A 108,407-nucleotide genomic window follows, 5' to 3' on the forward strand; every position below is an offset into this window, starting at 1 on the left:
AAACAGTATAAAAGACAACTTACTCACTTTAAAACTGTCCACATTTAAAGGAACAGTCCTTTATAATAGGAACAGTTCACCGTTACCACTAGTAAACAAACTGAATTACAAACTCGGCTTGATGTAGTATATTCTAATTATGTGGAAGTGATATGACATATTCTAATCAAATAAATTTATTACTTCTTCAGTGAAAACACACATTCATAATGTGCACACTGCAATAACAATGTTAAATATTAATAATAACAACAAAAAGGAAACATTTATCAAGGCACATGTCTCATCTGGTCAGTCTAAATAAATGCTTGACTGCTGAAGAAATGGTTCACTGTTAAGGGAACAGTTCACTTCAGAAGAGCTAGTGAACTTCAGAAGAGCTAGTAAAAAAAGTCACTATGAAAGAAACAGTTCACTATTAAACACTTCAATGTTAGAAAACAGCTCTTGCGCATTTCTGTAAAAGAAATGTCTTACTATCAAAGAAACAATTCACTATTTTAATACATTCACTATAAAAGGAACAGTTCACCGTTAAATAAACAATCCACTAACAAAGGAACAGTTAGCTATTAAATGAACAGTTCACAATTTAAAAAGGTTCACTACAAAAGACAGTTTACAATAAAAGGAACTGTTCATAATTAAACTAGCAGTTCAGTATTAAAGAAACGGTTCACTTTTGAAGGAGCAGTTCACTATTAAACAGCTCAAAGTTAGAAATCAGTTCTTCTGTAAAAGAAATGTCTTACTATCAAAAAACAATTAACTTTTTAATATAGTCACTATAAAAGGAACAGTTCATCATTAAAAAAAACAGTCCACTAACAATGGAACAGTTCATTATTAAACGAACAGTTCACTATTAAAAAAAGTTTCACCACAAAAGACAGTTTACAATTAAAGAAACCATTCATAATTAAACTAGCAGTTCAGTATTAAAGAAACGGTTCACTTTTGAAGGAGCAGTTCACTATTTAAAAGAAAAGTTCACTATGTTCACTGTTAACAGAACAGTTCACTTCAGAAGAGCTAGTGAACAGTAAAAAAGTCACTATGAAAGAAACAGTTCACTATTAAACAGCTCAACGTTAGAAAACTATTTTAATACATTCACTATCAAAGGAACAGTTCATTATTAAACGAACAGTTCACCATTAAAAAAAGGTTCACTACAAAAGACAGTTTACAATTAAAGGAACCGTTCATAATTAAACTAGCAGTTCAGTATTAAAGAAACGGTTCACTTTTGAAGGAGCAGTTCACTATTTAAAGGAAAAGGTCACTATATTCACTGTTAATGGAACAGTTCACTTCAGAAGAGCTAGTGAACAGTAAAAAAAGTCACTATGAAAGAAACAGTTCACTATTAAACAGCTCAACGTTAGAAAACTATTTTAATACATTCACTATAAAAGGAACAGTTCATTATTAAACGAACAGTTCACCATTAAAAAAAGGTTCACTACAAAAGACAATTTACAATTAAAGGAACCGTTCATAATTAAACTTGCAGTTCAGTATTAAAGAAACGGTTCACTTTTGAAGGAGCAGTTCACTATTTAAAAAGTTAGCTGTTCATTATTAAACAGTTTACTATTAAAAAAACAGTTTATTATTAGGATAAAGAACAGTTCACTATTTGACAATTGCTATATAAGACAGGCTCACTTTTAAAGAAACAGTTCACTATTAACACAAGTTCATTCATTAATTACAGTTCCAATTAATAACATTCCCCATTAATAAAGGAAATAATTGCAGAATGGAACAGCTCAGTGACCCAGTCTGTGGAAACAACAACAAGACTGCATGACTGCCTGTGAGGCCAATTGGGAAAATGTGTGCTTCATAACTCGTGATTCATCTCTCTCTGCTCTTCTGAAAGTCAGCGCGCGCTGAGGGAGTTGCTTAGCTATCGGCGCAACACAGCTCTATCTCCGCGCGCTTCATCGCAGTAACTGGAATGTAGATCGGGGTTACCGCACGATGGGAAGAGCGCAAAGAGGAGTTCAGCACCGCGGACAGCGGCGCATTGACAGCGCCTTTGCTTTCAGCACCGCGGACAGCGGCGCATTGACAGCGCCTTTGCTTTCAGCACCGCGGACAGCACCACACCGACCAGGCGCGGACTGGAAGCAGCGCTTCTGCGTTCAGCACCTCGGACAGCGGCGCACTGACTAGCAGCGGATTGGAGGCTCTGTTGACGCTATGTCTGGACGCGGTGCCTCTGCATCCTCATCTCTGGATTGGTTGTCGTGCTATCCAGTAGGATGTCTCAGTCGAGGGGGGTGTGGGGGAGGGCTGCCGCTGTCACTCGTGTGAATGGACGCACCCCTTTGCTACTATAGCGGGAAACCAGAGGCTGCGAGCACAGTCTCGGAACTTCTCCTGAAGCATCCTGCGTCCCTCCCAGTGCCTTTACTTTTACCAACACCTGGGAATCAACAGACCAACGAACCTCAGACTCTGCAGCCCTACCACAGTTCTCCACCACGTCTGAAGTGAGGAACAGTGGAACAATGGATTGGATCCCACTGCTTTGGCTTTGCTGCGGCTCATCTGACTCGCTGTCTTACAGCTGATTGAAAATATGTCCTCACGTGCATGCACGGGCCATGTTTCGTGGACATTGGGAGTTAACCTCTAACACCTCGGCAGCTCTTCCTCCTCCTCCTGGTCTGAAACATGAGGAACACACCTCTGCTGAACTTTGCTAAAATCCTTCTACTCTGGGGGCTGGTTGACGCGCAGGTCAGTTTGCTTTACGTTGCACGTGCAGATATCTCGTTTACTAGTTGTAACAACCTAACTTGACTACAGTGGTTCTATAGTACTTAGTTGGTGATTCATAATGGTTACTTTAGAATTCATAGTGGTTAATCTATCATTTGTAAAATCTTAAGATTGATAATAGCCAGATAATAAGCCCAGATTTAGAGAGACTAACTACTTTGCATGTTATGACTTGCATGTTTGTATTACAGTAGACTCAAAATAATTCATAGTGGTTACCTTATAATTCATAGTGGTTAATGTATCATATTTTACTGTAAAAATTTATAAGACTAATACTCAGATAATACGCCCAGACTTTGAGATACTAACTACATGACTTATGTGTTAGTTTCACTGTAGACTCAAAATAATTCATAGTGGTTACCTTATAATTCATAGTGGTTAATGTATCATATTTACTAGTTACTGTAAAAATCCATAAGGCTAATCAGATAATACGCCCAGACTTTAAGACACTAACTACATGACTTACATGTTAGTTTCACAATAGACTCTAAATAATTCATAGTGGTTACCTTATAATTCATAGTGGTTAATAGTAATTAATAGTAGTTACTAAATAAATCATGATGACTACTTAATAATTCATAGCGGTCACCTACTAGTTGTAGAATACATCACTGTGATTACCTTTATCATTGGATAATTCATAGTTTACATTTACATTTACATTTATGGCATTTGGCAGACGCTCTTATCCAGAGCGACTTGCAAGGTTACTCATATTACAGAGGTGGTTCACTGTAGTGTTAGGAGTCTTGCCCAAGGACTCTTATTGGTGTAGCGCAGCACAGTCACCCAGACCGGGAATCAAACCCCAGTCTCCCACATGGTGTGGTAGCTCACTGGCAGGTAGTGGTGTTATCTGTTGCGCCACACCAACCACATAGTATCTCATAGTAGTAGTATAGTAGTAACTGGACAATTCATAGTGATTATAATTCATAATTCATAATGGTTAACTTGCTAGTTTAACTCATAGTAGTTACTGGACAATATGTAGTGGTTATTTTATAATCAATAGTAGTAACTGGCTTTTTTGTAATTCATAGTGGTTCCCTTATTATTATTCATGGTACTCACCGGATAATACATAGTGGTTACCTTATTAGTTATAGTAGTGAATGGATAATTCAGAGTAGCTATGGACTAATTTACAGTAATTACATTATAATTCATAGTGGTTAGTTTAATTCCTAACAGTTACTGATGAATTCATGGTGGTTACATTATTATTATTTATAACAGTTTGAGTATAATTCATAGTGGTTATGTTACATCTCATAGTAACCGATGTAGCATCTGTAGCAGGGTCTTTTTTACTGGGTATAATTAGCCTATGTTCCTGTTTATTGTCCTCTGCAGTCATTGGTGTTTGTTCTCTCAATAACCAATGACTCTAATGAAGCACAATGTCAGCACTGTAGTCCACATCAGATCAATGTGATCACACCTGCCAGTGCCAACTGCCATATCCTACGAGCCCACTGTGGAACAGTTTAGGCAGCATTTTCAGTGTTATTTTAGGTGTTAGTGATTGGGTGAGAGTGAACATACAGCAGTATACACAGCAGAGTGACACCCTTGAGATAACATTGTCCGACTGATGTTTACAAACAAGCCACATTTGTGTTTCCACTTGATGCAAAGTTGAATATTTTCCATCATTATGGTTTGCCTGCACTGTAAAAAGGACACTGTAAAGTGTAGCAGTTCGCTAATGAGTTGCTGTAGACTGTGCATACCTTTAATCACAGTACCTGTACAATGCTGTCATTTTAATTACAGTAATCATCACAGTACTGTAAATGCATTTTTTAAATCACATTTTTTTAATCATAGCAAGTATTTGATTAATTTAAGGGGTATTAATGTCTTTGTTTTAACACTGCAAATTAGAAACAGTAAAATATTGATATACAGTACAATGAAGACACCAAATGACAAACAAACAAATAGAAATTCATGCATAAATGTATTATTTTGGTAACACTTTGCACACTAGCGTACTGGCTAAGGAAAGTGCGTCCCTTTATCTTTTTCTTTTGGTCTTTTTCCCTGGACAGTAGCGACAGTTACTTCAACAGAAGCAGGATAAACTCCTTTTAATACCTTTGAAAGGAAACAGTGAATGAGCAGGTGTCCCTATACTTTTGGCCAATAGTGTACATGAGATGTGTGCAAGAGAAGAACATCTTTACAGCTTTAACAGTTTTTTAACTGCTTACAAACATAATTCTTGAAAAAAAAAACATCTACACACTTTAAAATATGCTCTGTAAGAGTTCTTTAGTAAACACACTGGCTAAGGGAGGTGCGTCCCTCTATAGCGGTACTCTCTCCCCCAGTGCAGGGTAGTGTAGCTAGCGTTAAGGAGCAATGCAGAGCCATAGAAAGGCAGCAGGGAGAGTCTAGTTTAAGGTTCCTTTGCTCTCTACACTCTCAAAAATGAAGATGCTACAAAAGGTTCTTTGAGCGATACCATAGAAGAACCATTGTTGTAATAGAGCTGTGAGGGGTCTTTTAAAGGTTCTCTATGACAAACATGGTACTCCATGGACCCAAAAGTGGTTCTTCCATGTCATCACTCAAGGAACCATTTTAGCAGCTTTATTTTTTAGAAAGGTGTACAGAGTATTTCCTCTGACGCTTGGTCTCAGTTCACTAAAGCTTCACAGACTGACCACCAGCTGAAAGATATGAGCTGAAAAAGAGCTCAGCTGGTAACGTTAGCAAGCTGAGGTAGCTAACAGACCACTACTGCAGTGTCTGTTTATCTAAAAGACTGGCTGCTTTTCTCTGTGTGCATTTCAGCTGCCAATCATCTAGCGCTAACTGACTGCAGCTTTCTGTGTTTAGAAACAGTTGTGGAGGATATATGGATGCCCTTCTGTCTGGATGCCTACAATAAACACTAGCACCTGAGTTGGGAATAATGGAGAATGTGCTGTTAACAAAAGTGTTTAGCAATTGTTCTGCTTTGCAGATCTACAGTAGCCTGCAGTCTTCCGGTTTTACAGCACAGCTTTGTTCAGTATACCGTAGTAATGCTGTGCAAACCACAGAACTTTGTTACACTGTGTGAGACCTGAAAGCTGGACCATGTTGCTTGTAGTTGTTTCGGTGACGCTCCAGCTCCACCACCCACCGGCTGCATGATGGCTCCTCACAGCGTGGGCTATTGCATCTCACTCCGTTCAGTCTCACTCTGTGTTCTCACATAATTACTGGTCATTCTGCTCCTACTTAAGCTATCATTAACTGGTCACTCTTAAAGAATAACAGTGCCAAAGAGAACTCTCTGAAGCTTGTTGGCTTTAAAATGAATGGTTTTGTAAAGAAACCTTTATATATATATATATATATATATATATATATATATATATATATATATATATATATATATATATATATATATATATATAAACCTATACTCTATATGTCCAAAAGTTTGTGAAAATAGGGGCTATAGGAGTGTAAACCCCCCAGCATTGAGCTGTGGAGCAGTGGACTGAACTGTGCTCTCTCGAATGATGGTGGTGCGCCAACCAATACATCTAGGATGAGTTAGGGAGCTGGGAATGAGATGGGGTGGGGTGGTGATCATCCATCATTGTGACTTCACTAACACTCTTGTTGCTAAAAGCAATCAAATCCTGACAGCAATCCTCCTCCAAAAGAAATAAAAGGTATTCTTCTCTGGACAGTCATGCGGTTACTTCAACAGAAGCAGGATGAACTCATTTTGATACCCTTGATTTTGAAAGGAAACAGTGAATGAGCAGGTGTCCCTATACTTTTGTCCAATAGTGTACATGAGATGTGCGAGAGAGAAGAACATCTTTACAGCTTTTACAGTTTTTTTTTAACTGAAAAACATCTATGCACTTTAAAATGTGATTGGTAAGGGTTCCTCAGTAAACAGTGGTTCAATCTAGAACTCAATGAATAATCCAAATGCTTACCTGGTTCTTTCCTTGGCCAAAAGGGTTCTGCATTGATGACATATCTTCTGTAGATGTTTTCTTATGACTAATAAATAATGTAGATATTCAAAGTGGTTCTATAGAGCACCTAAAAAGATCCTAGTATCATTCTAAGTTGAAAAATCCAGTAGAACCCTCTCTCATTGTATCCTTCTAAAGAACATTTTTACCTTTATATTGCACCAAAGAGGGGGGCCCTAATTGGAAGCAATGCCAGAGTTTCCTGTTCCTGGATCCTGTCAACTCCTTATAGTCCTGCTTTCTCATTATTGCTTCCACCTGTGTTTATTTTGTCAGTCCTTTTATCCCAGTTGTTTCTTTCACTGTTAAAAGATCCCTGAGGAACTTGTAGGGGTTCTTCAGTTTGACACTGTGCCCTCTTAAGGTGCTTTGAGGGGACCTCAAGGAACCTTTTTCTTCCAAAAATCTTTTTTTTGAAGCTTCCTCAAAGCACATCAAGTGGTCCCTCCACAGTTTTGAATTGAAGAACCTCCTAAAGTTCCTTAAGGATCTTCTACTTTTAACAGTGTAGAGTCTTGTCTGTGGTGTAAGTAGCTCTCATCTTTCTTGTATTTGTGTTTGTCAGTGACTCTCTTGGGGTCCCGAACTCTGCTCCCATAGAACAGAACCCTCCTCCTGCAGACCCTGGATCTTAACCTAATCCACCCCACCCCATCCAACTAATCACTGCCTTCAGATAGCCTTGATTGGCTGAATAGGGTGTGATAGATCTGGGGCGTCAAATTGCAGAAAGTAGCTCTCCTGGAAGTTATTTGGAGGCCGTAAGTGTTTTGCATTTTTATTGAGATTTAAAAAGCCTTATTTTGCTACCAGCTAAATTGAATCATTGAATAACATCTGAATTCATCCTGATTTATTCAACATGAATTCCTTATAAACCAAATAGTAAATGTGTATTTAAACAGATCTACACGACTTCTACATGAGCTAATTCTGGAAGCCCTGGTTAGCTCATGATAGATTAGTTATGAAGGAAAAGCTCATTACTTTTTTATGAGGCAGTGCTTAGGTGTCTCTTATAAAGTAATATTAAATATTACTATATTATCTAATGGTGAACATGAAGAAAATCAGAGCAATGGGGGAAAAAGAGCTATAAATGGTTCTTAAAACAAGCCAAAGAAGCACCACAGGTGATTCCATAAGGAAGCATGGCTGTAGTAGAGATGTGTGAGTGTGAAGAATTTTTTACAGGTCTAAAGAACCTTGATGTAGATGTAGGTCTTGAAGGTTTTTTTTTAATCAATTTAAAGGTTATTTCATCTCTATTACAACCATGCTTCTTTATGGAACCAACAGTGGTTCTTCTATGGCCTTGCTAAAAGAACCAAAGAGCTAAAGAACTTAATGTAGTGCTAAAACAGTCTTTCTTCAGAAGCCTGAAAAATCCATAGTCATAGAATCCATTTTGCTGACAGATTCCTCATAGAACCTTTGAACACCATAAAGCTCATATTGCTACTGATAAGCCAAAGAATCCTATTTTGCTTGGAAAGTGAATAAATATTGAGGTTTTGGAACATTATTTTGGGACTGGGACACAAGAACGGAAACATCAACACATCAGTTGGGCCTGGAGCTCCCCCGTTGGAGCTCTGTCTTTGAGCCGTGGTAGAATCCATAAATGGCTTGACTTTGAAGTCAGTTCTAGTTTGTTCGAATTTCCATGAGAGACTCATTTTTACTTAGTGTGACTGACATTTTCACCCAATTTTGTGGACTTTGTTTGATTTCCCAGGTCATACTTGAGATCATGAGACCCCTCTTGACGATGATAAAAGAGGAGTAGGAATGTTAAGTGGGTAGAAGCTGCCGTTACACTGTGTGACAGATGAAGGCCATCAGTACAGAACGAATGTAGTAACCAAGATGAATCGAAAGACGTGACATAAATGTGAAAAAAGAGAAAAGCAAGCACACCTGTTTAATATTTCAGTTTATGAAGGACATAAGAGAAGGAGTGCAGTGCAAGAGAGGAGGTCAAGGCAATGTACATGAGCAGTGTGGAAATTGCTCCAATAACACGACTGAATTGTCAGTGAGCTCTCTCGGGTCTCTTATGATTTTCATTCTTGTTAATTCTTGTTAATCTAAAGAAATACAAATTAGGGAATTAGTAAGGTCTTGTTCTTTATTTCATTAAGTCTGAATTAGCACAGAATTTAAGGATTACGTAAAAAAAACACTACTGCATTATTATACACATTGTTACCACCCTGTTATGCTAATTGTAAAGCATGTATTATCACTAACATGTACACATTGTTATGTTTGTGGTGTTTTGTAGCACTTTTGATTGATGTGGGTTCTATATAGTGGCAGGTTTATATGATAAACCTGGTCTCAAGAGGTATCTGTACATATGTGACTAAAAGAGCATTTCAGGATTTGTACAATGTGTACTAAATAAAGGTTAATCCTCATACATCTGCGTAAATAACTAATGCAACCCAGATACTAAATTAACACAACTATTAACATAATTCTAATCTTAACCTAAACCTGAACTTATCCTACTCAACCTAAGCTAAACACAACCTAAACCTAATTCTAACCTTAACCTAAGCCTGAACTTAACCTAATCCACCTAAACCTAAACTCAACCTACTGCACCTCAACATAATTCTAACATTAGCCTAAACCTGAACTTAACCCACTCAACCTAAACCTAATTCTAACCTTAACCTACACTTAATCTAACCTACTCAACCTAAACCTAATTCTAACCTTAATCTAAACCTGAACTTATCCTACTCAATCTAAGCTAAACACAACCTACTCAACCTAAACCTAATTCTAACCTTAACCTAAGCCTGAACTTAACCTAATCCACCTAAACTTAAACTTAATCTACTACACCTCAACCTAATTCTAACCATAACCTAAACCTGAACTTAACCTAAACCTAATTCTGACTGTGACCTAAACCTGAACTTAACCTACTCAACCTAAACCTAATTCTAATCTTAACCTAACCTAAACTTAATCTAATCTACACCTCAACCTAAATCTAAACTTAACCTTCTACACCTAAATCTACTTTGACACATACGCTTAGACTAATCTAATAATAAATTGTAAAATATGTATGAAATATTGTATAATAAAACATGCACGTTACTATTTTCTTGGCGTACACTTATAATCATATATGTACACATTTTATGCAACCTTGGTGCTTATTAAGATAATAAGCATTAAATAATCACTAATACAGTTATCACTAATACAAAAGTGCTCCATATTCTGAAGTTAAGTTTTACTCATCAATAATTAGAGACTGATCAGCACAAAATAATTTGCATAACAGGGTGGTGTCAAAGTGCTAATTTTGCATTATTATAGTGAATATTGTAGTTAGTAGTGGGTTTAACCAAACAGACCCCAATTATGTGCTAATAAAGGTTATAATGAATTAAAAGCACTATAAATACTAAAGAATGATAAGTGTAAACACTAATTAGTATTTAATCAGTCAATCTGCATCACAAATTCAGTCTGTATTCATGGTTCTTTGGATGCAAAAAACAGAATATCTATTACGTCAGTATCAGAGTTCAGTCCATAGAGAAGTTCCCCAGTTTTTTTTTTAATCAAGTTGATTAAAATGGTTAAACTAACACCTGTCCAGCTTGCATGTTGCAGACTGGACATTTCAGGCACTACACTTAGATACTACTAAATACAGAAGTCAGTATGGAGACCACAATACTCTACATACTCCACTCTCTCAGAAGAGGAGGGTCTTCAGTCTGGGTTTGAGGACAGCGAGTGTTGGATTCTGCTGTTCGGACACCCAGGGGAAGTTTGTTTCATCACTTCGGTGCAGGGCAGAAAAAAGTCTGGACGCTCATCTTCCGTGGATCTTAAAGGATGGTGGGTCGTGCCGAGCCGTACTTGAAGCTGGAAGGGCTCTTGGTGCGGATCAGCTTTTGACCATTGCCATCAAGTATGGAGGGGCTGGCTGGTCCAGTCTTGTCTTTGTAGGCCAGAGTCAGGGTTTTTCGAATACCTGATGTGGGCACCTGCTACAGGAAGACGACCTGTGCCACTGCGTTCTCAATTAATTGCAGGGGCCTGATGTGCAGCCAAGAGGGGAGTTGCAGTAGTCGAGCCCTGAACTGAGAGAACAAGCGCCTGGGTGGCCTCTCTAGAGAGGAAAGGTCAAATTCTCCAGATTTCCAGGAGAAATCTGCATGACCAGTTCATCCATGACTACACCAAGGCTTTGTGCTTCTGGAGTGCAGATGGAATAACCAGTGACTAACTACATCAGTAATTTGCGCTAATAAAGGTCACAATGATAGCTTAACCCCTTAAACAGCCTATGGGCATCTTCAACAAGGCCGGATGTGTTCTTACAAATTTCTATCACCAGAAATAAACCCCACCAGTTTGTACAAAAGTTTCTGTAGTTACTGAGTGATACACCTTAGTGTGTAACACGGGGGTAATGCATAGTGAATAAATATTTTAGACAGTCTAGTTGAGGTTCTACCGAGCAAAGAACAAGACCTTAATAAACCCCTAATTTGTTTTCCTTAGAAAATAAAAGGTTCCCCACTTTGTCTATGCATGTTAAACGCTGTGGACCGTTTCAGGAATCGAAAGTCAGTTTGTGTTTAAACAGAAATGAACCAGGGGCACCTACACAGTTTCTCATGAATATGAATCGCTTCCCCAAACAAACATCTCCGCACTGCCACCATGTCCCTTTTGCATACTGTTACATCAGCTCTGCTGAACAGAAAAGCAATTTGGATCCAGTTTCCCAGTGGAGCAGAGCTCTGACTGGTGTTAACCAGTCCTGCGCTCGCTAAGGTGCTAGAAAAGGTTCCTTGGAGCAATGCCGTAGAAGATGCCCCGAAGAACGTTTTAGGGAGGTTGCAAGATCCCTCTACATCACTCAAATGCACTGGGATTTTATGGCCCACTGACAGTTTGGGGCTTGAGAGTGCATTTCCGGGCTTGTGGTGAATCTCACACCTTTACCACTGGCTCCTGGCACCATCTTTTTGCATATTGGGTGTGTCCTCCCCACTCACTAATAGCCAGTATGTAGTCATTCCTCCCAGGCTACCTTCTCTTAGGTATGCAGTTATATTTTAAGCAACGCTTACAATGCTACCTAGCCTTGCCTCAGTGTTAAAGGCTGTAGGAGCAAGTCCTCTGATGGTGTTCTGTGGTATCGGGGTATGGGGCCTCCATGAACACCAGTGAGCCTCAGGTGTCCATGACTCTCTGGTCATTGGTTCACCGGTTGACCTTCCGTGGTAGGTACTGACCACTACATACTGGGGACACCCCACAAAACCTGTCTGATGTTCTGAAGATGTTCTGACCCAGTCGTCTAGAACATCACAGTTTATTGATGTCTTTCCCATAGATTTCAATACAGAGGTCACTTAAGTCACCTGTTCTGACTGAAACACTGGGCAGTTGAGTGGCCTATGCGACTGAAGCTCCTGCCAACAAGAAATGTGCCTACTTCTAAAGTTCTGTAGATATGTACCTCTTGTCATCTTGACACAAAATCAACAGCATTTTTGAGTGTCACACAGAATAAGAAAAAAATAGAATAGACTAATTAATCTTGATTGCCCACACTGGTTTCTCTCTCTATGACTACACCAAGGCTTCCTGTTTCTGGTGTTCAGATGCAGTGACCAGTGACTAATTGCATCACTAATTACAGACTAAACAGCACTTAATAATGTGCATAACAGGGTGGTAATGTGTTGTGCTTGTTGTGCATTATTACAAATAATAATGCAATTATTACCAATTTTCACCCAACATACCTGCAAATATGGGCTAATAAAGGTCATAATAATTAAAGCCTAACCCCTTAAACAGTCTATTGACCCAAAATCAGGATCAACAGGACAGCATTTTACACATGCCACACATAATGAGAGAAAAATGAATGATTCATTCATTTTAATTGTCCACGCTGGTTTCTCTCTGGTAGTTTAGCTTACATGTCTATGATATAAAGCTCAACAGTGTGTATTCACAGTGAAGGGAGTAAATTTAGATAAAGGATGTAAATTATCCCTGCGCTAAGGCATTGGTGACACTATACACCACCCTATATCTTAGGAGCTGCTTGATTAATCCATTTCCTGTTGCACCCAGATGAAGGCCTCGCCAAAACGTTCTAATATTAGGATTATAATGGAATTGTCTCTAGTGTCATTTCCTCAAGTATTGTAAAATGTTCCAGAGCCTATGGAATTGGATATGCATATGGAATTACAGTAAAAAAGAAACAGCCTATTTCAGCATTTCACAAATAGTTACTGTCTCAGGAGGTAACAGCACAGACTGGAATATAAACATGCTCGGTGTATACAAGACTTTATCAGAATGACAGAGGTGAGATGTTGACTTTTTGACTTCACTACATAAAACACCTCTGGGAAATATGAAGGGAGAGAATTTCAGGATTGACTGAAACATGTACACTGGAATTAACTGTCAAAGGAGCTGCAGTTTTGTCCGCAGGCGCACAAAGTAAAGACGCTGGGGTTGTAGTGATGATAAACTAATATAAGTATTAATATACAATAATACAATAATAATATGTAATAATATAATAATAATATGTAAAACAATATAATAAAATAATGTCATTATGTGTTAAATGAAGGTTACAGTTAAAACAGTTTATTTGAGCTTGAAATAATTTAAATACATTATGAATTAATTCGACAAAAATTTGAGAAAACAATCACTATGTAATAATTATAATAATTAAATGTAATAATAATTTACTAATGATATATTTTGCATTTGTAGTTATAATAAATTGATGTCATAATGATTCGGTAATGATGCAGATTGCAGTAATAATAGGTTCAATTGTAGTTCATTCAAGTTTGTATTATTGATAAACTGAATGTGTAATAATAATGTAACTTATCATCTTTATTATTGTTATTTAAATTTAAATTCCCAATATTGCAACTTCAATTTAGTTAAAACCAAATCAAATCTAAAATGTTAAATAACATTTATATTATAGATACATAAATATCTAATAATTATAGAAATTAAGTTTATAGTAATAAGAAATTGATGTCATAAGCAGATTGCAGTAACAGAATTTACATTTAAGTTATACATAATAATGATGATAATCACATTAGCAGTAATGGACAGCCGAGGCTGTATTAAAAAACAGTACGAATAATATTTATTTATTGTGTATAAGTGTAAATAAGACATACAATTGTATTATGCATTTGACCACATAACACCTCATCCTCCATTTCCCTAAACTCAATATTAATAACCAAAGCATAAACACAGACAGACTGATGTGTTCATTATGGGTTCTCACTTGCAGATAAATAGACATTGATGTTGATCCTGCGAGACCTTGGTAAAGAACTTATTTTGCATATGGAGCATTTATCATATTCATCATATCCATCATGACCATTATTTTTAGGCTAAGCTGTGATTATGCCTTTCACGTTATTGAATGTACTGAGGGAGGAAAACACAGCACATCTCCTCATACTCTCTTTAAAACTGACAGATCAAGTTGTTCCCTGCTCAGAAGGAAACCATCGTCGCCTCTCCTCTGGTAGCCACGGTAACACACCACTTTGAGTTTACAGTTCATGGTTGGACAGGCCAATTTAAACAGCCTGCATTTCAGGCAACTTTTTTAAACTCACAGTGATACGCCGAAGTTCTGAGGACAGCATCTCGTTGTTAGCTGAAATGTGTCACTCTTTGCAATATCTTCTCTCTGACTGACACAGAATAAGAACGCTAATCGCTAGCTTCGTGAGATGAGGGCTAACAACTGTGTTGTGTTCCCACAGGCAGGCTCAGATGGAGAGATTACTGCTGAAGAGCAGGTGCAGATGCTGCTGGATGCCAGACTGCAGTGTCTCCAGACAGTGTCTGGTCATGACCTTGCAGGTAAGAGAAATTACCACAACAATTTTCTCAGATAGCTTTTCTATTTGGCCCTCACTAACCTTTTCACCTAACCCACATCAGCTAGAATAGCCCTAAACATGATTTATTGATCTGATAAAAAGTTCAGTTGAGTTGTTTTCCACCACTGAATCTGAACATGAGGTCACACATTTCTCTCGGATTTGAATGATGTTGGTAGATCAGTCAGAAAAGCTTTCCAAAGACGTTTATGTAACTGGATTAAACTGGCTACACATATACTTGTAGAAAGAAGGGTGCCAACAGAACCTTTCAATAGATGATTCTTTAAAAGAGGGTTCTTCTGTGAACCAATAAAGGTTCTTCTATGTCTGATGGATCCCATCCGGGCAGTGTAGATAGAGGGGCTTGGACATCAGAATATATTTGAAATGCAGGACAAGGATTGGGTACAGAATAGATCTGGTATCCATGACCAGAATGGGGCACCAGGATTGAGTGTTGAAATACCTCTGGTATCCAGGACCAGGATTGGGCACCAAGATAGATTTGGTACCCAGGACCAGAAGTGTGCACCCTTATGCTATCAGTCCAAACAACCTATTTGCCACCCAAATAGGTTGTAGGGTAGGGTAGATCTGCCACCCAGCAGAGCTGAGCTCCAACGCTAATCTAACACACCACCCATCCAGGTAAAGGTCTTCAGAGCCATCTGGATATTAGAGATAGGTGAGTCAGATCTGAACTTTGTTGAACCAGGATTTGGCACCAGGACAGATTTGGTATCCAGGATCAGGATTGGGCACCAGGACAAATCACCAGGATTGGGCATCATGGTTGATCTGGTATCCAGAACCAGGATTGGGTGTCAGGACAGATCTGGTATTCAGATCCAGGATTGGGCACCAGGATAGATCTGGTTCTCCATGACCGAGATTGGGCACCAGGATAGATCTGGTTTCCATGACCGAGATTGGGCACCAGGATTGATCTGGTATCCATGATCGGGATTGGACACCAGGATAGATCTGGTATCCATGACCGGGATTGGGCACCAGGATAGATCTGGTCTCCATGACTGAGATTGGGCACCAGAATTGATCTGGTATCCATGATCGGGATTGGGCACCAGAATAGATCTGGTATCCATGATCGGGATTGGGCACCAGGATAGATCTGGTTCTCCATGACCGAGATTGGGCACCAGGATAGATCTGGTTTCCATGACCGAGATTGGGCACCAGGATTGATCTGGTATCCATGATCGGGATTGGACACCAGGATAGATCTGGTATCCATGACCGGGATTGGGCACCAGGATAGATCTGGTCTCCATGACCGAGATTGGGCACCAGGATAGATCTGGTTTCCATGACCGAGATTGGGCACCAGAATTGATCTGGTATCCATGATCGGGATTGGGCACCAGGATAGATCTGGTATCCATGACCGGGATTGGGCACCAGGATAGATCTGGTATCCATGACTGGGATTGGACACCAGGATTCATCTGGTATCCATGACTGGAATGGGACACTTGGATAGATCTAGTATCCAGGACCAGGATTGGGCACCAGGATAGATCTAGTTCCCAGGTCCAGAAATGGGCACCCTTGTTCTATGTTATCAGTCTAAAGAACCTATTTGCCACCTTTGTTTTCTAAAGGTGTAGTACTTTCCCAGTCTTTTGGGAACACTGCTTCCTTCCACCCCTCTTTGCCTTTGCCATTTTTGGTTCCTTCTACGTCACACTGATGAAACATGGGAAAAACACCCTTTGTTTTGGATGAGTCACTAGGAACTGAACTCAGTGTTTATACTCCAGTAATGGATTGACGTGGCAGGCCAAAAATCAGATTGCTTTACCTGTGCATGTCCAATTTCATCACTTCCATCGTTCAGCTTTTAGCTGATTATCTTGACTCAGTTGCCTTCATATGCCATGTTAAATTCACCACATCCTTATGATTCATTTCATGAACCTTAATAAGAGAACAAACCAGTAACAAAAACCCAGCAAGTCAGTAATTCGGGCTAATATGTTTTGTATTTCCATCTTTTCTGTGTCAACTGAAAGGCACAGGATAGGACCGTCGGGGTAACAAAGAGATCCGATTATTATTAGAAATATAAAGGTAATGGGTCAAGGACCTTTAATTATTTTTTTCTAACGGACCTTCTGGTGGATGTGCACAGAGGATAGTCAGTTATAAATGGTAAATGGAAAATGATATCTTTACAAAAAATATTAGAAAATATCATCTTTATCATCTCTGGGAGACCAACACTGTAAATCGCCTGGTAAAAATGTGTTAACTGTGTTAATTTATTTCAATAATTTGTTCGGTATATAGATGTGACAAACTGTGAACCTCCAACATTGTTGTTCCTTCTTCAAAAGAAAATCCAGCTGAACCAAAACAGAGCTGTAAAACTGTTACGTAACAGTCTTGACTGATATTATCCAAAACTCACATAAACTCCACCCACTAGAGAAAGCCTTCTGAGGCTAAAAGCTAATACTAGTTGACTAGAGAAGGGAGAAAGGCCAACCAGACCAAGCACCGTTGCCAGGAAAGTAGCTAAATGGATAAAAGCTAAAGCTAAACCAACCAGATAAGGTTGAAGGGCCTTCAGTGTCTTTAGCTGCACTGCACTGAGAGGACACTGAGAGGACAGCAATACTATCCGTGTAATGATTATTGGAAATCAATACCAAAAATAACAACTTGGTTGTCTCAAGTGGGCTCTCAGGATTCGGTCATTTGCCATCTATTCAACAGATGCATTTCAAATAAGTGCCATAATGAGTGGTTATGAAAGCTTACTGTGAGCCCTGCCTTATTGTTCATACCCAGTGATGAGAGTTGTAATCGAGGGAGTTTTAGAATGTAGAAAAAAGTATTATAGACCACATCTGAGACTACATACCAAGACCAGCTTGAAAATAATGATTATTTACGTCATCCAGAGGAAACAAGCTGATTACAATTCTGAGGGAGAATTGAAAGCCACCTTGGGAGGGTGAAGCAGATCTTAAAATTGCTAATGTGAACAGAAGTACTGTTAAGACTTCGAGTCTGATTAAGATGAGTTTACGGAGCTTTGTTTTGCTTTAAGACCTGTGTTTGGTTGCCAGTTGAAGTATTCAAGCACATGTAACCAATGATATCTTTCACAGCACATGCAATTTTTCGGGTGGTTAAACTCAGCGATTGATTTTTGCTCACTCTGGCAGATGATATGGACTCGATTAACCAATCACTGTTGTCTCTGCTGTTGTCATGGTGACAACCAAGCTGATGAAGGACATCTACAACCTAGAGCACCTTGATAAATGTCAAATGACCTTTATAGTGGAATTCTTCTATTAGAATTGGTTTAGCAATTCAAGAAAAAGGTCATTTGAATGAATGTCATCCTACCGTCATTCACTGCTATAGAACCTTGGTGTTGAATGGACGTAGTTTAGGCTTTGAAAAGAGTTTTGCAAACTCTTAAAGCACCACCACCACCCTTTTAGACATCTTTATTGTTAACTCTTTAAACCCTGTACGTTGCTCTACACTTCAGCCCACGTAACTGGGTTACTCTCAATTATCACAGTTTCATAGACCCTACAATAGAACCTTGAGGGACTCAATATATCTATACAATATTTGCCAAACTGTTAACACGTAACAGTTTGTGCATTAGGATTATTAACCTAATAATTAACATAATAATGAAATGGTCCACTGGACTATGGTCCTGCCACTATGACCCGAGGTTTGCTAGTTTAAATCCCAAGTCATTCTGCCTGCCATCAACAGCTGGAGCCTGAGAGTGCACAATTGGCCTTGTTCTCTCACACATCAGCATGATGCTGTCCAGCATGGACAGTTGGTGCATCTGAGCTGGACACATGGCGCTTTCCTCTGCCCAACATGGTTTCGGGTGTTTTCTTTGCACCAAACACCAAATTCCCCCTGATCCAGCTCTAGAAGTGCTAGCTGGTGGACTAGATCAGGGGTGTTGGGCAGACATTAGTCAAAGCCATACAAGGTGGTGGGCCTTAAAGCAGAGGTCTTCAGCCATGGCCCTGGAGGCCCAACTAATTACATTATTCATTTTTTAACCTATTAACCACCTTTATTATTAAACTTATAAGACTGACGTTGGCTTCCACCTTAAACAGTGCAGCAGTTTCATCCTAACTGTGGCACCATTTAAGGTGGAATGGAACATTTGAACAAGATGCAAAATTTCTTGCTTACTCAGTGTAGAACTTTTGGTTACTGGCCACAATTTCTACATGCAGTATCGTTATCTTTAGATAGGCAAGCTGTTGCCAGTAATTATATCTATCCAGCATAAACATCATGACTCAGGACCGCTGACAGCACATAAGAGACTGTACTTTGCTGTTTCCAACAATTTTCAGTGGGAGACATGCTTTGCTTGCTGTTTTTGCCGCTTTTAATGCAGCGTGCTGATCTGAGACAACTTCAGCTCAAGGCAGCCTTATGGCCTCTGTTCCCGGAGTAGCCCCTGAGTCTGGAGATAAGGTCCTAAGCAACCGTGTGTGAACACAGAGGACAGACTATGATCTAGCGGCTAAAAGCTCTTGATTCTGTGGATCGAGATGGCCATGACACATCCAACTCATAGCTAGATAGCAAGATAGCTATGACCGGCATAGCCAGCATTTTTAGCATGCTTTAGCATCCATACATGCACGCACAGTTGCATCTCTGTAACCCTAGCAACCTTCAGAGCACAGTGTAAATATCTCTGAATAGAGCTGTGTTCTTTTAAAGTGCTTCGGAAAATGATTGTATACTTTTATTAAACACTAGAATTCAAAGGACACAATGGCAATCTTTTTCATTTTCCTGTTATTTTCAACCCCCCTCCCCTGGCTTTAGTAGACTTCAGTCGAACTGCTTCAGCTGAACAAAAGGAGTATTTTTTCAGGCACATGCTATAGTATTATACACAGTAAGCCACTATTGAAACCTCTGTTGAAAGGTTCTTCGGGGAATCAACCATGGCAAGGGGGCTGCTGGTCTTGCTGGTCTTGCAGATCTCCTACCCTGCAGAGTTGAGCTCCAACTCTAATCTATCACATCCAATCGAGGTAATGAAGGCTTTTAAGGGCTCAAAAGCAACAAACAACAATTTCAACAAATTACACAAGTAACTGCTTAAATACAATTGCTCCATTGCTTACTCTACTTTTGGAGGTTCTTCAGTCCTTAAGGAACTTATTTCTACTGAAAACCTTTTCTTGAAGGTTCCTCTAGAGGTCTACCAGAAGGCTCTGGAGACATGGAGGCATTAATCGTACATTTATTATGTTATTATTGAGAATGGAACAATGTTAGCAGGTTAACACTGTTAAATGTTTGTAGCATTAGGCCCCCTAGGACTCTTGCACCTTTGGGACTCTCACAGATCCTGCCGAACTCAGAGGCAGGGGGCAGAGCCTACCCCCCGGCAGCCGTTGGGACCAAACTTGTGGCGGTGGGAAGAGAGGAAGGAGAGACGTGACATCACTTCTGAAAGCAGCAAAAAAAAAGGTGTAATTAGAGGTCTTTTAACACCTTCTTTTGAAAGCTGATGATTGGCTGAAGAACGATGAAGCTGTATTAGAGTCTCCTGGTAGAACTTTTGCTAGAGCTTCATTTTCAAATCGAAGAACCTCCAAAGGTTCCTCAACGGCCTTGTTCTTTAAACAAGCTGTAGAAGTAACAGACACTTTGTATCCATTTCAAGGACTTTCACTGAAATATGTTCTTGCTCCAGTGTAACCCAGCAGCTGATTGGGCGTTGACCACAGATGTTTACCTTAATACCTTAATATGACCGGTGCAGGAGGCGACTGTGGTCTGATGGTTAGCAAAGCAGGTTTGGGATTGAAAGGTTGCTGATGACCAGGGGATTCAACCAGTAACCTTCTGATCCAGGAAAGGTCCTCAAACTAAGAATTAGGGTGTTTTTTTCAGACCGAGGTCTGCAAGTTCGGTACATGTGCTCCAGAAATCAGTTGTCTGGGATTGGCTTCATCTGCTTGTGGGTCCTCCAGAAGACGTCCATGAAGGCGGTTAGAGCTTCGGGCTATGGGTTGTGGGTTCAATATCTGGGCTTGGCAAGCCGCCACTGTTGGGCCTTTAAGCAAGGCCCTTTACCCTCGCTTAAGTTGGCTGCCCACCAGGTCATTAGTGTGTATGTGTTCACTACCACAGATGGGTAAAATGCGGAGGACACATTTCCCTGCACATAGTACAGTGACAAATACATGCACCTTTACTTTTTTACCTTTACCTTTAAGCAAACTGCAGGTGCGGTCCAGGTGTTCCTGCACCGTGACATGCCATCACCGTTCTTCGCTGCTCAAGGAAACTCCAAGGAAAACTGATAAATGGATGAACCGAGGTCCTATCATTTGGTGTGTGTTTGGTGTGGTGGCAACATATAACACCACTACTGGCCAGTGAGCTACCCCACCATGTGGAAGATAGGGGTTCGATTCCTGATCTGGGTGACTATGCTGCGCTACACCAGTAAGAGTCCTTGGGGAAGAACCCTAACACTGCATTGGCCCACCTCTGTAATACGAGTAACCCTGTACTCGTCGCTCTGGTTAAGAGTGTCAGCTAAATGTAAATTTTGCACAAGTGATAATCAATTTGCGCAATTGATCCATGGTTGGGCCCAGAATCGGCCCTGGGTGCGGACAAGCTCCCTCAGACACCATTTCACCAACCTCATCCCTGTAAATACATGCCCAAAGGCAGAGCAGAGCAGTGTTGAGAAGTATGGGTCATGCTGATAGGCTGTTTTAGTGTTCTGCTTCAACTGTGGAGGGAGGAAGCAGGAGCACAAAACAGCCTCTTCCACCATTCAGTTTCTCCAGAACCAAAGCAATTGTCTTTGGCGTGTGCTGTAAACTTGTGGTCCAATCTGCAGGCTTGTGTATCTCGCTGCCAGTGGATGAAACATGTGACTCGTGCTTTGAGACCACCTGGGTGGCACCCCTAAGTTGCAGGAGATGAAACAGCTCCAGTTCAGGTAATGAAGTACAAAGAGACAGCATGCTGTGATCTGCAGAATCACTTGGACACCCCTGTTCCTGAGGGTCCCGAAAAAAAACAAGTTCCAGATTTGCTTGATTCCCCTCCCACTTCTCAGTTTGCTGGAGACTCATGTTTCTGAGGATCACTAGAGCTGTGCTGATTCTACTCAATAACTGACCAGCATGATTGACCACAAGCTTGGATGCAGCTGATCAGCCAAGACATGTTTGATATCTGATGTGTGCTAGGCTAACAATGCTAACAAACACTGAACATAGACTGTCACCATCTCCTGTTAGCCTAGCATCTCCTATTGTGAACTAAAGAGGCCCACATTAGATATCAAACGTGTCTGGACTGATTGGCTGCATCTGGGGTCAGTGATCAATCATGTGCATTTGATTTTTTTACCCAACTACTCCATTAAACCTGTCAATGCTGATGATTCAATGCCTGACTGAGGAGATCTGATAAGCCCATGTAGAAGAAGACCTCAAACCTTTTAAAAATGAAACACATCAGGTCCAGTTCAGGTTCCTTAAGGAACCTCAGTAGTATGATCTGGCCTATAGCCTAAGCAATAGGTGGAACAGGCAGTTGTCTGTAGGACCTCCTCATTGATAGGAGCCTCCACATCATTGTTCTCGAATAGATTCATCAATGGAATGGATCAGCCAAGACATAGTTTGGTATTTGATGTGTGCTTCTTTAGTTTAGAAGATGCTAGGCTAATATTGCTAACAAACAATGGACTTAGATTGTCACCAATCTTATCTCTGTACATATGCACCCCAAATCTTTATTTATTTGATTTAAAACTCCATCAAAAGCTATGTAAACAAGTCCAGATACTAAATGGGTCCAGCTTAAGTTCCCCAAGGAGTAATATGACCTGGTTCTCACTTAGTCTAAAGGCCTTTACACAACAGACACAATTTTAGATCAAATAAATTGTTTGAATTATTCACATATCAGAAATGGATTTAACCATTTAACACTCCAAGGCTTATCATACACTAATGTGTATTACTCTTTTATGTGTAATAACACTTTTGGCCTGCCGGGGTTAAAACTTGAATAATTATGAAGGCTATCACACCAAAAGTGATTTGCCAAAGGCCACAAAAATTAAAAAAATCTATTAATTGAGTGTAAAACATCAAACTTATGGATGCATAGAAACAACAAACAGTCAACTAAAGCATTTTCAGCCTAAAAAAACACCAAAAAGACAAAACAAACTATATTTCGAAACCTCGACTACATGAGAAGTTACCAGTTTTACTGGAGATGGCGATTTGCATAAATAGTGTATGATTTTAATGCTCTTAAAAAATGCAGCTTCAGCAATTCACCCATATTAGTAGCCATGCGACACTTTTGTACACTGACTGTACTTTGTCTGTTTTTATATATTTCTCTGTGTAGCCCACAGAGAAACGCTTGGGTCAGCATAGAAGTAGCTGTTTTCTCCAGTGTGCTCCTTGCCGCCGTTGTCCGATGTCTTTGTTCTCTGTGCAGAGGGAGCGCATTGTTCAAACACTTTCATCATATGCAAATAATACACCTAATAAATGACAAAGGCCATCTTTATTTAGTATTCTTTTAGTCTGAGTAGAGTCTGCTTTGTCTTCCGGACGTTCTAACGTTCTGTGTTAGTAAAAGCTTTGATAATTAGAGAGAAATATGTGCCAGACAATCATGTGCCAGTGCTAATCAACATATAATATACGACAGATGCTGAACTGGGCTGGGTTTCCCAAAAGCATCTTAGCACAAAAATGATTTTTTTTTTAAGTTTAAGCGAGCATCACACAGAACACACTCTCTGGCACTTAAGTGGATCTTGACAGTAAGATGCTTTTGGAGAAACTGGGCCAAGAACTTTTCTGATATAGTTTCTGGGACAGTGAAAAACAAACAAGTCCTTTAAATGTTCAATTAAAACCAAACCAAGTCCATTAAAACTGGTTCAAGTGTGACAGCCATGTCCACATAAATAAAAGATAAGAGTGGAATCCCTGGAACACCCTCTGTTCCTGATTAGCTTGATCCCCCCTGCTTCTCAGGGTCACTAGAACTGTACTGAAAAGTTTATAAGTCCAAACTTTTTGTCTAAAAGTCTAAAGAAATGTCTAAAGAAAAGAAAAATTGCCAGGGTCTGGTGGAACAGCAGTGCTGGCACCAGCAGTAGACAGAACAAGCAGTTGTCTAGGACCTCCTCATTGACAGAAGCCTTCACATTGCCACATCTGCTTCGACCAAATGAGTAAATGAATGTCCATTTACTAACTGATCAGATAAGACATGGTTTGGTATTATATGTGTGCTTCTTTAGTGTAGGAGATGCTAGGCTAATATCGCTAACAAACTATGGACTTAAACAAGTGTCTTTAAAAAATGACTTAAAATGATTTATGTGTCAATCGTTTCCACATCAATTAAACATGTCAGTGGAATGTGGGGCTCAATCAGTTTTAAGTTGAGCTTGTAGTTGGTCATCGTCTCGTTGGGAGTGACTCTGGTTTAAACAACATGGCGTCGATCCCTCCATCTGTCATGTCATGGTTGCCGGGGGTCTGGTTTTGGGCCAGACAGTCTGATTTTAAGCTCTGTTGTCTTGAGTCCAGCTGGAGTCTTCAGTTGAAACTCATTTAATTTCCTTTAAGAAGATAAGGTGCGGTTCTTGTCTGGGGTTTTTTTTATTGGGCCTGCTGTGTACTAAATCCCCCAGGTATCGGCCTGAACCAGACAGTTGAACTAACGAACATCATGCTAACAACTGCTCCTCAAAAGCATTGCAGATGGCCTGACCACAGTACCCCAAGAACCAGAATAGTGTAATAAGAAGGTTGAACTACACTCTAAAAAATAAAGGAGCTACAAAAGGTTCTTTGAGCGATGCCATAGAAGAACCACCATTCAATTTATGAAAAATCTTTACATCAAGAGAAAGTTCTTGGGGTCTTTTAATGGTTCTTCACACTCAGACATCTCTATGACAAACACGGTTCTGTATTTTTAAGAGTGAACAGTGGATTGACCTTTGGCTTTAATGACATTTGCTGCAAATAAACAACAGTGTCTCGCCCTAGGAATTAGTAAATTAGGAAAATAAGCTTCATGAAACCTGATATTGCCTGTTATTGTGCAGACTACATCCCCCCCACCCTCATGCCGCCAAAACAGCTCCGACCGATTGAGGCATGGTCTTCACAAGACCTCTGAAGTTGTCCTGTGGTCCCAAGGCTTATGAGTCCTCCATGAGCATCAATGAGCCTTGGGTGTCCATGAACCTCTCGCTCTCTGGTTTAGCAGCTGTCCTCCCTTGGAGCACTATTGGTAGATACTGACCACTGCCAACACCCCGTGAACACCCCACAAGACCTGCTTGATGTTTTGGAGATGTTCTGACCCAGTTTGGTTCTTGTCAAAGTGTCTCAGATTCTTCTGCTTGCCCTGACTGTCCACTTGCTGCATAATAGGTATATCCCACCCCTTGCCAGTTGCCACTGGAACCAAATAATCAATGTTATTCTCTTCACCTGTCAGCGCTTTTAATGTCTGTGACAAGTGGGCTTCTACTGACTGAATTTTATGCCCTGATTTATTTTCTGCATAATGGATAATTTTATGGATTTTATGGACTGGAGCCTTAAAACCTTGTAATCAATTGGGTACGACCTGTAGCCTTCATGCAAAATGTGACATCATCTCGTCTGGGAGAGAAAGAAGAGTGTGACATTATCCCTTTGCACTACATTTCAGCTAAATGGATTAAAAAGATCAAAAGATGAATACAAGGCTAAATAATGTTGCTGGGAAATTATGAGCAAATGATTTTTTATCCATCAATTTTTTTTGTCCATGAATTGAGCTTGCAGCCCACTGACATCATCGAGCATCTGCCTTTGGAGTCTCTCTGCGCATAAACAAAACATGACTTGCATGTGTATGCATAAACTAACATCAAGAGCAATCTGTGGAAGAACAGCAAGCAAGCTCTGTCAGGAGGCTGGAAGGAACGAATTCAGATCAGAGCCACGGCTTGAAATATTGGCTTTGGACACAGCCACCAAAGTCAACAATTTGGAACATCTTAAAAGAGAAAGAAGGGGGCAAAAAGCACCCCTCCTAATGAGTGCATTCAGCTCAGCGTGGCCATGCGTGGGCTACAAGTGTAGGAAGCCCCACGGCGTTGAGCTGTGAAGCACTGGAGCAGTGGAACTGCATTCTGTGGAGGACTTGAGCTCCAACCAGTACTTTCTGGATGTGCTGGAGTGGAGAGAGTTATGGAACTTATCACCCCACATCAGAAGCTGACCTCACTAATGGTCTTGTGTGGTTCAGGGCAATCAAACCCCCCTCACAGCAATGTTCTAACATCCTCCAACATGCTCCAAAACAAGCGTGCCTCACGTTACCTAGGAGACCCAGATTCGCATCGTCATTTGCGCTAGTGGTCTGGTCATGGTGGTTGACCAGCTTGGACTTGCTGGTAATGGCGGTCGACCAGCTTGGTCTTACTGGTGGTCTAGCTTGATCAGCTTGGTCTTGCTGGTCATGATGGTCGACCAGCTTGGACTTGCTGATAATGGCGGTCGACCAGCTTGGTCTTACTGGTGGTCTAGCTTGATCAGCTTGGTCTTGCTGGTCATGATGGTCGACCAGCTTGGTCTTGCTGGTCATGGAGGTCGACCAGCTTGGTCTTGCTGGTCATGGCGGTCGACCAGCTTTGTCTTGCTGGTCATGGTGAGTTGAGCCATGCTGTTTTGTTCAGCAGGGATGAGGTCATGGGTGGGAAGACAGAGTCAGCATGGGCTGTACAGGCTACCCTACGTACGAGGCAGATGCTGGCTTCTTATACGAATTTCCATTCCACCTTAAATGGTGCTGCAGTGTTGGATGTGAACTAGCGGCAGAATGTAGGTGCTGCCTCATTTAAGGTGGCTGACCAGTATACACTACAAGATTACACTCTCAGAGTCGGGTTAAAAAAATGATCAAACATGATTGATATGCTGCAACTTATCTGAAATGCGATCAGAAGGCCTCACACACTTCTCAAATTTTTCTGAACTGTCAACTCTGACTGACGAAAAATCTGCAGACTAGCGCCAACCATTACAGACTGGTGTAGTGTAACCCCAGCTTTAGACAGTGTAAAGCTTCAAGGTTTGTCTCTCACCAAGGATAGAATTCTCCGCTTGTACACTTTGGTTTGTTTTGAGAATGTACAGAACTCTCAAAACGGGACCCACATATAGATAGTTCCCATAAAAACCTGCCGAATGCAAAATTCAGCACCTGGAATCAACTCCAGACCTTAGATATTCTTAATTTGTCCTTAATCTGGCCTGATCAAACTGCTTATCAGTGAACTGTCCAATTACTTTTCAGCCTAGAAGTACCTAGAGTATTTGTAGAGTGTTTTGCAAAACTCTTTAAATCAAAACTGAAGGTCTATGCTTGAATCACTGCCCAAACTGACTGCCCAAATACTTATGGGCCTGTCTGTACATATACTTATGCACAGTACATTGTCTGTTACTGTAGGGCTCGTGGAGACTTCAAAAGAAGCAACACAAAAGAAATAAGCCATGCAGAAGGGTAAAAGAAAAAAGCCTGAGGCAAACAAAGGTACTTTCAAAGCAAGCAAAGTGACATATCAGCTTTAAGACAGAACAAAAGCATCGGGACTAAATGAAGCCCAAGACAGACAGACAGAGAGAGAAGAGGCGTATGTGTCCTATTTCTTTATCCATTACTTCTGTGTTGCTTCTCTGAAACGTAAAGCACAGATACTCAGAAGTCTCAGAAGATCTAGATCTTAGATCTTAGAGTCTAGACATGAGATCTACAGTACTGTACAGAGATTTTGGGCCCAAATCCCATCTTTTAAACCCTGCAGGTGAACATACAAGAGCTTCTCATTCTGAAGAAAGAAAGTAGTGAGATCTTGTCAGTGAGCTAGTCTGAAGAACAAAGCCCGGTTCCTCCAGGTTTCTCCTAGATGCCCCCCCCCCCCCCCCCAGTCCATCCTCCAGCGTGGAGGATGTGTTCAACTCCAGCAGCAGCAGCAGCAGCAGCAGCTCACCTGATTTACCATCATTAAGCCCTGATTTACAACCAGGTGTTGATCTGAGGAGAACTCTAAATAACACTAGACTCGATGAGAGAGGAGAACTTTGGAGATGTTCTAATGATGAACACAGGGATGAAGAACCTCCACCACTTTCTGTAGGAGTGTTATTATTAGTGTTTATTCTAATATCAGTGATTTACTGTGGAGATAAACACTGAGCGCCCAGATAAGAAGCTTAATCTGCTCATCGTTATCATTTAATCACAGTACAGTACTAATTTAGGGCTGAAGTTGTAAACAAAGTCACTCAGATGGGGGTTTGGTATGAAATTGTGAAAACGGTTAAATGTAGAGAAACTTACCAACTCTGAATTCTCCAAAACCAGGCGTCAGTCGCTATGCCTACAACACTAATGCAGCCAGACCATCCAAACCCACCACTGAACCTACACCTATCTCCTGAGTTTTACATGGAATATTGATGATGGTACAACTGTGGAACATCTGTGAAAAAAAAGACGTATTTTCTTTGGGGACAATTTTGCTGCACAACACCCTACATGTATCCCTCCACCAAATCTTCTCTTCGCCTTCTTCAGGCATCAGGTATCACATTAATAACCGTTTGGTGGACAAGCTTTCAGTGGGGGAGCTCTGAAGCTCTGAGGCTCAGGCAAATTGGATTGGTTTCTCAAATCAGATCTGGTCAGACTGTTATTGGCAAGTGATCAGATTGGATTTGTGTGTCCAGTCATCACAAACCTATCTGTATGGGTTGCTGTGGAAACTACGTAGGAGCTTTCACCAAAGTCCTTATAGGCAAGTCTGTTCACTCAGTGGCCATCTTTGCAATGCCGCCTAGCCGTATAAGACCATGCTTCTATTTCTATGAATGGGGGGAGACCAGACTAGTGGAAACTGAAGGTCAGATTATCATTTCTCATCATATTTGTAATCACTGATCAAATCTAACAAAACCTAAATGGACAGTTTGTAGCATTCGGCTCAATAATGCACTATAACCTGATTTTTCGGGTAGTTTTGGAATAGTCTGAACATCTGTTTATGGATAAAGTCCCGCCTTTCAACAAAAAAGAGCCAATCAGGTATCAGGGTAGCACAGTGAAGTGCTAGTGGGGTAAGCCTTTCTCAATCTGGAGATCCGCACAGTAGCCAGAACATGCCATCAAATCTGATTTATGACGCCTCGACATTCATGGACAGAAGCAGGAGAGATGGAGGTTACTCTGGATTAGATGTGGCCATTATTTGTCACGTAAAAGACCCCAGAAGATCCGATTTGAGCACCCAGAGCATCCAGAATGAGACGCATCTGAACAAATCCGATTGTAACCACATTCCAAACGACCTCCAAATGTGATTTCATGTGAATTTTGGCTGTTCAATCTCTAAAAATCACTTTGGATGCAATCTGAAATCAGATTTGGGCCGGCAGTCTGAACATAGCCTTAGAGAAAAATGAAACCTTTCAGACGCATGGTTTCATTATCCTCCACCAGTGATCAATTCTGACTGTCAGTTTCTCTAAAATTCGTCTGAAAGGTTTAATCATGCAGACATTTGGCAAAATCAGTGGAATTGCTCAGTGCAGTAGAATAGCGCATCAGAGCTAATTCAGTTATCAAATCTGAATGATCATTTAGATTCAGTGGGTAATCGTTCAGTTTGAGTGACTGATTCACTGATTCACTGATTCACTGTTCACCCTTTCTTTTTCCTTTGCAAAAGTGGACGCGTGCCCTCCAGAGTGGGACGGCCTGATCTGCTGGCCACAAGGGTACCCTGGAACTCTGGCCAAAGTGCCCTGCCCCAGATACATCTACGATTTCAACCATGCAGGTATGGAACTGTTTTACTCTACAGATTGGGAGTCTCTGGCGGACCCTCTTTGAGGGTGACGGTGAAACCGTGGACTGACCATTCCTCAGAAACCTCCAGATGGTTTTCACTTTTTATGAGCAAAACAGGGGTGTTTGAACTTTTGCACAGGAACTTGCACAAATCTATAGAAGCCAGGACTCACTGTGTGCTGTTTTTGCAGGCCATGCCTATCGGAGGTGTGATTCGAATAGTTCCTGGCTGCTGGGAGAGGGCTCAAATAAGACATGGGCAAATTACACAGAGTGCATAAAGTCCCCTGGACCGAACAGAGAGCGAGTACGTAAGCAGTACAGTACAGTACAGTACAGTCCATGTTGTGCTTGAGGGTCCTCGAGCCTCTGCATATGAACCCCCCCTTCCAGCTAAATTCCTGTTTCTATCTACAGCAAGTCTTCTTCGAGAGGCTTCATATCATGTACACTGTGGGCTACGCCGTGTCCTTCGGGTCTCTACTGGTGGCCATCCTCATCATTGGATATTTCAGGTGAGATCTAATTAATGTGTTGTTGTTAGGTGTGTGGGCAAAAGTATTGGGACACCTTCTGTGTGTGTGCATTTGCACATTTGTGTCAGCAATGGGAGCAACTGAAAGTAGCTGAATGCATGCAATGCACCTGCTCCTTCAACATTTCTTCTTAAATCAATGATATTAATAGCAAGTTGGTTTCCTTTTGTATGCATTCTCTTCTGAGCAGGTTTTACACTAGAAGATGGTACATTGCTGTGAGGATCAGATTGCAATCTACTGCTGAGAGCATCAATGAGGTCAGGTACTGATGTTGGATGATCAGTTCTGGCTGTCCAGTGAATCCCAAAGCTTTTTTTTTGGTAGAACTTCATCACTCCAGATGCTCCTGATGTGGGATTTTGCGGTGAGGGTGCAGAAAAGGCTTTCTTCTGTTGACTCTTCCTGGAAAGTCATATTTGTGCAGGTGTCGCTGCACAGTAGAACAGTGCACCACCCCTCCAGAGCCTGCTAAATCTCCATAGCCTGCTAAATTGTGTCAATTCAATTCAACTCGACCTCCACCTCCACCTGACAGAGCTTTGCCATCTTCTTGCAGTATTCAACTTTGCTCCATGGTCTTCTAAAAGCCCCAGTCCTATTTTACCCTCATCTATGACTACATCATCACCTTTTTGAAAAATCCCTTTCCACCAACAAGCGTTTCATCATATTTGAACTTTTTTTCCCTCCTCGTTATTAAAATTCCCCAAAATTAAAAACCCACATTATTATTATTGTGCTATCTGCTGCTATTTCCTAGGAGAACCAGCTCCCCTTTCTGAAGCTCCTTGGCATGCCGTTTCAGATGATTTGTATCAATGCCTTTTGTAAACTACACAATTTCAACTGAATTGCACAGCATCTGGCCAAACAGCTGCGGAAAAACAAAGAGCACAAACACCAACCAAGTACATCCAGGGATAGAACAGGGTGTTAATGGAAAGAGCTGATAGAGAACATTCAAGGCAAACAAAACAAAAAAGCTGACAACACACCAACACACACAAGAGATTTAAGTGCACACTACTCAATTCAACCTCAAGCCATCATTTTGCTTTTGAATGTTTCGAATATAATAATGTGAGGAGCGTGAGGCGGCGTAAGTGTTCAGAACAAAGAGAATGAACTCAACAAAGCATTAAAACAGAGAAGTCTGACATCTGCTATGGGCCCTGCCGTATGCCTTAATCAGCAGTGTTCCAGCTGACGCCTTGCTTTTATCATCAGGGTAAAACCCAGCAACGTGCTGTAACTCTATTAGTTATGCACGTGTTATCACATTACTGCTTATTGTACTCTTAAAAATAAAGGCACATTATATATGAATGGTTCTTTGAGCAATGCCATAGAAGAACATCTTTTGATCCCATTAAGAACCTTGTATGTGACAGAGATGTAAACGTGAGAGTGAAGAACCTTCAACCACTTAGACTCTTTATGAAAGCCCACACCGCTTCACATTCATACCTACATCACTGTCATAATTAACAGTAATCAATTTCGTAGGCCCTAAAATTGAACCCTGTGGGATGCCACGAGATATTCCAAAACCAAACAGTTACCAAACAATAATCACAATAGTTTCTGCATTAGGATTTATAACTAAATAATAATAAACACAGGGTTTGAGGAGTTACACTGGTGTAGAACCTTTACATCAAGCATTACATTGGTTCTTCAGACCATAAAAAGGTCCTTCACAGTCAAACATGGTTCTTTCTATTTGTAAGAGTGTACCCCAGTTAGTTCCAATGGGATTGATTGGCTGAGAGGAATATGTAGTCGATCAGAGCCGGCATACCAAGATATACTCGGACCACAGCGCCACCAGGGGACTTCCCAGGAGCACCAAAATATCAAAATAAAAAATATAGTTTCAAGTACCATCAATTAATAAAACCAAACGGTGTTACACAGCCTATGGGCTAATGATGAAGCATCTGGAGCTGAGGTGGTGGTAAAACTTGGGCCGGCCCTGTAGTCGATGAATATCCATATATTCCTCAATAAAGAAGAAACGTCAAATACGATTTAGCAAATACGTGCTAACAGAGAAGACGTAGCAAAACCTCCCATTGAAGTTATCCAGCTGCACAGCTATCAGAAAACTAACACTGACCTCCGACTTGTACAGCTTACCCTTTCAAGAAGTGCTTGAGATGCTTACGAGGAGCCCTCCTCCTCCCAGAATCCTTTTCTGATTTCAAAACACTGTCAGAATCACAGTCTACTCCTAGGATGACGATGCTAACTCCGCTTGCAGGTCACGTTTGTAGACCTTCAGACTGAAATGTTGACTCCATTAGCTCATATTAGAATCTCTGTTTAGAATAATCAGAGCCAGACAAACAGCTACACAATATTGATACAGCTTAATTAATAATTAATAATAATCCAGCAACCCACTGCAGACACAGCCCTCTCAGTTACTGATCAGCAAAGGTGTCAAAAGTATTCGCATTCATTCCTCAGGTGGAAGTGGAGATCATAGGGTTTAAAAGACTTCTATAGAAGTTTAAGTATCAACTTTTAAGCTGTTTACTCCAGTAAAAGTGTAAAAGTACTGGTTTCAGAATGACTTCAAGTAGAAAAGTAAAAGTAATGTAGGGGGATTCTCAGATTCGTGTTCTTGTCCATTCTTCATCACATCGCCTTCAAGAACTGACTGTTCACTTGTCGCCCTTTTACAGAAGCCACTGGAACCCAATGTTATTCCCTTCACTTTGAGCCTTCATAACCAGCAAATGAATATTCACTGACTGTGAAAATCTACCTACGGCCCAATTATCTTCTCCGTGCTTCAGAATAGTGTAGATAATCTCTTTGTATTTATTAACATTCAAAACAAGATTATTTGGAATACGCAACCTGACTAGACCCTCTATCTCTTACCCATAATTATATTCATCCCCTAAAGTAATAAATCCAATTATGGAGGTGTCATCAGCTTAATCAATAATTCAGTTAGAATCATTGTGTGGCTGACTGTCATAACTGCAAAGCCAAAACAGCAGCAGGCCGAGAACACACCCCTGAGACGACTCAATGGTCAAAGCTCTTGTATTAGATATAAGACTATTAATTCTTACAGTTTTTATTAAGCGAGGAACTGTAATCAATAAAAAGCCACCAAATATAAGAATCTCTGCCTTTTAAATGTGTGCAGACCTGTGCATAAGTTGTGAGGTGGGACCTCCATAAGCATCAGTGACCTTTGTGTTGCCTCTTCACTGGTTGCCCTACCTACTTTTGGTAAGTACTGGTGACCACTGCATACAAGGAACACCCCACCAGACCTGCCTAATGTTTTGGAAATGTTCTGCCACCCGGTCGTCTAGAACATCACAGTTTGATTCTTGACCATTTGTCCTGCTTCAACACATCCTCTTTCTGCCGAATACATCCCGTCTGGAACCATTCACCATGGTTTGATTGCCAACCAGCTATAACTCCAGAGTAAAGAGGTGGTGGGAGGGTGTTTCCGCAAATGGTTTTGGTGGGAGAAAGTGTCTCGAAGGCAGTCAAAGCTCTAGAAGCACAGATATTATGTTAACTTTGAATGCTCCTCATTGCTGTGGGGTAATGTTAATGGTATCTCGAGGATTCCAGAGCGTGCTCTGCTAGAGTACAGTGGTAAAAACAAAGGATCGGAACTAGATCAGGCTTAAAATAGCAGATACCCAATCTATTAAAACATGCCGGGATCGACCCTGATCCCAAGAATCTGGACTGGATCAGGACAACCCTACAAAGCACAGTTGAGGAGCTGCCACCTGCTTATGCCAGATGGCTAGAAGATCCTGCCAAGTACTGCTGATTAGGGCTTTGGACAAAACAGTCATACAAACAAAAGAATATTGGTGATGCTATCTTGAGCCTATACACACTCTTAATTGTTTGTTTTTCATTAAGTGTCTTGGTGTTTATTAGTGACCATTATGGAAAATAGCGCCCAATTAGTAAAATGAGATGCTAATGACCAAAGATGAGTTGGCTTGCTTGCCAAAATACCTTTTCCCCTCATTTGAGACATCCAGCATTCATTTATTGATGAGGCTGGAGGAGGAAAATTGACATTGCCTCTTCAGCCTTGGGTTGCGAAGGCGTAATATGAAGGTAACATAGAGATGAGCTGAATTTCCTGTGCCAGTACGAGGTATGATGGAGTTGGCATTGAGACAGCATTCATCTTCTAGTGGTGCTCACTTAGTGACTAGTCCTAAGCAACAAGAAGAGCTTCCTCACTGGGCAGTAGACACTCTAGCCATGTAGACTACAAGCAAAGCTAATGTTTAATATAGTTCGGTAAATCTGAATTTTACTTCCTTCAAACTTTAAATTCGTTTCCCATAAATTTCGGGTCATTCTACCATTGGGGTGGTCATGAAACTGAGCTCCCACCTCACATTTCTTACTTCTGCATCTTAGCTTGGTCAACAATCCAAACAGAGTTAAGCCTCAAAATGAATTGTAAAATGTTTAGTCTGTGGCTCCGCCCCCTCGATCTGTTCACTGTTTATTCCCATCTGCAAATTAAACCCCTCCTAGCACATGTTGTCCCAGACCAAAAGGCTTTTGACAATGGATCGCTTGCTGGCCTTGCTGGGATTTGAACTTGTGCTCTCCTCGCACTTGACTGGAGTTGTGAAATTACACTACATATAAAAACATACAGCTCTGAGTAACTTTACCTTTACTATCGTTCCAGCCTCAGAAATGCAGATGGTTTCACAGCTCTAGAGTGGAGCGACTGTCTAACTGCCTGTATGCCAAAAGACAGGAGATCATAAGTTCCCATCCCATCAACACCACAGCCCTCTGTGGTCAGAGATGGGATTTCTCGAATAGCTTCAGTGACTTTCTCTTTATATGAGGTTTAGGTTATTTCTTTGGGATGTCACTTTATCATAATTATTGTGGGAATTTCAACAGCCAGGGCTTCTACATTGTGCAGTAAGGTATTTGCTATAATACTGAGAAAATGGATAGGAGTAGAACTTTGCACTGTTATTTCAGTCCTGGCCGGACTCTCACCTGGCAGGTGTTTGTGTCTCGGATTAAGGGGACCCAGGGGAGGACTTGTTAGAGCTCTGAACTGAAGTGTGGGCCCACATACAGACCAGTAGAGTCAACCGGTATATACTGTTACACGCTACGCTTAAAGACAGTGTATACAATTTAATTATGACACACATGCATTCAAAGCTTAAGTGTATGTCTGTTAACCCTTTAACACTCAGAGGACACTCATTACTCAGTAACTACAGGGAGGTGGAGCTGTTTGCTGTCTGCTAATAGAAGTTAATAACAATAACACTTAATATTAATAACACTTTCGGCCTGCCGGCGGCCCATAGGCTGTTTAAAGGGTTAATGTGTTCAGCTTCTGTGGCTTCCACTTCCAGTCAGTTGCTAGGCTGTTGCTACGTGGTTAATAGGGTGAAAAATGCTTTTGTTTCTGTGAAGTGGTTGCTATGGTATCCTAGGTAGTTGCTAGGTAGTTGTGATGAAGTAGCTATAGTATTCCTGGTAGTTACGAGGTTATTTCTATGTGGTTGCTAGGGTATTTCAGGTGGTTGCTAAGTGGAAGCTTTTTGGTGTTGCTAAGGTGTTTCATGTGGTTGAAATAGCAGTTGCTATTGTATTGCAGGTGGTCACTAAGGTGTTGCTATGTGGGTGCTATGGTTTTGCTTTATAGTTGCTATGATATTTCAGGTGGTTGCTAAGAGGGTGCTAAAGTGTTGGTAAGTGGATGCTTTTTGGTGTCAGTAAGGTGTTCATAGTTGGTTGCTCTGGTATACTAGGTGGTTTCTATTGTAGTTCTATTGTAGTTTTGAAGTGGTTGCTAAGGTGTTCTAGGTGGTTGCTATGACAGTTGCCATGCTAAGGTTGCTAAGGTTTGCTTCATAGTTGGTGGCGGTGGTCACTACGTGTCTCAGGTGGTTGCTAGGGTGTTGCCAGGTGGTTGCTGTGGTACCCCATGTGGTTGGTTCGGTGTTACTAGTGTGTTTGTATCATTATGACATGACGAACTTTTGCACCCTATTCTTTCTTATGGGGAAAAAATCAGTTCAGGTGGTTACGTGGCTAAGATGTCCTAGGCGGTTGCTAGTGCAGTTGCTAAGGTAGTTACTATGGTGATTCTAATGTGTTTCTTGGTGGGTGCTATGCTATGGTTCTTCAGATGGTTGATAATGTGTTACATGTAGCTGCTATGGTGTTTGCTAAGGTGTTTCTTGATGGTTGATAGGGTGGTGTGCTGTGGTTCTTTAGGTGTTAGCTAATGTAATGTTCCTGATGGTTTCTAAGGTGGTTGCTATGGCTTTTTTAAGGTGGTTGCTAAGGTGTTCCAGATGATGTAATTCCACTATGGAATTCTAAGCGCTTGCTATGGTGTTTCAGGAGGTTGCTAGGTTTTGCCAAGTGGTTGATGTGGTACCCAGTGGGATGGTTACTTGGGTATTTGTATCATCATGGATCATAGCTAGCAAATGCATATTTATCTGATCATCTGATTGGACATTAGACTGTCCGAATACTTACCAAGGTCTGCACTCTCAGTTCTAGAGTAAAGGTCAACATGTCAGACCTGTCAAGAGCTTTAGATGACCAATCATACAGCGACATGAGCCTCAATCCCTGGCTTCAAATAGACTTCAGAAAGCATCAAAAGAGGCAATTTTCTGAAATTATACATGGGAACAAGATGTTCTCCAGATGCTTTCTTAAGGCCTTAGGTGTGGAGATGCTTCTCACCCTTTACATTCACTGAAGTCAAAGCCATGGCATGAGCAATTTCTCACTTCCCAGGCCTTCTCTTGTCACTCCTATATGGCTGGACCATTCAGAAAAAGAGCCTCTTGTGTGAGATGGTCATTTTGTAAACAAGCGAGAGGCTGAATAGAAACGTCCTCAGATGTAGGGAGCAGATTTTAGCTGATAATCATGGCACTCTGTCTGAAAAGGAAGATAATAAGGGGTATTAGGGGTTTTTGGAGCATGCCTGATTAAAATTAATAAGCTTTGGGGCATTCGTGAGCTGAAAGAGATAAACGTACATGTTGGCATTGAGTGCTGCGTGTTTCAAATGAACATCGTTGGCATCGAGTAAGTTCTAGCCTGATCTAGCCTGGGTAATTCATGAGATGGGCTTCATTTGGAAGCCCATCTCCTTCAATTCAGAAGGTTATTTTAATTGTAACGTCGGCAGGAATGAATATGGTGTAGTGTGTGATGGGGAAAGTGTATCTGCAGGCTGTTGCTTTGTGGTTTCTTGAGTAAACTGTTTTTGCAAAGTGATGCTTTGGTATCCTAGCTATGCTATGGTTGCTATGTTATTGTTATGCATTTGCTATAATATTTCAGATGGTTGCTATGTTATTGCTATGCATTTGCTATAATACTTCATATGGTTGCTATGTTATTGTTATGCATTTGCTATAATATTTCAGATGGTTGCTATGTTATTGCTATGCACTTGCTATAATATTTCAGATGGTTGCTATGTTATTGTTATGCATTTGCTATAATACTTCATATGGTTGCTATGTTATTGCTATGCATTTGCTATAATATTTCAGATAGTTGCTATGTTATTGCTATGCATTTGCTATAATATTTCAGATGGTTGCTATGTTATTGCTATGCATTTGCTATAATACTTCATATGGTTGCTATGTTATTGTTATGCATTTGCTATAATATTTCAGATGGTTGCTATGTTATTGCTATGCATTTGCTATAATATTTCAGATGGTTGCTATGTTATTGTTATGCATTTGCTATAATACTTCATATGGTTGCTATGTTATTGCTATGCATTTGCTATAATATTTCAGATGGTTGCTATGTTATTGTTATGCATTTGCTATAATACTTCATATGGCTGCTATGTTATTGCTATGCATTTGCTATACTATTTCAGATGGTTGCTATGTTATTGCTATGCATTTGCTATACTATTTCAGATGGTTGCTATGTTATTGCTGTGCATTTGCTATACTATTACAGATGGGTGCTATGTTATTGCTGTGCATTTGCTATAATATTTAAGATGGTTGCTATGTTGATGTGATGGCTAATCAGGTGGTGGCTATAGGGATTGCTGTCAGATTCCAGGTGGCTGCTAAGGTGCCCCAGTGATGCTAAGGTGTAACCCGGTGGTTTCTAAAGTTTCCACAGCAGGTGAGTGCTATAGTGGTTGCCATGGTATTTCAGGTGGTTGATATAGTGTTGCTAAGTGGGTGCTATGCTGTTGGTTGTGATGGCTCATCAGGTGATGGCTATGGGGATTGCTGCCGGATTTCAGGTGGCTGCTAAGATGCCCCAGTGATGCTATAGTGGTTGGTGGTTGCTATAGTATCTCAGGTGGTTGCTAGGCTGTTGCAAAGTGGTTACTGTGGTACCTCTTGTGGTTGGTTTGGTGTTATTAGTGTGTTGTACCCTTGTGACATGCAAGCAGCGTTTACACCCCATTCATTCTTATGGGAAAAAACTGTTGCTATGTGGAAACCTTGTATCTTGTATCCAAGTTGGAAGGCACTGAAATGTCAAAAATACTGACGGACGGGTTAGTAAGATATTAAGCTGATGAAAAGGCCCTTTCAACTGTCCAGCATGTATAGTTCCTCATGTCCACTATTAGGATAAAGACCGTTTCTCTGGCCTGACCGACCTCTGTGTTTGTGCTCTTCGTAGGCGTCTGCACTGCACACGGAACTACATCCACATGCACCTGTTTGTGTCCTTCATGCTGCGAGCCGTGAGCATCTTTGTGAAGGACAGAGTGGTGCACACCAGCGCTGGCCTGCAGGAGTTTGACGCTGTGCTGATGAACAACTTCACCAATGCGGTGGACGTGGCACCAGTGGACACCTCTCAGTATGTGAGTACATCAAACAGTGGAGATGACGTCAGTAGATGAATATGAACCTGCATTGCTGGAGATATCTCACCAGCTTTCTGAGGATAAAAATGCAATTTTATGATTTTGGTCACCCTCTCCTTGATTTTCGCTGTTATAAACCACTAATGAGTTCAGCTGTATCTGGCGTTTCCATGACGACATGATCAGTCAGTCGTGTCCCAGGAACTGTATTGATTGTGCACACATTGAGTTATTATATTAAATGTTCATTCATATTGATTTTTTCACTTTTAATTCATTTTGAGGCGTTTTTCTCTGGGAGCTTTTTGACATGCTTTGGTAAAATGACCCCACAGCACCTTTTTCACCAGGCCGAGCAGCCCTGTTTAGGCTGGTTTGAGTGCCTGTCCCTTTAAATTATAATGAGCTACTCCTCGCCCCTCCCCAACACACAAACCCACCCTTCTCAGAAGTTCTCTTCCTGGCTATGCAATTTCATATAGTTGACCTCTATGTTTTCTCTCGTTGTCCCTGTTTGCAGTGGTTAGCAAACATTTACTTCACCTTGAGTTCATATTTTTGGGGACAAAAAACAATGCACCCCCCGAGGGGACAGTTTCCGACCTGACTTTTCACTCTGAGGGCCCAATTTTAAGGTTTTAGGCGAGCTGTCAACCTCGAACGTCTCTTAATTAATCATGGGGGTGTTCGTCTGACCCCGTCTGTCTTGTAGCTTAGGACCACAACACCCCTTCTAATGAATTCATACAGCCACTAATGACTAAGTTGCTCCCATTGCTGACACAGATGTGCAAATGCACACACACAGCCTGTCTAGGCCCTGTAGAGAAGTACAGCCAATAGAATAATACTCTCGGGACCAGATAAACATGGACCTATTGCTAGCACCATGCTGCCTAATAACGAGGGTTAGAGAAGTATAAAGCCCCCTGCATTTAGCTGTGGAGTAGTGCAACTGACTGTGCTCTCTGGAATGATGGCTTTTTGGATGAGTTGGGGAGTTGGTGCTCATCCAACATCCTGACCTCACTAACACTCTTCACGGCAGTGCTCCTCCAAATTAGAAATACTCTTGATTTTAGAGGAAACAATGAATGAGCAGGTGTCCCAATACTTTTTTTTTTTTATTTTCCACTTCTGTTTACACAGAAGCTTGTACATGGTCGCTCACAAAGTGAAAACCAACTGCAGCTAAAAGTAAAACCCGCCTGCGAACTAATTGGTCGTTCCTCCGGTGTTGGCTTGAGACATTTGACTCCTTCATTTTGTTCAAGGGTCATTATCAAGCCCTTTGTTGAAGGAGGCTCAACTGAATATACCAGTGTTTAAACTTGCTCTCGTGCCTCGCTGAATCCGTTTTGCCGGGAACGGAGTGCCGAAACGGCCCAACCAGAGTGTAGATGCCACGAGCGGAGCTCAAAGACAGAGTGCACTTGATTACAGTGAGTCGTAAACAAGTCCAAGTCTCCTAGAGCCAGAGGACACCTCTTCAGCAGAACAGATACACCCCCTGCAAGGCTTTCCTGTCAGGCACTGTGGATTGTTGTTTCAGTCTTTTTTAACTAACCACCTACAACTCTGACTGGTTCTGCTATCCAAGCCAAATAAGAAAGTAAAAAAAAACAAAAACCCTCAATTGTCTCTGGTGCCATTTGGATGGGATTCTTTTTGATTACATGCAGCCCACACTGAGACTTCAGCTATAACCGTGTCCGCAGCAGCCAATAAGAAATGAGCACAGTCTGTATGCCCAGACCAACAGCTTTAGTCCTCCTTTATCAGCCGCCTGGGAATGGCTAGGAGGCATGCCAGTGTATGAGGGTGTATAGGCTTTGGAGACTGCTTGCTTTATGCTACAGACTTAGCTGGAGGCTCATGCTCCCTGCAATCAGCCTGCAAGACAGCTGCTGTTCGGTTTCTTAATTTAGTCACTGAATGCTGAGTCCTATTGTGGTTGACTTATTACCCTTATTGCTGATTGTCCAAGCTTATTGCACCAGTGCTAACTGGGCCACAGCATCATTGCGTGGTAGGTATTTAAATAACCCAAGAATTCGGAAGGGATGGGGTGAAATCTTCTCATTTCCTAAACTGTCACAAGAGGAGAGGTGTAGGATCAGGATTAAACAGTGTAGAATGCTCACAATGCTCTAGAAAAAATACAGAAGAGGTCTGGAGCTAGTTTAGCATCAACGATCAACTCTAGTAGCTAGCTAACATTCAGTCTGTTGGTACAACAGATCACGAACCTACAGGAGAACGAAACTGTAGAATGAAAGCTAGATGTGAACGTCTATCATAGTTTGCTAGTTAGCTCGTTAGCACAGAGCTGCCAACTCTCAGGCATTGGCCGTGAGAGGACGCTCTGGATTTTACTAGTTAAACACAGTGTTGACCAACAACAGTGGCCTTCTGAAGGACTTAAGAAGAGCTCCACACCAAATCAACCCCAAGTCCTATCCTAGGTTTGATAGGCCAGTTTCTTACAGCTCTGGATTTCACTGGTTAATCACATCATGGATCTGCAACAATGGCCTTCTAAAGGAGTTATGTGTTAGCTCCAACCCAACCCCACTACAAAATCTTTGTTCTGATGGACCAGAGTTTCTTACAGCTCTGGATTCCACTGGTTAATCACACCATGGATCTGCAACAGCAGCTTTCTGAAGGGCTTAAGGAGAGCTCCACACCAACCCCAAGCTCCACTCCTGCTCCGATGGACCAAACTTTCCTACAGCTCTGGATTTCACTGGCTAAACACACTGTCGACCAGCAAAAGCAGGCTCCACTTCAACTAAGTGATGTCACAGAAGAACCAGAGATATTTGAGTGAGGGAAACCTTCAAACTGCCAATGAACCGTTACATCAAGTGAACGTTCTACATCTCAAATGACTCTTTTGTAGCACCTTTATATATTTATATATATATTTTAGTGTAGACATGCTGTGCTGGAAAGGTTGCTAACTACCAAGTCTGGTAGCACTCTAGCAACAGTAACTAAGGCAGGTCAAATTGTGTCCTCTAATTATTCTGCTTCTTCTGTTTCTCTTTGGAATGAAGGACAGGATGGATTCAACCCCCTGTTTTTCGGCCCTACAGAGAACTCACACCACAACCGCAGGCTAGCCAATCACAATCCAGGCTAGCAGTGACCCTCAAGGCCAGGTTTAGTTCTCTAATAATAAATTAGTGAATTTATTCACAGGACTTACAACAAAGCCCTCGCTCCTTACAAAAGCCGAGGTAGTTAGCTAGTTCTATAGTGGGGATAAAAAATTATAAATCAAATTTACTCAGGCACATTTAGGCATATTTAATAAACAGCTCTGGATTTCATTGTCCTGCACGAAACCGCTTTCCTGACCTCAGATCACATTGACCTTGCCATGCAACAACGTCAGACTCAAGGTTCAGCCAATGGCAAACTCATATCAGCACTCATGCCACAACAGTTACGTCATTTCTGACAGCATCTGCACTAACCTCCTTTCTTACAGTCATTAAAATGTCACAACTGCTGTCGTTATAAGCTGTCCTATTCTGACACTTGTTTTATTATGTAGTCAGGCTTGTTAGTACCTCAAGTTTGACAGACTGTACTTACCTCTACATTTTTTCCCGCTATGGCTATTATTAGGCCAGAGCTTCCTGGCCTGGCTGAGTCGCGGCATGTCAGCTGGAGTCAGCAGAAGAATGTTGCATCATTTAGGTCAATTAGGTCCACGGCAGTGGATGACCTGAAGGCTAGCATCACAAGGAAAAGAACTGTCATGTACTATTTTTTTAAACAATATTTTCTCGGCCGGCTTTTGATGACCTTTTATTTCCCAGCAGGGAATATGAATGGTGTTGAATTATCGCATAAGGTGCCGCCGGCTGTTTGGGGTGCAGGTGATGGTTTTGAATGAATGGTATGGGCCATTGCTTTGTGACTGAAAGCTAATGTGGAAAAAGTGACATAATTGAGGTCCTCACCCTTTGAGGGTCAAGCCATGCTTCAGTTAGCATTGAGTTGCTCCACGGGTACTGGCCCTCACTTCTCAGAAAGTGACCTTTGAAATCTAATTCAGTTCCCTGGTCATACTGAGCATGATTCGTCAATTACAAGACACCATTTTTAATGTTTTTATTGCAATATGTGCATTTTAAAAGAACTGTCATGGCATTTCCTGCAGCCACTTGACCACCAAGTCCACCTTTCCTGTTCCTTTCTTAGTTACGCAACACAGTGGCTTTAAATTGCTCAGTCGGCCAATCAATCAAATCTCCCAGCGTCCACACTTGCTAGGGTCAGTCTTGTAGAACGTAAACAAGCAGAGCTTTTCCAGCAATGTGCAGCAGTGTGGCTATGCCGGCTAAGAGGTCTCGACAAGCTGGCGAGAGAAAAAATGGACAATTGAACCCATGATGAATCTCCCTAGGAGTACCAAGAGTGGCCGACCCTACCACAATACCTCCGAGAGTGCAGCAGAATGTGACTCATCTAAAAAGTCACAAAAGAAGCCATAGGAACATCTAAGGAACTGCAGGTGCTCCATCCACAAGTTTTTAATGATAGGTTGGGATACCGTGAAGGCCAAGGCAAAACTTTCAGTTTGCACCTCTTGAACTTGAGGCAGTCGATTGTGGATTTCGATGTGTGTTATAGATCTTTGTCCTGCTGTTGAAGCCTTTCTTGTTTTCATCATCAGCTTTTTTAAAAAGATGTTGAGATGAGATGTTGCTTCCAGAATTTGCTGGTGTTCAATTGCTGGAATCCATGTAGTGGCATGTTCCTTGTGCCACTGGCTGCAACACAACCCTATCAGCCTCCCTGCTTAACAGTTGGCGAGGTATGCTTTTCATGAAGCTCTGCCTATCTTTTCTCTCCTTTCTTTCTTTCCACTTAAATATATTTTCGCAGTTTTCCATCAAAATGGATTGGCTTACTGCATCGACACCTGCACTGTCTGATTTCTGATGATGTCACCATGCACCAGCAGGCGGGACAAACTGTAGATGCTAGACGTCAGCACAGTTGGCCTGATGCTTTTAACACCTACAGTTGTACATCTGAGATGTTTAGCCTACAGGAGGCTAAAGGCTGGGACCAGCATAGGCTTGAGCCCTGGTAAAGAAAAGGGATCACCCTGATCTTCAGCTGGTCTTCACTATTAGAACGAGTGAAGAGCTTTTTCGTGGATGTAGAACTGGCGCAGAAGCCACAGGAATGCAGCGCTAATCGCAGCCCTTTTGCTATCAGTCCTGCGTCCTTCTCAGTTGGAAGGTAGCTTCATTTTTCTCCTATACATCAGGCTCATTTCCACCCATCACACGAATTCTATTAAAGCTCGTCACGGTGATAGGACTGTGTTTTAATTTTGCAGCCTTCTCTCAAGACAGACTTTCGTAGAGCATCCAGCAGCTATCTAGATGAAATTGTGCCCTTGCATGACAGCGGGTTAAAGAAATGAACATGCTTGCATGTAATAAAACTCTCCGCACAATCATGCGGCACGGAATTGAACTCCGGTGGTGGATGTTAAGGCAGTCATGTGCTCACAGTCAATGAAATCAATGGTGTGAAAAGCTCACACGGTGCTTCATTTAATTCAGTTTTATCCATGGCTGGTGATCGTACTGTGAAGTGCTGTGTGACTCATAGTTGTTTTTTTTTTGACTCATTTTTGTTTTTGCTACACTATTGATTATGGAGTACGTTACGCTGTGAATTAGATTTACGGTGGCATGCAAAAGTTTGAAAGTATCTGACACTGTAAGCTAAGGCAGTAAAAGAGGATGTGGTTTACTGATAGTCAGTAACTACAGGGAGTTCTGTACAAACTGTGGGGCTGTTCTCTGGTAATAGACGTTTTGTGCGACCTGCCCACAGTCCATAGACTGTTTAAGGGGTTAACTAACTAACCTGCTACTACTACTACTACTACTACCACTACTACTGCTGGTGCTATTAATATTACTTTAATTACTACTGCTTTAACTAGCTTATTGCTACTACTACTGCTTCCGCTGCTACAACTGCTGCTGCTACTACTAATACTTCTATTAAGACTGCTTTAACCAGCATACTACTACTAATACTACTACTACTGCTGCTACTAATGCTGTGGCTATTACTATTACTTTTATTACTACTGCTTTAACTAGCCTACTACTAGTACTACTACTACTACAAGTACGACTACTCTTACTACTACTTTTGCTGCTGCTGCTACAACAACTACTACTACTACTACTGCTAATACTAATACTTCTATTACTACTGCTTAAACTAGCCTACTACTACAAGTACTATTATTACTACTACTACTACTATTCTTACTACTACTGCTGCAACAACTACTGCTACTACTACTACTGCTTTAACTAGCCTACTACTACTACTACTACTACTACTACAACTACTACTGCTCTTAGTACTACTGCTGCTACAACTACAACTACTACTACTTAAACTAGCCTACTACTGCTACTACTACTGCTGTTGCTACTACTACTGCTACTACTACTACTACTACTACTACTACTGCTGTTGCTACTACTACTGCTCTTACTACTACTGCTGCTACAACTACAACTACTACTACTTAAACTAGCCTACTACTGCTACTACTACTGCTGTTGCTACTACTACTACTACTACTGCTACTACTACTACTACTACTACTACTGCTACTACTACTACTACTGCTATTACTACTACTTCTGTTAATACTCTTTAAACTAGCCTACTACTACAATTACTACTACTACAACTACTACTGCTATTACTACTACTGCTGCTACAACTACAACTACTACTACTACTGCTTAAACTAGCCTACTACTACTGCTATAACTACAACTACTACTACTGCTACTACTTACTACAACGTCTACTACTACTACTACTACTAGTATTACTCAGTCGTACTTAGTGACTTCTTTTGTGTTGAAAAGTGCTTGGTGTAAATAACTCAGCCCACTGTGACCCAGTCTAGTGCACACACCCTCTATTAACCATCTATACCCCAAAGATCTAAAAGTTAAACACTGAAGATGGGCCCACAACGTTCACTGCTCTGTTATATATGTTAGAAGTCAACCCAAGAAATGTAAAAGAGTGACAGCATGACCTGCTGACCCTACTCAGTGTTCAACTGCTGGTAGAACCTTGTGCTGCTAGTTCTTCTGTCTAAGTGTGGAGATATCTGGCTCTGATGTTGCCACTGTAATATCTGAAGCTTATTTTTTTGTTAATCATTTCACACATAACTGCTGCCAGCGTGATGGCACTTCTTACAGAGGCTAATTCTTCTCACCTTTCTAAGCTGAAAGTAAAACAGGAAATCTCTTGCTGAGGGGGGGCAACTTCTGACATGTCTTCGGCACTTATTGGAACACCTTCTGAGTTTTGGGGTATTGACAGAAAAACTGAAAGTAAGCACTTACAGAAATATATTGGTGAGGAAAATGTCACCAGCTTTTTGCAGAGCTAAAAACTCCAGCAAATTTTCTGCCTTCTGCACTTTGTGTTATTATGAAGGAGCTGAATGATGGACTGAACAGCATTAAAAGTCCAGAATCATTGAATTTCCTGAATTCCTGAAGCTAAAATCTTGCTCAAAATGCCTCCAAGATAGCAGCAAGAACTCTAAACAGAACTTAAACAACCTAAACATAATGTAACCTACACCTAAACCCATACTTAACATAACCTATACGTTAACCCACACTTAAGCTACTACTACACCTCAACTTAATTCTAACCTTTACAGAACCTAAACCCAAAATTTCTTAGGGTGCACTTTAGAGGTATTCATATATATTTTATGGGATCTTGTTGAAATAAGAGGAGCATAAAGGCCTGTTTTCACATTTGCTGCAATGTGAAGTAATGTGATGCAATGCCTCTTCAAGCCTTTTGGAATAATCTTCTGTGGACTGTGGAACACCTTGCGTAAAGCTTATACCACCATAAGAACAATCCACAGCAGCAGTCAAACATGGTGGTGGTAGTGTGATGATGCAGACGTTTGGCTGGGCTATAGCAACTCACCATAGTTGACAGAACCATGAATTCTGCTGTCTAGAGTCCCATTCAGATGCTGTGACAAGACCAGAAACATCTTGTTTGTTTAAAAGTCCTCCAGTGTGGCTGAATTAACCCCTTAATTAACGCCTACCAGTTTGTACAGAACTCCCTGTAGCTACTGACCAATACACCATAGTGCGTAATAAGGCTTGCTGTGTTAAGCCAGTGGGTTAAACCAGTTAAACAATAGTGGCCTGGTGCATTCTATGAGTCTTTAAGTGGGGTTTGCATCACTATCTTTGCAAACCACAGTTTAATATTCTACATAATAGGCTCATATGCTTCGGGTGGAGAAATAACTGTTATTATTCTTTGGAAATGACAGAAAGCTTCTGGCAGATACAATCAAACCTTTTTTTCTTTTTTTTGTGCCCCTGTTGTTTTGAAAGCTAAATGGAGAGAGCTGGAAGAACATTCTGTGAGAAAATGCTCAAAAGAGTCAAATCTTTTATAATTAAAAATCCTCCCTTCGCCTTTATGAAATCATCCAGGTGTTAATATCAGAAAAGAGGCCATTAAGGAAGGCTCACACAGCCTTTATTTCATTATTTTTCATTTATTCGGCTTAATAAGTGGAGAAACATTCCACAAAAACCTTCTCATGTGTGATATGTGCCACAGAGTCACTTTGGGGTTGAGCTGTCAAAGCCTTCCACTAATTGCTTCATTAAAGAGCGTATTTGTAGCTGATAGCCCTCTTTTGGGCTAAATATAATGACGGGTTGTCATCCTTCCCTCCATTATTCAGTGCCGTCGGCTCTGGCTCGTGCCCCTGAACGAAGCTAAAGGAGATAAGTGAGCTGGTCAGTCACTCATAGTTCAAACAGAGCCATGGATGGACAGCGTTGCTTAGAACTTCTCAGGCAACGGCAGGCTTTCGAATCAGTTTGCTAGATCAGACCGTGCCGTCTGCAGTGCGATCTGGGAGCGAGGGAACACCGAGAGTTCATTTAAGAAGATCCTGCTTTGAGCTAGAAGGCCAGGCCTCCTTTTAGAACATGGAGTTCCAAGGAACTAAGGAACTGTTCTTGGCTCGAGGGCTTGGATCGTGTTTGAATGTACACTACTTGTCCAAATGTTTGTGGACACTGTTTTAAGCTGACACAGATGTGCAAATGCACATACATACACATACAAATACAGCATGTCTAGAATAGGACTTTCTGGAGCCAATAAACCTATGGGCTAGAGGGGTATAATAAAGCCCACCAGCATTGAGCTGTGGAGCAGTGGAAGAACTGGAATGTTCTCTGGAATGATGGATGGTGCTCCATCCAATACTTTTGGGATGAGGTGGGGTAGTGAGTGAGTTAGGCTCAGCTTAATGAATATTCACCTTAGTGTATTCAGATGCTTCACTGCTGCTACCTCACTGATCTGCTGTTGATGTGTTACTGATACTCTATAAAAAGTTTATTAATCATCTACAAAGGACCACTCCAAGTAAAGTGTTTTTATTTCCAACCAGAGCCAAGCTGTAGTGAAAGTCAAGAGATTGAAGCTCTATCAGGTGATTTCCCACCGAGAGTGTGTGAGAGTGAAATGGCACACTTCAAAGAATGGCCTCCTACAGCAGAGCCCCGAACCTCAATTTCTTTGTTTCACAGAGACAGAACAAACGGGGGTCTCTGCAGCTGTTCCCATCAAGTTTGCTCTGTGACTGTGCAACTGAGACGACGCTCCTTCACCCCCTCCCCTCCCCGCCAACAGAAGGCTGGAAACGTTCCTGCCCGGCTGTTCCGAAGCCTCAGACTGGAGTCTCTGTTCAGCCTCCTACTGAGGCGACGAAATGAGTCGCCGTATTGCCCGGCTGGCGACGAGTCAGCTGAGCATGTTGAGGCATATAGTCTGGCCTATTCCTATGTGTCTAAATGTGATATTGACATTCCTCTATCATTTCCAGATGGGTTGTAAGGTGACGGTCCTGCTCTTCATCTATTTCCTGGCAACAAACTACTACTGGATCCTGGTGGAGGGCTTGTATCTGCACAGCCTTATCTTCATGGCCTTCCTGTCGGACACTAAGTACCTGTGGGGCTTCACTCTGATTGGATGGGGTAAGTATGTAGCAAAGGCCATTCACTCTCGTTGAGCCACCGACTCGTCGGTCTGCAGGTGTGATTGCTCTGTGCCTGATGTGAGACCTCTATTAGGGTTTCCATTACTGTTGCTTGTCAGGTCGAAATTCAATCAGTGTTTTGCTCTGGTTTGCTTCCAGAGGGTTCAGGGCCTCTAGGAAAGAGCCCGGAGGGTCTCCAGTGAAGTTTAGGAACACACCCCAGGTGTGCTGGAATAGGGCAACCTCCAAACTTTGCTGGAGACCAGCCGTCCAGGACAGGAGTTGGGCGTCCCTGCTCTAGAAGAAACTCCCAACTTTCTTAGCAGCATTGTCTCAGTTCGAGAGGGCTAATTAAACCTTTCAGATAGCTCATTTAGCCCCGTCATCCAAAGCAGACAGTTGCCACCTTGTTAACAGGCACTCCACAAAATCAAGTTAATGCATTCCTCTGCCAAGGCTTGTTCATCTGAAATGTTTACAGGAGACCAAAAACTAATTAATGCCCCAACCTGACAGGTGAAATCCCTTCAGGATCTGGTACATTTAACAAGACAAGCCACCTCCAGCTGCTTACATTCAGAGCAACAAGTTCTCAACAAGTTTCTGCTGTTCAGCAAGTCAAGAAGCTAGTCTCAGCAGCTCCTTTAGAATACAAAGTGGGTCGTTAAACGTACCCTGTAGCCAATTTGAGCAAGGCTGCATAATAAACCCATAAATGCCAAGTTATTCACTATTTAAATGTAATGGCACATTCATTTGCACAGCATGTTAATCAGGCAGTTACATTTTCATTTCAACTTATGATCAGTATCGACAAGTTCATCGAGTTTTCGCAGCTTGTCGTAATACCTTTTCATCAAATTCAGATCATAATCAAATATCTCCTCCCTGATGGAAGCTTAGGTGGCAAAGGAACAGTCAGTTTCTGAATGATGTGTTGATGAGACAGAAGCAGGAAAAGTGGGTGAGCATAAGAATCTGAGAAACTTTGACAAGAACCAAACCGTGATGTTCTAGACGATGACTGGGTCAGAACATTTCCAAAACATCCAAGTCTTGTAAGGTGTTCCATGTACACAGTGGTAAGTACCTACCAAAAGTGCTCCAAGGAACCGGTAAACTGGCTTGTGACAGGGTCATGGGTGCCCCAAGCCTTATTGAAGCTCATGGACGCTGAAGCTAAAGTCATCTTCTCCATAAACCTGACTCTAACCATAACTCACTTAATACTGATGAGTTTCAGCAGGCACACTACATGGACAAAAGTTTTGGGACACCCCGCTGTTTCATTGTTTCTTCCAAAAAAAAAATAAGGGTATCCTTCTTTTTACTGTCATTGGAGGACGTCTTTCTACTAGATTTTGGAAGAGCTGTGAGGATTTGATTGCATTTAGTGACAAGAGTGTTAGTGAGGTCAGGATGTTGGGGGATGATCACCACCCCACTTCATCCATCCCCAACTCCCCAACTCATCCCAAAAGTACTAGATGGAGCTCCATCATCCATCATTCCCAGGAACACAGTTCATCTACAGCTGATTACCCCTCAAGCCCACACATGGCATACAAAGGCAGGCTTGTATTAATATTAGTGTCCCAATACTTTTGTCCAAATACTTCTTAAGAAGTTTCCTAAATTAGTTCTTAAGGAAAAGACCTAACAGAAGTTTTGAAAGTGCAGAATTATTTTACAGCTTGGCTCTTATAACGATGAATCCCAATTGTCCTCGTAAACTGGACAAATCTCAAATTATTAAGAATGGTTGGTGAATAAGACCCAGTGTTTCTAAACCTGGAAGTTCTGACCTGTATTGATTTAAATCATTTGCCAGAGGGGGGGGCTAAGGTGAAGGTGTGCTGGATGGAGCATTCATTTGCTGAAGAACATTCAGAGATTCAGATACTTGGGTATCGACTTAAGTTTATGTAAGAGTCCTTCATCCAGTACTCCAGAAATACCTGTAGAAACCTGAACTCAGTTCTGTCGGAAGTTACAAAACAGAAAGAAGAACAATGATGCTGAGTATTAGCATCATGCTACACTGGTACAATGCATCATTTCAAGGCATAGTTATATGTAGAACACGTGTAAAACCCCAAAATACCAAAAAGAAACCACATATTTAGGACGTTAAATGAAGAAAACATCAAGTTGATTCTCCTTGAGAAGCTGGGGTAGGGTGTATTTTCATACAAATGTTTGGTCAAGACCACGTTAGTTAAGTTGAAGACTTGTAGATGTGGACTTGCATAGGGACAGTTGTCATTTCTGGCTCCTGGGCTCCCCCTACAAATTGAACCACCACTAAGACTCACCTTACACATGCTTTTCTGGACAACTGAGAGATACAGAACCCTTATCTGCAGGTAAAGAAGCATGTGGACTGAGGCGGAAGAGTAAAAATACAGAATTTTATACTCGTCACTGGGCATGCTGGGCCCAGAGTAGCAACTACTGTGGTGCTACTCTCCCTGTTACAGGTCAGTAGCCCAATTATTCTGCAGCTGTTAGTTAAAGCTAGCAATGCTACATAATGCAGCCTTGGTGGATAGTTTAGTCCCCAGTGATGCCACATCACTATCCATAACTGAGAGTGCAAAGACAGCATAAGTGGTGAGTAGAACGGCCCTCCCTCTCCCTGTACCATTACTTTAGCATGAGGGTCTGTTAGCTGATATTACAGTATGGCCGTTAGTGATCTCCTCCAAGCATGTTGAGCAGTCTGATAGCTGGGGTTGGTCGGCTTTATGCAACTTGGAGGAAGCACACGCTAACCTTCACCCAGAGTAAGAATTTTTCCAGAAACAGAAAGTCCCCCAGTGGAATACCTCTTATTTTGCGCATTAAAGGTGGTTGTATGCAGAGTCTCGCGCTTGGCCCAGGACCAGTACCTTGAAGAGCTCTCCACTTGCCAAGCAATTAAATCAATATCATAGCAGCCCTGGAGGGGATTACTTGGCACAATGACATCTGCACTCGCTTCAGAAGAGCTCTGCCTAAATGCTGTCTTCGTATTTAGAAATGAGAAAACGAGTCTTTCGGGGTCACAATCAGAGATATGCCCCAGAAATGCATCCGTAGAGAAACAGGGAGGAATGCGAACGACTGGAGAACAGAGTCATTTGAGGAGAAACACTGAGAGTCAGCGCTCGTCTTGTCTAATGAGGCAGTGCAGACTAAAGTTCAAGAATATCATTTATTCCTGGAACAATAGGAGCTTCAGGTTTGTCTTATTTGCGCTGTATTGTGCAAGCTGTAGTGGTCTAGAAGTATTGCTATGGCAACTGTAGTCTTGTTTGTTTCAACTTATGAAATCATGATGGACTGTACGAGTTGCCTTCTTTGATACAAAGTCATCAAAAATGATATAACACCCCCCACCACCAATCCCGTTTCTGATCCGAGGAAGACCATCCCAGGCAGCAACCCAGGCATGGACTGGCTATTGGGACGTCTATCACTAGCGATGCCCCCGACGGTAAAAGGGTGTGGACTAGCACGTCATCCCCGACACATGCAAAGCCAGCCATGGCCTCTTTTCCTGATGCAGCTGATGCAACATTGCTAGGCAGCCAGCAAGTTGATGGAGCTGGAGAGCTGCGCTGGCTGCCTAGCGATGTTGCATCAGCGACAGCAAGGCCAATTGTGCTCTCCCGGACTCCGGCTGCTGATGGCAAGCACCCCCTTGGGGTGAGTTGATAAAGCTGGAGAGCTGCGCTGGCTGCCTAGCGATGTTGCATCAGCGGCAGCAAGGCCAATTGTGCTCTCCCGGACTTCGGCTGCTGATGGCAAGCAGCATGCCCCGAGATTCGAACCAGGCGGCGCCTTAGTCCACTGAGCCACTCAGTTCAGCCTATATCTGGCTTTCGTTCCTAAAGCATGGATAATATGTTGATGCAAACAAGCGGTGCAACCAAGGTGACCTCTATCTGGGGCTGTCTCCAGCAAGATGACACCCTGGGTGGCTTCCGGTCATGTGACCCATCTGTACATTCGCCACTGATAACACCACAGATTACAAATGGAAAAGCACTGTCACTTCTCTGTGAGTACAACTACCTTCTCCTCGGCTCGGGAGAACACACAGATCTGGAGTACCTCCATTTGTTTTGATAGCTTGCCTCCCTTTTAAGTGCCGTCACGGTGAAGTGCGCTTTATTTGTTTGTCATTCGAGGTCTCATGCACTTCTTCTGGTAGGGCAGAGATGGAGATAGCTTTGATATGCAGATTCACTTTTTGAAAAGTTCTTGAGCTTGAGTGCAAGAAACTCTCTCTCTCTCTCTCTCTCTCTATATATATATATATATATATATATGGGGGTGGGGTGGGGTGGGGGCTCAATCAGACGCATGGAAGCGCTGCACAAAAGACAACGTCAATTGCCCCGGTGGTGTTACCACAATCACAGAGAGGAAAATACGCAATTTACAAGTCAAAGTAAGAGTGTGGTGATAATGATGCTCCGCTATGCAGCTTCTCATTACTGTACTGACCTCTCACAACGCGTTTAATGAGGAGCACAATCAGAGGGGCCCTTTACGTAACTTGCTCCAACTTGTGATCCGGCTGTATTTGCACTGAGATGACTTGCATAGACGATACTTCAAGCTGTGAAAGAATGAACTGCTGATTTAGGCTAATCATACAGAACCGGTAGGAGACTCTGCACCTTGGTCACCTGTAGGGTAGTGCTAACTTCTGCTAGCCGAATCATGCCTTCAGCTTGTGATGATTTGGGAAAAGGCCAAGTGAGAGAAGGATATTTTGGGTTAAAGGTTGTGTGGCTTTGCTTTTTGTGGTAAGAAGCCAGTCCCCCCCACAGATGTGTGGAGCCAGGAGTGATAGATGGCAGGGCTAAAGGGGTGGTAGAGGGTCGGCAGACTTGCCATAGGCATGAGGACCAGGTTGAGATGGAATTTATAGGACGGTAGATTAGGGAGGAGTAGCTTCAGATATGTTCCTCCTCCCAAAATTCTGTTATTCCATAATTCCACTTAGCGTCCTGGACATTCTGGACATTTAAAACTTGGTCCAAAGCTTGCATCAGATATTTACGTGAATCTGACCTCATGTGTTGGAGTAGACCAAAAATTCAAAGATCCTCTAATCTTAGACTCTACTAAATACAAAACAATATGAAGACCATAGTACTCTTCTCTTAACCTGAGTACTCTCAGAAGAGGAGGGTCTTCAGTCTGGGTTTGAAGACAGCGAGCGTTGGGCTCTGCTGTTCGGACACCCAGGGGAAGCTCGTTCCACCACTTCGGTGCAGGACAGAAAAAAGCCTGGACGCTCGTCTTCCGTGGATCTTAAAGGATGGCCGAGCCGAGCCGTACTTAAAGCTGGAAGGGCTCTTGGTGCAGATCGGCTTTTGACCATCGCCATCAAGTATGGAGGGGCTGGCTGGTCCAGTCTTGGCTTTGTAGACCAGAGTCAGGGGTCTGAATCCGATGACCTGGGCAGCAGCTACAGGAAGCCAGTGAAGAGAGAGCGCAGCAGTGGATGCTGCTGCATTCTGGATAAGTTGCAGGAGCCTGATGGTGCGCCAAGGGAGACCAGCCAGAAGAGAGCTGCAGTAGTCAAGTCTTGAAGGAAAAGTTGAATTCTCTGGATGCTGTACAGGAGAAATCTGCATGACCGAGTCAGATTTGCAACATGACTTATGAGTGATAACTGATCTTCCATGGTGACACCAAGGCTTCGAGCTTCTGTAGATTCTGGAGTGACCAGTGAGTTCTTAAAGGAGGGGCCAAGATGATTTTGAAGTCCAGCAGCTGCCGGTATGTACAGCTGGGGTTGAGTTTGAGGTGTTGAGCCGGCACCCAAGAAGAGACATCAGCGAGATCTGCTGACCTGTGTGTCAGAAGGTGGGAAAGAAAGGATGAGTTGAGTGTCATCGGCATTACCACCCCCCCCCCCCCCCAACTCCCTTTTTGTGGATAAATGTTTGTAGATCCACAATTTTGGTCCTGACACATTTGAGCAAATGGTAATGTTTCCTGAACTGCCATTACCCATTTTCACCATCGCCCTATCTGCCTGTGCACTGACCTTGATTACTCCAGATGTTGTTCTGCAATTACACCCCACCACCTCAACCGCCGACTTGTGACACTTTGTGCTTCTCAGTAGTTAAAAAAACCCAAACATTTGGTGACCAATTTGCACAGTAGGCTTATTCAAGACCAAGCACAATAGTAATTATAGGAGCGCTGCTGGCGAGAACACGAGCTACTCATTTAATGTTCCTCTGCTCCTTCTCTGATTTCAGGAGTTCCTGCAGTCTTTGTGTCGGCCTGGGCGATCGTCAGGGCAACCGTGGCCGATTCAAGGTAACATGCATGCTTACACACTGTTCGCTTAACAACATTATGAAAAATAGGACTTTTATGATGCGTGCATGAATGATTTGCTAAATATGATTTATTCATTTGCTGTGATTCATAATGAGCAAAGACCATGCAAGTAAAATTAGAATATCACATTGAGAAACATTGTTTTTTTAAACTATGGGGGGTGGAAATTATGAGGGGAGCAAGTGTAGATTTTACACATTCTTTTAATCTTTTTTTTTGCTTTTTTGTTGTTTGTTTATGCAAATAAAGTTGGAATTTATCTTTAATTTAATTATTAAACAGATTTTTTTTCAAACAGTTCTCTTGAAGAAAATAAAGTGTGTTTAAGCAGCGTAAGCAATTCCCTGCTATTGCTAGGGCCTTCCAGCTGTTCGCCGGAAGAGAAGCTGTTGCTGTGTTATAGCTGGGTGGTTGCTATGGTATTTTATGTGCTTTCCAAAAGATGGTTCATCTGTTTAACCTAAAAATGTTTAACCAAAAATGACGTCTTGTGAAAACAAGCAACTGAACTGGCCTTATTCAACTCTTTGAATCAAATAATGATTCGTTCAGAGTGTTTGTTTGAGTTGAATCAACCCAGTTGCCACACAAAGTCAGCTGTTTAAGGCTCTTTGTGGTTCGATCATTCTGAAAGGCACAATCTTAGACTCACCCTAGCTTAACTGTTACACACGAACAGTCCTAAGTACATTGAGAAGACATCAAAAGTGCAGACTAGAAAAAGTAAGTGAACATTTTTAGATTTCCTGGATTGATTATTCATTTAAAAAGTGGTCTGATCGTAATGGAAGTCACAATTATGGACGAACACACTCTAGCTAAACTAATAAATCTCCACAGTGCAGGCTAGAAAAAGTAAGTGACCTGTTTGTTAATAATAACTACTCGTAATTGGCAGATTTGGCAGGGTTTATGTTCTGCTCAAGAACAAATGATTGGTGCGAACCGTGCCTCAGTGTCACGGATTGTGACTTAGATAATGATCAGACCAAATTTTAATAGTGATCAGTGCAAAATCCAGGTAATTTCAAAGGATTTGCTTGCTTTCTCTTGCAACTGTAGCATCCGCCATGACATTTACTAGTAATGGTAACATGACAGTGAACATTATACACTCTTAGAGATAAAGATGCTACAACGGATCTTCAAGCGATGCCATAGAAAACAATGGTTCTTCTCAAAGAACCATTGGAAGTGCCTTTATTTTTAAGCTTTAAGAGTAGAGTGTATTACCGGATATAAAATATCATTACAATGCATTACAGGACCCCCCCCCCCCCTCTCTGGAATGCAATGGATGATTCAGTTAGATTCTCCTGTTAAAACCAAGCTACTATGTTAGCATCTCATGCTGGTTGTGTTAAAAGGCCCACAATCATAATCATAGCGTTCATTCTTCATTGTGAAATAAATTGTATCGTGGCTATTGTTCAGCACCTCCATCTCCATGACATGACATCATTACATCCTTGGTCCTTTGGTCTACATTAGACCAGCGTTCTCAACCACTCAGAACCTGAGACAGGGCTTCCGTCACTTTTTAAGACACTTCCAGCACAAATGCAGCTGAATGGAGCCGTTAAGATTACAGATCTGTTTGGTTGTAATGAGGCCAGGCCCGTCTGTCATTTGCATATTCGACATGATAGCAGCCTGACATCAAAGGTTACTCTGCTAATTGAATCTCAGCCCTGAGAGCATGTGGAGTTAGACAGCTCAGGGCTTTAATTCGCTGTCAACTTCATAATTATGACCACTGGCACCTGACCAAGCGGAAACACTCATGAATACAAATACAGACGCTATCAGACGTTATCAGACATTTTCTCTCTGAAACAAACACCTCCACAAAAACCTCAGATCTCCTTAATGGAGATACTGTATCAATTTTAGAGGGGAAGGAAAAAACCCTCTGAACTTTCAATGGAAGCAAATGTAAAACGGTTTGATTCAAAGTCATTTTGGAGCGTTTCTATTGGTCCGTTCATCATTAAAATTCAGACAAAGAGAGACAAAAGAGCAATGGACAGATTCATGTTATGTCAAAAAGTAAAAATGGACAATACATGTCCAAATGTTTGTGGACACCCCTTCTAATTAAAGCATTCAGCTACTTTCTGTTGCACCCGTTGCTGACACAGATGTGCAAATGCACACACTCAACACAGCTTGTCTAGTTTCTGTAGAGAAGTACTGCCAATAGAATAGGACTCTCTGGAACAGATGGAACCTATAAACCTATTGGCATCATGCCTTCTAATGCCAGGAGTGGGCTAGAGGAGTTTAATAAAGGTCCCCAGCATTGAGCTGTGGAGCAGTGGATGAACTGTGTTCTCTGGATAGGGAGTTGGGGATGATGAGGTGGGGTGGTGACCTTCAACCAACATCCTGACCTCAATAACGCTCTTGTCGCTGAATGCAATCAAGTCCTCACAGCAATCTTTCTCCAAAATCTAGTAGAAAGCCTTCCTTGGACAGTAAAGACACTTCATTCAACAAAAGCAGGATAAACTCTTTTATAATTCTCTTGATTTCAAGAGAAATTAAATGAGCAGGTGTCCAAATACTTTCCTCCTTATAAGATTTCATTGTCTACCAGATACCAACATCTGCCAGGGTACCTTCAGAGGTTTTGTGGAGTAAACAGCAGCATATTCAGGTCCAGGTATTATGAGCATATTAACAGCATAGGTGGTTGGGATGTCTTATGTGTGCATGTTAAGGCTAGAAATATTAAATTATATTAATAAATTATTTTAATTTAATATTTGTTTCCTCCGTTTAAGCTTTCAGACCACCTTCCTCCTGAACTCGTCTTCCCAGCTTCTCCTTTTCTTCTCTTTCTGAATGACTGTCCCTAAATGTCTCCATCCTTTTATCACCTTAATATCGCCGGACCATTAGTCTTACCTAACTAGAAATACTGCTTTTCATTTTGTGTAGCTTACTTACCTTAAAAAGACTCACTGCCATCACTGCTCACTGCTCTCCTTCTCGTACATCTCGTTATATTAGGTTCCTTCTTTCTCCACGAGCCCCATCATGGGATCTCTGAGCGCAAAGATGTCACGGCTTGCCAGGAGTGCCTAATTGCTCTCAGCGATGGCAGATCTAACGGAACGCTGTTGCTAACGACCAACAGCAGTTGACTGACAGTAATTAACAGCCTAGACCATGGTTCCCAACCCTGGTCCTGGAGGATCTCCTGCCCTGCATATTTTTTTTAGCGTTCATGTGGCTTCCAACAGGCCCTGAGTTGAAGGTGTTGTGTTAGAGCAGGGAAACGCTAAAATGTGTAAGACCAGGGTTGGGAAACACTGTCCTAAACCGGTGGTCTCCAGCGCTGCTCCTGGTGCCTAGACCAGTGGTCTCCAACCTTAATCCTGGAGCCTACACCAGTGGACAGGGGGTCATTTAGGACCAGGGTTGGGAACGACTGCCCTAAACCGGTGGTCTCCAACCCTATTTCTGGAGCCTACACCAGTGGTCTCCAACCTTACTCCTGGAGCCTACAACAGTGGTCTCCAACCCTACTCCTGGTGCCTAGACCAGTGGTCTCCAACCTTACTCCTGGAGCCTACAACAGTGGTCTCCAACCATACTCCTGGAGCCTACACCAGTGGGCAGGGGATCTTTTAGAACCAGGATTTGGAACCACTACCCTTAACCGGTTGTCTCCAACCCTACTCCTGGTGCCTAGACCAGTGTTTTCCAAACCTTGTCCTGGAAGACCCCATGTCCTACATATTTTAGTGTTTACTCTGCCCCCAACACACCCTTCACAAATTGAAGGGGGTGTGTTAGGAGAAGGAGCTACACCAGTGGTCTCCAACCCTGGTCCTGGAAGACCCCATGCCCAGCACTCTGCCCCCAACACACCCTTGCTGGCCAGCTAGGCTTGTTATGTTAATACTCCAGTCCATGACAAGCATCATCAAGCTGGTCGACCAGCATGAGCACACTATTTGACCGGCATGGCCAGCATCACCAAGCTAGTTGACCTGCATGCCCAAGCTGGTCGACCAGTGTGACCAAGCATGATCAATAAGGAATGCATGATCATTCACTATGCTGGTTGACTGATATCTGGCTAACTGGATTCCTCTGGATGACCAGCTTTTCAACCACCTTGACCATCCGAGATCAGCTTAGACCAGCAAACGGCGAAAAGCTGGTCATGTGCTGGACCTTTTTGGGATTGAAAAGCCGACTAGCGATCTAGCATTACTACTCAGGCTCTCCATTTCTAGATTAATAGGCTAGATCCCTAGTGCCCTGCTCAAAGCTGAACACCTGGCAACCCTGACCTCAGTAAGCAGCTGTAAACTGATAATTAGCATCAGTGTGGACATGTTCAAAATCTTTACGAGATTTGCTCATGTGCTGTCTGACACCATGTGACTTACTGCTATCTAGAACACGAAGTACCGACTGAAGTACCCCACAAAGAACAGTGCTAGTGCTACCTAGAATGCTAAACTGATTTCACCCATCTTTAAAGAAGCTACATCTGGATGGCAAACAAAACAGGACCCAAAAAATGAGAACACCTCTCATTTGAATGATGTGAGCAGCCTTTGCCTCACCATTCATGTACGTTCAAAAGCCCTTCCAAAACATTCCACTAATGGGCGGCTTGATCTGTGAACGGACGCTTATCCTCAGAGCTCTGCGATGCTCCACACAGTAAACATCTCTAACTGGATTACGGATGCCGGAACAAATTGGGGGTAAACAAATGCAAATAAGGAGCTGGAGAAAGCCTCAAGCAGCGTCGGCACTCAGCGAGAGATCGATGTGGCTGCAGCAGGGATTTCCCTTCAAGTAGAGAATTCTGCTGTGACCAGTGCTGACCAACCGCTGACCCACACAGAATGTCGTAAAACCTGAGAGAGAGAGAGAGAGAGAGAGAGAGAGAGAGAGAGAGAGAGAGAGAGAGAGACATCTCATTTCCTTCTCATCATCACACTGTTAAAAGTATAAGATTCTTGAGGAACTTTTGGAGGTTCTTCAATTTGAAACTGTGCAGAAACCTGTCCATCTGTCTGTCCATCTGTCTCAGTCTACCTGCCTGTCTGTCTGTCTGTCTATCTATCTATCTACACACATATATATATATGTCTGTCTACATGTCTATTTGTCTTTGAAACTGTGGAGGAATCTCCTAAAGATCTTTCTTTCTGTCCATATCTATCTATCTGTCTATCTATCTATCTATCGGCGTATCTGTGTGTCTGTCTATCTCTCTGCCTCTCTATCTGTGTATCTGTCTGTATATATATATATATATATATATCTGTCTGTCTGTCTGTCTGTCTATCTATCTATCTATCTATCTATCTATCTATCTATCTATCTATCGGCGTATCTGTCTGTCTGTCTGTCTATCTATCTATCTATCTATCTATCTATCTATCTATCTATCTATCTATCGGCGTATCTGTCTGTCTGTCTGTCTATCTATCTATCTGTCTGCGTATCTATCTGTCTGTCTCTCTGTCTGCGTATCTGTCTGTCTGTCTTTCTGTCTGTCTGTCTCTCTATCTGGGTATCTGTCTGTCCATCTGTCTCTCGGTCTACTTGTCTACCAATCTATCTGTCTGTCTATCTATCTATGTATATATCTGTCTGTCTGTCTGTCTATCTATCTACCTATGTCTTTCTATCTGTCTCTCTGTCTGTGTATCTGTCTGTCTGTCTGTCTATCTATATATCTATCTATCTATCTGTTGCTCTATCTGTGTATCTGTCTGTCTGTCTGTCTGTCTGTCTATGTATCTATCTGTCTCGCTATCTGTCTATCTGTCTACATCTATCTATATATCTATCTATTTATCTATCTGTCTCTCTGCCTCTATGTCTTCTTGTTTGTCTATATTTTTCTGCATTTCTCTGTATCTACCTGTATACCCCCCCCCTCTCTCTCTCTCTCTCTCTCTCTCTCTCTCCCTCTCTGCCGCTACATCTCTCTCCCTCACGTCCCATTATCTGTGTTTTTCTCTTCTGCGGCTCTCTGCTCTCCTCTTTACCGCTCTCTCACTCTGTCTCTCTCTCTCTGTGGTTCTGTGTGCAGATGCTGGGAGCTGAGTGCAGGAAACATCAAATGGATCTATCAGGTCCCCATTCTGACAGCCATTGGGGTAAGTGGGTAAAATATACATATATATATATACATATGTGTGTGTGTGTGTGTGAGAGAGAGAGAGTGTGTGTGCATTTACATAAAAAACTGTCAGCCAGTGTTCAATAAACAGTGCTTAAGTAAAGCCAAGTGAGCCTGAAACAGAGTTGAAAGGCTGAGGCAGTCACGCCCGGGGGAGAGAGAATCACCCCGACTTTCCCCAAAACTTTCTTCATGCTTTTCATTTCCTCTGTTCATCCCACAGCACTGACTCCCAGCCCTGCGCTGCTTCAGGCCGGTGTCAGTGGCAAACACATTAGCATAATTGCTGGGTGTTGTGGTGTGCCATTTCCTAACCCCTAATATTCCTTATATTTACACCCTTGTGGAACGTGGCACGTTCACCAGGCCTGTGCAAAGACGCTAAGGGGGCGCTAAGGGGGAACCCACTCAGCTAGCACTGTCTCTCTCCGGCTTATTAGACCGGGTAAACGCGGCCTGTTTGAGAGGAGCTGCGTCAGCATAAACACAAATACACTCGTCATGTTCTCTTCTTCTCAGAAGAGTCCCACTTAAACAGCATTCGGATGAACTGCAGCTCTGCTGGGATACGGAGCGCGTTAAGCAATGCTACACACCTCCACCCTGGAGAATTGCTGTGGAGAGTATTAACAGGGATGCTGTTTAATCGCAGCGGTGCAGATAGGTTTGTGTAGAGCTAATTACTGTGGCTAATCGTGCCAAATCGCTGTAGCTGCCAGGCGTGCTAGCTTCGGAACAGATGCTGTAAAGTCTGATTTATCTGGGGATCACACGCAAGCACAGGATTAGACCCTCCGAGTGATACACTCACAGGGTGGGGGGCCTTCCCGATCTCTCAGGACTGAAATGTAGAGCTGAGGTTCTGTAGCATGTTTGCTGTCCAAATGGGCCCACCTGTGAGTGGGTGATAGGCCCATAGTGTAGCGCATTAGACCGCTGAGCCACTCAGAGCCCCCTACTGCCATTTTTTTTAAATAGTATAAAAACACACCCAAAATATGCATAAAATCAGAGTAAAAAAAAAGTTGACTTTTTACCCATTTAGAAAAGTGGGATCTGAACACTGCTAGAGTACAACAGTGCCATCTAGCTGTCTGGATTTAAACACAACACAAAACGAACCACTGTCTGCCTCGGATCTTTACTATTTGATCTAAACTATTTATTAATAATCAATACTGTGTTTTTGGTTTTTGAGAATGGATACAATATTGCAGGACGTAATATCGAGATACTTCGATATATCAGTATTTTCGAACACCCCTAGTGTTCGGTTCAAGTACAGAACACAGTACACAGCCTAAATATTCAGTAAAGGGACTTCAAGTCAAAGTCAGACGGATCTTCTGGAATCTGAACATGACCCCCAGATGAACTTCCAGCTTCAAGCTTTGAGCCTCATGGGACTCCCGACTGACTGGCTGACTGTGTGCGGACACATAAGCATCAATTTGCAGCTTTCTGATCACAATCTCCCTCCAGCCGTTACACCGAACACTTGTGTCTCGCACTAGCCCAAGCCATCTGCCGAGGGACAGCCAACAGAGACAGGCTTTTATCTTCAAACAATCTGTAATGAGTGAGTGACTGGGATTTGATCAGGATCCTCATGAACCCTAATGAATTCGACCCGAGCAGAGCAGAGCAGGTCTCCTCACTGATTCTTCTGACTCTTGGCTGTAACTCTGCACGTCCAGGCCCAGCAGCTCCGGGCTCGTTTATCTGTGCATCTGATAGCAGTGAGATGTTCCCTCTGATGGATGTGGGATGGAAGCGTGTGGTGTGGAGATACCGGGATGGAAAACTGGAAATGAAATGAAATGAGACAAGAACTGCAGATTAGAAATCCCACACTGCTGCAGTAAGCAATTTACCAACCCACTGATTCCTCCGTTCTCTCTTTCACAGCTGAACTTCATCCTGTTTGTGAACATTGTTCGGGTGCTGGCGACCAAAATCCGGGAGACCAACGCCGGAAGATACGACACGCGGAAGCAGTACAGGTACGGGAAGCAGGTTTTATTGGTTTATTTACAGTACCCTCCATCATTCCCAGTTATGACATTTGGGTGGGTTTATGTACCAAACCCACTAAGCTCTCTTTCCAAGATCTCTGTTACTGCGCCTTTAAGACTTTAAGTAAACAACCTCTGTTCTGATTGGCCGCACTATATAATGCCTCACTGAAATGAAGCACTCCTTATAACTTCTGCTCAGGTGGGCGGGGCTAAACTGTGGTATGCTGAATGGTAATTAAAAGTCAATTGTTTGGTTCCAATCCCAATCACACTGCTAGCCATCGGCAGCCGAGGCCCCGAGAGGGCGCAATTGGCCTTGCTCTCTCTAGGGTGGGTAGATGGCGCTCGCTCCGCCCACATCGCTTCACCGCGGTGCTGACCGACACTGGCGTCTGTAAGCTGGTGCGCCGAAGCTGGGTATGCGGCGCTTCACTCCGGGTTTGTTGGTTGCCCGGTGATGATTGTGCATGCGCTGAAGGGGGCATGGGTTGGTCTGCCCTTACCAGCGTCAGGGGCATCACGTGCGATGGAGGGAAGGGGGGGGGGGTTGTTCACGGTCAAAGTTGGGGAGAAAATCAGAAACATTGAATAGCCTCATTAGCTTATTAGTATATTAGGTTGCTTAGCAGACATTGCCTACTGTTAACGTACTGGAATCATGGAATAATTGGGCAATTGGATGAAGAGTCCATGGAGCTGGGGGCACTGGGGTGACTGCCATGGCTAGGGCTCGAGCCCCAGGCTTAGCCACCTGTGGCTAACAGAAACTCTGATCACAGAATGGCTGTTCACTTGTGTTGTTCTGGTCTTCCATCAGCCTCCCTGTGTGTTTACCGACTGAATCACGAGTCAATCAGTGTGTTGAGTCATGAGAGGAATTGCTCGAACTTTGCTCAAACTCCCTTTTTCCATCCAGATGATGAGAGAGGTGAGGAGGGGGGCACAACACAGATCATCGTCACAAAGCAGTGATAATCACAGACTTGTGTTTTTGGGATGATAAGAGGCCGTTGAGGGCGTGAGGGGGTAGTGAGCACGGTGCGGAGGTGTGTAATTTTGCAGCCTTAATAACAGTCATCAGTGTGATGGTCCACGCAGCCGGCTTGTTAAGCGCAGGTGTCAGTCTCAGCTGACACCACCCCGTCACAACACAAGTTCACAGCCGCTGTGTGGAAACACTCTGGTCAGGGTGAGTCACGTCAGGTCACCCCCGTGTCCCGGCCTTCCGGCTCAGAATATCTGCATCAGTGTCTGTACATGAGTTTGAGCTGAAAGTGGGCGTGGCTTAAAGCCCAAAGGTTTTTAAAGGGCCCATACTCTATCCTGGGTTTTCCTGAGAGGTCCAGAGGACGAAGGCGCCGCCACTGTCACCGGAGGGCAGCTGGATCGAATCCCAGGTCGCGTTGCCCGCCATCAGCAGCGGGAGCCGGAAAGAGCACAATTGGCCTAGCTCTCTCCGGGTGGGTAGATGGCTCGCTCGCTCTGCTAGCAGGGCGTCTGCTAGCAGGGCGTCTGCTAGCAAACCGGGTGTTGGCTGATAACTAAACCGATCAGGTGTAGTGAGGCCGTATCGCCACTTTGACAGGAACCCAAGAACTGATCTGTGTATACTAGGTAATATATAGTACTAGACTCCCATGAGGAGAGCTGTGAAGATGCTTATTATATGAATGTTATTAGCATTTATGCTAATAATAAGCCGCTTTTTAATCTTGTCATTAATAAATAATAAAGTAAAAAATATATATAATATAATATTAGACTTTGATTTGACTTAGAAGTATCGGATTAATAAAGTTTAATTGATTTAGCCTGGATTTTAAAAAAGCCTAAATGTCCCACCTGACACCCACCAACCCCTCTGCCCTGACTCCTCCTTTATTACTTCTCTGTTTATGTCTAATCCCTCAGATTCCCCCTTTCCTCTGTAAGTTTAGTGTTTTAGACTGTGTGTGTGTGTGTGTGTGTGTGTGTGGTAGCTATTCCTCGGTTATTCTCTGTGGAAGTGTGTGGGAGGGGCACAGGAAGTTTTTCATTCAATCCAAGATCTAAATATAATTATTTTTATGAATCACTGCCCACATCTATATCATACACGCAGTCCCGTAAGAGCCCCGGAAATGTCATGCTTTTATTATACCAGCACCAACAGAGCACTGCTCAGATCATCATATCAGAAGAACTACAGGCTGTTTTCTCCTTTCCTGACTTATTTACAGAATTCATTTACAGTGATTTACAGTGAACTTCAGACCCTTTGAACTAGAAAACTTCTTTACTTTAATTATCTTTCTTAAATGAATAGTCAGAGTTAGAAATAGTAATATATATATATATATATATATATGTATATATAGTTTTAATATTGTTTATCAAATTAAACAATTATGTCATCAAAAATACTGCGATTTATTTTGTTTGCTTATGTTTTTTGTTTTATTGTGTATTATTATGATTATTATTATAGTTTATTATTTTTTTTAATTAGTATTGGTATAATTAATATAGATATTACTATTATTATTTTTTTATTATTATTAGTTTTATTGTTGTTGTTGTTGTTTTTAGTAATACATTCAGAGAGTTTTCATTCAAAAATAAAAAATATATTTTTTATGACTGTTATTTACTATTATTTGACCAAAAATACTAAATACTTATTTTGACCTTACTAATAGTTTTCTAACTAATACCTTATTTCTTTCTAGTGTAATATTGCATAATAACAAATAATAACAATAATAATAAAGACCCAATCTGTAATCTAAAAAAGAAAATATATTCCTTCAGTTATTTTTCTTTTTTGTTTACTATTATTTGAACACAAATTACAATTAAAATATACTTTTACTTGTTTTCACAGTTTCAGGGCAGTGGTGAATCATAGTTTTTTAGATGTTGTTTGTTGGTTTGTTTGTTTTAATATTATTTTACCTAAAATACATTTATAATAATTTATTATGAATAATTATTTTTCCTCTACCCATAGTCTTATTTCTCTCTAATGTTTTATAGCTTGATTTATTATTATTATTATTATTATTATTATTAAAGGGATTATTAATTGTTTTGTGTTTTAATGTTTTTTTTTTCTTTTACAATTTTCCATAAAAGTTTCTATAAAAATTCCAAGCAAGACACAGTAAAAATAACCTCTCGTTGACATTCATGTGGCACAAAAAGAAATAAATCACAATAGCGCTGAGAAACATTAATATACCGCTAAAGCAACAATGCAACACCCCCACCCTCCCACCGCCCCTAAGCAACTGTATTATTATCCTCAGCCAGTGGAGCAGCTATTACATCAGTATCTCACCAAATGAGCTGACTGTGTGTTTATGACTGTATAATACCCTCCCTTCCCACCCAGACAGAGAGACAGGCCAGTAATGGTGCTCTGGCCTCCCAGCCTCAGAAGGAAGCTAAGAATTGAAGTACAGTATCAGTAAAGAGTGTGACAGTTTCCACATGGGTGTGTCTGCAGGAAGCTGGCGAAGTCCACGCTGGTGCTGGTGCTGGTGTTCGGGGTGCACTACATTGTGTTCGTAGGGATGCCACACACCTTCGAGGGTCTGGGCTGGGAAGTGCGCATGTACTGTGAGCTCTTCTTCAACTCCTTCCAGGTACGAGCTAATTACACTTGCATAGCTAATGTAATCAGAGATCAGACTCACCATGCCAAGTCCAGATCTCCATTAAAGTTCTGGGAAGATCATCAGAGTAATGAGCTCTATCTGCAGTATTTATAATGATCTAGCACTGCGATGCATACAGAGTTCACTGACCAGCCCCAAACCCCATTAAACGACACAAGCCTGCCATCAGCAGCCAGAGTCTGAGAGGGCACAACTGGCCTTGCTCTCTCAGGGGTTGGTGGCTTGATGGCACTTCCTCCTCCCCGCACCTCTTCTGGTGTAATGTTGGTCAGCACGGGCGTCTGGTAGGTAGCTGTTGTATCGGAGCTGGGGAGGAGCCGTGCTTGCCTCCGAGTGTGCTGGCTGCCTAGCGATGCTGCATCAGCAGCAGTTGGAAGAGACATGCGCTAGTCTTCACCATCCTAGTGTTGGGAGCATTGCTAGTCATAGAGGGAGTTCACAAGAATGGGTCCTTCCAAATTGGGTAGAAAGGTTCCAGCGTCTGGTGTGGGGACGGATTCGCTGTTAATACCCCTGATTTCAGGAAACGCTGAAGAAGTCCAAACGCTTGGATGTATACTGAGTGGGCGGTGCTGTGTGTTTTATTAGCCACTCCAGAGGGTTGCTGTAGAACAGGTGGGTAGAATACTAATGCAATATTATGTAAAAACATTCACCATCTGCCTGACGCTTCACCAAGTCCCATAAAAGTACAGTCATCTCAATCAGGAGACTCCAAAAGGCCTGCCGATACTGGCAGCGGACTGCAGGCAGCGATCGTGCCGGTGCTTTCACCCAGCTGGAAACCTTCATGCTGAGCAGTTTGGACATCTCATGTCTTCTGGCAAATCCTCTTCTCATCCCTCCATCTCCTCAGATGTCACCCTGCCTGTTCTTCTCCAAAAGTAACCTCAGACTCGCTGCAGTCCCTCAAAAGGATTCTGCAGAGTTGGCCCAGAGCAGAGTATTTCTAGGAACTTGGAGAGAGACGCACTATCCCAAAACTTGTGTGACATACAAATCCCTCCAGGATTCTGACAAGAGACACACAAGTCACAAATGTTGGAAGGAACCACCGCCAAGAGAGCAGCTTACGGCTCAATTATAGTAGATTAGTATTGGGACACCTGCTTAGTTATTATTTCTTTCGAAGTCAAGGGTATTAAAAAAGAGTAACTGTCTCTACTGTCCAGAGAAGAAGCCTTTCTACTAGATTTTGGAGGAAGAGCATTGCTGTGTGGATTTGATTGCATTTAGCAACAAGACCATTAGTAAAGTCAGGGTGTTGTCTGATCACCATCCCACCTCGTCCCCTCAACTCCTTAAAATCATCCCAAAAGAATCGACTGGAGCACAATGCCCATCATTCCAGAGAGCACAGTTCCACTGCTCCACAGCTCAATACATTCATACAGCAATGGGTGCAACCTAAAGTAGCTAAAATGCATTCATTAGAAAGGGTGTCCACAAACATTTGCACATGTAGTGTTCACAGCTTCTGTGTCTGTAATTTCACAGTTCTAGACCGGCCCTACGGTCTAACTGCTGCTCATCAAGTGCGAGGAGATTTTGGGTTCAAATACCAGCAATTCCCTGTCTGGGATAGTCAGGCTAACTAGCAGATGGGAATAAACAGTAAACAAACTGAGGGGCGGAGCCACAGACGAAACATCTTACACTATATTTAATCTTGTATCTATTTAAATATATATGATGACAGCAAAGAGCAAGAAGACGTCTCCAACCATCTGATTAAACATCTTAAACTCGTTCCTCTTTCTTTTCCAGGGTTTCTTTGTGTCCATAATCTACTGTTACTGTAATGGGGAGGTGAGTTTAAACAACAAAGAGTTCTTTGTGCTAATTGTGTCTGATTTGGGCCTGTTGTTACAAATCAAAGCCAGGTGGGGGCATAAGGGGTAAGGGGTGACCTAGGAGGTCTTGGCCTCCCCACTCCAGAAAGACCTCAGATGCCAACACAAAGGTGCCAGTGTTAAACACAGCACCACTCTGCCTTTACTGAGCTTTCTGCAGACTGTGCAAACTAGCATGGGCTACTATAGCTATAGCAAACTTGGGTCGGTACTGCCAAAAAGAAAAATCCCTAGGGAATCTGATTCATGAGCTTTGCTTGCAATGGTTGTGGAAGCTACTATAATTTGGCCAGTTGGCTAGGTGGTGGTTATCACTGGTGTTGAGCGATGTCTCTGGGCCAGGTGGGTTCCAGGTGGGTTCCAGGTGGGCCTGGGCTCTGAGTGGGTTTGTACATGTGTTTACTATAGCCCCAGGGTGCAGTGTACAACCCAGATGGGGCCCATGTTAACCCCCTCCTGGTCCCATCAGTGACCCTGGTGGGCATCCATATGTGGGGCCAATGGGAAACCCATAGATAAAAACGTTCTGGTTGCCAGTTGGGCTGCCCGTACAAGCCCCACACGGGCATAATGGGACTCATTTCCTAATACTTATCATCAAATCCGATTGTCATGAAGTCATGGAGACTCTTCTCCCCGTCTCTCTAACTCAGGTCCAGACAGAAATTAAAAAGACGTGGACACGCTGGAACCTGGCCTTCGACTGGAAGGGTCCAGTGGTGTGCGGCAGTTACCGTTACGGCTCCGTGCTGACTGGCCTCAACAACAGCACCAGCAGCCACTCCCAGCTGGCGGCGGGAGGGCCAGCCACTCGCTCCACCACGCTGTTCTCCAGCCGGGTTTACCGCAGCACTGGAGCGCCCTCTATCAGTGCTCACGCTGCTCTGCCGGGCTACGTGCTCAGTACTTCAGATGCGGACAGCCTGCCACCCTCCATACCCGAGGAGTCGGAGGAAAGTGCAAAGCAGGTGGACGATATCCTGCTGAAGGAGTCTCTGCCCGCACTGCCGAGCAGCGGCCCAGAGGATGATGAAGAGGCGCTGTAGATAACAAGGGTTTTCAGCAAAGTCCAGGGGGTGTTTGGGAATCGCTTTAAGAATGCGAAAACAGTTGCAGGCACATCTGGACAGGACCCAGCTGGACAGGCTCAGGCTTGGATCCCTTTAAGAAAAGCTGTGATGTCTTACTTATCTGTTGTGACAGTTCTGGCCTTTGAAGGGGCTCGTTTAGAGAGACCAGGGGCCAGTCTGAGGAGAAATTGATAGTATTTGAAAAGTTTTAACCTCCGAATTGAAAGTACGTTCATTTGGAAGTGCAAAGGAATGAGCCTGAAACGGCATCAGGCCAGATTCTTCAAGTTCAGCTTCACGGGAAATATGTGACATGGTAGGCTGTTCAAGTCTTAGCGTGGCACTGCCTGGTTAACAGTCTTTTTTACACATGATCTTAGTTACAGTTAATCCCAATGAGCTAACGATAACTGATACTCAGCATCTGTTGGAGTGCCAAAATGAACCAAAAGTCTCCAAATCAGAGCCATGGGTTCTAATAAAAAAGACGTATGGCAACAAATGAACAGTTTCTTTATGAATTTGTATATAAACAACATAAATTCCCCCAAATTATTTATGTGATATTAAATGTACGCCTACATCCACGTTCACAAGATGACAAAAAAGTGGGCAAAGGCATCCAGATAAACCAGCAGTTCCCCTCCTTTCCTACTGGGACAATCACCACCAGTGTATCACTAACAGCATGTGCAAGGTAAACCCTGTGACAGTGCTTGTTTATGAATGAGAGAACATCACAGTAAATCTGCTGATGTGTTTTAGAAATCTGGCCCCAAGTCTGACACCCCCCCCCCCACCACCACCACCACCACCACCACCACCACCTCGTTTGGTCCAGACCTTCATACTTTTCAGCTTGGTCTAACCCAAAATAGCAGGTGTGAAAGGTGCCTCTGATCACGGTTCAGTTGATTCGTTCGCAGTGTGAGAACACTTTTTTTTGGACGGTTCGGACTAAGGTTCGCACCAATTACTGGAAGTCGAGGAAGGCAGTCGACACCCATGAAACAATAGTAGAAGAAAAGAGCACAGGGTGACAACGTAACCGTAGCGAGACGAGCTCGTTTATTTGGTGAGTTTAAACTCTGATCATTGTTTTTTTGTCTGGGAAGGCCGACGCCCCCATTTTCCAACATTTCACAAGCCAATAAATGACAAGTACAGGGTAAAGTGGGCTGCGTCTTCCAACAATCACACATGTAAAAGAATGTAAATTGTGGAAATTGTAAATGATTGTAAACGGCCCAAGCCAACCCCACCCAGACTCATCTCCATCTCCATCCTTCTTTCTGAAGGCCTCAGAGAGCTCTCTGCAGATCTGCAGCTGATGTTCTGCACCTGATTCTAATTTGACGCATTTAATGCTCGGGTTCGAAACTGCATTTCTATTAATTACATTTTAATGATTTTTAAAAGACAGTTTCTTGTTTACTTCTATTTCCTCCATCTCTCTAAAGTGTTCAAATGAAGATCAAACATCCAGATGTTTAAATCATTTAAAAAATACTTTTCATTGTTTTCAGTGATTTTCCTGCTTTTTTTTTAATACATGAAAATTAAAAGTTTATGGAAAACTTCAACAAAACTGTACCAAAATCTGAGCCCATGAGCCTGTTTTGAGAGCTTTGGTCACACAGTGTTGCTGAGAGAGTTCCTCAACATGCTTGGAGGAGAACATTAAGCACAACAGTGTAGCGCCACAAAAGGGCTGTTGACCATGCATCTCTTTCAGTGAAAAATCTGGACGATAAACATGCCGTCGTAAGAACCAGACAGACTGCGCATGAGGCCGACTTCAGATGTTCCAGTGTCTTGGAGATGTTTTGCTGCCAAGATGAGATTCTGATTCTTTGTTCTGGTGTAAATGAACTGAATCCTGGACAGAACTTACTCCTACAGTTTTACTGCACACGGACCTTCAGGCAATCTGAAGCTCTACACCTTTAAAGAAAATGAAAATAGGTACACAAGGGCTACTGCTGTTACGGGCTGACCTGACTAAATCCTTTAGCACCAAAAAAAACAACAACGACGACAGTAAGGTTGTTTTATTACAAATAAAGGTGCCAAACGGGTTCTTTGGAGCGACGTAGTAAAAGAACTATTTTTGGGTGACACTGATTGAAAGGTTTTTCAGGGAACCAAAACTGGTTCTTTTACTCTACACAAATAATTATGCATTGAAATTGCTTGATTCAGATGTGTGCATCATTTACTGTCATATTTAAGGATAGTTAAAAGTGAAAACACTGAATAACTCAACACATAAAACATAACATAAACATTTCATTATATGCCCATATTCAAAAACTGAGATTATTCTGTTGTTTTGTTTTCTGGATGGAAATAATGTTTTCCCTCCTGTTTGTAGCAGCAGAATGTTGATTTACAATTTCAAATTGTTTACTTTTTTTCTTAAAAGTTTGTTAAAATATTTATTTTAGATAATAATTCACTTATTTTATCTTGATTTTGAAAATGACAAAATATTAAATAATGTAACAATACTAATTAAACAGTTATTTAAACACCTTTGAAAGAATGGGCTATTTTTACATGCTCAGTTTAAATTTGGGGGAATAAGTAATTGTTTTGAGATTTCAATTAAAATTATAATAAAAAAGTAATTATTTCAACATAGTTTACTTATTTCATTCAATTTTTGAAACAATAAATTCAGTCAGTTTAAGATACCCACCTAACTGAAACGTGCAGTTACATTCGCAGTTACATTTTTGAGAATATTGCGTAATATTATGTTATTATTTTAAATAAAAATGTCAAATGTTGACACTGCTGCTGAAAGAGGTTATGAAAAAAAACAGGCTGACAGGATTGGGATTGCATATCTCAAAATGTACTTGTGTAGACATTAGAGAAATGTTTAATAATTTAATTACATATGTAATAAAATGTATAATTTAATTACATTTTAATTTAATTAAACATTTTATTTCATTTTATTTAATTTTAATTATTTTATATTTCAATTTTAAAATGTATTTTTTAATTTTTTATCTTTTTTTTCACCTGTTTTCTTAACAAACCAATAAAAACTTTTTAACATTTTCATCTCTTTAGACCAATCAGAATAAATCAGAAGTGAAGTCCACATTCGGTAAATCAGTGCTAAATCTGGTTCGTGGACAGGAATGAGATAAGTCCAGCACATCTAGTGAGTCAGTTTCTTCAGTGCATGAAATCATTCCAGAGAACCTCTTGGAACCTCTTGGGGACCTGCATTCTGGAGAAGTGTGATGATTCTTCTTGCCAAGGGTTTGTCCAGTTCAGCTGTTTTTCTTTTTTTTTTTTTTTTTTGCTTTTGTGTGAAAAGCATGTTCTAAATGTGGGCCCTGATGCAGGCTGGGGGTCGGACTCACTGACGGCCTGTATGATCTGATGTTCCGGAAATAATAAAACATCAATTTCTATATTTTAATATTTCGGGTAGATTTTGTGGCACGTTTTCCACTGATGAATGAAACACTGTAGATGTTTTTGTGACGTTTTTGGAGCTGACTGGAATAAACATGCTTTCTGTTATACCCTGGCTCTCTGTGCATCCCTCTGTGTGTGTGTGTGTGAGTTGCAACAACCTCCTATATCTAAAGTAGGAGGGGCAACAGCCTCCCAAATCCAAAGAAGGAGGTGCCACATCCTCAAAAATCTGAAGGTGGAGGAGCAACACCCTCCCAAAACTAAAGTAGGAGGGGCAAACTTTCTCCCAAACCTGAAGACGGATTGGCAACGCCCTCCCAAATCCAAAGTAGGAGGGGCAACGCCCTTCCAAAATCTGAAGATGGAGGAGCAACACCCTTTTAGAAGTAAAGTAGGAGGGGCAACAGCCTCTAAAATCTGAAGATGGAGGAGCAACACCCAATACCCTCCAAAACTAAACAAGGAAGGGCAATGTCCAATACTAAAAAAGGAGGTGCATCCCTCTGTGTGTGTGTGTGTGTGTGTGTGTGTGTGTATGTGTGTGTGTGAGAGAGTGTGTGTGTGTGTGAGAGAGAGAGAGAGAGCATCTTCCTCTCTACTGACACATTTTTCTCTAATCAACAAATACCTCGTATTAGAGAAGATGTGGAGCTTGTTTCTGGGGAAGCAGTTCATCCTGGTAGCCTGATAGTCTGTGGTGGGATGAGTCATCTAAAGGTGCACAACACTTCCAACGAGAGCGTCGACGCCTCTCAGCCTCTCAGCCTCTTACACCCACTTTCCAGCGTGCTCTACACTTTCCCTCGCAGCTGTTTTTCAGAAGCAGGTAGCAGCTGTTAGTCTGCTGAGGCTGAGCTCCACTGAGAGACGTTCTGCTCTATAAGACTGTGTTTAACATCTGTTAATTACCTTTTTCTGTTTATGTCTGGAGATTTTACAAGCCTCACATTTGTGGACTTAATCTAGAAGAGCTTAAATCTCACTGAGCAGTAGACACGGGGGGGTTGTACAGGTGGGTTTCTTGCTCTGTTCTTGACATTTACGAGCCGAACTGAAGACCCAGATGTAATAATCCTGATTGATCACTGCATATATAAGTGTGTGTGGTCATTCTCACCCCATTACTGAAGAAGGAAAAGCAACGCCCTCCCAAATCAATGAAGGAGGGGCCATGCCCTCCCAAAATCTGAAGATGGAGGAGGCAACGGCTTCCCAAATCCAAAGAAGGAGGGGCCACGCCCTCTCAAATCTGAAGATGGAGGAATAACACCCTCCCAAAACTAAAGTAGGAGGCGCAACACTCTCCCAAATCTGAAGATGGAGTAGCAACGACCTCCCATATCCAAAGTAGAAGTGGCAACAGCCTCCCAAATCCAAAGAAGGAGGGGCCACGCCCTCTTAAATCTGAAGATGGAGGAATAACACCATCCCAAAACTAAAGTAGGAGGGGCAACGCCCTCCCAAATCTGAAGATGGAAGAGCAACACCCTCCCAAATGTAAAGTAAGAGGGGCAACAGCCTCTAAAATCTGAAGACAAAAGGAGCAACACCCTCCCAAATCTGAAGATGGAGAAGCAAACCCCCTCCCAAAACTAAAATAGGAGGGGCAACAGCCTCTAAAATCTGAAGATGGAGTGGCAACGACCTCCCATGTCAAAAGAAGGAGGGGCAACACCCAATACCCTCCAAAACTAAACAAGGGCAATGTCCAATACTAAAAAAGGAGGGGAAACGGCCTCCCAGAGCTAAAGAAGGAACAACAGAGGAGCAACACCCACCAAAACTACAGAAGGAGGAGCGATGCTCTCCCAAAACTGAAGATGGAGCCGCATCACCCTCTGAAATCTCTAGAATCTCTAGACTAAAGGATCTGCTGCCAACGCCTTGTAGAAACCACAGAGCTGTTTTGGCGGCACAAGGTTAACTTACACAATATCATTACGCAGGTGGTTTTAATGTTATGGCTGATGGGTGTTTGTTGCCTATGTTTTGAGATGATGTGTGTTTTAAAGTGAAGACTACTACTGTTGTGCTTTCCTCTTCCTCTAAATGTTGTAAAACAGGCTGAAACTGACCACTTTACCTGAGTAAATGTGATGATTTGCTGCCATTTCTCATTAAGCCAGATCCATTAGTGAGCAGTTTGAATCATGCCGTTGGTTTTAAAACCCAGCCTTTTAGAGTGGCATCAAGTTTTGAAGAACATCTGAGTGGTGCTTATGCATGAAATTTCCTGAAAAGAGCATGTTAGTTTAATAGCCTAGGCTGACCCCTGCACAGCGCCTCACATTTCAGTCCTGTACAGTACATTGGTATTACCAGATGACTCGCCGTTGTGTAATTGGCTTGTCGGTCAGTGCAGTACACTCTGATGGCACTTGCTGAAACACTGCAGAAGCTGTTCGCAGGTCACTGGGCTTCGGGGATGGAAAGCAACAAATTACTATCATCACTGCAATTTTGAAAGACATTTTCCAGAAGCACATCATTACTTTAGAGCGAGGCTTTCAGTTCAGGCCATAAATATCAAAACTTGTTCAAAACAATGTTAAAACCCAGCTTTGTGATAATGCTAATTTAATGGGGAATTAAGGTGCTAAGCTGATGCTGGTTGGAAGGAATATTTTTAGGCTGTTGGACGCCGGGGAACCCTCAGGGCCTCCTAGACCTTCAGAGAAGACCTAATGACATTCTACTGTATAGATTGAGACTCGTCTTTACATGGTTACATGGTTAAGTAGTCTGGGTGGTATCAGGCTAGATACAGCTATAAGAGCTCTCCCATTGGTTAGGACTTCACTGGTCGGTGTCAAATTAGCAAATAACCAAATTAGGAGCTGGTGGAGAAATTAACCAATCATGTTGTCCAGTAGGGAGAGTTTTTTTTTTATATAAATTTGTCAATTTTATTAACCCACCTCTTAACAGCTCATCCTAGCACTAGCAATGCTCCAGACACTACGAAGGTAAGGACTTAATACATTAAGTCTTGTTCCGATGCATCGTCAAAGAATGCCACCTACCCAACCGGAGAGGGCTAATTGCCAATTGTGCTCTTTCCGACTCCGGTTTCTGATGGCAAAGCACACCAGGCCACAGTGGTAGCACATTAGACTGCAGAGCCCCCTTCTGGAGCCCTGCAACATTCCCAGGCACATGAGCTGGATTTCTTTAAACTTTCCGGGTCAGGCTCACAGTGGGTCTGGAGCCTACATGGAATCATTGAACAAAAGGCAGGAAAAACGTGTCTGCTACTTTGCAACCATCCAAAAATCCCACTGCACTGCACTGGACCCACTTAACCAACAAATATAGATCTTGCCTGGCGGTTTCTGAGAGTGTGCAATGCTTCTGATTACTGCAGAAATCTGATTACTGAGCAAAAATCCAGCTCTCTTTATTGAATTTCCTAATCAGATTTCGAGGCCTTTATCCAATCTAAGGGTGTACTCACACTAGAGCCGGTTGTCTTGTACCATACCATGCACAGTTGTCCCCATTATCCACTCTCCCTGCTGGCCCGTGCTTAACGTTCCAGGCCTGAGCACAATGCATCACTACTCAATCGGCATCACCTGCCCGAATCAGACTGTGCATGCACAGACCGTTAATTTACTCTAATGCTTCCTTGGAGTTGTTTTGTTTCAGTCCAACTGAACCTGCCTTAGCCCACCTCTTCGAGTGGGCATGGTCCAGAGCGATCACGGCAGTGATCCCTACTGGGCTTTGAGACCAACTTTGGGCCTAGTGTGAGTACACCCTCAGAAATCGGACTAAGCTGTTTGCATGACCACTTGAATAATCAGATTATGGATCGGATTATTGAACGCATCATGTAAACGTGCAGATTGTTCTAGAGAGTTCTGAGAGGCCTCTGACATATTTTCCAACATGCATTCATAGTGGAGGGCTACATGAGGGCGTTCACCCCCCTAAGGCGGAGGACTTCAAAAGGAGGAGCTCTCCTCTCTTTCTAGCTTGTCCACAAGGAGCTTGAAGGGACTCTGATGCTGACTCAATGTGCCTTTCATGGCAGACATATTCAGCACTGCCTGCAAGTGTTCACCCTCATTGTCTGACCCAGCGGATCATGACAGGTACATGGAGTCTAAAAGCTGGCCTCTAAAAGCATCATCACTGAAAGTTATTGCACCAAGTGAAATGCCCTAAACACTCATATATTTATTTATTTATTTATTTAATAGTAGAACTATATATTTTATATATATATATATTTATGGTCAGAAGATACATGCAGGGTATTGTGAGGCAAAATAGTCCATAAAGAAAATATTTTGCTTTAATTCTGGAATGATTTCCACTCCCAACACTCAAAAACCAGCAAAAAGTGGAGCCCTGTGGCCTCTCGCTCACACAGTGTTTACTCGAGTGCTTGTATGTGTGTGTGTGTTTGTGTGTGTATGGTGTGTGTGTGTATGTGCATTGCGATAATGCACTTGCGAATCCTCTCGTTTATTGCCATTTGTTCTGGAGCAGCCGGCCTTTACTAGCACTTAAAGACCAGATGGAGGAAACGTCCTGGCATGAACACAAGAGAACCATGGCCTTGCTTGTTTATGCAGTGCTAAGAGATGCTGGGACTGTTTTCTACCACATTAGCGTTCACAAACAAACAAACAAACAAACAAACACGCTATGTAAAAAAAAAAAAATTAATACATATGATTACATATGATTGCCGCTTTTACCTAGCATATTTCAAGTCTAAGTTTTTCTTTCTCTTGAACTTCCCACAGGCCCACTAGTGGCTGTTTGACTGGTTGAATATTTATTTACTTATTTATTTAGTTACGTAACATTTTACTGCACACAGTGAAACAGACCAGCCTGTAGAATTAGCACTTTCTGTGAGTTTTTATTGCTATAGAAAAAAGTATGAGGCTGTTCTTGTTGGATGCGCTATGTTTTTTTCCCTAGTTGAGTGTGAGCTCGATCAGAGCTTAGGTTACAGTTTAGAAGATGGATTGCACACATTCTATGTCCAAATGTTTGTGAATACTACTTCTAATAAATGCATTCAACTACTTTAAGTTGCACCCTTTGCTGATGCTGATGTGCAAATGCACATAACACACAGCTTATCTAGTCCCTGTAGAGTAGTACTGTCAATAGAATATCAACTCCTTCTAGTCTACTGAGATACGCCTCCCCATAACTAAGCCTTCCAGGGCATGGTCTATACCAGCAAACAAAGGCATTTACTTGACCAGGGTACGGATAGTTCCGAAGTTGGAACCCAGTTTTGGATGAAGTCAATGCTGTCATTCTAGTGTGGTCCAGAACTGTGATATGACGTACTTCCTATCTGGAATGAATCTGGCTTTATGTAAAATACACAATCAGGGCTCTGAGAGGTCCAGTGGACTAAGGGGCTGCCACTATGATCTGAGGATTGCCATCAGCAGCCGAGGTCAGAGAGAGCACAATTTGCCTTGCTATCCTAGGGTTGGGTTGATGGCCTCTCCACATCACTCCTAGTGTGATGTTGGTCAGCACAAGTGTCTGGGAAACTGGGGATCACCCTACTAGTATTGGGGGAGTTCACACGAATAGGGATTAGGTAATTGGCCTTCCAGGTTGGGTTGAAAATGGATAAAATTAGAAATTAATTATTTAAAAAAAAAGAAAGCAGTGCCCTATGACTCATCCTTTCCAGCCATTTCATTTATTAGAAATCTGCTTTATGCCTTCACAAAAGCACAGCCGAGGGTTATTCACTCATGAAAAGTAAGCCAGTAAGTCAGATCTCCCACTTCTGTAAAATAATTAGAAGGTTAAAACGAGATTGAGGAGAATGGGATCCAGCCATGTGTGTAAGAGTCGCTGATTACAACGGGGCCCTAGAGGAGGATAATTGGACTTAAAGAGAATTTTTCCCATCATCTACAGCTTTTCCCGACCAGGAAAACAAAACAAACTAACGAGAAGCAGGGACACGGCATGCTTAGCTCTCCCCGGTGTTCCCCAGAGAGGGATCAAAAGTGTGGACATGCTCCATTCTCCTGCTCCCTGAGGGCCTCCACTGTTGCGTGGAAGTGAACGTGCCTGTCCGGGATGCCCTTTGGGATTTACATGGAAGCGTGTATCTCTACTGTATCTCTAACTCTACTGTTCAATGGCAGTGCAGTCCCGGTGAGAAGGCTCGGATTCAGACTACGAGGAAAGTGACATGGCTGAGGCGTAGAGAAGTGGCGATTATTAATGAACTGGAAGACCAGCGAAGCAAAGACAATTATTCATGGTTCGTTAGTAGAAGTGCTCAAAAAATAAAATGAGGCAATATGGCCGAGCGAGGAGTCAAGCTGAAGCGTCTAACAGGTCCAGGAATTCAAATCCGAGGTCCGCTGAAGGACGTCCTTCATACCTTAGGTGTCTAAAAGTATCTGGACACCAGCTTGTTCTATGTTTCTTCTGAAATCAAGGGTATCGCTGAGAACATCGCTGTGAGGAACTGATTGCGTTCAGCCATCAGAGCCATAAGAGCTTTAGTAAGGTCAGGTACTGATGTTGACCACAGTATAGGTAGATCTAGATTTCAGTTCGTGCCCCTAATGCATCAGACCACCCTGCCTGCTGGAAAAGCTCCAAAAGATCAGATTTGACTCACTTCCATATGAGATCCTAGATCGGACATGCAGCGTGAATGTGAACGGTCAGTTTGGATCTATTGGAACAGACAACATCATGATTTTGCCCATCCTCAAAAAGCTGGCATTGGTGGCTCAGTGGTTGGAGCACCAGGCAACCCTAATGACAGGGTGGTGGGTTCGAAACCTAGGCTTGGCAAGACCCCAGGTGCTGCAGCGATGACAGGGTTGCCAGGTGTTGAACCCAATACCAAGGGTGTTGTGCAAGGCCCTTCACCCTCTCTGCCAAATGTCCAGTATGCTTGTCTTGTATTGTCTATAGACCTGCTGCAGACACCAGCCACTGGAACTGGATCTTAACTGGATTTGGCTGAGAGGAGTCAGGATGAGGGTTAGGATTTGGGATAAGGTCAGGATTAGGGGTAAGGCCAAAGCGTGTGTACACATAAATGAAAGCCTTAAGCCTTGAGCAACCGTGACAGTCAGCCTTAAAGTATCGGCATGCAGCACCACGGCCACAGCAGCTACGCCGTGTTTGTCCGATTCAAAAGCTGTTGAGGAAAGAGCGACTGCAGCCGAGGAATGAATCCCTGACATGTTGCCAAGGGCCTTCCACACACAGCTGAGAGCGCTGACATTGTAGGTCACCCAATTTGATTGTAAATGAGGATCAGGCGAGTCTGAAAGTCAGTGGGTTCTCTGTAGTAGGTCTGAAAGTCAGTGGGTTCTCTGTAGTAGGTCTGAAAGTCAGTGGGTTCTCTGTAGTAGGTCTGAAAGTCAGTGGGTTCTCTGTAGTAGGTCTGAAAGTCAGTGGGTTCTTTGTGATGTTGCCTTCAACTTAACAGACACTTCCTCTCCAGACACCGACAGATCTGAGGCTAGCTTGTGCTCTCGGTGGAAGATCATACGTGACCTGTGACCCGTGACCCATTCCAAAGCCCACTGGTATGCAGTGGTCAGTACCTACCAAAAAGGTGTCAGGGAAGGACAATCAGTGAACCAGTGATCACTTAGATGTTCTTTGCCCAGATTCCCTCAACTTCTTTACTATAACTGACAGCTAGTGGTTTTCACATTGATCGCCAGCCGAGGGCTCTTTTCAAACTGGGAAGTTTGAGCTTCTACTACTACTACTGCTTTAACTAGCCTACTACTACTGCTACTACTACTACTGCTACTACTACCACTGCTACTGCTACTACTGCTACTACTACTACTACTGCTACTACTACTACTACTACTACTGCTACTACTGCTACTACTACTACTACTGCTACTACTACTACTACTGCTTTAACTAGCCTACTACTGCTACTACTACTACTGCTACTACTACTACTACTACTACTGCTACTGCTACTACTACTACTGCTACTACTACTACTACTACTACTACTGCTACTACTACTACTACTACTACTACTACTGCTACTACTACTACTACTGCTACTACTACTACTACTACTACTACTGCTACTACTACTACTACTGCTTTAACTAGCCTACTGCTACTACTACTACTACTGCTACTACTACTGCTACTACTGCTACTACTACTACTACTGCTACTACTACTACTACTACTACTACTACTGCTTTAACTAGCCTACTACTACTACTGCTGCTACTGCTTTAACTAGCCTACTGCTACTACTACTACTACTGCTACTACTACTACTACTGCTACTACTACTACTACTACTACTACTACTGCTACTACTGCTTTAACTAGCCTACTGCTACTACTACTACTACTGCTACTACTACTACTACTGCTACTACTACTACTACTACTACTACTGCTTTAACTAGCCTACTACTACTACTGCTGCTACTACTGCTGCTACTGCTTTAACTAGCCTACTACTACTACTGCTACTACTGCTACTACAACTGCTTTAACTAGCCTACTACTACTACTGCTGCTACTACTGCTGCTACTGCTTTAACTAGCCTACTACTACTGCTACTACTACTACTACTGCTTTAACTAGCCTACTACTACTGCTACTACTACTACTACAACTGCTTTAACTAGCCTACTACTACTACTGCTGCTACTACTGCTGCTACTGCTTTAACTAGCCTACTACTACTGCTACTACTACTACTACTGCTTTAACTAGCCTACTACTACTACTACTGCTACTACTACTACTACTACTGCTACTACTACTACTGCTACTGCTACTACTACTACTGCTACTACTACTACTACTACTACCACTGCTACTGCTACTACTACTACTACTACCACTGCTACTGCTACTACTGCTACTACTACTGCTACTACTACTGCTTTAACTAGCCTACTACTACTGCTACTGCTACTGGTACTGGTACTACTACTACTACTATGGCTGCTGCTGCTAATGCTGTTACTATTACTACTGCTTTAACTAGCCTACTACTACTGCTACTGCTGGTACTACTTCTACTACTGCTACTACTACTACTACTACTGTTACTACTACTACTACTACTGCTATTACTACTACTGCTACTGCTACTACTGCTACTCCTACTACTACCACTGCTACTGCTACTACTGCTACTGCTACTACTACTACTGCTACTACTACTACTACTACCATTGCTACTACTACTACTGCTACTGCTACTACTACTACTACTACTACTACTGCTACTGCTACTACTGCTACTGCTACTACTACTGCTACCACTACTGCTGCTACTACTACTACTACTACTACTACTACTGCTACTACTACTACTACTACTACCACTGCTACTGCTACTACTGCTACTACTACTACTACTACTGCTACTATTACTGCTTTAACTAGCCTACTACTACTACTACTACTGCTGGTACTACTTCTACTACTGCTACTACTGCTACTGCTACTACTACTACTGTTACTACTACTACTACTACTACTACTACTACTCATACTGCTGCTGCTGCTATTACTATTTCTAATACCGATTTAACGGCCGGAGCAAAATAGTCAGTATTGTTTGAACAATCAAATCAAAGTTGGCTTAACGAAGACTTATTCTTAAGAACGACTTCCAGTGCAGTTGTTGAGATAACTAAACAAATCTTGCCTCAATCGTTTGAGATTTCTTAACAATTTCTTTTTTTTTTTTTTTTACAGTGCTGCATGACCTTGCGCTACCTGTCCATCAAGGAGAAGTAGCAGACCTGGTGATGTTTTATCACATTTCTGACTCTCTGGCAGATATAGGTGTCCACACTTATCATCTTAAATGTTATCTGATGTGACGATCACACACATATCTTCTGAGGCAAACATTAAAGAAGATGAAGTTAATGCTACTAGGCCTGAGGCTTCAAATGATGCTAATGGGATGAGTAATGAGAGAGTGCCTGCAGCGATGGTGAGGGTTTAAAGAGCACTGGAACACAGGATCCATCATTTACATTGATTAGCTAATGCGGAATTCTCCAGCCAGAATGGTCAGCATTTAAGGGGTAATCAGTTCTCGTTATTAGCAGATCACTGTCTGTAGAAACTGGCCACAATTACTATGAATAAGGTCGGCCCTAGGCAGACTTACCCTACTACCCTCCTAAAAGTAGGCTCATCCCAAAGGTACTAGATGGAGCTCCTTACTCCAGACAGTGCAGCTCTACTGATCCAAAGCCCGGTGCTGGGGGGGCACCTGACATTGACTATGAAAGTGTCTCTAGATGGTCTCCAACCCTGCTCCAACTACCTTCCAGCTGACCATTGGATCCACATTTCATCCACCCCACCTGCTCCAACTAACCACTGAATGGCTGAATCAGATGTAGCAGATTTGGGTTGGATTTCAAACCTTCAGGAAGAAGGTAGCTCTCCAGGAACAGGCTTGGAAACGTATGGTGACCTCAGGGTCATGTGCTGCTGCTCCAGAGCTTCCCATTCAATTGGTCAGAGCTTTTCCATGGAGATGGTGACACCTGCATGTTCATCAAGGGCGCAGTTGGAGCTCCACTCATAAAATTAAGGTGCTACAAGGTTCCATCAGGATCAGAATTTTAAAAAGACAAGGGCTCTTTAACAAAATTACACTATATGGACAAAAGTATTGGGACACCTGCTGGTTCGTTGTTTCTTCTGAAATCAAGGAATTAAAAAGAGCTGATCCTGCTTTTGTTGGAGTAACTGTCTCTACTGTCTTGAGAAGATGAAGGCTTTCCACTAGATTTTGGAGGAGCATTGCTGTGAGGATTTGACTGCATTCAGCAACAAGAGTGTTAGTGAGGTCAAGATGTGTAGGATGATCACCACCCCACCCCACCCCACCATTATCCCCAACTCCCCAAATAATCCCAAAAGTACTGGACAGAGCACCACCATCCATTCATCCGTTCTCCCACTGCTCCACAGCTCAATGCTGGGGGGCGTTATACCCCACTAGCCCACGCCTGGCATTAGGAGGCAGCATGTTGCCAACAGGTTCATGATGTTGATCTGCTCCAGAGAGCCCTGTTGGCAGTACTTCTTCTCTACAGTCAGCAATGGGTGCATCTTAAAGTAGCTGAATGCACCTGTAGCACCTTTCTTTTAAATTGTAAAAGACTTGAACCAGTGACAAGCTCTGCCTACCCAGCTTTATTCAGCCACTTCAGAGCTGAACCACGTCTGCAGTCAAAAATCGCACCACTTATCATCGTTTCCCAGCACATTTTAATTTGTAGAGCTGTAGTCATGAGGCACATAATTGCGCACTGCGTAAATATGAGTAGCATTACAAAGCACATCATAATCATTTCCCTCCCCATACACACCCCACAGTAATTATGTGTAGGGTTTAGATAACCTTTTTGGGAGATATGTCTTTGTCTGGGCATAAATTGCCGCAATTATTGAACAAGGCAGCTCTCAGTTCTTGCTTAATTGCAGATGTTTGCATTATGTACACAGCCAGTGCAGTGTTTGTTTGTTTGTTTGTTTGTTTTGTTTGTCATATTCTCGACCTAAAGGCCAATCAATTAAATATATATTTTTTTTGGGGGGGAAGGGAGGCCTTCAACTCCTTCCCTGCTCTCCTCAGCTGCATCTCTTTGCTGCCAGACGAGTGTGGCAAGTTGAATATCCGTCTGAGTGGATTACATAAGAGGGTGTAATCAGTCTGTACACAGAACTCAACACAGTGGGCTATCAGTTCCAACCAAAATAGCTAACACTTGACCTCATAATGGAGATTAGCTGCTTTCAAGTCTGACTGGGATACGATGAGCCTTTCTCTGACTTTGTGACGAGGCGAGCATGATTCGGCAGAAGGCCAAAGTACAAGTGGAATATTGGATTATAGATGTTCCTGCTTGGCTTCTTAGATACTTAGATCACATGTTCACATGCAGATGCATTTTTCTTTTGGTCTTTTGCTTCCAGAAGCTCTTGTCAAGGGGTGGAGATACTAGGCAGCAAGTGAGCAGTCAGTTCTTGAAGGAAAAATGGGGAAGAACCAAACTCTGACGTTCTAGACTACTCGTTCAGAACATCTCCAAAACATCTGGCAGATCTTGTGGGATGTTCCTGGTATGCAGTGGTCAGTACCTACCAAAAGTGCTCCAAGGAAGGACAACCGGTGAACCAGCGATCTGCAAGGTCATGAGGCCCATTGAGGCTCATTGATGCTCATGGAGCACCTCGCCTCACAACTGTCTTGTTGCCAGATTCCACAGCAGGACACCATTCAGAGGTCTTGTGAAGTCCAGCTGTTTTGTTTGACCTCAAATGAGAACTCGTGACCCTCTACTGCACTGGCATTCTCACGTGTGCTTTTTCAGGTCCCTCCAGGCCCCACTGTGCATGGTGCCCATCAAGGTCACATCACTGACCTTGATGGGCACCATGTGTGGGGCCAACATGGAACCTGCAGGCAAAATGTCCTGGGTTACCCAGGACATTGGGCTACCCATACAGGCCCTGTATTGGGCATGTTACCGGACCTGATATTGTTAAGTAATTAATATAGGATTGTTTACACACCAGACCCCCCTAAAGACCCTACCAGACCCTACCAGATAGTTTGGAGCTGTTATACCACAAGAAATACATCAATTTGCATCACTCCTGAGAATGCAATCTCAGGACTCCGCCCACAGTTCCAAATAAGGACTTCCTCCTCACGATTGCTCACGATTCACGGCACCTGGGACTGGGGTTTCTTAAGCCCAGTCCACAGACTAGTAGGCACAGTGAACAAGCTCTGTCTGGTCTGCTCTACGGGAAACTGTGAGGTTTGCTGACTCCTTGCCTCGCCTTGTTTCCCTTCTTGTTACTTTTAAGCACTGCTCAGTGTTTCGTTTGGGTTTTCCGGTGCCCTTTGTTTTCCCTTTTGGCCCTGTCCTGTTTTTTCACCCAAGCTCAGCCATGACCCTTCTAAGCACTGCTTTACACTGCTTTACCTACCCTGTCCCAAGCTTTGTACTCCTCCCAGTTCCCTGGTTTGTTGTTTTGCTCTGTTAGAACCATCTGTTGATAGTCTGGTTCTGGTTCGACCTCAATACTAGAGCAGTACAAGCCCAATGAAGCCCTCCGTCCTTCTCGATCCTGCAGCCATTTACATTTGCATTTACATTTAAGGCATTTAGCAGACACTCTTCTCCAGAGCGACCTACAAAAGTGCTTTGCTATTTACTAAAGAAAAACCTCAGCTAGTTTAAATAGACTAATAATTCAAAGATTTACTTTACTACTTTACTAAGTCAATAAGGTGACCATAGTACTCTGCTATTCATGCAAGTATTCTCGGAAGAGGTGGGTCTTCAGTCTGCCAGCTGGGGGGAACTCAAAGAATGACAGAGACAGGTCTGTACTCAAATGATTTCCCGTTTATTGGTCAGAAAGGCAGAGTATATATACACTGAGAAGAGGAGAGGCACACATAGTCAGTACGTAATCATGTGATAGGATAACAGAGACATTGACGATCATATGTTCTGAGCCCCAAGGACGGTCATGACGTCTTGGGTCGACGAGTCTAAACAACAGATAAATTGGAGACTTGTTCATCTACTAACACTGTCACTAAAAGTTATTGCCAGATTATATGAAGCACAAGCTACGGCCTACGTGTCATACAGGCCTAAATCCCATGTCTATCCCATGGTCATGGGTATGTACAGCCCTGGTTCAGTTGCCACCTTCTAGTTGGTTTATCGTTCTGCCCGGTAGATTGCTTGTTGTTCCATCTTGTTCATATTCCCTGTTTCCAAAGTCTTGCATCGTTCCATCCCTGCAAGTCTTTCTGGTTCAGCAGGACACCCTGCTCCACACAGCCTAATGTCCTGTAAGCTCAAGCTCGGCGTTGATATCGAAGAGAGAGTCTACACAAACCCAAAACTCAGAGACTTACTTAGGTATGGCTCTCTGTCTCCCCCTGTGACACCGTCGCCATGCTGGGAGAGAGTAAATGCCGGCTTGGCCTGCTGCCACACAGCTTTTGTTGACAGAATTAATCAGGTTGTTTGGCAGCGTAATAGCTTGGCAGTGTCTGCTCACAGCTGCAGGAGGAATAGCAATATCGTGATATGTATGGATTGACGAAATGCCAGAGCACATCTACATGAATGGCCAGAGTAAGTGGCCATTTGTCCGGCAGCTCAGCCCCCGCTAATGTATTCCGATCACACTGCTTTTAGTAGGTATTTGACCGATTACGCTCTTCTTAGCGAAGTTTTAGAGACGTATTAAAGCAGTCAGGACAACAGTGTGCGGACAGGAAGCGGAAAGGTTGAGTTGGCTCCATCGGAGTGGAATTAGCTGAATAAATTAGTAGAGAAACAAAGCCAGTGCAGATGCTTCCACACAATTACACCATCAGCATCCCACAGAGCTCTGCGGCGAGTCCCACTGACCTTGGCTTTGAAAGAGTGCCGGACGTGAACGGCAGGAGCCTCAATCACAAAGACAGCGGAACCAGCCGACAGGAACGGTGAGGAAAGTGACCTCTGCATTTAGACCCAGGGGAAAATCGTGGGTTGGCACGGCTGGGGACGGTGGCTGGACTGCAGGATGTGATCACACTGTGTCCACAAGAAGAGTCCGTCCACAGGTACACGGAAGTGAAAATTGCAGCAGAGCATCAAAGATCATCTCAGAGGTCAGCACTGCTCCACAGAGATGAGGAACATCCAATCAGATGAGCCCTCCTTCACCGTATTCTCCAACAGTGGGCGAGGGCATGTGTGGCAACACCAAGAGAACAGGCCTGTATGCTTGACCACTCCAGTAAGGGAGTCTTCTCTGTGGAAAGGCCACTGCAGATCAATATAGCGTCTCCACCATCATCACTACCATCATCATCACCACCATCAGACCAGACTCCAACTGTGGGAATAGCCCCCCCCCATGAATATTTGTCATTTTTGACATTTTTGAATGTTTACATTTTAAAAGCCTGATCAGTTCTGGAACTATGAGGAGCAATGTGGCTGCTGGGTGGTTGCTATGGTATCCCAGGTGTTTGCAATGGTACCCCAGGTGTTTGCCATGGTATCCTTGGTGGCTGCTATGATATCTCATGTGATAGCCTGGACTGTATATGTCTATAAGTATTCGGACAGTGACAATATTGGTCATTTTGAGGAGCAATGTGGCTGCTAGGTGGTTGCTATGGTATCCCAGGTGTTTCCTATTTTGTTTGACCATTTAAAGTCTATAAGTATTCGGACAGTGACAACTGTTCATGTATTTTAGCGGATTTCATGCATTTTTAAAGGATTCTTTGGATGAACCATCATTGTCTTGAATATGGAGAAGGAAAGGTTCCTGATCTGAAGCTTACTACTATCATCTGTCAAACATGGTGGAGGCACTGTTACAGCATGGACATCTATTGCTGCCAGTGGAACTGAGTTACTGGGGTTTATTGATGATGTGACAGCGTATAGAACTGATAGGATGGCTTTTCACAGTATAGATGGATAATGACCCAAAAGCAACCCAAGACCTTCTTAAGGCAAGTCTCAATACTTTTGAGGCTGTAAAAAATAAAGGGACCTTTTGAATTAAAGCTGAATGTCTATGCTTTAATCATTTCACTCATTGAGTGATTGCTTCATTTCAAATCCTTTGAGGTGCTGTACAGAGGTCTAAATACTGTCCAGATACTTATGGACCTGACTGTACCTGAACATCAGCAGAGCTGGGCAGAACGTGAGGCCAGTAACTCATTTTAATTCACTGCATTAATAAAAGAACCCATGATAAATTGGTCACGTTCCCATTTTAGCCCAGCAGAAAGTTGCGTACGCGTCTGCAGCTGAATTATGACGCTAATACTCTGGCAGGTGCGTCAGATCCTCGTGATGCTGCAGGATGGCGTGACCACTCTCCTCCAAGCCCAATTACCCCATAATGAGCCAGAACCAGGCTCTTCAGCGCTTTCCTTTTCACCTAAAGCTCCTTTTCAGCATTTCATTCACCATATGTTTGCCTGCAGCTGAATGGGAGAGGGCAGGGGTCCAGACCCCAAACCATGGAGACTGGACATACATATTGATCGTCTCTGGGCAGCTCTGACAAAGCTGTTACTAACAGGTAGGGTATACAGCGTACGTGTTGTTGATGTATCATTTACCTGGATTTTTAGTTTTTACAATTATTATTATTAAAATTAATACAATTAATTTAACATTTACAGGTTGTTTTGAATGTACTACTCTTGTGATGTCATAAAAACCCATTGTTATGCAAAAACCTTGTATCAATTTTTTTTTTGACAAATTTTCCCTTATTTATATCATTTGAATCCTTTATATCATTATATATTCATATCATTCTAATGAGGAGTTTCATTGCGGTCATGCAAAAACCTTGTATCTCTGTTTTTTTTCTCCTTCATTTTTCAATAATTAATTAATAATTAACCCCAGTTTCCCCCAGTACTGCTAATAACCCACCTGTTAGTGTAGTGTAATAGTAGTAGCTGTAGTTGTAGTAAATAACATAATTCAAGGATGTCTGTAATGGATCTACTACAGTAGGTATGGCCAGCACATCTTTCCTTTAAATAACACAGTGTCCAGTACTGAAACTCTAAAATCCTGCTGCCCTCTAGTGGCCACTACCAGCTCTGCAGCTGAACGTCTTTAACTGGCCACTCCCAGCACAGACTGCTATATATTTCTAATCAGGTAATGTTTATTATTTTCTTTTTCTATTTTATCCTCCTAATGCCATGTGTTACCTTATAGTTCTCAACCATTCTCAGTATTTTGGGCTTCAGTGAACTATTACTACTTCTGTTGTTGTCGTTGTTGCTGTTAAACACCATAATCAGCAGAAACACAAAATCACAGGATTTAGGCAGCCAATCTGAGTCGCAAAAAAAACAGACACTGAAGCTTTTCGGAGAAAAAGTGGCATCTAATGAATGCTGAGTGGCAAAGTGTCTCTGACAATAACAGCAGCTGGGACACACTGTAAGAAGTGGTTCGTCTGCTTAGGCTAAATGTGGTGACAAGCGACTCCACTCAAATAAACACTGTGGATCAAAGAATGGTCCGTTCAAAGTGTTTATCTGAGTTGAATGAAGGAACAGTCTTAGGCCGAAAGGACGACCCACTTCATACAGTGCAGGTCCTGCTTCACTTTGAGGCCTTGGCTTCCCAAGCTCCTACCACGAAGCAGCCTAGAACTCAAGTCCTCAAAAGTTTGCCTCTCCCTGAGTGTGGTCCATACTGGCAAACTGCTAATCTAACAGCACAATAATGCAAATACAGCCTTTTATAAAAGCAATGACCTTTTAATCTTTAGGAATATTCAGACATTGAAAATACTGGAATATAAAAAAAAGGGTTAAATGTCCAAAATAAATAAAAAAAACGAATCAGATAAAACTACCGTCAACAGTTCATCTCATTCACCTGAACGGGTTCTCCTCACTCAGTAAATACAACGGGCAATACTGAGGTCGATAACGTCATTGTCGTGCTGGGCCTACCTGGAGGAACCTTTTAACAGCCCCCTGCAGGGTTTGGTAGCCCACCAAAACTGGTAGACCACCACCATGAGATAAACAGGGCTTGTATTTGTATTTTATGGCTGGGGCAGTGACACAGCTAATGTTGGCGGGGCGTTGCTGTCCGGGACATATCGAGGCGCTTTGGTGCTCACACTACAAGAATAATGTGGAGAGAGGAGAAAACACACAGGCGCAATTCGGGACAATGGATCGGCAGACGCGGCAAAACGTGACTGTTGTCTATTCCTGCTTATTAATCATGAGTAGCGTAGCTTTTTAGCCGCTAAATGTGCTCGATATTAAAGCCAAAAATTATACAGTACAGTGCTGAAGCAGCGTAGCTAGTGTAGCGGCCTGCCTGCAACACAGCCCAGAGCAACTTGGGTAGCGTAAAGGCCTGGCGGCAACACAGCCCAGAGCAACTTGGGTAGCGTAAAGGCCTGGCGGCAACACAGCTCAGAGCAACTTGGGTAGCGTAGTGGCCTGGAGGCTTTTGATGTTACCGTAAAAGAAGTTTCAAACCTTTGTAGTCATAAGTAATCATTTCCTGCTGGAACATCCAGCTGAAGACCAGCTCTTGCTGGTTTCGGATAGTCTAAACTGGTCTTTGTTGGTATTGGTGGTTGAAAAGCTGGTCATGTACCCTGTGCTAGTAAGCTTGCTGGTTAACCAGCTCTTGACCAGCATGTTTTAATGGAGTTTGATGGACTAGCTGGTGGATTTTGGTCATGCGGGTCATCCAGCTTGGTCTTGTCGGTCATGCTGGTCAACCATCATGTTTGAGCTTGGTCATACTGGGGATCTAGCTAGGCCATCATACTTCTAGACCAGCTAAACCATCAAACCATAATCATTTGCTGGTCATTAGATTAATCAACTTATGAATAAAATAATTGATAGCTTAATCAATAGGGAAAACAGTCGTTCATGGCAGCCCTAGTGTTTACTTGTGTTAAAATTAAATGTGATGAATATGCAAAGGTGGAAGAAACCGCGCTGAGGTGAGACAACAGGGAGTGGACTGACGAGAAAAGATGCTGAAGAGCCACATACAGATGTTTAGGTCAGCACGGCTGAAAGCACCGCACATTTAACAGCTTGACGGCCACTGGTGTAATGAACTTCATGGTGGTCTGTGGACGATGGGGGTTTAAAAAAAAAGGCAAGAAAAGGTTTTACAAAAATTAGGTAAATAAATTGAAGCAATGAAAATGACCAGTATCAGCAGTTCCACTACGAGTGCAATTTAGAAATAATAATAATTAGCAAATAATAATAATAAAAAACTCATTTTTCTACACTGTGACCCACGTTTTTGCTATTTGACACAGTAATGTAAAGTGCAAAACAGACTGGTTTACTAGTGCAAAGGGACGACGTCCGTGTGTGTAACCCCGGTACAGTAAAGGCCATGTTCAGGAAGAGGTATTTAAAATTCCAGATGCACCGAAAATGACCTCAGTACAAGCGACAGTGCTGCCGACTAGCTCCGCTTTGGACTTCGGACTACCACCTAACAACACTTCTGTTCTCAAACCGATCAGCCACTGAGCCCTTGGAAGTCAGCCAATACCATTTATGCTTGTGGCCACCAGGAGTCGCTAGATGACCACACATCAATTCAAGGCCTGTGGTCAGCTCCGCACCTGTGCAAAACTCTGTTAAACGTCTCTATAAGCCTTTTTTCTAGCTGTCGCTGATAACCCCGGCCCGGCCCAGCCCAGCCCTGACAGTTCTGTAGAGCTCCCCTGCCGAGTGCAGCAATCTCAGACCGAGGAGAGGGGGGGCCGTCGGGTCAGACTGAAGGAACCGGCCAGTCCTAGACTTCACCGGACGCTGATGGTGGAGACCGTCACAAAATACTGCAGTGGAGTCTGGGGGAGGCGGCGGCTCGGTCTCCACGCCACTTCATCTTCTTCTTCTTCTTCAGACTCCTCTCTGGAATCTGCTGCCTGAGTGAGACAGAGAGAGAAACAAAATCAGGAGGAGAAAAGGAGAAATGCAGAGAGAACTGCGGGAGGAGGAAAGGAGGAGTAGAGAAAGAAAGATAGGAGGTGAGAATGAGAAACGCAGGAGGAGGAAAGGAGGAATGGAGGAGGAGAAATGGAGGAGAAACAGTAATGCAGGAGGAGAAATGGAGGAGAAACAGTAATGCAGGAGGAGAAACAGTAATGCAGGAGGAGAAATGGAGGAGAAACAGTAATGCTGGAGGAGAAACAGTAATGCAGGAGGAGAAATGGAGGAGAAACAGTAATGCAGGAGGAGAAATGGAGAAATGGAGGAGAAACAGTAATGCAGGAGGAGAAATGGAGAAAAGGAGGAGAAACAGTAATGCAGGAGGAGAAATGGAGGAGAAACAGTAATGCTGGAGGAGAAACAGTAATGCAGGAGGAGAAATGGAGGAGAAACAGTAATGCAGGAGGAGAAACAGTAATGCAGGAGGAGAAATGGAGGAGAAACAGTAATGCAGGAGGAGAAACAGTAATGCAGGAGGAGAAATGGAGAAATGGAGGAGAAACAGTAATGCAGGAGGAGAAATGGAGAAAAGGAGGAGAAACAGTAATGCTGGAGGAGAAATGGAGGAGAAACAGTAATGCTGGAGGAGAAACAGTAATGCAGGAGGAGAAATGGAGGAGAAACAGTAATGCAGGAGGAGAAACAGTAATGCAGGAGGAGAAATGGAGGAAAAACAGTAATGCTGGAGGAGAAACAGTAATGCAGGAGGAGAAATGGAGGAGAAACAGTAATGCTGGAGGAGAAACAGTAATGCAGGAGGAGAAATGGAGGAGAAACAGTAATGCAGGAGGAGAAACAGTAATGCAGGAGGAGAAATGGAGGAGAAACAGTAATGCTGGAGGAGAAACAGTAATGCAGGAGGAGAAATGGAGGAGAAACAGTAATGCAGGAGGAGAAACAGTAATGCAGGAGGAGAAATGGAGAAATGGAGGAGAAACAGTAATGCAGGAGGAGAAATGGAGGAGAAACAGTAATGCAGGAGGAGAAATGGAGGAGAAACAGTAATGCAGGAGGAGAAATGGAGGAGAAACATTAATGCAGGAGGAGAAATGGAGGAGAAACAGTAATGCAGGAGGAGAAATGGAGGAGAAACAGTAATGCAGGAGGAGAAATGGAGGAGAAACAGTAATGCAGGAGGAGAAATGGAGGAGAAACAGTAATGCAGGAGGAGAAATGGAGGAGAAACAGTAATGCAGGAGGAGAAACAGTAATGCAGGAGGAGAAACAGTAATGCAGGAGGAGAAATGGAGGAGAAACAGTAATGCAGGAGGAGAAATGGAGGAGAAACAGTAATGCAGGAGGAGGAAAGGAGGAATGGAGGAGGAGAAATGGAGGAGAAACAGTAATGCAGGAGGAGAAATGGAGGAGAAACAGTAATGCAGGAGGAGAAACAGTAATGCAGGAGGAGAAATGGAGGAGAAACATTAATGCAGGAGGAGAAATGGAGGAGAAACAGTAATGCAGGAGGAGAATTGAGGAATGGAGGAGAAACAGTAATGCAGGAGGAGAATTGAGGAATGGAGGAGAAACAGTAATGCAGGAGGAGAATTGAGGAATGGAGGAGAAACAGTAATGCAGGAGGAGAAATTAAGAAATGAAGGAAGAGAAACAAAGTAATGCAGGAGGTGAATTGGAGGAGAAACAGTAATGCAGGAGGAGAAATTGAAAAATTGAGAAATGGAGAGATGGAGGAAGAGAAGCAGAGAAATGCAGAAGGTGAAAAGGAGAAACAGAGAGGGAAATGCAGGAGAAAGGAAAAGTGAAAGGAGGCGAGCAGGAAGGAGAGATAAGTGAGTGAGGGAGGAAATGGCTGGGGTGAGATAAGTGGCTCTGCCTACAGCCCTTTCAGAATTCCCTACAGTGTCTCAGAGCTCCTATAAACCGGATATGACTCTACTTATGGCTGCACACTGGATTCCACACGGATGACTGCCCTGGTCAGGAAAAAGCTGCAGCGTGTTTTAATACTGGGTGACCATTTCAGCATCGACAGGCGACAGAGCTGACACACTGCCCCTGCGCTCCGCCCTACAACAGGCCTGTGAAACCAACACAGCAATAACACTACCGGCTATTGGGCCCTGTGTTCATCAGTCACTTCACTTACCTAATGACCCGGACCAGCTCATGAAAGGCTTTGTCCACGTTCATCGGGGGGTCCTTGGCACTTGTCTCTATGTAGGTAATCTGTTTATGAAGGAAAAGAATAAAGATCTCTCACTGCTCAAAGTCTCAAACACCGTGACTCACTTCCCCTCTGAATAGGACACCCAAAAATACCACGACCATACCACGGATTGGCTAAACCAGGCCTTCCTTAATCACAGCCTGTTTCTGGGGGTGAGTCAACACCAGAGCCCGCAACCCACCAAACACACACACACACACACACACACACACACATACTTGTTTTTATACAGCGTGAGGGCATACAGTAGGCTGATCAGCCATCATAACATTAAAACCATCTGTCTAATACTGTGTAGGTCCCCCTCATGCCACCAAAACAGCTCTGACCCATTATAGCATGGTCTCCACAAGAACTCTGAAGGTGTCCTGTGGTATCTGGTACCACAGGACACCTGTGTAGATCCTATAAGATTGTAAGATTGGTGTGAGGTTGGGGCTTTCATGAGCATCGATGAGCTTTGGGTGACCATGGCGACCACAGCGGTTGTCCTTCCTTAGAGCACTTTTAGTAGGTACTGACCTGTTACTGCATAACATGACTGCACAACCCCCCCCCCCCCCCCTCCAAAGACCTGCCTGATGTATTGGACATGTTCTGACCCAGCCGTCTAGAACATCCCAGTCTGGCTCTTGTCAAAGTGGCTCAGATTCGGACGCTCGCCCATTTTTCCTGCTTCCTAATACATCCCAGCCCTTCACAGATACCACTGGAACCAGCTAATCAATGTAATTCACTTCATCTGTCAGTGGTTTTAATGTTGTGGCTGATCTGTGTACGTAAATCCTTGCTCAGCTTTGATTTTTGATTAAAAGCACTTCACGTCAGGATCAGTCGGAACATTTTCGTCCAGAAAATGTGCAAAAACAAACACACACTCCAAAATAACACACACTCCCAACGGCTGCCAATCCCACTGGTGTCTGGCCTCGAAGTGAAAGCTTTTCAGTCTCTCCAGACAGACGACTTCCTGTGTTGGTTTGACGTTAGCCAAAGAAGGGAGCTCGGTTTTTAGGGCTTGTTCATCGTTTTCTAATTAAAGACGATGCTGAGAGCTCCAGAAGCTGCATCAGCATCTGAGCTGTAGTAGACTACAGTCTGCCGGGCCAAAGGCAGGCCAAAGTGTTCCTGTAGAGCCTGCAGGGACAGAAATGCATCTGTATGCAGACGAGAGAACGGTCCTATACGGTATATTCACACTGATTATTAACCAGAACCATGAGAATCAGAATCATGCTGATGCTTCTCTGACTGTAATAAGGAGAACGGCGTCTCCGTCATTGCCAGTCCAGGCCGGAGCGCTGCTACTGCACTATGGTTCTTTGGTGGTGGAGTCATATTAGTGTAAAATCCTGTAGTATTACTCTACCGCTTCAGTCCACATGCTTCTCTACCTTCAGATCAAGCTTCTGGAGCTCTCAGCTCGTCTAGAAATGTACATGTATGTCCATAGGGGATAAGTGAATTACACTCCAGAACTGTAGGGGGAGCCCAGGAGCAGAAAATACCAATTCTTGCATAATACTGCTTTAGATTTAACACAGAAACAGACTGCATGTAGTGACAATGAAAGGACAAATAAGAATGGCATGTATGCCTTATGGACAAAAGTATTGGGACACCTACCTATTCTGTGTTTCTTGTAAAATCAAGGGTGTTTTAAAAAAAAAAGACTTGATCCTGCTTTTGTTGGAGTAAATGTCTGTACTGTCCAGGGAAGAAGACTTTCTACTAGATTTTGGAGGAGCACTGCTGTGAGGATCTGACTGCATTCAGTGACAAGAGCGTTAGTGAGGTCAGGATGTTTAAGATGGATCACCACCCCACCTCAACCTCAACTCCCCAATTTATACACAGTTCTTCCACTGCTCCACAGCTCAATGCTGGGGGGGATTTATCCCCCATGTACCCCTTTGTCTTAGCAACGGGTGCAATGTAAAGTAGCTGAATGCATTAATTAGACGGGGTGTACACAAACATTCGGACATATGGACTCACACTGTGTTTGGCAGCCATCTCGCAGCCCTGGTCGCTCGTCACCTTCCTCAAATGCACCAAATCCACTTTGTTAGCCACCAGGACCATGGGGAAGGACTCCCTGTTGGAAGGAGAAGCGACACAGAAGCTGAACCAGCTTTCGCAAACACAATGAGCAGCAGTTAGACCGTAGGGCCACTCTAGTGCTGTACATGGGTTCACAGCTCAAAAGTGGAGCGACCATCTAACTGCCTGCTTGTCACCAAAGCGGTGGTCATACACCCCGGGCTTCTCTGTGAGAAATGTAGCAGCAGTGCTCACCGATCTTTCACCCTGAGGATGAGTTGGTGGAAGCGGTCCACATGCTCGAAGCTGGCCTTGTCTGTGACGGAGAACACAATGAGGAAGCCGTCGCCAGTCCTCATGTACTGCTCTCGCATGGCACTGAACTCCTCCTGCCCTGCCGTGTCCAGCACTGGCAAAAAAAAACCACACATGACGGTTAGCACAGTTCGATCGCGGGACCGTGAGCGCCATCTACCCACCCTGGAGAGAGCAAGGCCAATTGTGTTCTCTCTGGGCCTCGGCTGCCGATGGCTAGCAGCCGGGATTCAAACCAGCGATCTTCGGATCATAGTGATATCGTCTCAGTCCGCTGGACCACTACAGGGCCCCCTGCTTACCACTTCTAAATACAGGGTAAGCATGAACACGAGTGGTGGAATATGAAAGCCTCCTCTAAATAAAGGATAAAGAAAGAGAACAGCTCTGGTGTCGCTGTTGGAGACGCTACCGTCCAAAATAGCCCACTGTCCATCGATCTCCGTGTGCTTCAGGTAGGAGTCCTCGATGGTGGGATCGTAGTCAGGCACGAAGATCTTCTGGAAAAACTGAATGGTGAGAGCGCTCTTGCCCACGCCACCGTCCCCCACCACCACCAGCTTGTACGTGGGGAGGTTGTCACTAGGGACTGCGCTGGTCGCCATGCTAACAGCTATACCTGCAGGAAAGGGAAAAGAGGGAACACGTTGGTAACCTGCTGCTGTCGCCGACGGCCTCTTGCAGCATCTGAAAAGTCCTCGGCGGCATGAGTTTCTAAACATCTACACGTGGGAATGCAGCACGCCTTCTGAGGGGATGCTGGGCTTTGAGAGCAGTATTCCACTTGAGTGAGAGCTAAAACAAGCCAAGGAACCACAGAGGAAGTGTGGTCTTCTCTAGACTTCCAGACTGGGATTCACTTTAATTATGTTTATTTCCTGCAAGGAACCAGCTGTGGAGGATCCTTACCCACTGCAGATGTATTTTTCTGGCTAAAAATGACAGCAAACCAAAGCTGGTGCGTTCAATGCCAAAGGCTAGAGTCATCAAATATTAAATTAAACTGCCTTTGTTTTCTTTGTTCTTTTTTTTGTACTGAATTCATGTTTATATCACATTTATACACATTTTATAGGGGAAATGGTCTTTTTCCAATTTGTACATAATTTGAAATGATCTATTATGGTTTACCAGACATAAAAACTCTGATCTATACAGTCATTATGGGAGGAGCTACGCTATGAACAGTATACATGACATATATGATCTATACAGTCATTGTGGGAGGATTTGAATCACTGACTGTTTATGATGATGATGATATATATGATCTATGCAATTATTTGGGAGGAGCTAAAACACTGTATATAATATATAATATATTCAGTCATTAGGGAGGAGCTAAAACACTGTATATGATATATATATGATCTATACAATCATTAGAAAGGAGCTAAACCACTGTATATGATATATATGATCTATACAATCAATCGAAAGGAGCTAAACCACTGTTTATATTATATATATGCCCTATACACTCATTAAGGAGGAGCTAAACCACTGACTGTTTATATGATATATATGATCTATGCAGTCATTGTGGGAGGAGCTAAAAACATTGTATATGATATATATGATCTATACAGTCATTAGGGAGGAGCTAAACCACTGACTGTTTATATGATATATATGATCTATACAGTCATTAGGGAGGAGCTAAAACACTGTATATGATATATATGATCTATACAGTCATTAGGGAGGAGCTAAACCACTGTATATGATATATATGATCTATACAGTCATTAGAAAGGAGCTAAACCACTGTTTATATTATATTATATTATATATATATATATATATATATATATATATATATATATATATATGCCCTGTACAGTCATTGGGGAGGAGCTAAACCACTGACTGTTTATATGATATATATGATCTATGCAGTCATTGGGGGAGGAGCTAAACCACTGACTGTTAATGTGATATATATGATCTATGCAGTCATTGTGGGAGGAGCTAAAAACACTGTATATGATACATATGATCTATACAGTCATTAGGGAGGAGCTAAAACACTGTATATGATCTATATATGATCTATGCAGTCATTGGGGGAGGAGCTAAACCACGGACTGTTAATGTGATAGATATGGTCTATACAGTAATTTGGGAAGAGCTAAACCACTGAATGCAAATATGATATATGCGTTTAACTGGAAGATCTTTCTTTAGGGTCAAATTGGACCAGATAGCAGATGTGTAATTAACTGTGATCATCATCTGAGGGCATATCTCTTCCTCTCTCATATTTACCTAACGTAAACATCACTAACACATCATTTACCTGGATTCAAAACCCAATAAATAAGCATGAGGTTGACAGGGCTACAGGACGTCTGAAGTTCTAGTGAAAGCCGTAGCAGTGGTAAAATTGTAAAGTGCACACACTCCCTCAAACCACAGGTCTGAACCCTTTGATGTGCACCAAACTGAAACAAGAGAAGTGATAGTATGTACCGCGCTCTGGCGCACAGGGCTTTCCCGCGGCGGTACACAGAAGTCATCTAAACTTCCCCAACACTTCATTGTTGGGGGTTTCACAGGCCTCTAAAGCCAGAGAAACCTTAATACCATACCGAAGAATGGTTTCCATTCCAGGGCGAACTGAGGAGCCCTGAAGAGTTTGACACGGAGACCTTTCTTTCATCTCTCACTGCTAATGGAAATGGAGAACGTGTAGGTTTTGAGTCCAAACGTCTGGCCTTGCTTCTGTTCCCGGAATGAACAGTCTGAGCGACATGACTCGATGAAATGGTGGTTCAAGTTCATCAGCCTTCAACTTCATTACAGTGTTCATGCTTAGGATAGGAATGACTATGGTTCATTACTCGGAAAGAGCAGTTTGGACAGTACTATCAGTAACAACAAGCTAAATATATGGAGTAATTTGGGCTAACTTCAGCAGTACTGTTTAGAGTGATCAGGAGATTCCAGTTAACTGAACAGGTGAACATCTTGAGGTGGGTTAGGTTTAACTGGAACTCCCTCTCTGTACATAAGCTGTGTACTCTTCTCTTCGCCTGAGCACTAGCTGCTATACTCATTACTTACAGGACTGTATGCCTTGTTTAGCAACATGATGCCGTTTACAACACCAGACTGGTCTACCTCAGCATTCACTCCTGGACTCTTTGTTTTTTACTTTTCGTTTACGTTGTATATTTTCGTATGTATTGTCTTGGTACTTATAGTCTCGTGTCTTGTCTATAGACCCTGCACTATTGTCTCATGTCCTGCTATTCTGCACAAGCCTACAAGGCTTTGCTCTTGTATTTGTATGTTTCTGAGTAGATGGCTCACTCTCTCTCTCTCCACCCATCACTTCAGTGTGATGCTGGCCGGCATGAGCATCTGCCAGCGGCTGCAGTTAGAAAATAGTCAGCGGCTGGTTGTGTGGTTGTGTGGTTGTGAGGCATGTGTCAGTCCTTGACCTCCTTAACAGAGTCGGGAGCATTGCATGTAATGGGGAGAGTACTAGCAAGTGGGTTGGAGAATTGGCTGAAACTCAAAAACTGGGAAGGAAAATTGGGTAAAAATAATTAAATATACCTATTAAATTAATTTAATGGATGTTAAAGACCAGCTGTTTTAAAAAGAAAGGTCTTTAAATAGTTAATGCCATTTATGACATGTTTGATATCTGATGTGTGCTGCCTTAATGCGGAAAAGGGTGATGATGCTAGGCTAACGTTGCTAACAAACATTGGGCTTAGACTGTTTTATTACATGGAGCCTAATCAGCAAATATTGCATAAAAATCTTTATTCTATATAAAGTTCAATAAAAAAATATTCTATTCTATTCTATATAGTCTTTATTAAAGGCCTTTTCTGTTCTGATCACGTTCAATTAGTCCAATAAACTGTTCATACTGTGATGCTGTCGGTTTAAACACTCACTAACAGCAAGTTTAGCCCATACGACACCAACAATGGCAGATTCTGCAAGCACTGGTGCTACTTTGGGTTCGATCTTGCCTGTAAAATCCTACAGCAACAAGTAATACATCCTGGGTGTCAATACGTTTTGCACTTGGTGTAGAGGACACTGCACAGGCACTTCACCACATCACAGTTTCATTTTTACTAACGTATCTAATTTTATATCAAATTCAAGTAATATTTTATTTTAGCTTTAGCTAAATCTCTGCTCCCGTGTCATAGAATATAGTTATATTTATATATTTTTGGTCTTTATGCTTTATAATAACCATTTTTGCAACCGACATGTGACCTTTAAGTTGATAGAGAACCTCTACATCAAGTGTTTTGGGTCTTTTAAAGGTTCTTCACCCTCTCTGACTCGAACACTCTATGACAAACATGGTTCTTTATGGAACCCAAAGTGGTTCTTCTATGGCATCAGTCAAAGAACCATTCGTAACACCTTTATTTTTACGTATTTGTGAAAGAGGAATGTAACTAATGGACACAAAAATGCAACCAGGTCAATGCCAAGTCCATTTGGGCAATTTCCCAATTTCAGTAAGTTTATCACAACATGTTCGATATTCAGCCACAAGATCAGTCGACTCTTTAAAACGATACGAATTCAACAGATTTGATCGATAAAGTTCCTTCTTACCTAAACACGCTCCTCTCGTTCGTTCTTCCAAATATTAGAGGTGACCCACTGACACTGTATTGACACTAGCTAGGCCAGCAGGACAGGCTTCACGCCGGCTTTTGAATGGGAACCCTGCCCACTCTGCCCTGGGAGGAAACGTTTGTCAGCAAGGAGGGGGGCACTCAGCCGCCCCTTCCTGCGGCCCACAATACGAGGAAGGAGCGAGTTTCCTTCCTAATTCCGCCCACTTCATATCAGCGCACCCTCGTTCACGAGGGAACCCTGACACTCTCTCAAAGCACTCGGGACAGAGACCTCGTCTCTAAGCCAAACCGATGCCTCGCCCTCAACGACAACTAACTCATAACGGTCACTGGATAACTCATAGTGGTTACCGAATAATTCAAAGTGGTTACTGACGAATTCACAGTGGTTACTATGTGGTTACAGAATAATCCATAGTCGTTACTGGATGATTCATAGTGGATACTGAATAATTTAGAGTAGATCCTAAATAATTTAAAGTACTTTCTAAGTAATTCATAGTGGTTATCGAATAATTTACAGTAGATACTAAATAATTCATAGTGGTTACTGGAACATTTATAGTAGATACTAAATAATTGAAAGTACTTACTAAGTAATTCATAGTGGTTATCGAATAATTCAAAGTATTTACTAAAGTAATTCATAGTGATTACTGGATCGTTTACAGTAGATACTAAATAATTCATAGTGGTTACTGGAACATTTATAGTAGATACTAAATAATTCAAAGTACTTACTAAGTAATTCATAGTGGTTATCGAATAATTCAAAGTACTTACTAAGTAATTCATAGTGGTTATCGAATAATTCTAAGTACTTACTAAGTAATTCACAGTGGTTATCGAATAATTCAAAGTACTTACTGAATAATTCATAATGGTTACTGGATCATTTACAGTAGATACTGAATATTTTACAGTGATTACTGGATTATTTATAGCAGATACTAAATAATTAATATTAAATACTGAATCATTAATGATAACTGTACAATCAATAATGTACAGTATTTCCTGAATAATTCATATAAAATACAACATCATTTATAGTGGTTACTGAATAATTCATAGTCCTTACTTAATAATTAATAGTGCTTACCAAGTAATTTAGAGTAGTTACTGAATAATTCATATTAAATACTAAATTATTAACAGTAGTTACTGAATAATTTATAGTAGATAATGAATAATGTTTTCAGAGACTCTCTCTCTCTCTCTCTCTCTCTCTGTGGTGTCTGGAGTGGTACAGTGACTTCATTAATAGCTCTTGTGTGTCACTGCGAGTCGAGTCCCACAGAACAGCACAACGTTTGTCCGACTGGAGCCTGAAGCGCGCTCTCTGTTCAGAGCAGCCGAGCCGGGAGCTGCTGAAGCTGAATGCTGGATTGTGTTTTCCAAAGAGGGAGTCTGAGCTCTGTGATCATCCTGTGTGGAGACACCGCTGCTGACAGCACTGCAGTCTTTATAATTAGCTGTATTTGGCGCCGCACTGAACTGACTGCTGCCTTTCAAAAGTTTCCACACAGTGTGTGTGTGTGTGTGTGTGTGTGTGTGTGTGTGTGTGTGTGTGTGAGGGGGCATCCAAGTCATTTAGGCCCTGAAGAGCAGCTGTTACACTTTTCAGCGACAACCACTGACATGGACGCTCAAACGTGTTTGACGTATTAGATATAAAAACAAATATACAACCTTACAAAATATATTTATGGTAATAATTTAAGAATTGCTATAGAATGAAGATATATGATAGGAATTGTATAATAATAATAATCACAATTTATAATATATTGTAGTTTATAGTGGACTCAACAAAAGCCTTACATTTCCACATGTATCCAGAGGCCCTTTCTAATTAGTGAATTTAGCAGCTTTAAAGGGGAATTCCACTTGGGAAAAAATTCTACATAATTTAATAATTCAGTTTAAAATAGACCCCAGACTGGGTTTGGTTTTTAATTGCAATTTTTTATTTTTTATTTTTTACAATGGTGATGAACGGAACCAGGGGGCCACCATGACTGCACCATAAATGCTATATAAATGCCTATCCAAACCCACCAGCAAACCTACACCTGTATTCTGCGTTTCAGATATGATGATAATGATGAACCGGCAGCCAATCTCACAAAATTAAGCGCACTTAAGTACAATTTTATCTTACGCCACCCTGTAATTTTAGTACAACAGCTCTTCAGACATCCGGTCCCATTCACCAGCACTGTGAGACAATTCTGACTCTGCGAAAATTGTTCTGTTTATCAAAAACGAAACACTTCACTCCAAACCACTGTGATTGACTTTGTTTGCATCTCAACCGCGTAACTATTCCCAACTTTTAACACGCTGGTGAATTTCCCCTTTAAGACCCCCACTTGCACAGTCCCATAGGAAAGGACTGCTGGGACGGGACGCTCTGGAGACCCCTTAAGGTCAACATGCCCGCTGCCAAGCATCTGCTAGAGGGGTGAAGGTGTAAAGCCTCCAGCACTGGGTTGTAGAGCAGTGGTACTACGTTCTCCACCACCATCGCCTTTCGGGATGAGCTGGAGCAGCATTCGTGATCTAGAACCCTAGAACTGACGATCCAACATCAGTCAGTACCTGAACTTTTTTTTGTTGTTGTTTGTTTGCTTCTGCAATCAAATCCTCACAGCAATGTTCCAGCATCTAGCGTGGAGGTTGTAGTAGTAGAGTAACGCTGTCGAGGAAGAGCAGGTGCCTGCACCCCTTCGTGAAGGTGGCCTAGGGGGCTGTGACCGAGGCCTGCAGATCTCATGGGCCTGCATGGGTCCAAGACTCTCACCAAGCCAGAACCGGCCCAAACCCGGGTCCTAGTACCTATTCCCCCATCACGAGAAGCTGTCTGACCTTTTGGAGACTCTTTTAGGACCTCTTTATGAACCCTCTCTCTCAACTTCTGCACCTCTGGTAAACTAGCCCAGCTGCAGCAGAGCCTTCCAGGCGGTCGGGGCGAAATCCTGAGGCGGACCCCCGGAGCTCCGGACCTGGATTCGCCAGCGATAGTAAACAGCAAACGACTGCATCGGATTTGGGTGAAGAAAGGAGAGGATAACGGCTTACCAGAGAAATGTCTGACGCCTGGCTTGGAGGGAATATCTCCCTGAACCTCCCCCACATCTCCTCAGTGTCAGCAGAGAGAATTTAGTCAACAGGTTTCCTCATAAACCGCCCGGAAAGCACCGCCGTGCCTCCCCTCTCCCCTCTCCCTCTACTCCGCCATGTAAACACACGCCAGCGCGACCACCACCGCCACCACCGCCGCCACCGCCGCTGTAAACAGAGCGGACTCGTCGGGTGGACGTTTGTTTTCGGCTAAATTGCGATCAGATTTTGAGCCGAGGTCTGATCTACAGGCTGTATCGCAGGGACACGGCCGATAATCGGCACTTCGGGCCGGTTTCTGATGGAGGAAATGAGCTCCTCCGCGCTGTTTATCTAGCTACCACAGAGCGGCTCCCCGCCTGTGAAAGTGGGCTGTTCCGCCTCCTCACGGAAAATAAAGGCAGATTAAGAAATGAAGGGGTCGTGTGAGGGGGAAGGGGGTCGATTTTAACGTGGGAAAAAGGTGTTGGTGGTCTTTTCTGCCACACAGCCACTTTAACACGGGCGTCTTTAGCGCTTTTAATGGAGCCAGTATTACGAGGCTATCGCGCGCTCTCTCTGCGCGCTGTGAGGGAACGCGGCCGTTAGCGGTGGGCCGATACCGGTACTGATACTGATCGATACTGAGGAGACGATATTTACAATCGATATTTCAGAATCGATAAATCGATCAAATACGGCTAATAAAATTGAAATATTATCATCTACGTTGTCTAAATAGTTATATGAGAAATATTTGAATCAGGAATAATTTATTCATCAGGGTCGCTAGATTCATAATGAATTATGTAAAACAAATAACATTAATTAAATATTTATATATAATTAAAAAACTTTTGTAATGATGACATTGTAAAACATATTTGGTTGTGTTATTACATTTTCTTTACAACCGCAAACACAACCCTTATTATTCACAGTACATCCTAAATACATTGGTGGTAGTGGTTATATAAGAAACTGAATAATTCATATTAAATATTCAGTAACTACTATAAATTAGTCCCTACTATAGTATTTACAGAATAATCAGTAGTACGACTGACTAATTCATAGCGGTTCCTGGATAATTTATATATATTAAAAAAAAAAACACTCAGTAATTCATAGTAGATACTGAATAATTCATAGCGGTTCCTGAATGATTTAATGAATAATTTATATTGGTCATGGAATAATTAATTATAGAAACTGAATAATTAACAGTAGAAACTAAATCCTTTCTAGTACTTACTGAACAATTCGTCTTCATCACTAAATAAATGATTTATGAATTATTATTATTTTATTAATATTATTGTCTTATTATTTTATTAATATTATTTTATCATTATTATTATATTATTATTTATTATTATTATCATTCATTATTAATGAATGATAGTGAATTATGTAACTATTGTAAAACATGTTTTGTTATTACATTTTCTTTACAACCTCAAACCCTTATTCTCTCGTCCTGTTATGATATTATTTGTGTAATATGAGTAAATATCTGGTGAGTGGGAGGAACACTGAGGAACACTCACTATCAGGTTTGAGATGGTTTTAGCTGTATTATTCACAGTACATCCTAAATAAAAGAAACTGAATAATATAAATGAAAAATTAATTATAAAAACTGAATAATTAACAGTAGAAACTATTTTTTCTAGTACTTACTGATTAATTGATCCTGGTCACTGAATAATTCATAATGGACACTAAAAATTAATTGTTTAAACTAATAATAAGTAATTAATGTCTGTTTTGCAATAAGTCATAGTTTTATTTTTGGTAAAATATTGCTGTTATGGTATAAACTGTAAAAACGATGAAAATCTTATATCTAATAATTATATATAATATATAATAACTCACACATCAAAACATCACCCTTCTCTCACAGCTTATTATTATTATTATTTACTTATTTATACTTTCATTAAAAGCACACATTGTATCATTTTATTGAAGGAGAGAGGTTTGAAGATCTGGGTTTGGGACAAGGGGGCAAAGGTCTGTGATTGGCAGTGACTGAGCAGAGTGCACCCCCTACTGGCCACGACTCATAACTTCCATATGAAAAATGAAATGACCAATTGATACTGTTCACACCTGCATGTCCAATACAAATACACACAATAATATGATAAGGGGTGAGAACTGAGGGGGCTGTATTGGTCAGGGCCAATAAGTATGGGGGGGATTTTTTGATCAATAGCACTGATGGGGCAATGAGGGGGTGTTTATATGTCAGAAGGCTTTAATCAGGGGGATGAATGACTGGGGGGGGGTAATAAGGGGGCTGCAGTGGTCAGGAGTGCTTTGTGTATAATAAGGAGGTGTTTGTATATCAGAAGGGTTTAATTAGAGGGGCTATACTGGTCAGAAGACACTAAATGGACAAAAGTATTGGGACACCTGCTCATTCAGTGTTTCTTCTGAAATGAAGGTTATTAAGAAGAGTTGATCCTGCTGTTGTTGGAGTGACTGTCTCTACTGACAGGGAAGGAGAAGGCTTTATACTAGATTCTGGAGGAGCATTGCTGTGAGGATTTGATTGCTTCACAGCTCAATGCTGGGGGGCTTTATACCCCTCTAGCCCACGCCTGGCTTTAGGAGGCATGGTGCAATGGGTGTCAGCAGCAGATTTCAGCGTTTATTTATTTATTATAAATTCGTTACTCTATTTTTT

At 42.5% G+C, this 108,407-nt stretch overlaps 2 protein-coding genes across 6 annotated transcripts; one reads left to right on the plus strand and one right to left on the minus strand.

The window, feature by feature from the left end:
- The first annotated feature begins 2,303 nt into the window (after window positions 1–2,303).
- On the plus strand, window positions 2,304–71,856 carry pth2ra (parathyroid hormone 2 receptor a). 2 transcript variants are annotated; one of them, XM_072685268.1, is made up of 13 exons: window positions 2,304–2,754; window positions 14,645–14,744; window positions 29,616–29,726; window positions 29,929–30,044; window positions 30,155–30,252; window positions 38,974–39,160; window positions 49,143–49,296; window positions 55,571–55,631; window positions 61,729–61,795; window positions 63,727–63,821; window positions 67,324–67,462; window positions 69,263–69,304; window positions 70,002–71,856. In XM_072685268.1, the coding sequence occupies exons 1-13, from the start codon at window positions 2,689–2,691 to the stop codon at window positions 70,392–70,394; spliced, it is 1,629 nt and encodes a 542-aa protein (XP_072541369.1). In that variant the 5' UTR covers window positions 2,304–2,688; the 3' UTR covers window positions 70,395–71,856. The 2 variants fall into 2 exon arrangements, with proteins under 2 accessions (XP_072541369.1, XP_072541370.1); XM_072685269.1 differs by lacking the exon at window positions 69,263–69,304.
- A 19,321-nt stretch (window positions 71,857–91,177) lies between these two features.
- On the minus strand, window positions 91,178–106,221 carry mrasa (muscle RAS oncogene homolog a). Of its 4 annotated transcripts, none has more exons than XM_072686596.1 (6): window positions 105,689–106,216; window positions 98,392–98,598; window positions 97,920–98,073; window positions 97,620–97,719; window positions 95,541–95,620; window positions 91,178–93,369 (listed from the first exon to the last, which is right to left on the minus strand). In XM_072686596.1, the coding sequence occupies exons 2-6, from the start codon at window positions 98,582–98,584 to the stop codon at window positions 93,270–93,272; spliced, it is 627 nt and encodes a 208-aa protein (XP_072542697.1). In that variant the 5' UTR covers window positions 98,585–98,598; window positions 105,689–106,216; the 3' UTR covers window positions 91,178–93,269. The 4 variants fall into 4 exon arrangements, with proteins under 4 accessions (XP_072542697.1, XP_072542699.1, XP_072542698.1 ...); XM_072686598.1 differs by lacking the exon at window positions 105,689–106,216 and adding an exon at window positions 105,209–105,481; XM_072686597.1 differs by lacking the exon at window positions 105,689–106,216 and adding an exon at window positions 102,579–102,634.
- Between the last annotated feature and the right edge of the window lie 2,186 nt (window positions 106,222–108,407).

Source organism: Salminus brasiliensis, chromosome 8 (genome assembly GCF_030463535.1).
Source record: "Salminus brasiliensis chromosome 8, fSalBra1.hap2, whole genome shotgun sequence".
Lineage (NCBI taxonomy): Eukaryota > Metazoa > Chordata > Actinopteri > Characiformes > Bryconidae > Salminus > Salminus brasiliensis.

Bases quoted from the DNA above. Each gene is read 5' to 3' on its own strand.
- pth2ra (XM_072685268.1), top strand. From the start codon at position 2,689: ATGAGGAACACACCTCTGCTGAACTTTGCTAAAATCCTTCTACTCTGG. The intron at 14,745-29,615 runs GTAAGAGAAATT...CCTTTGCAAAAG, and splicing joins GTCTGGTCATGACCTTGCAG to TGGACGCGTGCCCTCCAGAG. The intron at 63,822-67,323 runs GTACGGGAAGCA...GTGTGTCTGCAG, and splicing joins GACACGCGGAAGCAGTACAG to GAAGCTGGCGAAGTCCACGC.
- mrasa (XM_072686596.1), bottom strand. From the start codon at position 98,584: ATGGCGACCAGCGCAGTCCCTAGTGACAACCTCCCCACGTACAAGCTG. The intron at 98,074-98,391 runs GTAGCGTCTCCA...TTTTTTTGCCAG, and splicing joins ACAGTGGGCTATTTTGGACG to TGCTGGACACGGCAGGGCAG. The intron at 97,720-97,919 runs GTGAGCACTGCT...TCCTTCCAACAG, and splicing joins ATCCTCAGGGTGAAAGATCG to GGAGTCCTTCCCCATGGTCC.